Consider the following 140,665-nt stretch of genomic DNA (forward strand, 5'->3'; position numbering starts at 1 on the left):
TTGTGAACTCGTGAATATAACGCCTTCATTCTTAACACGGCTACCATAGATTACAGGATAATAATAATAATAATATCAGCCTCATGCAAAAATGCAGAAGGCATATTTAAATAATATTTTGTTCAGAGCATAGTGTGAGAGAAATCCAAGGGATATGGAGTTCCCAGAACGTTGTCCATGAAGTAGTGAGGAGGATGCATTGGATCCACCACCAGGAACTGCATGTCTTCTGAAGGCTTCCAGTGACGTTTTCTCTGGTTAATGAACCAGTTGTTTATTTGCTTCTGGTCCAGCCCTGTTGATTCTGCAAGTGCCAGCTTCTGTGATTCCTGTAAATTTATCAAATCAAATCCACATTTAATCACCATTATTAAAACTCTAACCCTCTCGTTTCAAAATAGCAATCATTATCTCTTCAACTATTGTGGGCGCCCAAATCCAAGAATCTCTTACGAAAAAGCACACGAGATGAGAGAGAATAAGATTCATTGAACCAAATTATACCTAGATGGTTCATTGGCATATTACGTACTACCCCAGTATTTATAAGACATAATTAACTAATTTAAAGTGATTAAGTAAATTAGTTAATTCAGTTATTTGTAAAAAATACGAGTTAGTTTTCCTAAAATACTTTTTCAAGTCATTCGCATTGTAATTATTTGGGAGAAATTAAGAAACAAATTAAATTAAAGTCTTATATTTAACACTAGACTTAACTCTCGATCAGCTCTTAGTACGTCTTCATGAAGGGTGAGGGCAAGATTTTTTTTCAAAGACAGGCCACTGCATCAATTCATTCTAAAGTTCTTTTCAAGATCGAAAGGTTAAATGGAATACATAATGGGGCGTCCCAAAAGATGAGATGAGAGAGAATAAGATTCATTGAACCCAGTTGGTTCGTTGGCATATATTATCTCTTTCATTGAGGGTGAGGGCAAGATTTTCAAAAGACAGGCCTAGCTGGTTGTACATATTAGGGCGTCCCAAAAATATGATCTTTTTGGAAGCAGCTTTCTTGAGCCACACTCCAAAGAAACGCTTAGCGTAGTACCAAACAAGTTCATGAAAAAGAAGGAGGTTAAGGATGCAAACATACAGAAGGGTAAGGCCATTTATAGTGTCCGTTCCACCAATCCAGTAATTGTTGCCTTGCTTCTTTAGGCAGCTTCCCTTTTTTCCTCTTCTTCATGAACTCCTGCTTCAGACTACCCAAGTATCCACTGTACTTCCTCAGAAGCTGATCCTTCAGTTCCTTATCCTCCACCTGCGGATCGATCATGCTAATTCTGCTGTTTTCAAGATCCATCTCATCTTCTGATGATTCAGTCCTTTCAGCAATCTCATTACAACCTGATAAGACCATATATATATATACCGTTGTTAGTAACATAACCAAGAATTATCATCAACATAATCACAATCCTATTGCACTTGAAGCATGTATAGGTACATCAAAAACCAGATTAGAGAAAGCACCCAATTTCAAATTAAATTAAACAGCTGATACATAGTTCATATACTGGTATAACAATAATAAAATACTCTCAAAATTCATCAAGGGTAATTCCACTTTCCAGATAACCTAAAGGTCTCAGATTCTATCATTGAGGTGATCTTGACGTTTTGGGTTTAAGTGAACTCAAAGCAAGCAAAAATATCTAAAAGACTACCAGAAAAAGTTGTACTCCTCCGGTCCTAATATATTTAGGACCAGAGGAGTACGTTATTATATGACACCCAATCATTTCCTCTTCCGTAATTATTAGGCAAATAATCGATAGACCAATAATGAATGCAGGAAAAACTCCAATTCAAAGTTTGAGTGCCTCTACTTTTTAACAATATATGTAAGTTTAAGACGTTGTATTTTTATTAGGGGCCAAATCAAAATTAGATAATGGTACGCTACAAGTACAAACTTGAATCACTAGGACGCAACTGCCTCAAACCAATGAAAGTTTGTATTTGGAATTACAGCAAATACGGTCAAGAGTCTCGTTACATCAATAGAACCTTATTCAAGAGTCTCGTTACATCGAGAGAACCTTATTTTAGAGCAAGGCTAGCAATTTTGAAAGACTTGAAACAGTAGAAACCTTGTATACGTAAGAGCCTGATAAAGTGAAGGGATGAAAAGGATAAATCTTCATTTTCATCATGTCTCCTTCCAAAATAATCTACTTTACCAAAACACACAGCCCATATTTCCAAAGCTTAATGGGAACTCCTTTCAATGAAGAAATGACAACCAACGAGGAACTTAGCTATCATAAATAATGAGAGATTGTGATTGAAAAAAGAAAGCACAAAATCAGGATCTCATGGACATTCACTTCTTTAAATAAAATGGAAGTTTTAATGTCACAATCAGCATGATAAGAGGCCGAAGAAGGACAAGGCGCTGTCATTCATCATACAAAAGTTAAGTTTGAAAAGTTATAACTCAAACCATCAAGTAATAATAGCCTTTGATCAAATAAGAAAAAAAATTTTCCGAGGGACCAAATTGAAAATTACTCCCGCAAAATAATTAAAGCCTTCAGTTTTATTTATGAAAGGACAGACTAGTAAACAAAGGCATTGTCATTTGTGAAGCAAAAGGTCTTAAAAGGTAATGATTAAAGCCTTCAAGCAATAATGGAGGTTTTATCCTCTAACCAATTTCATTGGAAAAAAACAGTGTTTGATCAAAAGAGCAAAAGAATATAAGCTAATTGACTGGAAATACACATCAAAGAAACTTTTTTGTGAGTGAAAAAACAATAACGGACAAAAGCAGCTGGTAGAACAAAGAACTTATCAGCACATGATCTATAAGTTGATCTTTCTTCTTTTACATTGAATGTGGCATGCTTTATAACATTTACAAGAACGATACTTCTTCTTTTGTACCATACATGGTTAAAAGTAATTTAAAATTGATTCACTAAAAGCTAGGTTATGTTTATATCCAAGAAAATATCAGATAAGCTTCTTAGATACCCTAAATTACGGTCAGTCACACAGCAGAAAAGCTTGACCACAAACATTGAAGGTGGCCACATTCTATTGTAGATGTCTAACAATTAACACCCACTTGGACATGTCACTGTCTGTCCAATTCTAGTTAAGGACAAGGAAACATATAAATTATTAACATTATATACCATGATATTATGGGCAAAATATGGAAAGATGCATTCCACTTGCAGATCCCAACAAATGGAAGATGATGAGCATATGACATCTAGCAACGTTCATAAAATGGGTGTGATTAAGCTTGGATTATTATCAGATAAACAAAAACCTGGATAATTATAACTAACTCCAAAAAATACTGATTAATGGGAAAGTAGCCGACAAAAACTTACATCTACCAATGAAAAATTAATATTGAGCAAAATCTAAACGGCATGTTGCAAATTCATTTTGAATATGACCTAATGCAACTATCAAATGTATTTTAGACCTTGTTTAACTATATCTAATCATCATCGATATAAATATAAACATGAAACATAAAACATATATTTAAAAAAAATGGTAGAAGGAGCTGCTTTGTTCAGTTGTCCACAAACAATAATGACTCTAGTTTCCATGCAATTTATAACCCCCCCCCCAAAATTTCCCGAATCTTAAAGAGTACATTACTCTTCACTAAGTTAGGTATATGTAACGAAATACTCAATTTAAAAAAAAGAAATTATGTCGACTGAAATAGTCATGACTAACTGTAATGATGATGTAGTTTTTTTAATTAGGTTCCTAAATTCATTCCTACAAATAGCTTTTTCTCCTACACCAACCCTTGTCTTCTACTGGTCCCAAATGTGTTCACCTCTTTGCATACAATATTGTCTGCAAGTTCACATTTCCAAGCGCACAACGAAAATTGTGTATCTGACCAACCTCACAATTGCCATTCCTGGATACGAGGTCCGAACTCTGAAGAAAACCCTAGTATACCTCAAAACCTAAATTTCTTCCTCTGCCGGTAGTAGTTTCGTTTCTTGTGGAATGTATCTTCCATTGTCTCAAGGTTCAAAACCAATTAACCTGTCCGTATCGGTAAAAATCGACTGGGGAAGTACTTAAAGAGCTCTAAACCTAATGCCCACAAACACAAACGAGAATTACGATATTGCACCCATACCGAGAAGAGAATTAAACCACACACACTATAATAATAATTGTCTTTGTGTGTAACGTCCCTCTGAGAGAAAACAGATGCCAGACCTTCCTACTCGGTTCCCCAAAAGGAAAGATCTGATTAAAGTTAAAAACAGTGATGACCTACTTCAATTTGGGATCATCTTGTTCAACTTCATGTCATTGTTTTACTGCTAAAACCTACTTCCAGCCGGAACCATGAACATTTATATATGCATGGCCAGTTAAAAAAATTGACCTGAAGTCCTGAACCCAAGCATACTGCACAACAACAACAAAAAGATAGAGTTTAAGAGATTGAGAGAGAAGTGATCACCAAAGTTGATCGGAGAATCAAGGGTGAGAGCTTTGAATTGACGTTCGATGTTCTGAAGGAAGAACATAGCTTCCTTTAAGGGTTTGGAAAGCTCCTGCTCGTACTTCGTCAACATCTCACAGTATGCCTCCATGAACTGATCCAGCGCCGGATCTTCGCCGGTGCTGCCTGACCCACCTCCGCTGCGGCCCATTGCCGCCACCGCCGCCGCATATGCTTCATCTAGCCTCGCCACCGTTTCCGGCGGTGCGCCCACCTAATAAGTGCAAACCAACATTAAGAACATTACTTTCGGAGTCAGTGATCCTTGGTATGTCTCAGGATTTAAGGATCTGCATATAAATCTCACTCAAATGAGCCCCACAGACACACGGATACTTGTATGCACAAATACATATTAATGAACAACATGAAGGAGTTGCCACGAAGAAATTGAACTGTGAAAAACTCAGGTTGCAAGGAACTGTCGTTATCAACCCAACTTTCAAAGGGTTTCGATTTTTTTTCCACTTCTTAGTTCTTTCCTCACTTCTTTTTTCTTGGGATGCAGCATATGATGATTTGTTAAAATTAAAACATTTTTAAGTATTAGACCATGATATCGCCAGAGTAAGAGATGTTAAGTTACCGAATTCTCAGATCGGAACCTGACACAGAGAGTCAGAGAGAGTATGAACAATGAAGGTATTAAATATTAAAAAAAATTAAAGCGGGAAAAAAAGGGATAAACGTCCAGTCAAAATTAAGCTTTTCTTCCTGTCTTTATATTTCTGTCATCAATATCTCACCTTTTGACAATTGACGTAAGCAGCGAGGAGGCGAGGGTAGTGAGGATGAGCCATGATCCTGGCTTTCACAGGAGAACAAGAAGAGGAACTACCATCGGTGTTGTTAATGTTGTGGTCGACGATGTCCATGAAACAACAGCCAAAGCTTAACCCGGTATTGTTGTCGCTGCTGTTGCTGTTGTTTAAGTTGTTGTTGTTGCAGAGCATAACAAAGGAGGAAGAGAAAGAGCTACTATTATTAGTGCAAGGTGTGGGGAGGAGAAGAGTATTAATAGTGTTTAAATCAGCGTGTGTATTAGGATTAGGATTTATAAATGGATGATGATGACCACTTTGATGATGATGGTGATGATGAGATGTCACTATAGGCATATTCATCACCACTTGAGGAGGACGTACTAGACCACCACTACCACGACTGTTCTCTCCCACAAAAGACATCCCCTGATAAGTCTCCTCCATTTGCTTCACCAAACACACTTTTATAATTCTCTTTCCTACCTGCTACACACACACACACACAACACAGATCCTTCTCTTGTTCGGTCTCTCTGGTCTGAGAAGTCTTTTTGCCGTGATGAATATAGGGTGTCTTCAGTCTCTCCCGGGTTTGATGCGAAAAGTTCCAGGCTTTTTACAGGAAAATCCTAAGGTTTTTCTGGCGAAGCCAGCCTGCACAGATAGTCTTTCCTTTAAAAACTAAGTGTTAATTTTTGCAGCATTAATAGCTATCTGTCACAGAACACAGCTACATTACTGTTAATACTGTAAAAATTCAGATGATTCCAATTATTTTCTGCTCCACAAGCTTGATGATGTGGGAGTGGGGGGGATTGAGAGAGAGAGAGAGAAGAAAAGAGAGGAAGGAAGGGCGGTGAATGATGGTGCAAGTGCAGAGAAAGCTTTACCTTCCCGATGAAAACTCGCTCACACTCTTTACTTGCAGTGGCAGTGATGCTCTGTCAAAACTGGCAAACAAAAGAGGGGAGAGGGAGACGATGTAATCGAGGAAAGCACCTACAAGCTGGGCTACGGAAGCTGGGCTACGGGTAAGGTGACATTGCAGAGAGAGGGATGAGGGATAGAGAGAAAGAGAAAGGGCTTATTGGGGACGGAATCAGGCCCTTTTTGAGTTAACAGCTCTCTTGTTCTGCTTTTCTGTGTTACCATTGGCGTTTTGATAGCCACCTGGACCCTCATTTAATATTCCCACCTTGCCTTGTCCCTTCCTCAAATCCTCTCGCAATCCCCATCCCATCTCCAAATCTTTATGTATTACTCCCATCGTATCATCTCCATTTCTTGACTCAGTAGTATCGGTATATTTTTAATTACCAATATTACGTTAAAATAATTTTTGTTCATTTATCATTCTCGAATATGAATATAACCTCTGTGACCTTGAGTCCGGTTGGATTAACGATTAGAAAAATAATTTATTAAAAAAATAATTTTTAAAAAAATAAAATTAGATAAAAACTAAATTGGATAAGTTACATTATGTTTGAATTAGAGTTCAAAAAAGTTAATTTATAAAAGTGATATTGGTAAAAAATTGTTTGAATTATAATTGAGTAAAAGTAAGCTTGTTTATAAAATTATCAAAATGGTTATGATTTTTAATAAATAATGAAACATTATTAAAAAAATAATTTCACCAAATTATTTATAAGCTCATGTTGATCTCATATATTTTCTTTTATTTTTTATTATTTATTATAAAGACATATTTAAAAATAAAAGTATATTTCTATGAGTATATTTAAAAACAAAAGTATATTTCTAACTTATTTATTACTTTCAACTAATTTTAGCTGATTTTTTGTTATCTACAAATTAGTTATTTGAGGCTTGTAATAAAAAGCAAATGAGGTAATAAATTTCTTAACTTTTTCTCTCTCCATGTTTCAAAAGCTATAAGTTATAAGTTGTTAATTTTAATTTATAGTTTATTGTAACTTTTTATACAAAAGTCAGGTTGCTCAATCCTCAAGTCAAATAACACAAATTCTTCAACCAGGCCTATGCTTTTAAAAAAATTACTTATTGCCCTCCAAACACTTGACCAAACAGGCTGCTTACCAATTCAGCCAATTTTCGTTGGCAGAGTAAAATTATTTTCGTTGCCTCTACTATTTTTTCTGACTGCAAATCCTACTGGACAGGTAGCAAGAACCCATATATTGTTATCCAGATGACATTTTGCTCAAATTTAATTACTGTTTCAATATTTTAATCTATGAAGCACTTCAAGTTATACGAACCTGAAATAATTTTAGTTCAAATGCTGTGATTCTCTTATTTTATAATACCTGCGCAGTGTCAAAAGGGTGGCTCAATGCATAAAGCTGCTATTACCTTCGGTCCTAATTTCTAATCATAAAATCTTATTTATAATCTATAAACAATATTTTATAATTAAAACTGAGTAGTACTGTATAAAATTTGGAAAGGGATACGCTCCCTTAGCCCTATAAGTAAAAAAACTAATTTCAAGACTTGAATTCATAACCTTTTAGTTAGATTGCACCAACCTTATCGTTATTTCGAATTTCACCCTCTACCTATGCATGCCTGAATTCCCAAAAAAAAATGTGACAAGATTCTTAAAGACCTAATACAAAAGATAAAACACGCTCCTTTACAAAAATAAGGGGGGAAATTATTTTAGAAGTACCTATACTTTTTATAAAAAAAAGTAAAATTAAATTATCTAATTAAGAGAAAAAATAAATAGGTACGAAATAAAAAATTAAAAAAAATATAATTACCCCTAATATGATTTTCTCACATCAAAGGTGCTTCCATTGATGCAAAATAAAGCTAAAAAATTCACATATCAGTGCGTGTATTAAATATAGCATCTCAAAGAGACGAGTCTGTGATCATTTCTAGAAACAACCGCTATTTTTTTTGGGACAAGCAGAAACAACCACTACTATATTGCCATTTTTTAACAGTGAGTTGAAATTTAAATCAACAAAAGTGCATGGTGATTTTCCCTAGCATTGAATCACACATAACATTGATTCAACCGATTGTGTACTGTGCATTAACTTAGTTATCAGTTTTTTAAGTCCATTCGCCGCATTGACTTAGCAGAAAGGGATAATTTTATAGTTAATTCACTCATCAATGGAGGCTTGGTGGTCCATTGATTCCACTCACTTTTCTCTCAGTGACCTGATTTTTAAAGTACTCCATTGTGCCTCCTTTATTATTTCTTCATTGTGTTTGTACAGTAAGAAATTATGCAAGTTGAATACCAGCAACATCCTTTTAAATAAGTAAATTAGATGGTTTCATCACAATCATCTATATCTAAATATGATTAATAATATGAGTTTCATAATCTCCCATTAGTTTTAATAGCTAGTAACGATTGGCTGGTACCAGCGACGGATTTTAGTAAAAACTGTACAAGCATGGTAGAAATTAAAAGCCAATACGAGATAGTCAGGTATGACAACTCAAGTGAAAGAAAATGTCCTCTGTGGATGAGATAGTCAGTTAGTACTCTTGTGTGTGGATGACAATTCTGAATTAAAAAAAAATTAATAAATAGTCTTATAATCTAATGACGAAGGATTAGTTATTAATATGAAGTCGTTTAACTGACTAATACTATAAAAATCTGGATCACTTGTATGCTTTATTTAAAGTCAGTTTATCATGTATCCTCCCCACGTGATGCCGCATCACGCCAAAAATTGGCTCTCACTTTGGACACACCGTCAAGCTGTACTGCCAAGACCGAATGGATTAATCTAGAAAAATTAATAAAATTACTAAATTACTTAATTAGTAATGGATTAAAAATATTAATTAATTTAATTTTAAAAAAAATTATCCTGATCTTTTTTCTTAATCCCCTCTCATTTTCTCCTATTTAATTATTATTGAGAGAATATCAATAAGGTTAATTTTGAAAAAAAATTGATAAACATGTTAAATATATCTTATATATATATGACCGACATTAACTCTTAAATTATATCATGTATTAAGAACCGGAAGAATATAACATATAACATCTTTAGAATGTTTATGTGGATAATTAGAGTATCTATCACATTACAAGTGAGGTAAATTAATTTTTTTAACAATATAAACAATTTATAATAATTTAATAATTTTTGAAATTTCTCTAAATTAATCAACGGACATTCTGTTAAGCACTGGAGGTCGTATTTAATTTATAGTGTCGAAAAAATGTAACATAATCCCACATTACGCTGCATCAAGCCCAGACACAGAGCATCAGTCGAACATTTTGCTATTATCAAGCGAACAAGAAATTCCCTTCACACATTAAATGAACTCCAGAATTGTATGGAGATAGATGGTGCCCATCACTCGCCACTTTATCCCATCCCAAACTTTTAATTACTTCCAAAATAAAAAAAAGGGAAGAATCCAAACTAATTATATGATGTGATCTTTCCAGTTTTCAAGTCGAGTTTTGTCGACAAATCATAGGGCCATAGCACTGTTAATGCACAACATTTGATTCCCGGGTTTGCCACGACAAGTCCAGATCAAATTAATTACACTGTCCGATTCTTAATAATACAATAATTAATGGAGTTTAAGTTTGATACCAAGTGTAAAGCCTTTTTGGGTCATGTTATGACACTGAGTATGAAGTTTTAAGCCATTTTATGTTTCATACTTATCATTTTTTGAGCTAATCTACTTTACTTATAATTTTGACAATACTCGAATGTTATATAATTATATTTTAGAAAATTTATATCAAATTTATTAAAAATAACTTATTTATTTATTTATTTTATCCAAATTAAGTAATTATTCTATTAAATAAAGGAGGAATGTTAAATGATTTGGCTTCCATGGCTGAGACACTATTATAGGGTAAAAGTATATCTAACATCATAAATTTTTTGAGAAAATTGTAAATAAAAACCTCCAAATATGTAAAATTACAATTTGGGATCCTGGATTTGGAAAATAACAGATAAGGACCAGGTTCTACTTTTGCAAATATGAAATGTGGATAAAATATCTAAAATACCCCTTAGTCAAATTGTGATTTAGTTTACTAAAATTGTCATTCGCTAAAGGAAACTTGTCATTTTTCATAGTCGACTCGTTATTTGACATACCCTCAGCCAAGTTGTGATTTGATCTATTGAAATTGTTATTCATTAAAGTGAACTTGTCATTTGACTGAGGGTCATTTCAAATATTTCACCATGATTTTATATTTGCAAAAATAGGACCGGTTCTTATTTTTTATTTTTCAAATTAAAAATCTCAAATCACAATTTTATATATTGAGGGATTTTTTTTTCAATTTTTTCTAATTTTTTAGTGGCACAATTTTATTTGAAGATGTTAAAATCTCAGGTGTAACTAAAAAATAATATTAAATTATTTGCTGCATCAAAAAAAGTAAGATCATAAATAAAATTACGTTACTAAAAAATGAGGTTGTTGGATTCACTTAAGAGATGAGATCTAGGTGTTCATTACTTTTATTTATATTTGAAAAGGAGAAAATATTTGGAATGTAGTCCTCATTGCATGATAAAAAAAGCTGTTAAAGTGAGGGGGACAGTCCGAATGTCTCTTCATCGATCTCTGCTGATCTTTTTTTAATTCCTCCAAGACATCACACTTAAACAACCCTAATGCTGTCAAATTTGCAATTACCAACCTTAAAATTTACGCAATGTTTTTGAGATAAACAAGAAACAAATAGTTTTTTCAGAAAATTGTAAAAAAAAAATTAAAAAATTAAAAAAATTATATATAAGAACCCGTTTATAAAAATTGTTATCATTTATTTATTAATTATTGTTAAAACCAATATTAATATTTTCGCCAATTAAATTAGATACTCTGATTCTCTGGAGTCTATTCCTCCGCGGTCTGCACAGGTTTATAAGGTTTTTTTTTTTTGATAACCATAATTAAGGTGAAGAGTACGTAGTCAGAATTCCCGTGAAATTATTAGTACGTTGTGCTCCCTCTGTCATCACTTCGTATCACGCTCTAATCTTCCTAAACATCCTAGGACCACTACATATGTTGTCCCTATGGTTTTTTGCCTTGAAAAAGAAACCATAAGAGTACTACGAATTTGGTTGGAAAGTGGGTTTCTTTTGTTCTAATCTCTTGCTTAATCTTCCTACGGGAATCAGAAAGCTGCCAGTGCTGGCTTCATATCTCATTTCAGAATTCCGTTGTTGATTTCTTGACTTGTAGCCTTGAATGGGTTTCCGTTTGAATTTTGGATCTGAATATTTGATCAAGAAGAAACCCACCGATGCTTTGATCATTTATAAGTTTGAAGACTAAAACTAATATTACTGCAGAGAAGGAGCCGTACGTGGTCGGAGGAAGAAGCAGATGAGAAATCGGGGGGCGAAGAGGCAACTGAAAACACAAATGAACAATTCTGGGTTTCTCCACACTCCATAGCATTATTCATTCATTTCCTGTTAAAAGATCAGCCATGTATTATCATTAAATTCTATCCAAAAAAAAATCCTAGTTTGTATTTTAACAAGTTTGTATTTTGCCAACAGGCGAAGCACACTTGGATTCAAAAGGATCAGTAACGGGCACCTAAATACTTCAATCCCTTTGATGTTGAAGAACCATCATCTACTACTTCGCTCATCCCTTCTCCTTTCTCAGCTTCTCACAAAACGACGATCTTCCCTTCTCCCTTCCCTCCGCCCTTCTCGGCGGCTTATGTTCGGGACGGCGATCTCCCCGACCTCCTCTCTTCGTGGCTTCTATTCTTCACGACCCCTAGGACCCAAAACAACTGACCCGATGAAAACTACCCGAAACCCATATATGCTTTGTTAGTTTCTACCACATTAGTGACATAGGTAATAAGAGTCGTTAAAAGCCTTTTATAGAATAATTGCCTCACATTAATTCAAACACAGGAGGTAGTTGCTTTTTGAGATGGTTTAGATAAAAACCAATTTTAAAAATAATTTTACTAAGTACAAAATAAATATATAATAAAATTTGTCTTGATTTACCTAAGAATGCTTTTAAAAAGTATTTATGGAGTGTCCAAACACCCCGCAAGTGTCATCTGTACAGAGGGTGTATTCAGATTTCAAGAGGATGAGTGATTTTGAATGGCCACTTTTTGGTTATTGTATTTTATCCTCAGGATTTTTGTAAAGTTGCTTGTCCAAGAGGAGGAGAATTTGGAATTCCAAGACCTGAAGAACTATTTGGCAGCCTACCCACGAAGTTTCGCACTCAAAAGATTTGATTTTGATGGCTTTGGTCGGATATTATCTCAGCTCCATTATGATTTTTGCCTCCTTCACTGCTCCTCCCGCATGCGCTCTATGTGAAGAAGCAATTGGACTACGAGGATGCTTTCACTTGAATCGACGCTATGAAAAAACGCAATGACCCAATCACAAGCCAGCACCACGCAGGAAAGAACAAGTGGAATCCGAATTCAACTGAACGACGATTCCTCAGCACCAAGGAATTCGACAGGCAGCAGCCTCGCAAGAATTGCACCGCAATGTAAAGTTAAAAAGAAACGAGAATGTGGTCAAGTCACTAAACGTACTACTAATTCCTGTTAGATTCTTTTTCTTTTCTCAAATACTACTGGAAACTTCATGCTAGTAAAAAAGATAAGGTGCAGACTGAATAGCAGAAAATGGCAGGAGGAGGAGACTTTTAACAGGATTCACCCCAGGGGGGGAAAACCCTAATACACCAAAGTGCAGTAGCAGAAAAAAGGGAAGAAACTGTAAGAATTATTTCTAACAAAGACGAGACGAGAGAGAGCAGAGACAACTGAGTCACAGGTTGTTTGTTTGGCACACAATTACCCTCTCCACGTTGGGTCCAATCAGTGGGTCCTAAATCTCTTCTAAGATTTTCTTCGTACCCTCCCCACCAAATGTCATTTATTAACCAAAATATCAGGTTATGAGTCGATTTTGTGAGAATTTACGACCACAACTCCAACATATTTTGCACGCCGTGGAACTAAATTAACTTTTACTTATCCCACATCAATGTTTCTCTAAGCTATCATCACTGAACTAACACCCGTTATTAATCTAGAATCAATTGCTGTGCTAATCATCAATCATTCAAATTTAACATAGATAATCGAGATTTAACATTTAATATTTTTATTTATTTTAAAAATATTTTTTAATAAATATATAATCCAAAATAAATTTAATCTTTTAATTGTAAGTTTTTTTAAAAAAATTAGTAGTTAAAAATTTTAACACTGTAGCGATGAGCACTAATTCCCGGTTAATCTCTATTCATATCCACTTTAGTGTTATAATATAGTTTAATTCTAAATTGTGACTTAGAAGCTGTGTCTTAATTTACAGAAAAAATTATTATGTAATCCCATATAAATAATTTAATAATTAGAATTTTTTTCCATTTTTTAATATGCTATGACATACTCCTCCAATCCTTAATATAAGATCTATTTAGCTAATTTGATTAGGTTAAAAAAGTCAGATAAGTTAGTTAATTATAAGAAATGTGACATGTTTTTCTTAAAATACCATAATCATCTTTCTTAATCCCCTTCTTTCTCTTCTACTTAATTATGGTTGGAGGAGTGTTTATAGGGATAATTTCGAAAAAATTGATAAATACGAAAAATAAGTGATATTTAGGATCAAAACCAACTCAACAATTGAGTCATATATTAAAGACCGGAAGAGTATTATTTCCCATTTCAACACGTAGTTTAACCTTCGGCCAAAAAAAAAAACAAATAGTTTAACAATGTAAGATAACCTATTTTTTATGCCAAGCAAAACTGCCCGGCCTTAGGGTTATGGGGGCGGAAGGGGATGATTAATTATTGTTTACTTTAGTAGCGTAAATTGGAGAGGCATCTCTGGTAGTGACAGTGGCATTAGGACTCAGGAGAGGCTAGAGAGCTAGCCTGGAAGATAAAACAATGGCGGGGTCATGTCGGTGGGACAGGGAGCCCTAAGCCCTAATCCTCTTTTTTTGTTTTTTTAATAAATATATATTTATTTAGAAGAGATCAATAAATATTTTGCACTCCCTTACTTTAACGTCACGTCTGTCCACTGCTGCACGTTGGATTATACCACTTTAGATCACTGTAAAATCTAATTAAGTCATGATTATACCCTTTTACCCTGATCATGGAGAGTTAAAAAATCAAGCTTATCCTCATTTAACCACAAAAGCAATCCTTCTTTTTCTTCCCCATCACTTGAGTTTCAAGTGTGCCTACAGTGCTAGCATGCTTCACTTTTTTCACATCAGCCAATCCAGTAAACTAAATAATGATTTAGCTGATGCACAGTATTAAAAAAATCCAGAGTATGTCCCACATATATCATTTTTACTGCTCAGTTGATAAGTTTAAAAATGCAGGAGGGAGCCGGTAAAAAATAATAATAGTGTACGAGGGAGATAAAACGTTTACAAGTTTTCCTTTTCTAAATATAATATATTAATTTATTGTGCCTGAATAATTTATTTTCTAAAATATCTATATTAATTACACATAGTAAAAAATTTTATTAATGGTGCTTATAATATACATGATTAAAAAGATTGTTCTAAAAAAACTAACACATATCTTATAAATAATTAACTTAATTAAGTTTTTTTAATATTCACTAATTATTTATTTATTTCTTATATTAAGGATTAATGTATAGAAATTTAATTTTTCATCTTACGTTTTGGAATCTCTTATGTCACTTTTATGTTTCAGGAGAAATTTCTATATATTAACTCACGTCAAAATATAAAATCTAGTTTGCAATAAGTACTATAAATTAGATTTAATATTTAACACTATGTGGTTATCAACAAATAGCTAAGATTGCTTGCCAAAACAAAAATGAGGGAAATAATCCAGATTGTCTTGTTTTATCTTCATCTTTATATTTATAACGGTTAATTTTAGCGGCCCACTGGCTTAAATGATTGGAGGCAGACATAATATTAAGGGGAAAAAACACTAAAATACTCTCAAAATTACTAAATAACAAAAGAGGGTAGGTAAATTTCAAAATCCCAATTCAGACTCCAGATACTATTTTGAAATTTTCAAATCTTGTAAAATTACACAAATGCCCTTCATTTTTTTTTACTTTTTTTTTAAATACTGTCATATCAGCAATTCCGGCCACCGGAGCTTCGACGCCGGCGACCAATCACCGAAGCTCCGGTGACCGGTTGTCGGAGTTCCGATGACGACTCTTTTTTAGCTATTGACTACATTTATTTTTAAACTTTGATGACACGTTACCGAAACTCCGGTAACTGGTCAGAGGAGCTCTAGTGACTACTATTTCTTATGTATTGACTACTCTTTTTTAGCTAGTGACTACATTTATTTTTAAATTCTGATGACTACTCTTGCTAAGCTATTGACTACTCCAGTAATGCGATTTACTACTCTTATGTAGTTAATAGCTATATAAAAATATTCATCGAAACTTTAAAAACAAAAGTTGTCAATAGTTAAAACAGAGTAGTCAATAGCTATATGAAAGTAGTCACCGACAGTAAGAACAATGTTGTCATTTTATAAGATTTGAAAATTCCAAAATAGTACCTGGGGTCTGAATTGGGATTTTAAAATTTATCTATCCTAATTTGTCATTTAGTAATTTTGAGGGTATTTTATTGTCTTTTTCCCTAATATTAATTAGATTGAAATAAATAAATTAAATATAATGGAAAGTGTATTTTATTATTAAACATTTTGATCAGAAGCGGTTCCCTCGAACGGAAGTTGCTCACTGGTCGGGCACCATGATACCAGAAGTCAACCATTGTCGATGTTGCCACAAGGAAATCACAATTATATGTATCCCTGTTAATTCGAATTTCCAGGCCTTGGAAAGCTCTTTTTAAAATTTATGTAAATTTTTTTTTATAATTATCTGTACATTACTCAGCAAAGTTAACAACGGATAATAAATCAAAATTTTCAGATGTTATTTACAAAAAAATAAAAGAAATAAAATAAAGGGACATACCATTAATAATGTCTTATCATGCGAGTAAAATAACCAATTGATCAACTATAATGTGATTGTTAAGTTCAGAAATATTGGTCTAAATTCCCCTCTAAAATTAAATAATAGTTTTAAAAGAGAAATTATAATTATTTTTAAAATTATAATACAAGAAGTGTTGATTGTATTTTGTTTTCCTTATTTGAGTGTGAATATAAGAAATTTGAAGGATATGATTAGTAGTTTTGTTTGGAAGCTGGGATCAAAAGCTTTTGCTTTTGGAAGAGAAATTATAGGGGTGTTTAGATGAAACCAAATCATGGTTTGGAAAATAGTTTCTGGAGAATAAATTTTGTGAAAACATGATTATGAGAAGTGAGACTGTTTAGATAGTTGTTATCAGAAGTGCTATTTATATATACAAATTACTAAAAAAAAGCACAAGTTAATATGATAATTATATAAAAGATAGATTTTATGATATATTTTAATTTGAAGGAATAAAATTGTTAATAATATATTTTTTACCAACATAATTAATAATACATGAGATAATGTAATTAATAAATAATTAATATATGTATATATGTTTATAAAATATAAAATTAAATATGTTTATAAAAAAAATAATTGAGGAATGTTAAAGTCATTTTATTGTTGAGATCTACTCTAACAGGCACAATCATACTCTCTAATTTGAACCAGAAACAAAATGGATTCACTTCTTCTGAAACCATGGTTTTGGCCCAAACCATGGTTTCGAATTATTTCTCCAAAATTGATACTATTTGGGTGACATTCCATCTAAACCATGGTTTTGCAACCAAAATCATGGTTTTGAGGGACACTCAAACCATGGTTTTGCCTCCCAAACTATGATTTTGAGAGACAACCAAATATGCTGGTGATTAAGGGAGTCAAATCAAATCATGAACAAACAAGTAATAGCAAAAGGAGCGAAAATGGATTACAACTAAAAGAAACGCCTCTTTGTAGCAAAAAAAAGAAAAAGAAAAAAGAAACGCCTCCTGTTATGGCACGTTGGGTTCCCATTATAATTCATAACCACTCTAGCTTTTCAGGAAAATCAACGTACCTTTCTTTTTTGTAAACATGATAATGTACTTTAATCTCCTGAAATTTCATCCACATAAACTTTTATCAGGGACACATGAAGTGTAATCATTAAGATATAATGACCTTTTATAAATAACTGGTAATAAACATGTCTACATATGAATCACGTTGTATTAATTTATGTTTATTTTTACTTTAGTTTGTAAAAGCCAGCTAAAACAAAAATTATTTTTCTAACGTTGATCAAAATAAGTAAACTATATGTTTCTTTTCAAGTAGGATATATATATTGCGTTGATTCAGCAGACTTTATTATTAAGCCAGCTTTTTTTTTTTTTAGGTTAAAAGAAAACAGCTTTATTATCTACATATTAAGTGAAAATTATTCAGTTCTTCCTGAATATGGTTAAATTTTTGAACTTTGTGGATAAAAAAATTCACCCTGAAAGAGTTACTCTTAGTTCATCTTAACACCAATTGCACCTTAGTGGCACTAGATATCATATGATTATTTGGGGGGGGGGGAGTAAATTTTATTGGAAAGAAAATCTTTTAATTGCACCTAACAAACTTATTGATGAGTGGCCGGGTCTTTTAATCCAACTAACATAAATTATCTTCTTTAAAACTCTCTCAAATATGAGGTTGTGGAATCAAACTCTTAATAGATGATACTGCCTCCTGTCCTATTTATAAGATCTCATTTGTAGACTACAAACGAGGTATCATAAATAGGAATGGATGTAGTATATAATAACTGTGTAAGTTATGATGGGAAAACTAATAATACATTCTTCATTGGTAAATACAGATTTGTCAGTATATATGAATTAAGCTCACTTATAATTAGATTAACATGATTATTCTCTACTAAGTCTGACTACAATTACCCCTCCCACACTTTTTCTGTAACTTGTGAAATGCTAATATCTGCAGTCTTACTTTAAAGAAGAGAAGAGAAATAATTAACAAAAGAACATAAATTAAGTGATCAGTAATCATTAATCTATGGTCATCTTTTTTAAACCGAACATGTTTTTTCATTGCATTAAGGGAAATGCGGGGAAAAAATAACACGACTTGTCCTAGATTTCATTATTTATATAGATGACATATTAACATATCTACTTGTTTCTTTGAAAGATTTTTATATTAAAAGTGGGCCCATCGTCATACACTACAAAACATTTAAAAAAAAATGATTGTATGAAAAGTTTGCATTTCATTATTTATAAAAAATAATTAAGTTGGTTATACTTTCTTTTCTTCTCAGGTTTATTCAAATGTAAAATATACGTCCACTAAAGGTAATCCATATTAACGATTTGCGCCTATATTGAGCGGTAGCATGATTCTTCAGGTTGATAAATTGTGATTAACATGCATATATCGATACGAAAGTTTGAATCAATGTCATGCTAATCTTTCGGAACAAGTTTCGAGTAAAGCATTTGGATTTTGGAGAACAAAAAGTGCCACCTACCCACTAGACTAAAAAAACTAGGCTCTAGATAAACACCCCCCACGATATCATCTCCTAGCACTAAGGGTACACTTGCAAGGCCTAATATCCAATATGATTAGGCTTTACTTGATTTTGACTGTGTAGATGCTATAAAATATCACTCGGAATCACATTTGCACAGTTCAGAAGAGCACTTTCTACATTTGGACAAGTGAAACAAGAGTTCAATCGAGATTATATAAAACCGCCTCTTATGCTAGCAGAAAGACAGTACATACAGTCATCAATTATCCTCACTTTGCTCCAAACACAGGCATTAGGTTCAAAGTTTCCATCCTACTGATCCTGAATCGAGAAATATACACGATAAAACTTGAATAACACCAATTAGGTCGTCCGAAGCTAAAAGCCCTCAAAGAAACTGTCACTAAACGCTGTCAAGTTTGATGAAGAGAAAACAAGTTCACTTTGTAAATACCGCGATTAAACCAGCAATGACCAGGAAGCAGCAGGTTTTGTGATGTTCATTAGAATTTCTGGATGACCACCGAATTTGCCAGTCCTTCCTGCTCTATGGTTCGAGTTTCATCAGTCAGAAGCTTTGGGGGAAACCCCATCACCTGAAGTTGGTAACTTGGCGTGCCCCCAGGCCTAGACGCATTAATAAATCCACGGATATCACTGATTGTGTGATGATAATTAAATTGAGATATCAAGCGACTCCCATCAGCTAGCCTAATCTGAATGGAGGTTGATGGCAGGGACTGATCCACAACCAGTCCCGCAGACGGGGGAGGAGCATTGGATGGAGCTGAGGCAACATTTGTCTCGGGTGCTGCTGAAGTAGAGCTGCTTCCTAGAGTTCTTCCCACTCCCTGGAACGGAACATGGCGCTTTTCAGGTTCCTGCAGATGTAACAGATTCGAATGTAATTTATTGAACGGGCCCACAGATACCAGGTCAGGATTGTTCTAGAAAAATACTGGGAATATTCAAAAGCTACAGAAAGGAACAAAGAGAAACCAACCAATTTCACGCTGGTTACAAAGAAAATTGGAGAGGGGACAAATACAACAGAGAACTCACTGGGTATTTTTCAGTCCTCCTTATGAGGTTAACATTGACTGATGACCTCCTGTCTGCAGGTTCAAGCTCTTTTGGACACTCAGACTTTTTGATACTCTGCATTGAAACATAGTAACTATAATAATTAATTAATCATTAAAAGCAAATCTATCACTGTAACCAAGAAAAAAATAGCACTCCAGATTCCAGAAAGATATTGAAATAATCATTTGACAATCTCATGGCTCATTTCAAGCGCAGCTTTCAGAGCACTCCAACCAATATGCTTTGGAAACAGTTCTCTTGTCAAGCGGTTGCGCATGTGGTTTTCAGTGAAGGGAATTCTTAGTTGAGGTTCAGTAAGTAGAGATAAAACAAAAATTCCAGACATATTTCATTATTCTGTCATTCTGTGAATAATAAATATAAAAATCGCAATCTTCTAATACTGATCAATTCTTATTTGGGTTGCATGCAGCTTCCAACATTGTAAATAAAAACAGTTTACCTCTAGGAATGAAGCATTCTCAGGATCATCCAACCTCCTCAAAGGTCCATCATTTACAGTGAAGCCATCACTCCAAAAAACAATGTTGTGAACAAAAGACTCAGGTTGTTGAGAAGTCGATTGTACAGTTTCTCCTGAGAGTAATCGTGCAGTTCCAGTAAAGCTTGTTGACCTAGGTGGATCCTGGAGTTGATCAACAGGCCTTTCTATAGCTCCCAGTTGCCTTGCTTGATTGAAAATTGCATCCACATCATTGCCCTTTGAAGGATCTTGGACAAGCATTCCACTGGAGATGTAACAGATAAATGTTAAATAACTAGTAGAAAAGTTCCGAATCATAGTATCAGCTGAAGACACAGTTTTTTTATCAATAAATAGTCTTGATGTACATCTAGTTGCATCAGGGAAAGCATATGCATATTAAATGTGCAGTTCAGAAAGCACGACTGCCAGACTCTAAGTGGGCTGAAACATATGCTATGCCAATGCAGACTACAAGAGCATAAAGGAACACTTTACTAGAGGCAAAAATTAATTGTTCAGCAGGCAGACAAGTGAACCAAAATTTTCATGTGAGAAGGGATATTAGTCATCAATGATCACATCAATTTTTTTTTTTGGGAGGTTCAAACGTTAAAATCTAATAGGAAGACAAACTAAATAATACAGGCACCTAGTAATAAGAAGATAAAGCTCACATCCCATTTATACATTTTTTCCACAACAGAATAACAATTGTATTAAGACAAGGTGGAAGAAAAAAAAGACAGAATTCGAAGATAAGAAATCATCAAAGAAAGAAAACAAGGGGAGACTGAGAACAGGGAAACCAAAGAAAAACTCCATCAGAACTAGCCACTGAATAAAATCAACCTAGTAGTTTAAGGGGTATTATATCTACATGATTTAAATCCGCTCTAATAATTGCAAGAGCAGTAATTGGTAAACTACCACCATAATATTTATGCATACCAAGATACATCAAGTACACCGAAGCTAAGAGATTCTAATTGGTAAAAAAATGGTCTACAAATTGCCGGGAGGTCAGCAACTAAGTAATCCATCTGTTTATGAGCAGATTGATATGGCATCGCCAGAAATATGTCACAGATTAAGCTTGCTTATAATTGGAGTATGCTAATATCCTGCTAATGACAATTATAACTAGTCCTAAAATAATGGCTTCTTATGCTGACTCAATATTATATTTCAATGCCCAAACACTAGCTTAACCCCTATACTCCACTGCATCAGGCTATTCAACTCATAGCTCTCTCTCTGCGGGTCTTGATTTCGCAATTAGTGCCCAGGGAACGGACACATCAGTACCGATCCAATGGAATGTAAGTCAAGAATCTAAAGCATTTGATACAAGAAACAGGTTCAATTCAGGACAAAACAATGAAATTGAACTCCTAATTCCACGCCCCCTCTTTTTATTCGAACAAACAAGTGATTAGACATTTTAAATAGGAAAAACAAGAAAGAAATGAAAGGTAAAGAGCTCGCGGGAGCTACTCGACGCGAAATCAAACACCATAAAGAATTTAAGGAAATTGAGATTTTTATGTCGAATAAACAGGAGGGGATGGAGAAAAGAAACCTCTTTTCTCCACCGGTGTAATACTCCTGCGGCCCATCAGAGTCGCTGTCGGAGTCGGCCGACGGCCTGTTCAGATCCGATAGTGTGCGGATTCTTCCTGCGCGACTGCTCGATGCCTTCGATGCTTTCCTGTCCCCCGACGCCATTGATTTTTTCTGCTTCTACCGTCGCAACCCGCGCAGAATAGAGAGACTAGAAGAGGCAGAGAGAAAAAGATTAAGAATAGAGACAATATATGCTGCCGCCCGAATCCCTTGTACATCACGCTCCGCCAAAGCGCGTAGGAGCTAAAATAGGTACATAACGCCGTCAATCGTTATCTTTGCCCGTTTTGCCATGTGTACCCTTTTTGAATTTCTTAATTTTCCGATAGAGCAGAGTCATTAGTGAAATGCGAAGGTCTTCAACCCGTGATTTAGTATAGTCATCATCATCATTAATAGAATATAGAGTTTTTAAAGTCGTAATTATAAGCTAATTTGTCTAAGATAAGCCATTAAGTAGATGTATCTTTAATTTCTTCATGTTAGATTAGATTAGGTAAACTATAATCATCATTATCGTTAATCAAATGTAAATTAGTTACCCCATGATTTTAAATAAATTTGCAAAAACAAAATACATATTAAAGATTATTTCAAGATAGTTTATAATTAAATCAGCTGTTAAAGACACTTATGAACACACATAAACCGTGACAACTCCTATCACATACTTGTATTGTATTCTGTAAATCATGATTAAAAAATTACTTATAAATCATTCTAAACAAGCCCTAAATGGTATTGATAAGATATTAAAATTCAAATATTTTTAATAAGATTTTCTTTTGCAAGCTGATATGTATTTTGTGAGATATTTGCTCAGATCTTTTTGTATTAAATTTGTCTCACTAACTTTTTTGGGCCGGTGCATCACCGCACTGACCTGTACTTGGTTCATGGGTTGGAATTGGATAAATAACAAATGGCCTTCTGGGATACTAGTTTTATGTGGATCTGGATGGCTTCTAATGAGTAAGAATATTTACGAGCCCATTTGGCTCATGAAATATTATTTTGCGGATGTCAATATGATAATTATATTTAGTACTCTTCCAGTTTTTAATATATGATCTATTTAACTATTTTGATTAAATTAAAAAATTTAGATAAGTTAGATAATAATCATAAATATGGTATATGTTTCTGAAAATACCCTCAGTTAGGAGGTTTTTTTTTTTTTGGTTACTTCAAGTCCGTTGCAGACCCACACTTCACGCGCATGCACTCACGCCAATTCTTGTGGTAGAACCCCTGACCTCTTCTTAAGAAGAAGTGTGATGTGCCGTATAATTAAGAGATTTTTTTAATCATAATTTAAATTAACCCAGACTATAAAATGTGTAAAAGCATATTATTTTAACGCTTAAAATTATATACTCATCTTAGATCTTTTTATCTCGTATTAGATTTTAATTTTATATAAAGTAGGAATCAAGACCATAAAATATTAAAATGTATACAATAAAGCATATTATTCATAATACGAACAGCTCACCTGACCCAAAAAAATATATATAGGTGTATTATTAATCAGGAATAAGTATTATTATAGTATTTAATATTTAATAGGGATAATTTAGGAAAGAATTGGTAAATATAACAAATAGGTCATATATTTAAAATCAAGATCAACCTTCTAATTAAATCCTATATTAAGGATCGAAGGAGTACATTAGAAAAGGAATACATATTTATATGATTGGATTAAAAACCCAAATATTTTTTAAAATAAAAATTTTTATTTATATATCAAATATTTGATTTAAATTTGTAAAATTATTTTATAATAATAATCATGTTTAACTAATTAAAAATGTTTCCATGTATATATTATAAACTATGAAAATATTTATTTTTAATATTCATCGTTAATGAGCAATAACTAATAATATTGCAAAGTAATTATAAGTCGGGAAAGGCAGAAGAAATGATGGAGGCAATCAACATATGCAAGTGGGAAGAGAAACAATGAATCACCAAACAATCGACAGCTCATCACTCGTTCACGTGAGAAGAGCACGTGCAGATGGGGGAGTTAAAACTTAAAAGAAGGCGCTTATGACTTGTGAGAAATGGACCTAGGAAAGGGCCCAAACATAACGGAGGCCACGATTCTCTCTTCCTCTGAAAACAATTTTGTGATTACAACCAACAGCAGTTGGTCCAAGTAGTAAGCGGTTAGGTACCGCTTAAGCGAGGTTTCGAGTTCGAGTATCAACGTATACAGAAATCCTTGTTAAAAAACTCATCCACTATAACCAAGTGCGCGATGCAGGTCGGATCCAGATATAGTTAGAGCAAAACTCCGATAAACTGAGATGGGTACCCAAAAAAAAAAATTGTGATTACAAAGCTCTCATCAATTGCTGCTTCGGAGCATGGCTCTTTCCCATTTCACTACATTAATAACTTGTCTTTGCAGTTTCCAGAACCAATAGATTCAGAGCCTGCAACACTGGCCCATGCATTTGGATGTGAGCTTCGAAGTTACAGCCCACAGCAGCTTTTTCTTGCACAAAACCTTGTGTTTACTCTTTTTTTTTTTTTTAAATAATGGTATAATATTCATTCAATTACTCGTTCTTTAGGACCAACATAACGAAATAGAATAGATAAAAGCAACTCCATACATGTTAGATAATCCCATGTTATGTCTCAAGATAAAAATTAATGATAAAAAAAATACTAGTTATTAAAAATTAATTTTAAACACATTGGGTGATAAATAATGCTTATAGGAGTATAATGCATATTTTACATCTTAATTATCTTGCCATGTCATGGAAAAATTAACTTTCGTTAGGACTCGGGTTACTGACTAGGCTGTCTTAAAGAAGGCTCGTCCTTAAAAACACCAGTGGATTCAGCTTTATCAGGAGACCCCTGCTCTATCATAAATGATATAGTACTCCCATTACTCCTATTATTATTATTATCACCATCATTATTATTACTCTGATCAATAATCGATCATTAATCGCTGGTAAAAAAAAAAACAATAATCGATCATTAATCCAATTAAACAACGCATCTCAGTTGCATATAATTTCAACTTCATTTAAAAAAAAAACCTTTTTCTTTTTTTGTCATCCTCCTACATAGCAGATTTTCATTTGACCATGGGGGAAAAAAATCACATTATTAGCAGGTAATAATTCTGCTCATCTCAATCATGTCAAATTTCACATATAAAATACTCCTCCGGTCCTTATTATAAGACTCAATTTAACTTTTTATTTGGTCCTAATTATAAGACCCAATCCATTTTCTCTCTTATATTTATGCATTTTTTTTCAAGATAATCCTTCTAATAATGATAGTTTTAGCCAATATACTTAATTAGCAAGGATATTTTAAGAATAACAACACTTATTTATTATAAATAACCAACTTAACTTACTTCCTTAATCTCCTCAAATAAGTCAATTGAGTCTTATAATTAGGACCGGAGGAGTACCAATGGTAAAAGCCACAGGCAGGATGCTGAAAGAGGCAATAGTCAGAAAGAAACTTTCAAAATAACATTTGGGGATGCTTTGAGAACACAATACACCCAAAGAGGAACCATAACATGCCCCTCTAATAGCTAGCTACCATGACCCTATCACACTCACCAATCTACCCCTTAACTTTTCATCTGTAAGTCAGAAACACAGCTTTTTCTCTTACATACAATCCAGCACACTATATACTATCCGCTTTACCACAAAGCTCTCTTTACAAAGATAATCAATAAGAGAAAGCAACAGGTTAATCTAAGGAGAAGGAAAGATTGAAAATAAAACTTCGGAGCAAATATTTATTTTACTGTATATGGTAGTTATATTAGATATTACTAGTGCGATGTTACCATGCTCTTTTTAGTGAAAAGGCTCCTCAAATTGAACAGATTCCCACCACTTCCCGCAGCGTTACCAACACCTCCGTTATCAGCGACGCTGCAGTCGGCGGCAGGACCAGCATCGGCCCCGGCGCCGGCTTTGTCGTCGCTTCTGCAACTCAAATGCTGTCTATAACCAATGCACATGGGGACGTTTAGGTTCAAAACTCTGGCCTTTGCGCTACCGCCGCCGGTGTTGGTTGTGGTGGTGCTCGTTTTACTCCGGCGATTCGCGGGGGTTTCTCTTCTTGACCCCTTGGTATTTAGAACCACAGGTTCGGAGTTCTTCGAGGTGGATCCTGTACGGCGTACCTGCCAAACGGGACTGCTCCGACCCACATGGACCCCGGCCCGACCGGGACTGCTGGGCCATTTTCGTGACTTGGACTCCCCGGCTGAATTGCTCCGAGAGCAAGGCGCGCTGTTCACCTTCCGGGTTGCGGGAGCTCCGGGAAATAATTTGGGTCGGGTGCCAGCATTTCCTGCGGACCTACTCCGCGAGAACGGCCATATGTTGATGTTCAACTCCGCGGAACTCGCACCGTTGGTGCTTTTTTTCTTCTCTTCTTCTTTTTCTTCCCTTTCTCTTCCGATGAGCTCTTGTTCTCCTCGCTCTTCTTCTCGCTCTTTTTGAAAATGTCTTTCCACCTCTTCGACGAGGAAACGACGTCGTGGCAGTCGAATCTGTTATGGCCGACGATGCCTCTGGTGGGGGCCCAGGCTCCGGATCCGGTGGCTCCGAGACGATCGTCTCGGCGTCCGGGCGCACAGTCGGGTCTGATGGGTCAGATATGTTATGGTGGAGGAGATGGAGCGGGAGGAGAACGCCATCGACAAAGAGCTCATCGGCGGAGAGGAGGTTGGGTTGAGGGAAAGACGGGTTTCGGACCATCCAGAACTCAAATTCGGGGGAATTGCAAACGCTGCTTCTTCGAATAGATGGAGAAAGAGATTGAGGTTGTGGGTTTTGTGTTTTGTTGGAATCCATGGAGATTTCAGAGAGAGATTGAAGAAGAACAAGATGGGGGTGGCTCAATGGCGTTATGAAGAAGAAGGCTGAGAGTTTCGGAAGGAGTGTGTGAGGAGAATTCACAGCTCACAACGAGCCAACCAAGCATTAAAAGGAAGCAGAGCGAAATGAAGCCATTTAAAAACTCATCCAACATAGGCCTTTTTGTTTTCGTAACTGTTTTTTTTTTTCCAATTAAAAATACAATTACCAACGCGCATCTATCAATTTCCCTATTTTGTTTATGGCCCTAGAAAATGACCGCCTGTGTTAGTAATTTTCACAAATATACTAAGTTTTTTTTTTAATTTTAAGGGACCGAAATTGATAAATAATTGCATTGAATGAAAAATAATTAGGGTAGGGGTCGGAGGTTGAGTCTATTTATGTATTGCAAGGAAGGAGCATGTGTCGCACAAAGCCAACCATTTGGCAGAATATAAATGGTGAAAATTTAAGGATGAATCAATATTTTAAAAAAAGGAAAATTTTTTAAATTCATAAGAATCTAGTACCTGTAGTATTTGTTAAAAATCTTTATTATATTTATTGTATTTTCATTATGTCTCAGTCCTTTTCTGTCAATTAATTTAAAACGAGGTTTACTTTCAAGTAGTAATTGATAATATACTAATTAAGTAATTATACACCATTTTTTGAAAAAAAAAATCATTATTACAACCAAAGAAATAGTTAATTTCCTTATAAATATGAATCATTCAAATATATAATTAAAATTTTATTTTATGGTCATGTATCATGTAAAAGTTATTGTAATATATAAAAGTGTTTACAGCGGAAAAATTATTTGCTATGGAAAAAAGGTAATTTTTTTTAAAGGAAAAAAATCTATAACTTAGGCATTGACAAAAATACGTGCATTAAATTATAGAAAGAAATTTCTATGGGGGCAGCACAATTGTCTGTTTGGGAAGAAAAAAAAAAAGGAGATATAATTGCTCATGGGGGTGGGAGGCACATGGATAGATATATAGCCATTAATTAATGCAGACTATATATATAAATATATATATAATACACACACACATTTTTAAGTACTGTACCATAAAGCAAAAAAATCTGAACTAAATCATATATAAACTACATGTGCAGCAGTGAGAGTACCAAAAAAGCTGTTATCACGAATTGGTGATCACAAATAAATAATTCCTTAATTTTTTTTGGCCTGAACATCCTAATCCCTTTGGGGACCAAAAAAAAAAAAAAGCTAGTATGCACATGCTTTCAGATATTCGATTTTTATTAAAAATAAACTTAAACATGAGATTTAATTTCTTAAATAATTATTATATTTTTTCATCTCATTTTTAAAAAATGAAATTTACTTCATCATTGATATTTTTGTCAAGTCCTTTTAATTAAGTCGCATTGCAAAGTAATTTTTAACTTTTTAACTTAAAAATACATTTCAAAATATATAACCAATAAACGAAGAATATTTATAATTTATTTGAAATCCGCTTCGTGTAAAGTTAATTTTTAAAACTCACGCGCGTGATGTGAAAAGCATATCTGACAGGATCTGTAAAACTGGTTTTTCAGCAACAATGTAATGCACTGTATTAAAAACAAGAAATATTGGATCAGTCAAAACTCAACCCAAAATTTTTTTTATTAAAAGAAGTGTGAAATTACGTAACCATTTTTTTTTATTGGGATGAAATGTAAAAAGCTTAAGACAATTAAAAAAAAAAAAGGGTTAGGAACCGACATGCTGCAGGACCAACATATGCAGGTGTTGCGTTTATATTAAAGCGTGAATTATAAGAATTAAATTAAATATTGTATATATTTATTTAAGTGAAGTCTGTGTGTTTGTGAATGTGTGCACAGATAAAGAAATGGAGTATTTTGTAAGGAAAGGAAGAAAAAAAGGGGTTTTGATTCACATCACACAACGAATTGGAATTTGGAACTCACTTTCCCTTTTTGTATTTCCTTATTTTTCTTCACAATTTCATGGGTGTTGGCATTTGCCAATACTAATAACAAGGGAGAATTGGTATAAAGTTCTTATGCTACTAATTACTAAAAAATTCTTAGTAATAATAAAGTAGTATGCTGTGATAAATTTGACAACTATTTACTCGTTTTTGGGGCGTTTTGGTAATTTTTTTAAATCTCGTGATAATTTTTCTTAATAATAATGATATTTTATGTTTATTTTAGTTTTTGCGTTTGACCTTAAAAACATCCATCGCATGCCCTCCTCAATTGCATATACTGAACATGTTCATTTGCGCTCTCAATCATACTGCCACGTGTTAATCATACGCCATGCCCGTTTTAGAAGACTGTTCGTTGAAGTTGCTCCTCGCAATTCCACAATTTTATTTTATGTGTATGTTACTACTTCCAGTCTTAATTATAAAGATTAGTTGACTAAATTAAAAAAATAAAAAATAAGTTAAAGTAGTTATTTGTAATAAATAGGTATTATCTTTCCTAAAATATTCTTACTAATCAAATGTACTAGTTAGAACTATCATTATTAGAAGGACTACCTCAGAAAAAATATACAAATATGAGAGATAAAATGGATTGGGATTTTATATTTATGATCAAAATAAAGTCTTATAGTAATATTAATGACCAGAGGTAGTATTTTTATTTTGTGTCCATATGAATTGGAAGCGCCCGGTGCTTTCTATTTCAATTCAATATAGAATTGAGATGCCAACTGAATTTAAAGAGGAAATCAAAAAGTTTTATTTATGGAGCAAATTCAATTAAGAGAATTATCATTTATCCTTCGGATTTTCTTTGATGAATTATTGTTCGGATCTTTAAAAGGATATTAGTCTTGTGGTTTTTCTTTTCTTGTCATTGATGCAGGATTTTCCGGATGTCTCACCAATAATAATTATTCTGGTGTTATTAAAAATTAAGAAAATTGAGAAAATTACCTGATGTGTGGCGGAGAATAAAATTAAAAAAATAATGGTTAGATGTGCTGAGGAGTGACGGGGGGTGTGGAGCAACGGACACGTGTCAGAGAAGGAGACCAAAGATGGGAAGGAGGAGGATGATGGAAGGCCACGATAACAAATAGGGGCCATCAGATCGGGAAGAGTTGAAAAGAAACACATCAAAATCAAACGGTTATTACCGTTGGCACGTACCGAAGAATGTAATTGTGGGCTCCAGCTCAAACCCTTCCCCGCGCCAACCTGTTGTGTAATACCGGAAAGGTGGGACCCCCCTACTACTCGACATGGTGTGTGGACCCCACGGGATGGATATGACGTGCATGTGGGTTGCATCCTAGTGTGCTGTGATGAGATTGGAGAAACTAGACACGCATTTGTTCCTGTTCTTTGGAGATATTATTATCAATAATTACTTAATTAGTGATAGAGTATTTTGTATGAATTACATAAATAATAAAAATTACTGTTTTTAGTTCTAATTATAAAACCTTATTTATACACTATAAATAAGATCTTATAATTAGAAATTATAAATAGTAAAAGGTCCAATTCTTGTTTATGGAAGATTCAAGAGACTGAACCATATTAACTCCACCATTCTTGTATCATTCCATCTATCACGTAGTCAAAACCTATAATTCTGGTGGCCAAATCCGAAACCTACAAGCAGGCTAACAAACCTTTTGAAGAGGTAAAGTAAGAAATTCATAACCATAGAGTAAATTTAAAAACATTGAGATATTGTTTTTGTTGAGAAAACTGGAAGTGTGTATCAGCTTGGTCTGAGTCATGCCAGCAGACATTATTCTTAAGAGTTATTCAGTTACCATAGGTAAATGTGAGTGCGGCACTCCCCAAGATTAAACAAACCTTCCTGCAGAAAACAGAGTGATAGAACAGTAGAAAAATAAAACCCAGCAGCACAGAAACACAGAGAGGGAAGAAGAGAAATGGCCCAATAATGTATGATACTCCCTCTGTTCTTTATTATAAGAGATGAATAACCGAATTACGTTGATAAAAAAACAGTTAAAATTAGTTAAGAACAATCAATGTGTAAAAAGTACAATTTTTTTTCCAAAAATGCCCTCATTAATAAGGAGAGAGAGTATGAGAAAGAACAATGGTAAATTATTAAAAGAAAGAGAAGTGGGAAGGAGAGAGAGTGTGAGTTGGAGATAATAAATATGGGTAAAATAGGAATCAATACAAAAAAACAGAGACAACTTTTAAGTGTCTCTTATATATAGGAACATGCTATAAGCATCAAATGTCTCTTATAATAAGGAACGGAGGGAGTAGTATTTATATACTTGAGCTCCCTCTCTCTTAGGCAATGTGAGACTTTACTTTTAACACATCCCTTTACGTACACAACAGTTTTTTCATTATTAGTTTTTTTTTTTGTGAATATCATTATTCATCCTTAATTTTGGTTTTATTCATTGTAGTTTCGAATCATAATTTTTGTCTTCATAATTTCACGAGAACTTGATCTGAATTGACATAGCAAGGTATAAGAATCAAAATCAAAACTGGTCAACAGTATAGAAGCTAAACTAAAAACTCATTTGATCCCTATACTTTCTATGAGGATGAGTTTTTGTTCTTGTTTTTATAATTTTAAAAGGGTTAAAGTGCAAATTTATTCTGCAAGTTTTTACTTATGAGTGCTGGACATCCAGAAGGTTTTTTTTTTAAATGCAAATTTGATTTGAAAGTTTAAAATTATAACAATTTTGTCTCTATCGTAAAAATGTTTATGATCAATATCATTATTCTAACAGTCAACGTTGGCTTTTTACTGTAAAAGACAAAATTACTATGACTCTAAACTATCGGGACAAATTTGTATGATAAAACTTTCAAATTCCTGGCACCTTTGATTCGAAACAAACTTGCACTTAACCCGTTCTAAAATTTGGAGAGCACAAGAGAGTCAAGGTGAAAAAGCTTTAAAGGTATAGGGTTTTAAATTCATCGTCTCCCGCAAGTAAAATGAAGTTTTATGACACTATGTCATGGGTTCATCGAGGAAGGAGAAATTTTGCTAGGTGGGAAGAACAAAATGATGAGAAAAAAGTGGGGAAGGAGGAAGGGGGTAAAAAGGTAAAAAAAAAACAAGAAAAATAAGTTAAGACTAATGAAGGAGACGGGACCCAATGGTGGGGGAGAAGATAAAAGAAGGTGATAATGAAAGCACAGAGAGGAGACGCCTTTGCGCCTTATTTCCTCTTGTCTTCCTACTGAGCCTACCCTTTCCCTCCCTACTTCTTTCCCCATATTCAACCCGCACTTATCCACACGGAAGCACAGTGTAAGGGGAAGTGAAAAACAACTCAATAATCACAAATTCATAAAAATGAAGACCAGATCTGGGGTGAAATTAATTACTATCTTTGATCCTTATTATAAGGTCTTACTTAACTAATTAAGATAAATTAAGAATATTAGTTAACTTAGTTATTTATGAAAAATATATGTTAATTGTTATAAAAACCCTCTTAAATTATTTGTATTAAAACTACCCATTAATTAATCTAAATTTTCTTAATATATGCAATTAATATGATCATAGATTCATGAGATCTTATATTAACTAATAGCCAGCTCTTATATCAGGAATCAGAGATAGTATTGATAAGGGCAAATGGATAGATATGCTTTCACATGATTATTGTTTTTAAACCAGAAGACTTAGTTGTAAAAGTTGAAAATTAATACTCCCTTTGCTCTTAAACATAGGAATTAGTTAACGATCTTATTTTGATTCTAAATGTAAGGTATTAATCCATTTTATCTCTCAACCTAATAATTTTTTTTTCAAACTATACTTATTGATTATGAAAGAGGATAATTCCAATGCAAGCAATTGAAGATGAGATGTTAATAAAATCAATACATATTTTTTACTAATTAATTTAACTAATTTTTTCGATCTCTATAAATTAGTTATATAAAGAAGAGGCGTGTGCCGTACATGAATGAAAGGAACGTAACATATTGCTGAATGAGCTGGAAAATCTAGTTTAGTGCACATCACAACAGACTTCGAGTAAAAGAGATAGAGAAGGAAGAACGAAGGAGGGAGGTTGGGGACCAAAGTGACAGTGAGAAGGCAAACATACAAAAGTTGGTGGCTGCTTAGCATCGCGTGCTTTGTCTGTTTCTCTGCAAAACCCTATAAAAATGCCTGCTATTCTGTTTATAAGTGTCTCTCGCTCACACTGAGTTGGCCATATATACATACACGCACAGACACACACACACACACACATATTATATGTGTCTCTGAATCATCACATTGATTAAACAGGTCTCTGTACGTACGTTCATGGAATTTCAAACTCTGATGGATAGTTGTGCTCTTTCATCGTTTTCTCTTCATTTTGTTCTTATCCTCTTATTTCTTTTCGAGCCGTTCGTTCATGAAGCCGCTTATCATGCATAGCTTGCTAATTAATATAAAAATAAGTTAATTTGATTTTAAATATAAGATTTTAATTCATTTTGTCTCTTATATTTATCTATTTTTTAAAGTAGTACTTATAATGGTTATACATGTTAGATGTTCTATCAAATGATAGTTTTAACTGATATATATGATTAGCGAAGGTATTTTAAGAAAGACAACACATAATTCTTACAAATAATAAATTAACTTAACAAACTTTTTAAATATATTTAAATTAGTCAACTAACTTTAAAGTTAATGTGTTTTAAAGTTTTGGCTACTTCTCAGTTGGCGTGAAAAATAACAAGTTGGGTTGAAGAAGTAGATAAGTCAGAAGAAATCTAATAAAGATTAATGACAATGAACACTTGCTCATATAAAGTGGGTGATGATTTGGAGATTTTTTTTTTCTTTTAAAGCAAACACTATCATTTTCTCAAACTCATTGAGTTGTGATGATTTTTATTATTTTTCTGGCAACTAATTGATCTCCCGTACAAGTGCATTTTCATTGGAAGAATAATTAGAGCACGATGTTAGTTTTTTTTTTCCTAAGCAAAAAAAAAAATCATAGCAGGAGGAAGCCAATGAGTGCTCAGTGAGAAGATATGTTCTAATCATTTTGAGAGATATTGGTAATGAAGATTCAAGCCAAAGCATTGAAATAATTAATTGAGATCCCTATTGACTTTTTTCTTTTGAAGATATTATAACACTTTTGGTTCGAACTAATTTTGACACCGACACTTTTAAATAGTGAGTTAGCAATTATTATTTGTCGAACTAAGTCAGCCAAATTGGAAGGAATTGGGCAGAAGGAGTTGAATATTACTATGGGAATCATGTTAGTTTTACGATTCAAAAATTAACTTTGGGAGGGAATCTTGAAACTTGTCCTCGACAAAGTTCAAGTACTGATAACATCAAAAGAGAAAGACAAACAAAAAGGTTGCTTTCTGTATTAAGACGAATAATCTAAATCTAATGTGTGATGTCCTCATCAGGTTAAATGCATTTTCACTTTTCCCTCTAGCTGATGCTTCGTGAAAAACAAACTAGATTGAAGACAACTAGAAATTGAACAGAAAGAAAAGAAAATAAAATAGAAGATCATCACACACAAAAATTCGTCAATGAAAATTAGTCTAATTAATAAAAAAATAGTTCATAACTTATAAAGTCGTAAATTCGAATCTCACTACCAACATAAGAATCTTATTACTCAATGATATATTGTCTTTATAAAAAAGTTTTTGAATATGAAAGTATGACTTGATCTTGGTAAGCTCCTGAGACCCAACTTATCTAAATTTTTTTAACCAAAAAAACATAAAAATTCCAATACATGAGACTTAAATAAGTGATTACTCTATGCTGGTTGTTTAGAAAGTAGTCTCCTTTTATCTAAAAAAATATTCTTTCTAATTCTTATTACAAGGCAATAGCTTGCAAAAGAAATAGGTGATTTTTTGTTGGGAACTAAGAAAAAGGTGATTCTTATTATAAGTTATTAATTAAGTTTTTTGAAAATATCATTAACTATGAGATAATTCAATATGAATAAAAAAAATTCTATTTAAATGTAAACAAAATCATAAATTTATTTTATTTTCGAACAATGTGGATGACTTAATAACCCTTTCCTAATTTTAGTGAGATAGACATGAGCATTTTATAAGAGGAACCAGATCAGAGGAGTGATTGTATAATAAAAACACTCATCTCATTTCATTATTTGTTTAAATAAACATTGCGAATACACCTAAGAGGCTACTTGAGACAAGAAACAAACAAACCTTGTTGGAATTTAGTTCCCAGAAGAACTTGAAAGAGGGAATTTTTTTATTGGATAATCAACATCAAATAATTGGATAAGAAAAAGATATAGAGGCACACACACGTACACAGATCATATAGAATCCACGTACAGTAAACTTGGCAGCCTGTCTCTTACCAAAAAAAAAAAAAAAACTTGGCAGCCTGTCGCCACCTAATTAACGAATATTCATGAGATACTTATTCAAACCGCATAAAAAAAAAAGGGTTTAATTTCATTTTTAATTCTTAAAATTTTTACTTCACGTGGACCAAAACAAAATCAAATTTTAGAACTTAAAACCAAAACAAGATCAAATTTTATAAATTAAAAATAATATCAACCCTAGGAATAATTTAACACATGATTATCTGTTCCCACATCAACCCTTTTTTTTAAAAAAAAAATACACACACAATCTATCAACTACTTTTCAACCAAGATACGTTACACGAATAATTAGGGACATTGATAATTAAGGTTTGTCTACAACTACAAACCAAGAGTGTGTGTGTGTATATGTTTAATCGTCTGAAAAAAGCATAGTTTCTTACTTTTTTTATAAATTAAATTACTATTATATGTTATACATAAAATATAAAATGACTTCAAGTTCCTATTACTTTCCCTCGTGTTTCCCTCCCACCCCTCAATTAGGTTCCCAATCAAAGTGATTACGAAATAATCATTTCAGCTTTTTGGTAAGCAAATCAGCCATAATCTAGACCCTAAACTTTCGGTTTTAATTAGTTCTTTGAATCTTGTTCATTATTTGATACGCATAGGAGACTGATGATTGATGAATATATAAAATACACAAAGATAACTTCATAGAAAATAGTGATAATACTTTCACACCCACACACAAAAACATTAAAATAATATGTATAATTATTTGATAAAAAATACAAGAAAATGTTTCTGATAATAATAATATTTCATTACACGGGGTGCTTCCGTGAAGTTTCAGAGGCTTTAACGCCATTTGGCTTTTTGTCCTCAGATTAGAGCTTTGTGCCATTCACCAATCAGAGCTCTTGTCGCCACATGCGTTGACAAATATATCAACTGATCAGTAAAAACTTTAATTTACTCAACTTTCACCCTCTTTATCTTTTACAAATAAAGTGATTTTGAAAGTGGGTTAGACTTGAAAAATTTAAAGATGCAAACTTTGCGAGCAAGAGAAGATATAAACTTGATAATGGGAAAAGATTAAATAAAGTTTTAGTATGCAAGTATTAAATATAAAAAATTGCATTGAGGTTTTATCCACTTGAAATACTTTGTAGTTACATTGCCATCCAAGCGAGAAATCACAAATAATCATGGGGCAAGAAAACAGGTAATAAAAGATCAGATGATTTAAAATAAATCACATGAAATGAAAACAACAACAACAACAATAATAATATGCTTTCATATCTATAAACAGCTCATGAATGACCGAGAACTAGAATGATCCATGAGGAAAATGTCAATTAAGCTTGAAAAAGTTCATAAAGACCTTAGCAAACAAGCAGAGGGATCCAAATAAAATAATTAAAAGTAAAAAAAAGGAAACCCTGTTGGTTTGGACAATAGCTCACATGTGTCAATTTAGCCACACTATTATTACGATCTTGTCCTTTGATGTTTCTTCATGCTACGATGTCACCAACAATTTGATGCTGTTTTTTTTTTTTTTTTTAAGAGAGGCAAATGACAACTAAATCTCAAAAGATTAATATAATACTTTATCTAGTGTCTAATATAAAAGTTAGTTGAGAGTTGAATTTGATTCTAATTATAAAATCTTAATCCACTTTATTTCACATGTTTATTATTTTTCCAAACTAATTTATATAAATTATAAACTCATGTATAATTTCATATTACATGAGTATTTTAGGAAGATTATGTCAAAACTTTTATAGTTAACTAATTTAATTGGCTTTTTTAATCTATTCAATTTGATTAAATAGCTTTCATACTAAGGGTAAGGAAAAAATGAGATAAAAATATCCATTCAGACAACTGTAAATACATGGACTTTGTATGCGAGTTATTGACCTACCTAACTACCTTACTTCTCAACAATTTTTTTTTGGGACTTGATTGTTATTAAATTAACTATTAGGGTTTAATTGTCATAACCCTTTTTAAAATGATTAGATATCTGGCTTTGGATCGGTACAATAATATGATTAGCTATAACATCAACAAGAAAGAGAAAATCACATGACATAAATCAAATAGACAATCTCAAAAGAAAACAAGATATATAGTGTATATAGTATCATTGATTCTTGAAAGAAATGTTGCGTAGATCATTACCAAAGAAACCCTCCAAAGAGAAGAATCATAGAGATTAAGGGCAAAAGCAAAAAGATAACATTCCCTTTTGGGATTTTACCATTTGGTGGGGAGTGAAACATATACTAAAGCCCTTTCACTTTCAGAAACTGATGCAACATTGATTTGCTACAGTCATCCACACAATCATAAGCTATAACCACTTTTGTTTTTACTCTAATGCTATGCTCTTAGCATATGATTCTATCATTTCTCTTTTTGAAGATTTTATTTTAAAAGAGCTTAATTGTAGATGTTGCTGTTAATGGTGGGAGATGTTGATGGCTTGATGCACATGCGCTGTTCCATAGCGTGGCCAGGAACAGTTGAAAAGGCAAAATGTAAGAAGTAGTTGAGATGTAATGAAGAAGGAAAGTTTTTTCCATGCAAAAAAGCATACATCCTTTTCCATAGTCTTTAGCCAAAAATGAAGGAATCCCATGTCTTTAACACTAAAGTGGATTCCCTTTTTGCTTCTAAATCAAAATCTTCATTTTGGATAATTAATATTTAAAATGATATTATCAATAACTTTATAATCTAGTAGTGTGCAAGCTTTCTTTGTAAGCGGAAGGTTAGTAATGTCAAGCTGTTTATGTTAAATTTCTCAAAAAATTTTACACCATCAGATGGACATTGACCAACCCCAAAAAACATATATATGATCATAATAATAATTGTTATCTCTTTTGGAGGGGCAATTTTCGCTTCTTCAATGATGTCACGATAGGATGATCCCCTGGAGAGTGGCTCATAAGCAAGTTGTACGCATGCGATGTTATTTCCAATGTATTATTTTTTGGCGGTATCGATTATTGAACTGATCATGACATTGATTGTCAATTTAGTATCGAAACTGTGACTCAATCATCAAACCAATGATGATTCAATATGTTTTAGCCATGCGCAGACCGTTCAAGAAACCTCCCCCAACCGTCAATATTTAAGACACGAGCCCTTCTCTGTTTCATCGACTTCGTTTGCCAAGCACTTTATTCCAGCAATGCGTTGTTTCGGAGGGGGAAAAAACGGGCGCCACATAAATGATAAAAAATGAATGCTTTCTCCCTTGATAAAATTTGTAATTAAAAAAACAAAAAAGAGCTTACCGAAGCCAAAAGTAAGCTTTCAGGCCGAAATATAGCGAATCTTTCAAAGTTCAGATCGATGCCAGAAGTACGGTAGCAGGAAGTGAATCAGAGAAAAGGCGGCCGAGAAATGCGTTCAAAAATAATTTCATGATGTACAAAATAGATATTTGAAAAAAAATTTGTCTAGACTAAAATCACTTTTTTTTCAAGTACTCCAATTCCACTTGATACTAAAACACTCCCAAATCTGAATATGAAATTGATTTTTTGTCATTGAACTTTTGATTCTAAAGAGCTCCCCTAACAAGAGTGAAATGAGTGGAATCTTCAAAATAGTTTTTTCGAAGTGATTTTATTTATTGATTTTATGATGTACAAAATAAATAAATAAGAATTTTATAAGTGCAATTTCCAAACTCACCCCAAATGTAAGTAGAGATTCAGCATTAAAAATATGTACTAAAAAAATTTAGTTTTGTAAGTCGAGATGCTTTTACAGCATCCAAATCTCGACTAATACATAAAGTTCAACGGCTCAAATCGCATTGTTCATGCACCTTCAGACAATTCCAGTATTTTCTCTCTTTTTTGAAATGAGAAGAAGGGGGGGGGGGGTTGCCAGTCTAAGTACTAGAACATGGAAGCTTCAACTTCAACTAATCCATGCTAAGATGATTAATATGGAGACAAAGCCAAAAAACCGCAGACACTAGCAGCGGGAAGAGAGTTCAGAGAAGTCTCATTCACGCTGGTGTAACACACGATTAACCAACCAGCCAATCCCTTCCATAGTTCGTAAAAAGCTAACTAACCCTCATAAGTTTTATTTGCAGCACTTGGGCATTAAATAAACTATTACCATCAAAACAAAAGCCTCATAATATATCCCTAGCATCGAGCACCAAGCTCCAAGAGCAGGGTGTGACTGGCAGCATCCGCACCTGGGCCCTGGAATTGAATAGGACCTGCAGGGAAGATCATCATAATCAATAAGCATATGGCGTCGTTCGTAGAAAGCCTTCAGTTCAAGATAAATTGACTTAAACCTAACTTATTCTTAATCCATTCCATTCGTGAATGGAATTAGATGAAGGCAGAAGAAACAGTAATAAATGAGAGAACGGTCAATATGTACCTGGACTAATGTAGCGATTACTCGAGGCCCATTCATCCCTCAAGGAAGCAAACTTTTTGAAGGGCGCCCCTGGAAAATTTTACCAGGAAATGCAGTCATTCGGTATTTTAAAATATGAGAAATCATTATAGCATCTGAAATGTAGATCCCATGTCCAAGTCGAAGTTGAAGAACAGAGACTTACAATTTGGATCCATCTATTAAGGTCTGGAAGATCACGTGTTTTTATATTTTTGGCTATTATATGGACCAATTAAGGGAAGCAAATATTATTATCTTAAATTTCATGTTTCTCCTTCCAAGCAGGTGAATAATAAAACTCACATGCTGTATTTACTCATTGTTCTATCCTCAATCATCAAGTGAAGAGTTTATTTGAACGAAATTCATATGAATGACATACCTTCTAGTTCCACCATTGCCTTCTTGATCACAGGCTTGAACTTACCTGCATAAAATCAAACATCAATAAAACGCAGAGAAAGCACTAACACATATACACCAGAGTCCAAAAAATACATAAAAGATAATAATATTACTAATTTTGAGTGCATTTTACTGTCAATTCCAAGTTGCTTCACATTTAAGCGTAACAACCGAACATGAATCTAAGTCTTCCAACAAAATGGGAACAAAAAGTTGTTTGATGCATGTTCGATCAGGGAAAAGCCATTGGAAGAAAAAAGAGAGGCTAATATGGATACTTATATATACCATGTCTCCTTTCAACGTCCATCAGTGAGGTCAATGCAGTTCCACCAACAGTCCATTCTTGTACCGGAGCGCTCAAATTCGCAACCTAATCAAATATCAGAGAAAATTTAAGGATCTAGGAGATACCAACATTACCAGAGTAATGCAATTACAAAACAACTCATCAACACCGAACCAAGATGAAATTTGGAAGTTGGTAATCAAACAAAACAAGCTAAGCGCAAAAAGATAAGCACAAACCGATGATATTAATCCAGTTTTCCCACTGTGAAGGAGAGCTCCAGCACCATAACCCAGGGCGTAGCAGTACATGGCATCAAAGTTAGTTGGCAAACCACATCTCCCTTCATAGCTGCAGATTATAATAAAGTATCAAGTAACAAACGTGTAAAAGATAATCATATGCCAAACAAATATAAGGGTAATAACAAACTTAGACTATGGAAAAGGAATTACAGAGTAAGTTTCTGGAAATTTATCTTGTATCATGGCTTTATATATCATCAAATTCAAAAGGACAATGCCCAATCACAATATCATATTAGATTAAGTACCCGAAAAAGTGTGACTGCCCTTTGAATTCACCCTTGTATGTGCCTTCTTGTTTTCTCTTCTCCAACTCTGTTTCAACCATTTGAATAAGCATTTTCTCTGTTTCTATTTTGGCAACCTATATGAGAATAAATTAGCATAAGCATCATTCTAAGTCAAACTGCATACTGGGGTTAAATAACTGCAACAAGAATAGCATAGCACCATAAAGCACCTGGACATTTCCATGGGGATCTCTTTCAAGCATCAATTGTTCTTGAATTGCTTGGGGTAAAAATTCAAAAAGCTTTAATGACTGATCAGTAAGTTTCTTCTTCCATAGTCCGCCCTCATCAACAATATCATGAGCCAAGATTTCATTTAACTCTGCGATAAGGTGCTGGACCTGCATAAGGCACAATTATATACATAAATGCTTATCAGCCAATATATACCTACACCAACTGTACAGGATCACAGATAACAAAATAAAAGGGGAATCCTATTGAACAACAACTTTATTCAAAGCGATAGATACCTCAGGAATGAAATCAATTAGGCCTTCGGGGATTAAAATGACACCATAGTTGTAATTAACTTTAGCTCGTTTACAGATAACATCTACGATGTAATCTGTAACATTTTTCAGTGTCAACTTCTTGGCAGCAACCTGCAATAAGATATTTCCAGGTCATTTAATATTAGATAGAGACATGAACGCTAAATCTTACAAGGAAAATCATAGAAGTGTGTCTTTTGCTGGAGTCACTAGTGTATGACTGTGAGAAAATGATGAGTGTTTGAAGGTGCTTGTTACTTAAGCTTTCACCAGGTATTTCCTCAGCCTTTCCGTAGTGCTATATCATTGTCCACAGATAGATGAAAATGATTATTTGCAGCCAGATGGAAGGAGATATTGCCATTATGTCTTTAGTCAATTTTGTTTCCCAGGTTAATTTAAATAGTATAGCACAAATTTGCGCTAAAAAGCTTTATAGTGAATGTAACCAAAGTGACTTGAAATTTATAACTCAGCAAAACTGCAGCACAGTGCCGGTGGGAATTTACAATCACAGGACGAAAATAGAAGCTTCTTAAATTTATTTCCTCAATCCATAGCATGTGCAAATACTACAAAAAGATTGAATTTATGACAAACCTCTTCTCCAATGATAGTAATGTTTGGATGAGTTTGCAAAGCACATTCTAGTGTAATATGTGAAGCTGCACGCCCCATGAGTCGTACAACTGCAGACAAATGTGTGCGCATGTTACTAAATGTCCAGAAACCAATCAGATGATGAACAGATAGAGAAACTAAGAACTGTAGGAAAACAAATTGAAATTAACACATAATATTCACAATACTAATCAAAAGCCTCCTTTCATTTTGAGCATGTCACGTACTATCTAGATAGTAAGCGTGAGCAGGCCCCCCATAAACTATGATCTCATCTCTGTGGATGCTTGAATAGAACTTGAATGCTAAACGTTTTAATGGGAAATGGAAAGCATGGCCAAGGCACTAAGCAGTGAAAGCTCAAGTTGATTCATTAAATATAGGTCATTGCAACTCTGTGAAGTCACCAATCTCTAATTATTTAGTTACTTGTCCGCCTGGATATACTCACAATGGTAATATTTTCCAGTCGATCTGGCATCAATCATGACATTTCCAATCATTTCAGCATATATCTGCAAAAGTTACCACTCAAATGTGAAAAAAAAAAAAAAAAAGAGTCTGGTTCTGTGCCCATGCAACATTTATCAAAGAGACTATGATCCATGAATTAACACCGATCACATGCAAGCATGGAAAATAAGCATTTCCAGGAAATAGAATATGGATAAATCACCAAAATGGGGAACAAGAATATATATATACACATCAGTATCATAGCGATGTTTCACTTTATGAATTAAAAATGGATAGCAGAGACAGAATGCATAGCTTCAATGACCTTGCAGGCAGTATCGAACCCAAAACTTGTAGGGACTTCTTTGCATTTCAAATCACCATCAATAGTTTTAGGGCATCCAATTACTCGTGTTTTCATATTTTTGCTCCTGCATCGATTCAGATTACACGACTATGAACACTAATACATTGATAAATAAATTATACTTCTCTTATACTCAAGCCAGATGATTAAAACAATACATGGACAGCCAAGAGGGCTGTGGGCTGTGGGGGTGAAACGTAAATCAAAACCTTAAGTTGCGAATATTTCCGTGTCAACAAAGTTCATAGCAAAAGATCATGGCAAAGATATAACTCTGTTACAACAAACCTGAAGTTCTCAGCAAGGAGACATGCATTTGTGTTGGAGTCATCTCCACCAATAACCACAAGCCCATCCAAGTCTAGCTTCCGAGCTGTTTCTTCAGCTTGTTTAAACTATGCATGTTGATCAAAAAACTCTTCAGACATTTTTAAAAAAAAAGTTCATGTAAAGTAACATATAGCAAACGAATGATCTCACCTGCTCTGGAGTTTCAATTTTGTCCCTTCCACTGCAAATCATGTCAAAGCCGCCCTGCCAACAAATATGATTCGGGTTAGATGTCAAACCTTATGATCATCATTCTCGCAAATAATAATAATAGTAGCACTCTAAAGATGCATAAAACTATAAACAAAATGGCTGTGAAAGGTTAACATTGAATCTGTGAAACAAAATCACCAACAAAGTATTGAAAGAAATGAAGTTGGGCTTTATCGGCAGGAGACTTCAAATGTAACGAGGAAACGTGTGAAGTTTAAAGTTTCAACTAACTAGGAACGAAACAATAAGAAAAACCACATTCAAAAGCCTTCCCTTCCCGACTAAATTACGACAAGTTTGAAGCACGCCTATGTTACAAAATCTTATAGCTGGAAAAGAATAAATGAACCTGGTTTCTGTAAGGATAAATATAATCCGAATTCAGTTCAACGTATTTGCACTTCATGATGCCAGCAGGACCTCCCCTGAAACCATATAATATGCTTCCTTTTGCGCGGTGTTGCAGGTAATCTCAAACAAAGAAGAAAAAAAATAAATAATTAGCTTGGCTACAGGCTACGTAGCACAAATATGTAGCCACTAGATACAATATATTCATTTAATCTAACTCAAAATGGTGATTACCAAAAATTCCAGAAATGACATTGTGACCTCCAGGTGCTTGGCCTCCAGACAGAACCACACCAATCTTCAGCTTCTGATCCGACGGCAGAGTCTCTGTTTCACTCGGCACCAACATTGCCGAAGGTTGCCCGAACAAGCATGGAAATAGCTTCGCGATCTCATCTACAGAAATAACAACACGTCCATCACCAGTATTAAGAAATAAACATCGACATAAAATCCAAATCTTAAGTTTCCTTTTGCAATACAAAAGTCGTCAAGGGTAAAAAAGAAGCAAACGTGATCTGCGACAAGCATTTTCAGCAAAATGGCAGTTAATCGAACAATGCATGCAGAAAAAACAGATAAACCGGAAGTGAAAATGGATCCAAACGAAGCTCGAGGAGCAGAGACTGACCAGGACTTCCAGCGGCAGAGCTCCGGGGACCATCAACAATCTTGAAAGGCCTTTTGAGAACGGAGGGAAGAGGAAGTTCGTAGTCGATGCGGCTGTTTTGGACTTCACTGTAGACGGAGGTGAGTCGGCCGGTGACAGAGGCCGGTGCAGCTTTGCCGGCGGCGAAGCCGCCGTTAGGTACGAAAGACGGTGCCATGGATAATTGGAGTGAAGAAGAGAGTGTGGGGGCGAGGGAAGCGTGGATCTCCGATTCTTGTCCAATAGCGGAGAAGGAAGGTTTCAAAAGGGTTTCAAAAGGTCAAAAATCCTTGAAACCTCGCCGATTCGGCACCGTTTAATCTGAGAGGATTACTTCGGTAAAATTGGAAGTTTGGCATAATCGTCGTCCTAATTTTTTTTTTTGAAAAAATTGGTAAAAAAATCCGTAGTTAAAAAAACTTGAATTTAAACAAGTGTAAGTATGATTAACATATCTTCCGTTGTGCATAACGATTCTTCGTACTTGCACACAACGAAAGATATAATGTATTTACTAATCATATTTGTACTTGCTTAAATTCAGGTTTTTTTAACTAATTAAATTTTTAAACAGGAATTTTTTTAACCAATTTTTTATTTTTTTATAATTTGGATTATAATAATATTTTCGGCCAATTTTATTGGAGCGCAATCTATTGAGTAGCTACTACTAGTAAATAGCTAAGAATTGTTGGCCCAAAAAAAAGAAAAGCCAAGAAAATCACAAAGCGAGTATGCGTAAAAATTCTCTGGAAAATGGCATCTGGAGGGGTAGTTGGGGGCTGAGGGCAGGATGAGAGATGAGATTCCAAGGCGGGTGAGTGTATCAGCGTCAGAGTTTGGTGACTATAAACACTCATTCAAGTGAGTGTCACCTAACTTCTGAATCATGATAGTGATTCCACTAAGTTAGCGGCTTATTAGATTTCCCCCCAAAAGGATTATTTATTATTAATAAAAATACGTTCTCGCTGACCTAACTATATTTATATATCATTTGACAACTGACTTTTTGTGCCAGGCAATTAACAATATATAATATTAAATAATTATATCAAAAAATGTGGTTTTAAATAAACCAACGCATATTTTTTTTATGAATAATTAGTTTAACAATTTTTACAAATTAATTATTTAGTTCATATATTTAAAACAAACAATCCCAAGCCGAAAGGTAATCCCCACGGTGTTCAAAGAGTCACCAGACCCCTCAACAACCCCAAGCAACGCCGAGCTCGTAATTAAAGTTGCACAACCCATTTCAAAATAAAAAAATAAAAACGGTTGCACAAGCAGAATTCAAGCATTGGCCCAATTGTCAAATCTCTAATCCAACTGACTGGGTAGGCCCAAAGAAGCCCAGATGCGTCTCCATAAACTTCATGATAACTCCCAAATATCTGCATAAAAATCACATAATAATATATACCCAACAAAAAAAGCAACTAGGGTTGCGTTTAGCAAAAAAAAGTTAGCCTCTCACTATATAGTAAACTAAGATTCGAATCCTTATTAAGAGAGTACCCACATTTAATTTCTTACAGTACCTCAAACAGAATTGCCTTCAACAAGAAAATACATGTGCCTAGCAAAAATATGTATATCCAAAAAAAAAATTGCACGATAAGTTAAAATCCCAAACGAGAGAAAGAAGCTTTGGCAAGATTAACTGCATTTTACATGAAAACTTTACACGCAACGTACTTATCACATGATTTTCTGCCAAAGAAAAAGTACCGATCATATAAGGTTCATATTATAAATTAAAACCTCTCAATCCTAACACACTCTAGATTTCAATTTCCAAAATATCTCCAAGATCCACATATAAATTCTCAAAAGGGAAAAAAAGAACTCATAATAAGACCCAAGCCAACAATACATTTTTGTTCTAAGAGGCATTTCTAAGCTGAAACCAGCTTAGATAGAAAAGATTGTTCAAACCTATCTTGATGTTTAGTAAACTTCAAAATGTAAGATTTTAGTCTTAAAAAAAAATCTAGAATGTGAAACCCTAACAGAGCCCTTGTCCCTCTTCCATTTTTTGAGTTATCTGGTCTGCTTATGATGCATCCCAGAATGTGATTTTTATTTTATCACACATTTTTTTATTTATATATTCCTCTTCTTGTCCTTCTTCAAACCCCTTCCAATCTCAATAAAATTTCCCAGCTAGTCCAAAAATAATTTCCTAACATTCAAAACAAACTTTAATTTTATGCGGCGCCACAACGTTACCAAATTTTCCGTCTTGGACCCTGCAATGGACTCTTTCCTTTATTAAGTCATGTTTTATTTTGGCATTCTATTTGTCTGGCCAACTTATCACATAGAAAGAAAAGGATCTAAAACAAACCACTAATTGAAGTTTGCATGGGAATGAATTTCGGTGTTCCTCGCAATGGTAAGTATCATAATACTTATTAAATCTCAATCATTCAAATTTAATACGGATGACAAAGATTTAATTTTTTATATCTTTATCTGTAAAAAATGTTTTCCTTTAATGTGTAAATAATTCAAGACAAATGTAATATTTTAACTGTAATTTTTTTTGTAAAAACTCATTTTTTATTTAAAAATTATTAGTTGAAAATTTTAAATTTAGACTATTAAAAACATATCTGAATTGTGTATATTTTATTGTAACAATAAGTGTCATAGTATTCATTATTAGGCATCAAAACTGGTTCTATTTGTATAGGGATTGAATTTATAATTTAGTTTGCACATATTACAGTCAAAACAGAGTAGAACTTTAAAGGTCACTTGAAGCTCATTGTAAGTTAATTAGAATGCACACTTAGAATTAGTCAATATATGCTTATAAATGGTTTCAAAAACACTTGTAAAGACACCAGAGAGTTCCAGGCTAACTATAAAGAGTTTTGGGAGCCAATCATCTAATCGTAGGAGCAGATTTCACTGAAGCAAATAGGAGAGATGAATAAATCTAAGCTTTTCCTTTATTGTTTAGGGCCTGTTTCCTATATGTTCCATTTAATTGATTTAATGATTCATTTTATTTATGCAATTACTTGTTTGTTTAGCTTGAATTAAGTGATGAATGAATGATGCTGATGCTTAATTGATTCCTGGTATCAAATTGTTATGGGATGATCTATATCACTGCTTTACTATTACTCCACCCATATACTTGCAGTGTTGGAGGCAGTATGGAAAAAGTGTGAAGAAATTTGTAAGATTCTTAAAAGAATGAATTATTAATTAAGCAAAGAACTTATAATAATTTTTGAAAAAAAAAAAGAACATCACTAAGCAAAGAAAAAATTAAAAAAAAGAAGAAGAGGAAATTTAAGCTTCAAATGATCCTGGAATGAATGGACCACCCAGATATTATTGTTGTGTCTATTCATACATTGCTTGTGGCTACTTCAGTATTTTCTTTTGCATTTTCCTTTTACTTTATGTTTTGTAAGCAAAGAATATGCATTTAGGTGTGCATGCTTTTAGAATACTAGAGTTAGGGGAAAAAGGAACGATAGAGGACAATACACTACTTTCTGTAAGATTGTTCAATTCCAAAAGAACCTGTCAAAGGCTTTAGGAACTCACGAAACCTTTTCTTCTCGTTCAAGTTCTCTAATATAGTGCGTATGATCTCCCAAGTAATAATAACATTATTAGAACTTTCAAATTAGGTTTGTTCGGAGCATTATATTCTTCGTGAAGAAGGTTTTTCGAAATATAGGAGACGGCCATAGATTTGAGAGTATTGTGATCTGAACCTAGTTGTCTTGATCATCCCTAAGAGACAAGATATGGTTCGCTTCTCGTTCTAACAGTCTTAGAAGCATGGAAGAATCAAGTGATATGTTAAATTAATTGACTTGACACGTAGTTACTCTAATAAATATACACACAAGTGATTAGCAAGCTGTTGGTTGAGATAGTTAGCGGTTTTATTCTCATAAAAAAAAAATTGAATTTCGGAAAGCACACCTGTAGGAAGGGTTTTAATTTTGATGCTTGTAGTCCGACTTTACAGTGGCTTGAAGATACTTTACCCAAAAAATAAAGATATACACACACATGTTAAGGTTAAGATTCTTCTTTTCATTCTTTTTTTTATTGTAACCATGTTTACTTTTTAGTTCAAAAGTTAATTAACTTTCGGCATACTAAGGATGGGCTAATTTTGAAATCGGATCGCACACTTCATTAAATCTGAAAAAAAGGAATTCGACGCATACAAGGTGATGATGACTAGAAGTCTAGGACATGCATGGGGGAATGATATTTAATGATAAAAAAATTTGGAAAGTAGAAGAAAGAAGGACTGAAGGATAGAAGGTACTTTAGTGATTTGGCCAAAATATGGTGTTGAAAAATGTTCCTCTTTCTCCATAAATAAACAGACGTGTAATTAGTAGTCGCAAAGTGACAAAGTCACAAAAATAAGGATGTGAGTAAGTCATGTTATATTTGACAAGTTAAAATTTAAATTTCCCCCCCATAAATAGAAAAATATCGCTCATTAATTTCCGTAGTTACGAAGTTGCGAATTAATTAAGAGTACCAAATCATGGAAAAAGCTTTTAATAGATTGGACACCCCCCCAACCTTTGCCGGCAGCCGACACACATAGGTAAATTGAAAAAGAGAAGGTATCTTATTTTTTTACTTATCGTTTTTGCAAGCAAAGAATAGTACTGTTACTTTGATCTCCTGCGGAAACAAAAAGAATGATGAGTAAAGCACTTATGGCTGGAGGTCATTTTCAATAATTATACATATATATATATCACTAAAGATAAGAAATTAATTTCTGAAGCTCAAAAATATATATGTACCTGTTTGGCAGGGCGTTTGTGGAGCTTAAAAGGAGCTTATTGGTGTCATAAGCTCGATCTGTAATTTGTCCCTGTTTGGATAAGCTTTTAGTTTATTTAGCTTATAAGTCAAAAGCCGGTGAAAAGCATAAGCTGGGAAGAGAAGCTTATAACTTATGGAATCATGCGTTTGCTTTAGTAAAAGGTCCTGGAAACATTTATTGCAAATTTAATGCCAAATCTGCCTTCTGGTTCTTCTCCCTCATACGTTGATTTTGTGCATTTTCAAATTTTTTTAATATAACACAATTTTCTACAAAGTTATCATATGATAAATAACTTTTTTTATTAACGGTTTTTTTAATATTTTACCATATGTAAATGTAATATACACACACATATGTGAACATATGTATTACTCCCTCCTAGTCATATTATAAATTAATTTAAATTTATTGCATTATGTAAAATTATTTTTTTAATCATGTTTTATTATTTATTAAAACTCATACCCATTTTGGTCATCTTACAACTAAACTTACTTTTACCTAACCATAATCCAAACAACCTTTTGTCAATCTCACTTTTGCAAACTAACTTTTCTAAACTCTAATACAAACACAATTCAGCTTATCCAATTCAACTTTTACCCAACTTCACTTTTCCATAAGTCAAACTCACAATAAGCTGCTTTTCTGATCGCTATTCCAAACAGACCCATAAAAGATCGTCAGCGTTACTGTTATTTATATATTAACACATATAATTATCATATAAAATTTAAAATCGAAACAAACTAAACTTAAAAGTTAGATATTATTGCTGAGCTATGATTAATATAACAAAAATTAAGTTACACGATACTATGAATAACAGTTATTGTTATAAATTGCAGGAATAGTGAAAATGATATAACCCAATTTTAAATATATAATGTTGGGTCTAACTTATTGAAAATTATAACTGCACAATACACAAATAACACTATAATAATCTTCAATTTCATCTGAAAAAAATATGCTACAAAGGTATCGCCTAATAAGAAAACTTTGTGAGATTCCCTCACACATTGCGTATATAAATACTATAAATAGATCAACACGTTGATCACAAGTGTATGCAGCAGGACGAGAGGAAAAATGGGAAAAAAGAATAGCGAGATTATGATAGAGGGAGATATGTTCAGCGAAACAATGAAAGAAGCTCAAAGAGCTTATAATTCCACAGAATGGGAAAAGTTCAAGAAAATCTTCGCTGACAGTAATAAGAGGTATTTGCTTCAGGATTTTGACTTGTGGGGAAACACTGCCTTTACCAAGGCAGTTCGCTCTGATGATCCAAAAATCTTGAAGGAGTTGCTGGGAAAGCTATCTGAAGAAGAAAGGTGGTGTGTCATCAGGAAGAAGAACCGTGCAGGCAACACGCTTCTTCATGAAATCGCAGAGGCTTGCAATGTGGCTGAGATGGCGGACATCGTACTCGACTTCGAGAAGACCATTCCTTTGCCGCCGGAGCTGGCAGAGAAGGAGAAGGCGGAGATGGCAGAGCTATCATCAGAGGAGAAGAAGGAGCAAGAGGAGGAGAAGAGAAGGCCATTGTTGGAGTGGAAAAACTTAAAAGGTGAAACGCCGGTGTTCAAGGCTGCTAAGTTCGGTAACCTCAAGATGCTGACCCATTTGGTCAAGCGTGCAGAAAATCTGCCTCAGGCTAACATGAAAATCCATCAAGAAAGCGCTACAGAGACCATTCTTCATGCTAGTGTGAACGGGCAATACTTTGGTAAGTATAGAAAATAGAAACCAGTTTTTAGAGGCAAATTGCAAGAAATAAAACCAGGTAGCTAAGTAGAAGACACTTTTCTGAAACATGCTTGCCCTAATTCGGAGAAGAAGGATGTTTAATTAATTATATTCAATATGTGTGTGCAGATGTAGCTCTTTGGATAATCATGAACATGGATAAGAGTAGTCTGGCTGTGAAGAAGAATAAAAATGGTCTGACAAGTCTTCAGCTTCTGGCCAGAATGCCTAGTGTTTTTTATAGTCATTATGAGCCCCAACTATTCATGACCAAAATCGTCTATAAATGTACATACTCTTTATATTTAGTTCCTTTTTAATTTACTACATAACTGCATAGATCAGTTCTCACATTTACAACACTCTTTGACAATGCAACTAACTTGTCATTTGGACGATAGTGCTTCCTGATGAAGGATACGACATCGAAGGGTGTAACAGCTTTGATCGGTTGCTTAGGACTCCGGCCAGAGATTTGGAAACCGGCGAACATCAAGATGATCCCAGGCCACCAACCACTCCAGGTACTTGTTGTTGAGAAAACAAAAACATTAGAAAAACTGTTGTGAAAAAAAAAAGACCTAGTTATCACTAATTAAAAACTGTTGCTATGGAAGTTTCATATAGGTAACACCGTAACAGTTAAAACTGTTGGCATAACTTGACGATAGTAATTAAGAAAACTGTTGACAAATTAGACTCTCTATCATCTGACTATAGGCCAGCCATGGTTTTATCATCCATGACCTTATGGTCTGAAAACATAACAGTTAGGTATACAGGTAATAATATTTTATCCTATAGCAATGATTTTTGCCTACTGCTATAAGCTAAAATTAATGTTTTAGTGTGTAGTAATTCTTTTTAATCATCAATCATATCATTGTCCGAGAATTATAATAATATTTAACTGATGATAACTTGCAGGTCGTCTTTCAAAGATCAATCGCGCTTTTTGGAAATCTCTACCTGAAGGTGACATCATTGAATATATATGTGTGTGTGTGTATATATGCACATATGTATAATCAAACACTCAATACTTTTTTTTTTTAGCAGCTGAAATCAAACACTCAATACTGAATCAATCAAATTAGTAGTAGTTTGAATATTCGGATATATACTAACATGCATGAATTATTAATTATGCATGCTTGACGATGAGCAAGCAGTATTCAAGCGGATTATTGAGCCGATCCGGGAAGAAAAGAAGAAACATCGGTTAGCAGAGAGGCTGGCCAAGTTTCTTGTGAAATGCGACTACTCGTGGCAGTACTACCGCTATGAGGAACGCAACGATAGCGCATCAAAAAAACTTCCCCCAGTTCTTCACAATGTGGCGAAAAGGAAACAAGAACTGGACTGGAAGCGTAAGCAAAAAGTACTGAGGGGAAAAAATGAAGAAGATGAGCAGGAAACAGCGGAACGTCATGGAAAAGAGCCACCATTGCGTGTGGCAGCCACCAATGGGATTACAGAAATCATTAACTTCTACTTTGAAGAGCATCCAGAGTCTATAAATCACGTCGGTGAAGATGGCCAAAACATACTGCATGTAGCCGTGATGCACCGTCAAGAGAAAATCTTGGACTTGCTAGAGGATCATCAAGTACTGCCTTTCTTGGCTCCTCGAGTTAATGGAGAGAGTCGCACAGCATTACACCAGGTTGCGAGGATGGATTATTACAGAGCACCAGCCAGAGCTGGTGCAGCATTCCAACTTCAAGAAGAGTTGAAATGGTATAAAGTAAGTATATATATAGGTCATTATTGAGCCCAGCTTGGGAAATATGTATATGAAAATATTCAATAGTATTATTAGAACTGTCAGACGAAATCATATTCGTTTTTGTGTGTTACGTGCAGCGAGTGGAAGAAATTGTTCCATCTCACCTTCACTTGCATTGTGACAAAGATCTACTAACAGCAGGAGACCTTCTGGACATAGAGCACGATCAGATGCTCGCAGACGCCCAACGATGGATAAAGGAAACCGCCCAGTCTTGCTCCACGGTGGCAGTCCTTGTGGCCACGGTGGTCTTCGCGGCGGCCTACACCATACCGGGCGGGAACGAGACCGAGCGTGGCCACGCGCTGCTGTTCAGATCTCCGGTGTTCATATTCTTCACCATCATGGACATCGTGGCGCTTGCCTTCTCCTTGGCTTCGGTGGTGATGTTTCTTTCCATCCTCAACGCGCCATTTGAGCTGTGGGATTTCCACAGGTCCCTGCCGCGGAAACTGACCACAGGATTTGCTTTTCTGTTCCTGTCGTTGACCTGCACGATGCTTGCTTTTAGTGCTACCATTTTGATCACAATAAGGTTGCCATGGAAGCAATGGACTTCGACTCTGGTGTACAGTGCTGCGCTCTTTCCTATCACCATATTTGCCTTGATTGAGTTCCCACTTTACAAGAATATTTGGAGCATGTTGTCCAAGATGTTCCCCAAGCGATGGAAGAAGATGATTCCAATTGGTCGATCAAGCAGAAGGGTTTAAGACAGCGTAGTATCAATGATTGAAGAACAGTACTTAATGCAAACTTTTAATCTGTTAATTTGTGGTTTTCTGCTAAATAAAGGAGTTTGTAGTGTGGAAGCCTTGTGGTGTGTTATATTTCTCTGAGATATATGCGACTTTTGAATAGCTTTTGTCGAATGGTTGTTTGTTTGTTGCCATGACTGTCGAATATTTGTTTAAACTAATGAATAAGACAAAATTTCTTGTGATTGTTTCATTCTCCTGCTTCTCTGGTATGTTATTTCTCTATTCATGGCCGATAATAGTAATTTTAATATCTATAACCATCTATGGTTGGTTAGATCAATGTTGAGATTTACGTTAATTAAGATATGTACAGATTTATTTACTTAATCTTTAGAGCCAGTTATCCACTCTGTTGAGATGTAGCATGATTAAAATATTTATAAATTACTTACACGATTTAGTTTTTCTAAAATTCAATACTCCTATAAAAAATTATTGCCTCTTAGCCATTTAATAAAATCAAAGGTGAAGATTTGGATATATTAATTAGTTAATTAATTGATGGATTTTTTTACGTGATGGACTTTATTTGCGGCATATATTACACTGTGAACTTGGGTTTGGGCTAGGCCGTCAACATTCAGGTGTCGATGAACGTTCAGGTTGTGTTTTTTTTTTTGGAGGGGGGGGAGAACATTTGTCACTAATTCTTTGTTGGTCTCTCTCCTAAATGAAAAAAATACAAGACATTTTCTATCGAATATTTTCTCATTTACTTCCGTTTTCTATGCATGATAATTGCATATTTTATAATTAAATAGGTGCTAATTTTTGTACATATTGAGTTAAATTTATAAATATATAGTACCTATCTCATTGATCTTATATACGTTTTCTCCAAAATTAAATTATCAGGGCAAAAAGTGATTTTTTTTAAATATAAAACCTGCTCATATCCTTTTTTATTTTGCAAGAAATGTGAAATAGAAAAGGGGGCGTGGAAAAAGAAGACATGGATTACACGTGAGATACGGGGCAGAGTAGTGACTGGGTAATTAATCACAACTTGCTCCAAAATCCCGGATCCAAACAAAGTGAAAGACGTGATGGAGAAGCTGATGGAATGGGGCCACATTGTAATTTGCGCCGAAGTCCAAAAAAAAGAAAGGATGTCTTTTTACCATGCCAAAAAGAAAGCGTTAACGAAAAATTACAATCAAATTTTTTTAAAAGAAAATAATTACTATAAGGTTTCAATAACAACCTAAATAGTTTGTAAGCAAGTTTTAGAGTAAAGAATGGCAACTTTTGAAACTTATTCTGTAATTTTTTTCCTTTCTTAGAACCTTATTTACTTGTCTCAAGGATTAACACCATGTAGTAGGATGAATTTATTATATATGTATTAAAAGTCCCACCTCGAGAAGGAAAAAGGCATTTAATCACTACTTTATTTAGATAATTTTTTGGAGTATTGATACAAAATCAATTTTTCATCAATATTTATAAGCTCAAGGTTCATTTACATGTATCTGCTTTATTTAGAAAAAAATTAATACTCTTAGAATAATAGTATTATACTACAAAATGTTTTAGAGTACTGAATACACTTAAAAAAATATACCGGGATACTGAATGCATTTTTACCCATATGGCATATTTATAATTTTGTATGGTTTTTTATTATGTTTGCGGATTATAATGCATTTTAACCCATATGGCATATTTATAATTTTGTATGGTTTTTTTTATTATGTTTGCGGATTATAAAACATTGTTATTTATGATTTTTTTTATTATGAATTTCTAAATTCTCAAATTAGGGGTAGGGATGTGGTTCAATAGAGAAGCTAGTTTTTACTATTTTGTTTTAACTTTTTTTATGGATTATTTTTATTTATGAATATATTTTGATTTTTTCCCCATCATATCTTTTTTTTCCCCCCTCTTCACAGGTTGATTTTATGATTGGCCACCCTTCAACCAATTCTATGATTAGTCTGGGGATAGTTTTAAATATTTGTAGTAACTTAAGACTATATTTTATAGATCAGCCAGAAAGAAAAAAATATATATGCCGCGGCACATGATTGTAGAATATTACAGCAGTCGTTAAAATGGGGTCAAAAAAGAACATTAAAGGACGGACCCAAAGCCTTTATTTGTGGTTGTGGCATTTTTTTACGTCTTTATTACCAGCATCACTGACCATTGGCGTCGGCAAAAACGGAAAAAAAAAAAAGAGGACTGACCAATTGCAAGATGGCTGTTACTTTAAAAGAAATTTCAGGTAACCAGGCTAGTAACCAAGCTGATGGTAAGCAGTCTTATCCAATCAAAAGAATAACGCAAGTTTAAATTTTGAGAGTGTACTTAATGGAAGAATCTTAATATTAACACTCCTGACTTAATGGGACAAATTCAAAGTGATTTGAGTTATATATAAAAAAAAATTTTAAGTAGACTACCACATTATGATATTTAAAATAAAAATTAAATTGCACGACAATATGGTTGGTTATATCAAATGTTGAGATGCACGTAATTAAGATATGTACAGATTTATTTACGTAATCTTTAGAGCCAGTTATCCACTCCGTTGAGATGTAACATGATTAAAATATTTATAATTATCTACATGATTTGGTTTTCTAAAATTATATTCAATACTCATATAAAAAAATTATTACCTGTTTGCCATTTAATAAAATCAAAGGTGAAAGGTGAAGATTTAGATGTATTAATTAATTAATTGATTTCTTATGTAATAGACTTAATTTGAGGCATATATTACACTATGAACTTGCGTCTAGGCCAGCCCATCAGCATTCAGGTGTCGATGATCCTTCAGGTTCCGTTGGGAAAACAACAAAAAAATCAAGAACATTTGTCAGTAATTCTTTGTTGGTCTCTCTTCAAAATTAAAAAACACAAGGCTTTTTCTATCCAATATTTTCTTATTTATTTCCGTTTTCTATACATGATAAGTACATATTTCCTAATTAATTGGGTGCTAATTTTGTATATATTGAGTTGAATTTATAAATATTTAGTGCTTATTTCATTGATCTTATATACGTTTTCTCCAAAATTAAATTATCAGGACAAAAAATGATTTTTTTTTTTAATGTAAAACCTGCTTATATCCTTTTTTATTTTGCAAGAAATATAACATAGAACAGAAAAAACGGAAGAAGACGCGGATTACACGTGGGATACGGGGCAGAGTAGTGATTGGGTAATTATAACTCGCTCCGAAATCCCGGATCGAAACAAAGTGAAAGACGTGATGGAGAAATTTGCGCCGAAGTCCAAAAAAGAAGAAGAAAGGATTAACACTATGCAGGGGGACGAATTGTGTGTGGGTATTAATCACTGCTGGTCAAAAAAACAAAAAGGCGTTTAATCACTACTTTATTTAGATAAGAAGGTTTTGGAGCGTTGATGCAAAATCAATTTGTTTATTAATATTTATTTACATATATCTAACATCCTAAAATATTTTGTAATACATCTAGTATTTTGAAGTTTTTTTAAGTACATTTAGCATAAAAATAATAATAAAATATCTTAGAGTGCTAGTTACGTATTCATTTAACAAATTTTTTGAAGAGTTAATGGCAGATGAAGTTAAAATTGATCCTTAAAAAACACAATTACACCTGAAAAAAATTAATACTCTTAGAACAATATTATACTATAAAATATTTTAGAGTACTTAACACATTTAAAAAGTACACCGGGATATTGAATGTATTTTAACCCATATGCCATATTTATAATTTTGTATGGTTTTTTATTATGTTTGCGGATTATAAAACATTGTTATTTATGATTTTTTCCTTCTGAATTTCTAAATTCTCAAATTAGGGGTAGGGTTATGGTTCCAATAGAGAAGCTAGTTTTTACTATTTTGTTTTAACTTTTTTTATGTATTATTTTATTTATGAATATATTTTGAGTTTTTTTCTCATCATATCTATTTTTTTCTGCTTCACAGGTTGATTTTATGATTGACCACCGTTCAACCAATTCTATGATTAATCATGACGTACAAGGAGGTGAAAAGAGAGTCTGAATATCGAGAGATACGCACGAATATTTAGTCTAGGGATAGTTTTAAATATTTGTAGTAACTTAAGACTATATTTTTAAGGTTTATGGATCAGCCAGAAACAAAAAAATATATGTCGCAGCGCATGATTTTAGAATATTACAGCAGTCGTTAAAATGGGGTCAAAAAGAACATTAAAGGACGGACCCATAAATATTCCATGCCCCACAAATACATGGAATTAAAGTCCCAACAAATAATAATAAGCAAAGCCTTCATTTGTGTTTGTGGGGCTTCTTCTTCTTTTTTTTTACTACTTTAAGTCTTTATTACCAGTATCACTGACCATTGGCATCGGCAAAAAAAAAAAGAAGGAAAAACATTGACCATTGGAAAGAAAACTGTTACTCTAAAAGAAAATTTCAAGTAGACTACCACATTATGATGGCGGGTTCATGTCATCTCATAAAAAGAATAACACAAGTTTAATTTTGGGAGTATATTTATTGGGAGAACTTTAATCTTAATGCTCCCATCTCAATGAAGATTAGTCTCAAGTTCAAAGTGATTTGAATTATGAAAAAAAAAAAAAGAAGAAAATTTTAAGTAGACTACCACATTATGATATTTAAAATAAAAATTAAATTGCACAACGATATGTAAAAAGAATACCATAGTTATTTTATTCTGCTGGGGAATCGTGAAATTGAAACTGATCCTCGTGCTAGATTTTGTTGTTATTTATATTTTACTGAGTAGCTCAGTTTAAAATTGTTGGTTCTAAATTTTATAAAGCTATTATTATTATTCATCACTTTGTAATTCGATTTTCATTTTTATTACACAAAATTACATATAGGCATTACCGTCGATTCTTAATATATATAAGACCTAGTCTTATATTATACTAAGGACCCAGTAAAAAAGCTTGTTAGTCACTACTGCGAGTGAGCGTATATATAAAGAAGTTCATACAGACATTGAGCACAAGCAGGAGTGTGCTCGTGAGAGGAAAATGGGAAAGAAGAATAGTGAGATTATGATAGGGGGAGATATGTTCAGCGAAACAATGAGAGAAGCTCAAAGAGCTTACAGGTCCAAAGAATGGGACAAGTTCAAGGAAATCTTTGCTGATAATAAGACAGAGTTGCTAGAGAATCTTGACTTGTTGGGGAACACCGCCATTAACATGGCAGCTCGCTCTGATAATCCAGAACTGTTGAAGGGGTTGCTGGGAAAGCTATCTGAAGAAGAAAGGTGGCGCGCCGTGAGAAAGAAGAACCGTCAAGGCAACACCCTTCTCCATATAATCGCCGAGGCTTGCAAGATGGTGGAGATGGCCGACATCGTACTTGATTTCGAAAAGACCACTCCTTTGCCGCCGGAGCTGGTAGTGGAGGAGAAGGCGGAGATGGCAGAGCTATCATCAAGGGAGAAGAAGGAGCAAGAGGAGGAGAAGAGAAGGCCATTGTTGGAGTGGAAAAACTTAAAAGGTGAAACGCCAGTGTTCAAAGCTGCTAAGTTCGGTAACCTCAAGATGCTAACCCATTTGGTCAAGCGTGCAGAAGATCAGCCTCAGACTAACCTGGAAATTCATCAAGAAAGCCCTAAAGAGACCATTCTACATGCTAGTTTGAACGCGCAATCCTTTGGTAAGTCTCTCAGGATCGAGATTTGATTGGAAACCATTTTTTATTATTTTATTTTTCGTATAGTGGAATATGGATTGTTATGTACTATTAGTACTATTTATATTGAGTTTTTATCTTTTTAAGTAGAATTTATATTGTTTATCTCATGTATTTGTTATATTTTTCGTCAAATAATCCATTTTCTTTTCTTTTTTTTGCCTTATGCACTCAATATTCAAGTCAATCCCCTTAAAAAAGTTACAAACCAGACAAATTCGAATTAGGCCATGATAGGACCCATATGGGCAACAATCCCAAATGATTGAAACCATGACCTTTGGTTAAGTTAAAATAACTCCTACTAATTGATCCAAGTGCTCGGTGGTCATAAAATTGTCCTTTAGTAATTCTTATGCTTAAGTCAAATTATTTATTTTCATACGCATTTATATAATTATGATTTAAGAAAAGAAAATTGAAATTTTTCTAGACTTGATTTTGGAATTTTAAGTGTTCTGTTTGCTGTAGAAGAGCTTTATGTCGCAAAGTATAGAAGAACTTCTTTTTTTTTAAAAAAAAAAAATGATCATAGGTTTACCAAACAAACGTTAATGTTTGATTATGTTGAATATGTTTGTGCAGATGTAGCTCTCTGGATAATCATGAAAATGGACAAGAATAATGATCTAGCTGGGAAGCAGAATAAAAATGATCTGACTTGCCTTCAGCTTCTTGCCAGAATGCCTGGTTCTTTTCAGAGTCGTTATGATCCCCAGGAATTCACCACCAAACTCGTCTATAGATGTACATTCTCTCTTTACATCTAGCTAGTGCTTTTGTTTTTTAGTTGTCACATAACTGCATTAGTTCTCACACCCAACTCTCTTTGCTTCTCCGTATATAAAACTTGTAATTTGGACCATTTAGTGCTTCCCGATGAAGGATACGACATTGAAGGTTGCAACAGCTTTGATCAGTTGCTTAGGGGAGACTTAGAAACTGGCGGACAGCATGATGCCAGGCCACCACCTCCAGGTACTTTCTGTTTGAAAAATATCAAACACTTCGTATGCATTGTCTGAGAAATTAATACTTAACTGATGATGACTTGCAGGTCATCTTTCAAGGGCCAATTACGCAGTTTGGAAATATCTAGCTGAAGGTGCCACCATCATTGAACATATAATCCCCACACAAATATATACTGAGTCAATTAAATTATTAATAGTTTGAATATTCGAATATATACTAATATGGATCATTAATTATATGCATGCTTGACCAAAATGAGCGAGCAGTATTCGAGTGGATTGAGTCGATCTGGGAAATAAAGAAGAAACATCAATTAGCAGAACGTGTGGCCCAGGTTCTTGTGAGGCGCGACTACTCGTGGCAGAGTTCTTATTATAACCAACCTCACGATAGGACAGTGGTCAAGCTTCCCCCAGTTCTACACAATGTCGCGAAAAGGAAACAGCAATTGAAATGGAAGGAAAAGAAAGAAGTTATGGAAGAAAGAGAAGAAGAGGAGAAGGACAAACTGGAACACTATAAAGATCACTCGCCATTGCTGATAGCAGCTAGCAATGGGATTATAGAAATCATACACTTGTACCTTAAAGAACATCCGGAGTCTATAAATCACTTCAGTGAAAGTGGCCAAAACATACTGCACATAGCGGTCAAGCACCGTCAAAGAGAAATCTTCAAATGGCTACAGGATCAACCAGAGCTTCCCTCACTGGCTTCTCGAGTTACTCAAAGTAATCGTACGGCATTGCACCAAGTTGCGAGGATGGATTATTACAGGGGATCACCCCTACCTGGCGCAGCATTCCAACTCCAAGAAGAGCTGGATTGGTATAAAGTAAGTATAGGCCATTAAGCTCATGAAATATGATTAATATTAGAGCTATGTTAAACGATACCAATATTCGATCTTGTGTCTGATGTGCAGCGAGTGGAAAAGATTGTTCCATCCCACCTTCACATGCATTGTGACAGACATCTACTAACAGCAGGAGATCTTCTGGACATAGAGCACGATCAGATGCTTGCAGACGCCCAACAATGGATAAAAGATACCTCTCAGTCTTGCTCCACGGTGGCAGTCCTTGTGGCCACGGTGGTCTTCGCGGCGGCCTACACCATACCGGGCGGGACCGAGGGTGGCTCCGCGCTGCTCTCCAGAGCTCCGGTGTTCATATTCTTCACCATCATGGACATCGTGGCCCTTGCCTTCTCCTTGGCTTCGGTGGTGATGTTTCTTTCCATCCTCAATGCGCCGTTTGAGCTGTGGGATTTCCACAGGTCCCTGCCACGGAAACTGAGCATAGGGTTTGCTTTTCTGTTCGTGTCGCTGACCACCACGATGCTTGCTTTTAGTGCGACCATTTTGATCACAATCAGGTTGCAATGGAAGAACTGGACTTCGACCTTGGTGTACAGTGCTGCGCTCTTTCCTGTCACCGTATTTGCCTTGATTGAATTCCCACTTTACAAGAAGATTCCGATTATGTTCTCCAAGCTGTTCCCCAACTTATGTAAGAAGAAGATTTCAATTGGTCGATCAAGCAGAAGGGCTTAAGATAGCGTAGTACCAATGAGCGAAGAACAGAAATTAGTTCGAATTTTTAATTGATCTGCTAATTTGTCGTTTTCTGCTAAATAAAGGAGTTTGTAGTAGGTAGTGTTTGTACGTGGAAGCCCATGATTTGGTTGGTGTGGTGTGTTATATTTCTCTAGCATTTGCGACTTTTGAAAAGTTCTTGTTGTAGTGTTTCTTTTTAAACTAAGGATGAATAAGATACGATTTCTTGTGATTGTCTCATTCTCCTGTGTCTGGTCTTGTGCGTGTTTAATTTTTCTCAATTCATAAATAATAGTAATTTTAATATCTACAGGCATGTCTACTTCCAAATTTCTACATATGGTTGGTGATATCAAATGTTGAGATGTACGTTATTAAGATAAGTACAGATTTATTGACCTAATTTAGTTTCATAAATCCTGGGAGCATACCTGCATGATTCGGTTTTCTAAAGTTCAGTGCTCATCTAAAAAATCACACTTGAAATTTTCGATGCATAATTAATTGATTTCTTATTTTTGATTCCTTAAGCTTACTCTCATTTTAATTTTGGTCTTTCAAATTTCAAACTATAAGTTTTGCTCCCTCAAGTCTCTATAATTCAATAAAAACTTGGACCATCTGAAGGACCAAAATCTATGGTTGGAAATTTATGAACCAAAAATTATATTAAGCCTTTCATAAACTTATTTTGTGATTTGGGGGCAACTGAACAGTCAGCTTGGGTCTCGGCTGGCCCAGGGAAAAAAACCCTTTATCATGATCTCTTGTAAGTCTTTTATAAGATAATTAATGATAGTTTTTCACTTTTACCTCTCATTATAAGGAGGAGAGAGGGTATTTAATTAAATGCAGGAGAGATGAGAGAATTTTCGTATCATATTCTTTCATAAGAACAAAATAGGTCATTTTTATCAATTTAAAACACATTTAATAACTTAACTAACATCTTTTGATTTGTGAGAAAACTTAAGTGTTATCAAATGTTAAAGTGTCAAATATAAACAGAATTATTGGGGATTAAAGTATAGATTCCCTAGTGCACTACTTACATGGGAGAGCCTTATTGCTTGTCCTGCAGTAAGATCCTTTTAATATCCTAATTCCTACGCAAAAGAATGGCTCGGATACGTTGATGTGTGTGTGGGTGCATACGTGATAAATGTGTATGTATAAGGCTAAAGTAGCTACGCCTAGTCTTTCTCTTTGTTTTATTTATAGTTAAAAAGATAAGTAAAGATGACATAAGATTATAAACGGGATTGAACATGTCACCTCTCAGTCTCAATGAAAAAGTTTCATGCCACTGAACTAGTCTTTCCAAAATATATGTGATGACGGCTATATATATATGTTGATATATATGTGTGGGTGCAGATGTAACTCTTTGGATAATCATGAGAACGGATGTGAGCAGTCTGCTGCTGGCGAGGAATAAAAGTGGGCTGACTTGTCTTCAGCTTCTCGCCAGAATGCCCACTATAGCGCTTCCGAATGAAAGGTACGAGATGGAAGGTTACGATGGCTTCGAGTTGCTTAGGCCTTCCTCAGAATTGGAAACTGAACAACAAAATGATGCCAAGCCACCAGCTTTATACCGTAGCTTGTTACAGCAACGTTAATTACCACGTCCAAGGGCTCTCATAATATTTAGCTGACATTCAGGTCTTCCAAGGATCAACTATGCAGTTTGGAATCATCTAGCTAAAGGTAATAAGAATATTGTTTACGAGTCAAAACACCCACACCAAGATCACAACACTGAAATATAATGAAATAATATAACAAACAGTGTTCGTGGGGATTGATTCCCCCTGGAAAAGAAAGAAGCATCATCAGTTAGCAGAGCGTCTGGCCAAGTTTCTGGTTAAGCATGATTACTTGTGGCAGATCTCTTACAATCATATTAAGAAAACACTGGTCATTTTTTCAAAATCTATGGTTTGAAATTCATGGGGCAAAAATTTTATTAAGCCTTTCATAGACTTAATTTGTGATTGGGGGACAACTGAACAATCAGCTCGGGTCTCGGCTAGCCCGGGGAAAAAAACCTTTGTCATGATCTCTTGGAAGTCCTTTGCAACATAATTAATGATAGTTTTCACTTTTACCTCTTTTTATAAGGAGGAGAGAGGGTATTTATTAAATGCAGGAGAGATGAGAGAATTTTCGTATCATGTTTTTTAATAAGGGCAAAATAGGTATTTTCTATCAATTTAAAACACATTTAATAACTTAAGTAACATCTCTTGATTTGTGAGAAAACTTAAGTAACGTCTCTTGATTTATTATTTTTCATCTCACTCCTCTCTCTCTCTTATACTTTATAAGGCACTTCCAATATGTTTCATACAGACTAAAAAAAACTTTAAATTTTATTAACTCTCATTTAAAATTTAATAAATTTCTAACTTTATCCCTATTTAATATACATTATACCTCATATAAACAAAGTCAACATAATAATAAATGAGAGGTAAAATTATACATTCATATAAAAAATTTCTATTAGTGCCCTATAAATAGGACTAAAAAATAGCTTCTCTCTCTGTCCTATAAATAGGACCAGTGGAGTATTTAATAGTGGTGAAAGTGAAAAATCATATTAATTATTCCAACAACATTTTATATTTTAAATCATAATTTTCTTCTAGCTAACGTCTTATACAATACTAATACCGATTCTAACATTCATTTTTGTTCACACTTGGATTCTAACAGCCACTGATGCACGTGTATTACGTGGTACCAAAGTAAAATATATATATATATATATATATATAAAAGGCATTTTCTTTTCAATTTTTCACCTTTCTTTTGATTTTCTGCAAGCAACAAAGAATATATATCGCAGCACATATGCTTTTAGAATATTACAGCCCGTTAAAAAGAAAAGAAAAAATAAAAAGAACAATGGACGCCGGACACACTTCTATATGAGACTGACTATTCCATAAATCTCAAAATATATCGAACATTAAAGTCCCAACAAATAGTGATTATTAGCAAAGTCTTTATTTGTGTGTCCGGGGGTCATTTTTGACTTCAAGTCTTTACCATGCAATCTATATTTCTGACCATAGGCACCGTTAATTTATTTATATTTTTAACACGCACAAGTAATTTCATACAGATTTAAATTTGAACTGCACCATAGTTAAAAGTGCGATTATACATTTTTTTCAAAAGAAAATTTTAATTAGACCAAGACATCCTGATGTTTAAAATAAAAGTTAAATTACACGACAATATATAAAAATTAATACAATAATAATTTTATGCTGGTGGAATCCCGATGCTGATCGTGTGGTAGATTGTACTGTTATATATATACATACATACATATATATTAATTATGACGTAGCTCAATTTCGAATAGTGCTAGGTTCTAATTCTAAAAAGCTATTATTATGCATCACTATTAAAAAGCTATTATCATTCATCACCATATATATCACACTAATATTCGATTTTCACTTCTTTTTTTTTTTGACATAAAAAATACTTGTATACTGCCTAATGATTAGAAAGCTTCCCGCCAACTGTGTGTGTGTCTATATGTAGAAAGAAGTTCAGACAGACATTGAGCACAAACAGGAGTGCGTTCGTGAGAGGAAAATGGGAGAGACGAGTGGTGAAATTAAGATAGAGGGAGAGGCTTCTCTGTTCAGCGAGAGAATAAAAAGAGCTCAGAGAGCTTCTAGGTCTGAAGATTGGAGAGCCTTCAAGGAAATCTTTGAAGAAGATAAGAAAGATTTGCTTGAGGATTTCGACTTGTTCAAGAACACCGCCATTAATGTTGCAACTCGCTCTGATAGCCCCAAACTCCTTCAGGATTTGCTGGAGATGCTTTCAGCACAAGAACGCTGGCATGCTTTCACGAGGAAGACCTGTGAAGGCAACACTCTCCTTCACGAAATCGCTTTGGTTTGCAGGGTGGCGGAGATGGCTGATGTCGTACTCTGTATATCTTGATTTGTTTGTTGTGTTGGTTGAATCATTTTAATTTGAATCATCTGCCATACATCGCTCTATCTCCCATTTTTCCACAGACGAAGCCAAAAAAAAAAAAGTTAATTTTTTTTGGGTTGTAGGTCAGATTTGTTTTATTTACAGTTTCATTGTTTTACTACATATCACCTCCAGTCTTAAATATAAAATCTACCAGTAAATTATACTATACAAAATAGATCTTATGTCAAGAAGGTAGTATGTTTTTAACTTGTGTAATTTTATAATTTTATTTTCATGATTAAAGTAAAAGCATTGTGCCTCTAGGATAAAGGATCAGAGTGTCGAGACTTTTTTCCGTTTTGCATGATCATAAGGTTATCATGAGCGTTTTTCCCGCCAAAAGAATGTCGACTCTCTTGGTTATTGCAAACGGGAATGAACCTATCACCTCTCTCGGTCTCAGTCAATGAAAAAGTTTCACGCCCCTAAACTAGTCTTTGCAAAATATATGTGATGACGGCTGTGTGTGTGTGGGTGTGTGTGTGTGTTGATATATACGTGTGGGTGCAGATTTAACTCTTTGGATAATAATGACAATGGATGTGAGCAGTCTGCTGCTGGAGAGGAATCAAAGTGGGCTGACTTGTCTTCAGCTTCTCGCCAGAATGCCCACTGCTTTTCGGAGCCACTACCCTCTGGGATCCCTTGCCAATCTCATCTATAACTGTACTTTCTCTCTCCCTACCTCTCTCTCTCTCTTCTCTGTGTGAATGCAAATGAATGTAAACTCGTAATTTGGATGATATATAATATATATATATATAGCGCTTCCGGATGAAATATACGAGATTGAAGTTTACGATAGCTTCGAGTTGCTTAGGCCTTCCTCAGACTTAGAAACTGGACAACAAAATGATGCCAAGCCACCAGCTTCAGGTACCTTAGCCTGTTGTTACAAAAACGTTAATTATCACGTCCAAGGGCTCTCATAATATTTAGCTGATATTCAGGTCTTTCGAGGATCAACTATGCAGTTTGGAAACATCTAGCTAAAGGTAATAAGAACATTGTTTACGAATCAAAACACCCCCACCTTGATCACAACACTGAAATTTAATGAAATAATATAACAAACAGTGTTCGTGGGGATTGATTTCCTCTGGAGAAGAAAGAAGCATCATCAGTTAGCAGAGCGTCTGGCCAAGTTTCTGGTTAAGCATGATTACTCGTGGCAGATCTCTTACAATCATATTAAGAAAACACTGGTCGTTTTGCTATCTGTTGTTTACAACGTCGCAAAAAGGAAGAAACAAGTGGAACGCAAGGAAGAGAAGAGGCAAGACAAACAGGATCTTGATGACGACGACGACGACCAAGATCCAAACAAACAAGCAGAAAAGAAACACCATTATGGTAATCACACTCCATTGCTGGTTGCTGCGAGCAATGGGATTATAGAAATCGTTCAACTGTTCCTTGAAGAGCATCCAGAGTCTGTAAATCATGTAAGTGAAGATGAACAAAACATACTCCACATGGCCGTCAAGCATCGTCAGCTAGAAATCTTCAAACTTCTCAAGAAAAATCCATCTTTTGGCACATTGGTCAATCGAATATCTAGGGAGAATCATACAGTTTTGCATCAAGTTGCTAGAATGGATTATTACAGAGTAGCTAGCCTTGCTGGTGCAGCTTTCCAACTTCAGGCAGAGCTAAAATGGTACAAAGTAAGCAAACAAATTAAACTATATAACTAGCTCTTCTTCATGTTATCTTCACTGATATATATTAATGGTATTCATATTTAAGAAGGCCAATATTTTGTTGGCTTCCGCAGAGAGTGGAAGAAGTTGTTCCCAGTTATCTGCACTTGCATTGTGACTATAGGAGGCTTACAGCGGGGGATGTTCTGGACACAGAGCACGATAATATGCTTGCAGACGCACAAGCATGGATCAAGCAAAATGCCGAGTCCTGCTCCACCTGTCGGTGCTCGTGGCCACGGTTGTTTTGCGGCGGCCTACACCATCCCGGGAGGGAGTGAGGGCGGCACTCCGGTGTACCTCAGATCGTCGGTGTTCATTTTCTTCACCGTCATGGACATCGTGGCACTTGCCTTCTCCTTGGCTTCCGTGGTGATGTCTCTTTCCATCCTCACGTCGCCGTTTGAGCTCTGGGATTTTAAGAGGTATCTGCCACATAAACTAAATATAGGGTTCGCTTTTCTGTTTTGCTCGCTCACCACCACAATGCTTGCTTTTAGTGCAACCATTTTGCTGACTATTAGGTTGCAATGGAAGCAATGGACTTCGACTTTGGTTTATAGTGCTGCGTTCTTTCCTGTGACCATATTTGGATTGATCGAATTCCCACTTTATATGATGCCTCCAAGCCTCATCTGCAAGGTACACAAGAAGATCATGAAGGTGATTCCAATTAATAGAGCCGTCAAACATTGTTGCTGCAGAAGGAATCAAAGAGCAAAGTATCCGTAAGCGATGAATAAAGTAATTGGTGAAAATTTCAAATCAAAGGTTTGTTAATTATTAAGTTTTTCTGCAAGATAAATGGAATTGTGGGTGTTTGATGAATGTGTGTGTGTGTGTGTGTGAGAGAGAGAGAGAGAGAGAGAGGGAGAGAGGGAGAGGAGCTGGTTTGTTGTTGAGTTGTGTTGTTCTTATATAGGAAGCCATGTTGGTGTGGTCTGTTCCGTTATTCTTATATAATGTGAGCGAATTTGAATTTAAGTATATTGTCCAGAACACAAGAAAATTATAACCGACAATATAAGATTCCTTTTGATCATTACATTCTCCTAACATGCTTATAATTTATAGCCAATTCTAAATTCAAATAAAGGAAGAGGGTTGTGTTGGTCGACGAAGAATTTTATCCAACCTCTTTTATAACATAATTCTCCTAATCCCCTTATATGCTATCTCTATTCATCTCAAATATTAACAGCATTACTCATTTTGAATTCCCTTCGCTTCAAAATATGATTCCCTTTGAAACAACATTTTTACTTTTACATGTCTCTTTAAGAACTCAATATAACATTTTCACGTTTTTGTTATTATATCTTTAATTATTTATAATACACATCGCATCAGTATGTACGAAAGATTAAAGGTAAATTTGGAATTGTCAAAAAAATTTCATATTATGCTCTTAACTTCATTAGAAAAAGGCTAAGAGACAGAGAGTATTAGATTTTTTAGGACTTCCTAACTTCAACTGAAATATAGTAAGAGACAACGAGATAAAGAAGAAGGAAGAAGTTTCTAAAAATCAAAATAAAAGGCTTCAATATATGTTTCTGTAGTATTTTCGATCCCAAACCCTATAAATTTAATACGAGGAGCAGTAATATTTTCTGTGGAACTAGAATAGGCCCTCAGATACCAGTGGCGATAAACCATGTGGGCCACTTAAAGCCCAACATCTAGTTCCTGCGCCTCCGGTTAACAAGAATTTGACTCAAGCTTAATTAATTAATTTGAATTGAATTAGTTAATATGATATATATATTTTTTTATAAAATATTCTAGGCATATTTTTAATTTCTTTTCTTCCTCTTCTACTTAATTATTGTCGAGGGAAGATCAAGAAGGTTAATCTAAAAAAGGTTAATACTTATATGAAATACTTCTTACAGTTAAGATTAATATCAACTCTTTAATTAGGTCTTATATTAAACATGAAAAAAATATTTCTTTGAAGTAACGCCTTTGAAAGGTCAGTAAATAAATTAAATATTTGGTAACTAAGTTTCATTTGATTAGGTTAATTTGGGGCACGTGTTGGACTCATTAACGAACTTGGGTCTTGGCAAGCCTATCAACATGCATCTGTGAATGAACCCTCGTTTCCTTGTTGGTCCCTTTTAATGCTGATTATATAATAAAACATTCATTAATTATACTCACACTGGAATCCTAATAACCCTCGATACATCTGAATAATGTGGTGCTAAAGTAAACAACAGAAGGCATTTTCTTTTCAATTTCTTCCTTTTTAACCTTTTTATTTTTGTAAGCTAAGAATAAATATGTTAATGCAGCATTCTTTCACAATACTGTTACTTTCTTTAATCCCAAACAGGAACCATTAAGAAAAAAGCCACCCTTGTGTCCGTAGTTTATTTGCAATGCTTTACAAATATCAATCGGTGTCCAGTAATATGAAAATATTTTCCTTGGTTTTATCACTCAAACCGCTATATAGCAAGACTACAGGAATTAAGTAATAAACCTCTATTTCCTTGATCGATCTCTTTTAAGTTCTAATGGAAAATTATTGTTGTTGTTGTTATTGCTGCTGCTGCTGCTGCTGCTACGCAAATGCTCGATATATTGTTCCTTTCATAGTACATCTCTTAAGAGTTGTCCAATGAGATGTTATCTGAGACAGTATGATTTTCTTTACAGTTTTTACCTTCTTTCTTTCTTTCTTTGCTTTTTATTTTTTTTGGGCCAACGACAGTTTTTGCTTTCTATTTTTGTGAGCAAAGAATAATATGCTTTCCATTACGACATTAAAACGCAGGCAAAAAAATAAAAATAAAAAGAACATTAGAGGACAAAGTATAGTATTTTCACAAAACTCAACATAAATCACTTAGATCAGATGCAGAGGTCATTTTCAGTATTTTACTAATATTAATAGCCAACATTTTGGTCTGTTCTTCAATTTAGAGATCACATTGCTTATTACACTATATTTATATATAGATATAAATATTATGTTCAGCTTGATGTCCTTCAGGTCTAAGACATGTTTGATTATATTGATGACATGTGAATGCAGATGTAGCTCTTTGGATAATTAGCAAAATGAACGGCAGAAGCCTGGTTATGGAGCTTAATGAAAGGAAATTCACTTGTCTCGAGCTTCTTGCTAGCTTGCCCCAAGCTTTTCGGAGCAACTACCCTATGGAATCATCCCTCACCAGACTCATTAGCCATTGTACCCTCTCTTATTAATAATTACTAAAAGTCTTAATGTTAGAAATAATATATTAGCTGTCATACTTGAATCAAGTTGTTTCAGTTGTAACCGTTAGATTACTTACCATAGTAACACATGTACAAGCCTGATGGCTATATAAAGCTGTAATTTACACATTAATAATATATCACATTCAGATTCTTTATATGGTATGCAAAGCCATAGAACGATCCATGGCTTCCTCGTCTTCGCTTCCAATCATTTCTTCCTCTGATTCAGTCGTTGCCTTCTCTCATTCCATTTTTGTCAAGCTTGATGATTCCAACTTCCTCATCTGGCGGCAACAAGTTCTTAGTGCGGTGAAAGGATATGCTCTTGAATTATTTCTTGATTCATCAATTGCTCCGCCTGAGCAATTTGAACTTCATGATGATTAGCGTGTTGCATTTACCTCTGAATATACAAGGTCGATGCATCGGGATCAACTTCTCATGTCCTGGCTACTTTCTTCCATGTCCGATTCGGTCCTTACTCATACTATTGGATGTGAGACTACTACTCAGATTTGGGACAAAATCAGCGTCTTCTTTGCTTCACAAACCAAAGCTAAAGTGAAGCAGCTCAAAATGACCCTGAAGAACATGAAGAAAGAGAATTCGTCTATGAATGAATATCTCTTAAAGGTTAAGGCCAGCGTTGATGCTCTAGCTGCAATCGACTCGCCGGTGTCTCTTTCTGATCAATTGGAGTTCATCTTTGATGGTCTCTTTGAGGATTATGATCCTTTCATAATTTCAATCTCCACCAGGCTTAAGCCCTACATTGTAGCTGAAATCAAAGCGCTACTCATGGCACAAGAGGCTCGTATTGAAAAGAATTGCCGATCTGTACTGGCGGTCTCCCCTATTATGGTAAATATTGCTCAAAACCATGCTCCTTAACAAAGTTGTGGCAATCGTAATCATGGCTAAGGAGGAGGAAGGCATGGTAGTTGTGGTAATAACAACAACTCTACTAAGTCAAAGGTGATATGTCAGCTTTGTAGCAAGACAGGGCACATTGTTTCTTCGTGCTGGTACATGTTTGATGAATCTTTCCAAGGTCTTTCTATTTCTGATTCCTATTCTTCCGCGGTACCCGCTAATTAGTCTGCACTCATTGCTACTTCTGACATTGTTGCTGATCCGTCTTGGTATTTTGACTCTAGAGCAACGAGTCATCTTACTCATGATCCGACTTCTCTAGCTGAATCTTCAAAGCATAATAGAGCGGAGCAAGTCCATGTTGGTGATGGTGCAGGTTTGGCTATCAAATCTGTTGGCACCTCTGTTATTTCCAATACTTCTCCTTCTCTTAAACTGAATAACATTCTTCATCTGCCACGAATCAGTAAGAATTTAATTTCTGTCTATAAGTTTTGTTATGATAACAAAGACTCAGTTGAATTTGATGAACGACAGTGCCGCGTCAAGGGATCCCAAAGCTAAGCGAATTCTCTACCAGTGCTATGTCAGAAATGGGATGTACCCTGCGTTGGACCTTAAGTTCAAGCCTCATTCTGAAGCTTGTTTCTTTGTTGTAGTTTCAAATACAAGCTGTTCTATAGACACTTCTTGTAATTCCTTTCTGTTTTGGCACAATAGACTTGGACATCCGTCCTCCTTTGTTGTTTCCTCTGTTATGAAGAACTGTAAAGTGCCTCTCAATAAAACTGCTACTTTTGATTTCTGTAAAGCTTGTATACTTGGGAAATCATATAAGCAACCCTTTCTTTATTCTGATACTGTGTATGCTGCACCTTTTGATATGATATATTTTGATATTTGGGGACCTTCCCCTGTTAAAACTCGTGATGGTTATCTCTACGAATATTTTTACTAATGCTCGAACTAGATATACATGGATCTATCCTCTGAAACTTGAATCAGATGCTTTTGTTGTGTTTCAGCAATTTGTTGCCTTTGTTTCAACTTAGTTTAATACTACCTCTGTTATTTCCAATACTTCTCCTTCTCTTAAACTAAATAACATTCTTCATCTGCCACGAATCATTAAGAATTTAATTTCTGTCTGCAAGTTTTGTTATGATAACAAAGTCTCAGTTGAATTTGATGAACGATAGTGCCGCGTCAGGGATCCCAAAACTAAGCCAATTCTCTATCAGTGCGATGTTAGAAATGGGATGTACCCTGTGTTGGACCTCAAGTTCAAGCCCCATTCTGAAGCTTGTTTCTCTGTTGTAGTTTCAAATACAAGATGTTCTATAGACACTTCTTGTAATTCCTTTCTGCTTTGGCACAGTAGACTTGGACATCCGTCCTCCTTTGTTGTTTCCTCTGTTATGAAGAACTGTAAAGTGCCTCTCAATAAGACTGCTACTTCTGATTCCTGTAAAGCTTACATACTTGGGAAATCACATAAGCAACCCTTTCTCTATTCCGATACTGTGTATGCTGCACCTTTTCATATGATATATTATAATATTTGGGGACCTTCCCCTGTTAAAACTTATGATGGTTATCTCTACGATATTCATTTTACTGATGCTCAAACCAGATATATATGGATCTATCCTCTGAAACTTAAATCAAATGCTTTTGTTGTGTTTCAGCAATTTGTTGCCTTTGTTTCAACTCAATTTAATACTACCATTAAGATTTTTCAATTAGATGGTGGTGGTGAATATCGTCGGTTCACCAAATTTCTTGCTCATCGTGGCACAATCCATACAAAGCTATCCTCATGTTTATGAGCAAAATGGTGTCGCTAACCGCAAACACCGACATATTACTGAAGTTGGTCTTACACTACTGGCTCAAGCTTCTCTGCCTCTCTCTTACTAGTATGATGCTTTTGGAATGACAGTATCTCTTATCAACATTCTTCCCTCTTCGGTTCTTCAAGGGAAAACGTCCCATGAAACTTTATATTCCAGGGCACCTAATTATAGTAGACTTAGAGCCTTTGGTTGCTCTTGTTTTCTATTAACCCAACCATATAATCTTCACAAGTTTGACTATAAGTCTTTTGAATGTGTTTACCTTGGACCTAGTTCTACACATAAAGACTACAAGTGCCTATCATCTTCTAGCAGAATTTATATTGCTTGGGATGTTGTTTTTAATGAAACCTCCTTTCCCTACCCTAGTCTTTTTCTCACCAATACCAAATCTATTGTTACTTCACCTACTACCTTTACTTCAGTTGCACCATGCACTATTCCTATATACTTACCTACCTCTCCACCCTTAACTTCACGTCATACTCTTTCACAACAGTCTTCACCTCAACCTCAACCTTCACCAACCTTTACTACACCTCAATCTTCAGCCTCCACATTACCTCCACCTTTTCCTGGTCCTAGTCCTTCCCAACCTCTATCTCATTCTCCCTCCTCACCATCTTCTTCTTCCCAGTCTTCTCCTTCTCCACCTCATAAATCTTCTTATCCCATGATTACGCGATCAAAAACTAGAAACTTAAAACCCAGAGTTTTTGTTGCTACTGTTACTTCTAAACCAGATTCTATTTCTACTGCCCGTCAATCATCCCATTGGCGAATAGCAATGGAAGAAGAGTCTACTGCTCTACAAAGAAATAAGACTTGGTCACTTGTACCTTTAGCTGCTGGGCGACAAGCTATAGGACGTAAATAGGTCTTTAGAACCAAATTCAATCCTGTCAATTCTTCTCCCAGGTATAAAGCACGTCTGGTTCCTAAAGGATTTCATTAGCAAGAAGGGTATGACTTTCATGAAAACCTTAGTCTAGTTATTTGGCTTGTCACTATTTGTATAGTGTTAAGCATTGCATTGTCTCAAAATTGGCGTATTTATCAAATTGATGCGAATAATGCATTCTTAAATGGCTATCTGAAGGAGGAAGCATATATGGTTCAGCCTCTAGGCTTTGAAAGCAGAGATAAAACTTTGGTTTGCAAGTTAGATAAGGCTCTTTATGGTCTTAAACAAGCTCTAAGGGCTTGGTTTGAAAGGCTTGGTAGTGCTCTTATGAAATATGGTTTTGAAGCTAGTAGATGTGATCCGTCGCTTTTCATTCGCTCTACTTCCAGTGAATTACTATTTGTTCTGGCCTATGTTGATAACATTATTATCACTAGTTATTCTCAGACCAATATTATGACTCTTATTGCTAATTTGGATCGTGAGTTCTCACTGAAGGATCTTGGCCCGTTGAGTTATTTTTTGAGTATAGAAGTTAAGAGGTACAAAGATGGCTCTCTTCACTCAGTTCAGACCAAGTACTTTAAAGATATTCTGTCTCGAGCTAGTATGGTCAATGCCAAAGGAGTAGTTACTCCTATGACAGTGGGTCTCAAGCTTTTCAAACATGGATCGGATGTTATGATTAAGCCATAGCTCTATCAATCTATTGTAGGAGCTCTTTAGTATGCAACGATCACTAGACCATAAGTAAGTTTTGCAGTCAACAAGGTGTGCCAGTTTATGCAGAATCCACTCATCAGCCATTGGAAAGCAGTGAAACGTATCCTACGGTATCTAGCAGGAACATTAACTCATGGCATAGTTCTTCGACCTTGCACCAGTCGAGCGATTACAGCATATTATGATGCTGACTGGGCCTCTGATTGTAATGATAGACGCAGTACTATAGGGTTTTGTATCTATTTTGGTACTAATCTAGTTGCCTGGTCATCTAAGAAGCAGGCTACCGTGGCACGATCAAGTACAGAGGCCGAATATAGAAGTATGGCCTCCACTGTTACTGAAGTATTATGGATAAAGTCTCTACTTCAAGAGTTACATGTTGTACTTTCTAGACTTGCGCAAGTGTTGTGTGATAATCTCAGTACTGTAATGATAACAACAAATCCAATCATGCACGCCCGGACAAAACACATTGAGTTGGATCTTCATTTTCTAAGGGAGAAAGCAATAAAGTGAGAATTTCTTGTGCAGCATATTCCTAGTCAAGATCAAGTTGCAGACGAGATGACGAAGGCTCTATCTCAAAGCACATTCCTAGATTTTAAAAGATATCTATGTATATGACATAATTCAAATGATATATCAAGTAGCTTAAAGGGGTAGTTCAAATTGAGGGAAGATCTTAGAAATAATATATTAGCTGTCATACTTGAATCAAGTTGTTTCAGTTGTAACCGTCAGATTACTTAGTGTCGTAACACGTGTACAAGCCTGATGGCTATATAAAGCTATAATTTACAAAACAGCTTACAATGACAAGTTGTAAGGTAGTAAGTAATAATTGCTTAATTGTTATTAGGACTTGTTAGTATTTTTTTTTTTAAGACCTCATTGTAATTATCTCTTAATAATTTACTTATTTTACTTTCATAATTCCATTATTTCATTATTGCTTCTCACAACTCTAGAAATGGGATCATGTATGCGTGTGTATATAATTTGGGTGGATAGTGCTTCCCGTTGATGAAGGCTATTGATGCAACTTGTCGAGTGCTCAGAAGGTTCAAGAAGCCAAAAAGCCAATAATCGAACAGTACCTAGAGCAAATTTTAAATAGAAGAGTGTGTTAATTTGTGCTCTTCTGCTCAATAAAGAAGTTTGTGTGCGTGTGTGAGGAAGCCTAACTAGTTGGTCTATTCTATTTTAATTTTTAATTTTTATTTTCATCAAGTAACATTTTTCTTTTTGTAGGTATAATTATTTTGGTATATCTATCAAGTACCTTCTATTCAAGATAATATCGAGTACTAAATACAGATATTTTTCCCAATGGAGATTTAAACATTAGTTTACATGTTGTGGAGAACTGCTAGACCTAATCCTTGTTAGTTTTAGGTAACACCTTTTAGATAACTGATAAATGAGTAATTTCGTTTTATGAACTTAATTTGGGTTACATATGGGACTCATTCTTCTTCTTGTTTTTTTTGCCAACATGTATTGGACTCATTCATGAACTTGCGTCTAGACAGGCCCATCAAAACGCACATGTGAATGACGCCGTTTCTTGTTTGGTTTCTGGACTTGACTTCATTTTCTTGTTGGGCCTTCTAATGGAAAATTTTTTATGAGGCTAGTACTGGTTATATGGTAGTAAATCCATCATATTCACACTTGAATCCTAACAACCACGGTTACTTCCGTATCACGTGGTAATAAAGCAAAGAACAGGAGGCTTTCCCTAGGCGTTTCCTTTTTATTTTCTTCCTTTTTCCTGTATTTCTTGATGGCTCTCCTCTAACCCAAGATTATATTGTTCTTTTCTTAGTTCATCTCTTAAAGTTGGCCAACGAGTTGTTATTAATTAGAGAGGGTATAATTTTCTTTTCCATTTTTCCTTTCTGTTTTTGCAAGCAAAGAATATGCATGCTTAAATTATGATATCTGGATGCTTTCAATTATGATATTGAAGCACAGGCCAAAAAAAATAAAAGAACATTAGAGGATAAAGTACACTATTATATGCCCCGTAACTTTATTTTACATATATCACTTTGCCACGAGAAATTAGCTTCTGTAGTTTCAGGTGCGCGTTTATATTTTTAACACAAATAACTGTCATATAAAATCTGAAATTGAATTCAACTATACAAGCTCCAAAGTTAGATTATTACGAAGCTATGATTCCAATCTTGGTCCACAATGTATGTAAGAAGACGATGAAGGCGATTGGTGCAACTGGTCGAGTGCTCAGAAAGCTCAAGAAACCAAAAAATCAATAATCCACAGCAAATTTTAAATCGAAGAGTGTGCTACTTAATTTGTGCCTTTTCTGCAAAATGAAGAGTTTGCGTGTGTGAGTGTGAGAGAGGAAGCCTTGCTAGTTGGTGTATTCTACTATATCTCCTGGTCCTAAATATAACCTAAATGTAATATTCATTTTATAGTATAAATTCAGTCTTATTATAAAGTGAGTATTATATTTAGGATTGGAGGACTATTATTTTTATAAGAGTATATGCGAGTTTGGTGTACCTTTTTTAAAATCTTTTATTTTGTTAGGCATAACACCTTTCGAACAATTGATGATTGAGTTTCATTTTATGAACTTAATTTGGGGCACGTATTGATGGGCGTGCATCTGTGAATGACTTCATTTCTTAATTCTTTCTTTGTTTTCTCTTTTTCCCCCTTGTTGGTCTCTTAGCTTCTAATGGAAAAATTCTTGAGTCTAATACTAATATATATAATAATATGCATTATATTCACACTTGAATCCTAACAACCATTGTTACACATGTATCATGTGGCGCTAAAGTAAAAAACATATAAGGCTTTTCCTAGGAATTTTTTCTTCCAGTTTCTTCCTTTTTCCTTTTTTTTAATTTAATAAAGCAACGTATGTGAGTGTGTTTGTGTGAATGCAGCATTCTTTTAGAACATTAGAGTACATATGTATTCATCTGTCAATTTAATAAACTTGAATTTCTTGATCGGTCCCTCTAAGTTGGAACTGAAAATTATTACTATGACGTAAATTCCCAATATTATATTGTTCTTTACGTAGTACCTCTCTTAAAGTTGGCCAATGAGTTATTATATTGGAGAGGTTCCTTTACATTTTTGCAAGCAAAGAATATGCAGGCATTAAATTATGATATTTGGGTGCTTTAAATTATGAAAATTAAAAAGAACATTAGAGGATAAAGTTAAGAAAGAAGCCCAATTAAATCCAACTAAAATCAAAATTCAAATTCAAACCTACACTCTTAACAAATGCCTAATCTGATTAGGGAATTGTGAATATTGTTAAAAGACAAGGACGTCCCATATAGTCAAAAAGGAAAATTGAAGATATACAGATGTAGACCAAACTTCAATTTTAATTATTTCAATTAGGTTTAATTGGAATTTAATTACAAATTCCCACAGGCTTGGGTAGTCCCTCAATTGTTTTTCAGCAAACTATGAAAATAAAATTATGAGATACCAAGTTTTCTATTTTTCTAGTAGTATTTTATATTGATTGATTCAGAAAATAAACTAATAACAAGGTGGATGATCACGGAAGATGCACATTCCTGGACATATTTTGCTTCAGCCATCATTAAGAAAAAGACTGGAACTTAAACACGAAGGGTTAATTAACAACCTAATGAAAATGTGAACATTACAATATCCAGAAAGGAGTATATAAGATAATCAACTTGCTTCTGACATTACCATCCTGATTTAAGATGAAATAAACAGTAGCTTACAAACCTAAAACAATATTAGGAACAGATTTTCTGTGACAGCAAGACCAATGAACCTGTTCTAAAATTACCTAAACTAATCGTCATAAAATTGTAGGATATGAAGTAGTCACAGTCAAATTGTTTGGAGTAATTACCAATTCGCTGGAAAAAGAGAGGGCTTTATTTAAGACTCTGGGAATTCGCAAGGTAGTGTTTCTCTTGCTCCATAAATAACTAGACTTGTAATTAGTAGTCACAAGGTGACAAAAATAAGGATGTGAGCAAGTCATGGTATATCTGACAAGCTAAAGTTTAACTTTTTTCCCCAATAAATCGACAAATATCACGCACTAATTTCAGTAGTTACGCAGCAGCAAATTAATTAACGAATAGAGATTCCTAGTCTGATAGAGTCTATTGCGGGCCTGAGAGCTTTCTAGGCTTAGCGCTAGGAGTTTGACTTTCCTTTCCTTTGCAGTAGAGTCTTGAACTGACAAATCAGAAAAATTGGATGCTATCACAGTTTTGTAAGTTTACACGGTGAAGATAAGCGGACTCGAACCGCTGACGTCCCTCACAGGATAAACGGGGCAAACCTCTGAACTCGACTTTCACCCTGACTTGAGTAGATGGGAAGAATAGAGATATTCCCCCCTCCTTTGTTTGTTCATGTCTTGGATGTCAAAGCAAAAGAAGCAATCGGAAAAAAAAAAATCAATATAAGATCACTGAGAAGCCGTCCTGATGAAATAGAAAGCCCTAGCTATGAGTTACTCCAAATCTAGCCAAATCATGGGAAAAGTTTTGGGAAAATTCTAAAAAGGTCTTTGGAATATAAAAAATTTCAGATTGAGTCCTGAAATTTCGAAAATGATAGAAAAGATCAGTGACCTAATCTGTCATTTGTGAAATTAAGATAAATTGACAATTTTTCCCCTGACCAGGCAAAAGTGAGTAGTTATTCTCTAAACAAATTTAAGTAACGCTTACACACTGTTCTAGTGATTATAAGATTAGTTATAATTATAATAAGGTACCTAACTATGAAAAAATGAGTAGTTTATTCTCTACACGAATCTAAGTAATGCTTACATTATTTTAGTGATTACACAATTAGTTGTAGTTAATAACAAGACACCTGACCATGAAAAAGTGAGTAGTTATTCCCTACACGAATCTATGTAACGCTTAAACTTTTATAATGATTCTTTAAATCATTATAATGAATGAATACAAATGAGGGGCAAGGTTATCAATTCTTCTTAATTTTACAAATAACAAATTGGGTCACTGACCCTTTCTGTCATTTTCAAAATTTCAGGACCCAATCTGAAATTTCTTATATTTCAAGGATTTTTTTGAAGTTTTTCCAAAAGTTTTCTATAGATCCCCCCAAAAAAAAATCCTCTTCCGATGGGGCGACACACATAGGTAAATTGAAAAAGAGGAGGCATCTTTTTTTACTTTATCGTTTTTGCAAGCAAAGAATAGTCATGTTACTTTGATCTCGTACGGAAACAAAAAGAATGATGAGTAAAGCACTTATGGCTGGAGGTCATTTTCAATAATTATACACATATATATCACTAAAGATAAGAAATTAATTTCTGAAGTTCGAAAATATATATATATAAGATCGTCAGCGTTACTGTTATTTATATTTTAACATATATAATTATCATATAAAATTTAAAATCAGAACAAACTAAACTTAAAAGTTAGATATTACTGCTGAGCTATGATTAAAATAACAAAATTAAATTACACGATACTATGAATAACAGTTATTGTTATACATTGCAGGAATAGTTGAAATGATCTAATAATGTTGGGTCTAACTTATTGAAAATTATAAATGCACAATACACAAATAACACTATAATAATCTTCAATTTCATCTGAAAAAAATATACTACAAAGGTATCGCCTAATAAGAAAACTTGTGAGATTCCCTCACACATTGCGTATATAAATACTATAAATAGATCGACAAGTTGATCACAAGTGTGTGCAGCAGGACGAGAGGAAAAATGGGAAAGAAGAATAGTGAGGTTATGATAGAGGGAGATATGTTCAGCGAAACAATGAGAGAAGCTCAAAGAGCTTATAACTCCAAAGAATGGGAAAAGTTCAAGAAAATCTTCGCTGATAATGATAAGATGTATTTGCTTCAGGATTTTGACTTGTGTGGTAACACTGCCATTACCAAGGCAGTTGACTCTAATGATCCAGAAATCTTGAAGGAGTTGCTGGGAAAGCTATCTGAAGAAGAAAGGTGGCGTGTCATCAGGAAGAAGAACCATGCAGGCAACACGCTTCTTCATGAAATCGCAGAGGCTTGCAATGTGGCTGAGATGGCGGACATCGTACTCGACTTCGAGAAGACCATTCCTTTGCCGCCGGAGCTGGCAGAGAAGGAGAAGGCGGAGATGGCAGAGCTATCATCAGAGGAGAAGAAGGAGCAAGAGGAGGAGAAGAGAAGGCCATTGTTGGAGTGGAAAAACTTAAAAGGTGAAACGCCGGTGTTCAAGGCTGCTAAGTTCGGTAACCTCAAGATGCTAACCAATTTTGTCAAGCATGCGGAAAATCTGCCTCAGGCTAACATGAAAATCCATCAAGAAAGCGCTACAGAGACCATTCTTCATGCTAGTGTGAACGGGCAATACTTTGGTAAGTATAGAAAATAGAAACCAGTTTTTAGCGGCAAATTGCAAGAAATAAAACCAGGTAGCTAGGTAGAAGACACTTTTCTGAAACATGCTTGCCCTAATTCGGAGAAGAAGGATGTTTATATATTCAACATGTGTGTGCAGATGTAGCTCTTTGGATAATCATGAACATGGATAAGAGTAGTCTGGCTGTGAAGAAGAATAAAAATGGTCTGACAAGTCTTCAGCTTCTGGCCAGAATGCCTACTGTTTTTTATAGTCATTATGAACCCCAGCGATTCATGACCAAAATCGTCTATAAATGTACATCCTCTTTATATTTAGTTCCTTTTTAGTTGACTACATAACTGCATAGATCAGTTCTCACATTAACAACTCTCTTTGAAAATGCAAATAACTTGTCATTTGGACGATAGTGCTTCCTGATGAAGGATACGACATCGAAGGGTGTAACAGCTTTGATCGGCTGCTTAGGACTCCGGCGAGAGATTTGGAAACCGGCGAACATCAAGATGATCCCAGGCCACCAACCACTCCAGGTACTTGTTGTTTGAGAAAATGAAAACATTAGAAAAACTGTTGTAAAAAAAGACCTAGTTATCACTAATTAAAAACTGTTGCTATTGAAGTTATATATAGGTAACAGTTAAACTGTCGGCATAACTTGACAATAGTAATTAAGAAAACCGTTGACAATTAGACTGTCTATCATCTGACTATAGGCCAGCCATGGTTTTATCATCCATGAACTTGTGGTCTGAAACAATAACAGTCAGGTGTAGGTAATAATTTTATCCTATAGCAACGATTTTTGCCTACTGCTGTGAGCTAAAATTAATGTTTTAGTGTGTAGTAATTCTTTTTAACTTGCAGGTTGTCTTTCAAAGATCAATTACGCTTTTTGGAATTCTCTACCTGGAGGTGACATCATTGAACACACACACACACACAATCAACACTCAATACTGAATCAATCAAATTATTAGTAGTTTGGATATTCGGATATATACTAACATGCATGAATTATTAATTATGCATGCTTGATGATGAGCAAGCAGTATTTCAGTGGATTATTGAGCCGATCCGGAAGGAAAAGAAGAAACATCAGTTAGCAGAGAGGTTGGTCAAGTTTCTTGTGAAATGCGACTACTCGTGGCAGTACTCTTATGACGAAAGCAACGATAAACCACCAACCAAACTTCCCCCAGTTCTTTACAATGTGGCGAAAAGGAGACAAGAACTGAAATGGAAGCGTAAGCAAAAAGTACTGAGGGAAGGAAATGAAGAAGATGAGCAGGAAACAGCGGAACGTCAACAACACCCACCATTGCGTGTAGCAGCCGCCAATGGGATTACAGAAATCATTAAATTCTACTTTGAAGAGCATCCAAAGTCTATAAATCACGTCAGTGAAGATGGCCAAAACATACTGCATGTAGTCGTGACGCACCGTCAAGAGAAAATCTTGGACTTGCTAGAGGATGAACAAGTAGTTCCTTTCCTGGCTTCTCGAGTTAATGGAGAGAATCGCACAGCATTACACCAGGTTGCGGGGATGGATTATTATAGAGCACCAGCCCTACCTGGTGCAGCGTTGCAACTTCAAGAAGAGTTGAACTGGCATAAAGTAAGTATATTTATAGGTCATTATTAAGCCCAGCCAGGGAAATATGTATATGAAAATATTCAATCATATTATTAGAACTGTTAGACGAAATCAATATTCGTTTTTGTGTGTTGCGTGCAGCGAGTAGAAGAAATTGTTCCATCTCACCTTCACTTCCATTGTGACAAAGATCTACTAACAGCAGGAGACCTTCTGGACATAGAGCACGATCAGATGCTCGCAGACGCCCAACGATGGATAAAGGAAACCGCCCAGTCTTGCTCCACGGTGGCAGTCCTTGTGGCCACGGTGGTCTTCGCGGCAGCCTATGCCATACCGGGCGGGACCGAGGGTGGCTCCGCGCTGCTCTCCAGGGCTCCGGTGTTCATATTCTTCACCGTCATGGACATCGTGGCGGTTGCCTTCTCCTTGGCTTCGGTGGTCACGTTTCTTTCCATCCTCAACGCGCCATTTGAGCTGTGGGATTTCCACAAGTCCCTGCCAAAGAGACTGAGAAGAGGATTTGCTTTTCTGTTCTTGGCGTTGAGCTGCACGATGCTTGCTTTTAGTGCTACCATTTTGATCACAATCAGGTTGCCTCCAAAGCAATGGACTTCCACTCTGGTGTACAGTGCTGCGCTCTTTCCTGTCACCATATTTGCCTTGTTTGAGTTCCCACTTTACGAGCAGATTTGGAGCACGTTGTCCAAGGGATGGAAGAGGATGATTCCAATTGGTCGATCAAGCAGAAGGGTTTTGTAATAGCCCTTAAAAAAAAAGTGATCAATATTAAAAGTAATAATAATAATGAAATAAGCATAGTAATGCAGTGGGATGTTGTCGATCGTGCGAACTCTCCTTCTTCCCCGGTGTTTCCTCCTCTGGTTCTTCTGGTTTTCTTTTCCCTTTGGTTGCTGATGCTGTTGTGCTTGATTGAGGGAGTCTTCTGCTCCATATGCTTGAGAGAACACTACTCTTCCGGTAAGTTGGATACTCTTCCGTCTCCCCAGAATTTGTAACTGACATGATGGGTCCGGGGATATGTCGAGCTTTAATAATTAATGGAAGATTTCACTCGTTATTTATTTTTCTTTAATTGTTTCTTTTGAGATGTCTTTTGTAAACTTTCATGCGTAGATGTTGTATACACACACACATATTGAAATGTCCCTATGTGAGCTCAAGCTATTTAGAAAGAATTTTTTTTTTTGGGTGTTAACTAATGACATTTGAAAAGAAAGTTTTGGAACTGTTATTTTAAAATCTTCATGCTGGGTCTTCTTCGTGAAATATACCCTACAGGCTTTTATCATCAAAAGAAGATCTTTCAGTTACTATAAATTTTGACCCCATGCATGCTTGTGAATGTTCTTTTTGAAGACTGAACACAGAACGCGACTGAACACAGAACGCTAGTTGCTGACAAAAGCGCCGTTAGCCTGTGGTGCGCCATGATTAATATCAAGCTTGATCGTTTCGTGGTTTCAGCTATGCTTGATATTCGTGGCTTCGACTGTGCTTGTTTCTTGGCTTCAGATGCACTTGATATTCATGGCTTCGATTGTGCTTGTATTGGTGCATCATGGTTAACATCGAGCTCATTTGATATTTGTGGGTATCATTCCTGCGCTTGTCTTTGTGGGTTCAACCACACTTGCTGGTTACTTACTCTTATAGACTGTGTGTCCATACTTATTATTTGTTCTGTTAAAGTCCTTAATCAAAAAAGGTTTTTCATACTGTTTCGTGATTGGATTTTATAAATAAGTCGTTTTAATGTTTAGTTAATTTTATCTATTAAAATTCATTTATATATTCTCTTTTATATTTTACTTAGCCATTATGCCTTATGGAATTGTAAACTGTTCAGACCAAATTTTAAAGACAGGAGGTAGTATCTCTTAGCCATTTAATAAAATCAAAGATGAAGATTTGGATATATTAATTAATTGATTGATTGATTGATTTCTTCTGTGATAGACTTAATTTGAGGCATATATTACACCATGAACTTGGGTATAGGCTAGCCCATCAACATTCAAGTGTCGATCATATCCTTTTTCATTTTGCAAGAAATATAAAATAGAAAGGGAAAAAAAGGAAGAAGACATGGATTACACGTGAGATATGGGGTAGAGCAGCGATTGGGTAGTTAATCACAACTTGCTCCGAAACCCCGGATCCAAAAAAAAGTGAAAGAGGTGATGGGGAAGCACCGGTTCAACATGGTAATTTGCGCCGAAGTCCAAAAAAGACAGGGTTAACGCTATGCAATATGACGAATTTATTATATGTGTGTGGGCATTAAAAGTCCCCCCGAAAAGGCGTTTAATCACTACTTTATTTAGATAAAAAGTTTTTGGAGTATTGATACAAAATCAATTTGTTTATCAATATTTATAGGCTTAAGGTTCATTTACATATATCTAACATCTTAAAATATTTTGTAACACATCTAGTATTTTAAAGTTTTTTTTAAATACATTTAGCATAAAAATAATAATAAAATATTTTAAAATGCTAGATACATATTCATTTAACAAATTTTTTGAGGAGTTCATGGCGGATGAGGTTAAAATTGCTCCTTAAAAAACACAATCACACCTGGAAAAATTAATACTCTTTGAACAATATTATACTACAAAATATTTTAGAGCAGAACACACCTAAAAAAATACACCGGGATATTGAATGTATTTTAACCCATATGGCACATTTATAATTTTGTATGGTTTTTTTATTATGTTTGCGGATTATAAAACATCCTTATTTATGATTTTTTTTTTATTATGGGGTAGGGATATGGTTCAATAGAGAGAAGCTAGTTTTTACTATTTTGTCTTAACTCTTTTTATGGATTATTTTTATTATGACTATATTTTGAGTTTTTTCTCATCATACAGGGAGGTGATTGGCCACCCTTCAACCAATTCTATGATTAATCTGGGGATAGTTTTAAATATTTGTAGTAACTTAAGAATATATTTTTAAGGTTTATAGATCAGCCAGAAACAAAAAAATATATGTCGCACCGCATGATTTTAGAATAGAGAGAATTACAATGAGGTCTCAAACAAAAAAAAATTAAAAAACAAGTCCCAAAAGATATCATTCTCACTATAAAACTTGTTATTATAGACTGTTAAAATTATTATTAGAACTTTTCGGTAATTATTTTTTTTATATTGGACTTGGTTGTAATTCTCTTCTGAGAATATCACAGCACTCGTTAAAATGGGGTCAAAAAGAACATTAAAGGACGGACCCATTGACCAAAGAAAAAAAAGGACGGACCCATGAATATTCCACGACCCACAAATACATCGAATTAAAGTCCCAACAAATAATGATGAGCAAGGCCTTTCTTTGTGGTTGTGGGGCCTCTCTCCCTCTCTCTATTTTTTTTATTTTTAAAAACTACTTCACGTCTTTATTACCAGCATGACTGACCACTGGCGTCGGCAAAAAAATAAAAAAAACACTGACTGTTACTTGAAAAGAAAATTTCAAGTAACCAAGCCAACGGTCAGTAGTTTCATCTCATAAAAAGAATAATACAAGTTTAAATTTTAATCTTAACACTTTCGACTTAATAGAGATAGTTTCAAGTTCAAAATGATTTGAGTTATGCAAAACAAAAAAAACAAAAGAACATTTTAAGTAGACTATGGTATTTAAAATAAAAATTAAATTGCCCGACGATATGTAAAAAGAATACCATGGTTTTTTTTTTTGGGTACAAAAATACCATGGTTATTTTATTCTGCCGGGGAATCGTGAAATTGAAACTGATCCTTGCCCTAGATTTTGTTGTTATTTATATTTTACTGAGTAGCTCAGTTAAAATCGTTGGTTCTAAATTTTATAAAGCTATTATTATTATTCATCATTTTGTAATTCGATTTTCATTTTTATTACACAAAAATACATATAGGTATTACCTTCTATTCTTAATATATATAAAAAACACCTAGTCTTATATTATAGTCCTCTTGTCCTTAATATAAGACTTATTTAACTAATTTGATTATATTAAGGTCTATTTAACTAATTTGATTCTATTAAAAAATTTAGATAAATTAGTTAATTATAAGAAATATGACAAGTTTTTTTTAAAACACCATAATCATTTTTCTCAATATCCTTCATCCTTCACTTACTTGACTATGGTTGGAGAGTATCTATAGGGGTAATTTAGAAAAAATTAATAAATATGAGAAATAAGTTTTGATCAAAATTAACTTGACAATTGGGCCCTATATTGAGAACCGGAGGAGTACTAAGGACCCTAGTGAAAAAGCTTATTAGTCACTAATCTTGTGAGTGAGAGTATATATAAAGCAGTTCATACAGACATTGAGCACAAGCAGGAGTGTCTTTGACAAACTCAATTATTTTTATATATTTTGATATCTTTTATATGGGTTTTGTCAACTTAATTAGTCCCTTTTGACCTTAATTGATTGATTAATTGATTTAATATGTGCTATTTTGAATTATTATTTTATAGGGGCAAAATTGTCATATTTTGGTTTAATTGTGACTAATTGATTTTTGAGGACAATTAATACTACCTTATCTTTGAATTTTTGCTTGCAGGTTTTTAGAAGATTTTGAAAATAAATAAAACTAAAAAAAAAAATAAAAAAAAAGGGAAAGCAATAAAATAATAAAAGGGGGAGCAAAACGCTGCGTTTTGCTCCACCCCTAATATATATTATTATCATCTTCAACTAAAGCGGGGGAGACGCAAGCGAACTGGAGGCGGCGAAGCTGACCAGCGGAAAAAACAGAAGACGCCGAACGGAAATAAGAACACACACACGAGCTGAGCGACGGACCTGGAAAAGAACAGAGGAGACACACACGAGCACGCCGAACGGAGCTGAATACACGGACGCTGAAGGCGAGCTGGGCGCGGCTGGAGAAAGGACCAGAGAACACGCAGACGCAGACCAGCGAAACAGAGACGTGAACCATTCAGCGTGAACAGTGTTCTTCCATGGGATCCTGTAGCAAAATACTGATTGCAGCGAATTTGATGGCAAACCATGGCTAATTCCTAATTCTCTAATTCAACAATAATGGCAGGAGCTTGGATCATCAAAGGGGAGTTTTAGTTGCTTTAATTTCCTACTCAATAATTGTTTAACAATTCCTAGGTCTTAGAATAGTTTTTCTAATTGTTGGGATAATTGTATTGCTTAATCTGATTATATTTGGGGATTATTGTGACTGGATTATTGCTTAGTATTTGACATTGGGCTGTTTATAGTTTTGATCTCAATTATAATGTTGTGGTTATGACATTTGTATTGATTTTGAAATTAATATATTGTGATTTTCTAAGGTGGCTTAGAATTTTGGATCATATAGTCTCTTGCTAGCTTTAATTCTGTTATTTTGGATTTAAGAGTTCTAATTAAGCATTGGTTTTAGCATCCTTAATCCCATTTTACTATTCTGGTTGCAGTTAGTAAGTTGGGATTTTAGGAAAATATTTTGTGACAACTCGAGGTGGCTCGGTTGTTGGATCAAAAGCTTAATTATAATTCTTAATTCATTGTTTTTAACTCCCACATCTTTTAGAGTGATGATTGCCTGCGTTGTTGAATTGGAGGATTGATTTTTATCAGTATTATCTGTGTCTCTCATTTTCATTTCTTTAATTTCCATTCATTTTAATCACTTTTATATAAAAACAAAAAAAAAAAGTATTTTAATTTCAATTTGATTCGTAGTATTTAATTAACAGCTTTTCAAAATCAAAAATCTCTTTTTATAGTTTAGGTTACTTGCATTTATTTACTAGGGTTTAATTTCGTTTTCGGCTCCTCAAAGTGAAACGACCCGAGTTTTGCACTATATTGCATTAATTCGGTTAATTTTTGGAGTAACCCCAAAGCGACAATTAAGGGAAGTTTAACTTCAGTCTTCGTGAGAGGAAAATGGGAGAGAAGAGTATTGAGATCAAGCTAGAGGCAGATTTGTTCAGTTACGCAAGTAAACAAGCTCAAAGAGCTTATAGGTCCCAAAAATGGGACAAGTTCAAGAAAATCTTTGCTGATAATAAGACAGAGTTGCTAAAGAATTTTGGCTTGTTGGGGAACACCGCCATTAACATGGCAGCTCGCTCTGATGATCCAAAACTGTTGAAGGAGTTGCTGGGAAAGCTATCTGAAGAAGAAAGGTGGCACGCCGTGAGGAAGAAGAACCGTCAAGGCAACACCCTTCTCCATATAATTGCCGAGGCTTGCAAGATGTTGGAGATGGCGGACATCGTACTTGATTTCGAAAAGACCGCTCCTTTGCCGCCGGAGCTGGTAGCGGAGGAGAAGGCGGAGATGGCAGAGCTATCATCAAAGGAGAAGGAGGAGCAAGAGGAGGAGAAGAGGAGGCCATTGTTGGAGTGGAAAAACTTAAATGGTGAAAAGCCGGTGTTCAAGGCTGCTAAGTTCGGTAACCTCAAGATGCTGACCCATTTGGTCAAGCGTGCAGAAGATCAGCCTCAGGCTAAGCTGGAAATTCATCAAGAAAGCCCCAGAGAGACCATTTTGCATGTTAGTTTGAACGCACAATCCTTTGGTAAGTCTCTCAGGATTGAGATTTGATTGGAAACAATTTTTTATTATTTTAGTTTTTTAGTATAGTGGAATATGGATTATTACATATTATCAGTAATATTTATATTGAGTTTTTATCTTTTTAAGTAGAATTTTTATTGTTTGTATTATGCATCTGCTATATTTTTTGTCAAATAATCCACAATATTGTCTTTTTTTTCTCCATATGCATCTAATATTCGAGTTAATCCCTCAAAAAATTATAAGCCAGACAAATTCAGATCGGGTTATACTATAACCTATATGGGCAGCAACCCCATATGATGGAACCCTTGACCTTTGGTTAAGTTGAAACAACTCCTACCAATTAATCCAAGTGCTCGGTAGTCATATAACCATCCTTCAGTAGTTCTTATGCTTAAGTCAAATTATTTATTTTCATACGCATTTATATAATTATGATTTAAGAAAAGAAAATTGAAATTTTTCTGAACTTTGTTTTGGAATTTTAAGTGTTCTTTTTGCTGTGAAGAGTTTTATGTCGCAAAGTATAGAAGAAATTCTTTTTTCAAAAAAATGATCATTAGGTTTACCAAAAAAAGGCTAATGTTTGATTATATTGAATATGTTTGTGCAGATGTAGCTCTCAGGATAATCATGAAAATGGATAAGAATAATGATCTACCTGGGAAGCAGAATAAAAATGATCTGACTTGCCTTCAGCTTCTTGCCAGAATGCTAGTTCTTTTCACAGTCATTATGATCCCCCGGAATTCTTCGCCAAACTCGTCTATAGATGTATATTCTCTCTTTACATCTAGCTAACACTTTTTTTAATTAACACATAACCGCATCAGTTCTCACACCCAACTTTCTTTGCTTCTCCGTATATAAAACTTGTAATTTGGACGATTTAGTGCTTCCCGATGAAGGATACGACATTGAAGGTTGCAACAGCTTTGATCAGTTGCTGTGGCGAGACTTAGAAACTGGCGAACAACATGATGCCAGGCAACCAACCCCAGGTACTTCTGTTTGAAAAATATCAAACACTTCGTATGCATTGTCTGAGAAATTAATATTTAACAGATGATGACTTGCAGGTCATCTTTCAAGGGCCAATTACGCAGTTTGGCAATATCTAGCCAAAGGTGCCACCATCATTGAACTAAAATCCCCACACAAATATATACTGAGTCAATTAAATTATTAATGGATTGAATATTCGAATATACATGCTAATATGGATCATTAATTATATGCATGCTTGACCAAAATGAGCGAGCAGTATTCGAGTGGATGGAGTCGATCTGGGAAATAAAGAAGAAACATCAATTAGTAGAACGTGTGGCCGAGGTTCTTTTGAGGCGCGACTACTCGTGGCAGAATTCTTACTATAACGAACCTCACGATAAAACAGTGGTCAAGCTTCCCCCAGTTCTACACAATGTCGCGAAAAGGAAACAAGAATTGAAATGGAAGGAAAAGAAGAAGTTATGGAAGAAAGAGAAGGAGAGGAGAAGGACAAACTGGAACACTATAAACTATAAAGATCACTCGCCATTGCTTATAGCAGCTAGCAACGGATTATAGAAATCATACGCTTGTACCTTAAAGAGCATCCGGAGTCTATAAATCATTTCGGTGAAGGTGGCCAAAACATGCTGCACATAGCTGTCAAGCACCGTCAAAGAGAAATCTTCAAGTGGCTACAGGATCAACCAGAGCTTCCCTCACTGGCTTCTCGAGTTACTCAAAGTAATCGCACGGAATTACACCAAGTTGCGAGGATGGATTATTACAGAGGATCACCCATACCTGGCTCAGCATCCCAACTTCAAGAAGAGCTGGATTGGTATAAAGTAAGTACAGGCCATTAAGCTCATGAAATATGATTAATATATTAGAGCTATGTTCAACGATACCAATATGCAATCTTGTGTCTGATGTGCAGCGAGTGGAGAAGATTGTTCCATCTCACCTTCACTTGCATTGTGACAAAGATCTACTAACAGCAGGAGATCTTCTGGACATAGAGCACGATCAGATGCTTGCAGACGCCCAACAATGGATAAAAGATACCTCTCAGTCTTGCTCCACGGTCGCAGTCCTCGTGGCGACGGTGGTATTCGCGGCGGCCTACATCGTACCGGGCGGGACCGAGGGTGGCTCCGCGCTGCTCTCCAGGGCTCCGGTGTTCATATTCTTCACCGTCATGGACATCGTGGCGCTTGCCTTCTCCTTGGCTTCGGTGGTGATGTTTCTTTCCATCCTCAACGCGCCATTTGAGCTGTGGGATTTCCACAGGTCCCTGCCACCGAAACTGACCACAGGATTTGCTTTTCTGTTCTTGTCGTTGACCTGCACGATGCTTGCTTTTAGTGCTACCATTTTGATCACAATAAGGTTGCCATGGAAGCAATGGACTTCGACTCTGGTGTACAGTGCTGCGCTCTTTCCTATCACCGTATTTACCTTGATTGAGTTCCCACTTTACAAGAATATTTGGAGCATGTTGTCCAAGATGTTCCCCAAGCGATGGAAGAAGATGATTCCAATTGGTCGATTAAGCAGAGGGGTTTGAGATAGTATAGGACCAATGAGCGAAGAACAGAAATCAGTTCGAATTTTCAATTGATCTGTTCATTTGTCGTTTTCCGCTAAATAAAGGAGTTTGTAGTAGTGTTTGTACGGGGAAGCCCTTGATGTGGTTGGTGTGGTGTGTTATATTTCTCTAACATTTGCGACTTTTGAAAAGTTCTTGTTGTAGTGTTTCTTTTTAAACTGTGGATGAATAAGATACGATTTCTTGTGATTGTCTCATTCTCCTGTTTCTGATCTTGTGTGTGTTTAGTTCTTCTCAATTCATAAATAATAGTAATTTTAATATCTACAGCCATCTCTACTTCCAAATTTATATGGTTGGTGATATCAAATGTTGAGATGCACGTTATTAAGATAAGTACAGATTTATTGACTTAATTTAGTTTCATAAATCCTTGGAGCCAGTACTCCGCTCTCTTAACATATAACATAATTAAGATATATTCATAAATTTACCTGCATGATTCGGTTTTCTAAGATTCATTACTCATCTAAAAAATCACAGCTGAAAAATTTTTATGTATAAATTAATTGATTTCTTATTTTATAAAAGGCTAATATAATCTTTGATCCCTCAAATTTACTCTCATTTTGGTTTTGATCTTTTAAATTTCAAACCATAAGTTTTGGTTTTTCAAGTTCCCTTTCATTTAAAATATTCATCCTTATAATTCAATAAAAACTCGAACCATCTTACTTCTGAAGGACCAAAATCTATGGTTTGAGATTCATGAACCAAAATTTATATTAAGCCTTTCATAAACTTAATTTGTGATTTGGGGGACTAAAAAGAAAAATTTGTGATTTGGGGGCAAATGAACAACAGCTTGGGTCTCGGCTAGCCAAGAAGAAAAACCTTTATCATGATCTCTTGGAAGTCTTTTATGAGATAATTAATCATAGCTTTTCACTTTTACCTCTTATTATAAGGAGGAGGGAGGGTATTTATTAAATGCAGGAGAGATGAGAAAATTTTCGTATCATATTCTTTAACGAGGGCAAGATAGGTAATTTTTATTAATTTAAAATACATTTAATAACTTAACTAATGTTTCTTGATTTTTGAGAAAACTTAGGCAACATCTTATACTCGCTCCAGTCCATAATATAAAAAATTAGTTAACTTTTCTCACATATTAAAAAATAAAAGTTTAGTCATTAAACATGTTTTAAAATAATAACGTTTTTCTATTTTAGTTCTAAAAATAATAAAGTTGCCTTTAACATTACACTTTTATTAATTTTTATGTCACTCCTGTCTCTGTTATATTTAATAGTGGTGAAAGTAAAAAATGACATTAATTATTCTAACAACATCTTATATTTTAGATTATAATTTTCTTCTCGCTAATGTCTTATAGTACGTAACGGACGAGGTACATTGTTGGCCTCTCTTCAAGTGGAATGCTTTTATTACTACGAGGCTAATACCGATAATTCTAACATTCATTATTGTTCACGCTTGGATTCTAACAATCACTGGTACATATGTATTACGTGGTACTAAAGTGAAAAAACATAAGGCATTTTCTTTTCACCTTTTTCCCTTTTACTTTTGATTTTCTGCAAGCAACAAAGAATACATATCGCGGCACATATGCTCTTAGAAAATTACAGCTCGTTAAAAAGAAAAAAAAATAAAAAGAACCATAGAAGACGGCCACACTTCTATAAGACTAATTATTCATTTTTGACTTCAAGTCTTTATACCATGCAATATATTGCTGACCATAGGCACTGTTAGTTTATTTATATTTTTTAATACAGCAGTAATTATCATATGAATTTAAATTTGAAGTGCACCATAGTTAAAAGTTCGATTATACATTTTTTTCAAAACAAAATTTTAATTAGACTAAGACATCCTGATATTTAACGTAAAAGTTAAATTACACGACAATATATAAAAAATAATACAATAATTATTTTATGCTACTGGCATCCTTATACTGATCGTATGGTAGATTCTACTGTGTCATACACACACACACACTAATTATGACGTAGCTCACTTTTGAATAGTGCTAGGTTCTAATTCTAAAAAGCTATTATTATGCATCACACTAACAGTCGATTTTCACTTCTTCTTCTTTTTTTTTTTCCTTTTTTTTTTACATAAAAAATACTTAGATATTGCCTAGCGATTGGAAAGCTTCCCTCAGACTGTGTGTGCGTGTCTATGTATATAAAGAAATTCATACAGACACCGGGCACAAGTGGTGTGCTCGTGAGAGGAAAATGGGAGAGACGAGTGGTGAAATTAAGATAGAGGGAGAGGCTTCTCTGTTCAGCGAGAGAATAAAAAGAGCTCAGAGAGCTTCTAGGTCTGAAGATTGGAGAGCCTTCAAGGAAATCTTTGAAGAAGATAAGAAAGATCTGCTTGAGGATTTCGACTTGTTCAAGAACACCGCCATTAATGTTGCAGCTCGCTCTGATAGCCCCAAACTCCTTCAGGATTTGCTGGAGATGCTTTCAGAAAAAGAACGCTGGCTTGCTTTCACGAGGAAGACCTGTGAAGATAACACTCTCCTTCACGAAATCGCTTTGCTTAGCAGGGTGGTGGAGATGGCTGATGTCGTACTCGACTTCGAAAAGAAGATGGGGCCGCCGCCGGCGGAGGAGGAGGAGGAGGAGGAGGAAAGGGGAAGGCCATTGATGGAGAGGAAAAATGCAAAAGGTGAAACCCCACTGTTTAGGGCAGCTAAGTTCGGCAACTTGAAGATGGTAATCCATATGGCCAAACGCGCGGCAGCTCAGCCTCAGAGTGATGTGAAAATTCATCTTCGCAGTGATAATTGGACCATTCTTCATGCTAGTATGAATGGCCAATCTTTTGGTAACTATATATCTCCTTTCTTGCACTTGTTTTAATTATGGTTTCTACTAGGTACTCTGTATATCTTGACTTGTTGGGTTGGTTGAATCATTTTAATTTGAATCATCTGCCATACATCGCTCTATCTCCCATTTTTCTACAGACGAAGCTAAAAAAAAGGTTTTTTTTTTTCTTTTGTCGTAGATCAGATTTGTTTTATTTACAGTTTCATTATTTTACTATATATCACCTCCAGTCTTAAATATAAGATCTACCAGTAAATTGCACTATACAAAATGTATCTCATGTCAAGGAGGTAGTATGTTTTTCACTTGTGTAATTTTATAATTTTATTTTTATGATTAAAGTAAAAGTATTGTGCTTCAGGATAAAGTATCAGAGTGTCGAGACTTTTATTCCGTTTTGCATAATCATAATGTTATCATAAGAGTTTTTTTCCGCCAAAAGAATGTCGACTCTCTTGGTTATTGCAAACGGGATTGAACCTATCACCTCTCTCGGTCTCACTCAATGAAAAAGTTTCATGCCCCTAAACTAGTCTTTGCAAAATATATGTGATGACGGCTGTGTGTGTGTGTGTGTGTTGATATATATGTGTGGGTGCAGATGTAACTCTTTGGATAATAATGACAACGGATGTGAGCAGTCTGCTGCTGGAGAGGAATAAAAGTGGGCTGACTTGTCTTCAGCTTCTCGCCAGAATGCCCACTGCTTTTCGGAGCCACTACCCTCTGGGATCCCTTGCCAATCTCATCTATAACTGTACTTTCTCTCTCCCTCCCTCTCTCTCTCTCTTCTCTGTGTGAATGCAAATGAATGTAACTCGTAATTTGGATGATATATATATATATATATATATATATATAGTGCTTCCGGATGAAAGATATGAGATGGATGGTTACGATAGCTTCGAGTTGCTTAGGCCGTCATCAGACTTAGAAACTGGACAACAAAATGATGCCAAGCCACCAGCTTCAGGTACCTTAGCCTGTTGTTACAAAAACGTTAATTATCACGTCCAAGGGCTCTCATAATATTTAGCTGATATTCAGGTCTTTCGAGGATCAACTATGCGGTTTGGAAACATCTAGCTAAAGGTAATAAGAATATTGTTTACGAATCAAAACACCCACACCTTGATCACAACACTGAAATTTAATGAAATAGTATGACAAACAGTGTTCGTGGGGATTGATTCCCTCTGGAAAAGAAAGAAGCATCATCAGTTAGCAGAGCGTCTGGCCAAGTTTCTGGTTAAGCATGATTACTCGTGGCAGATCTCTTACAATCATATTAAGAAAACACTGGTTGTTTTGCCATCTGTTGTTTACAACGTCGCAAAAAGGAAGAAACAAGTGGAACGCAAGGAAAAGAAGAGGCAAGAAAAACAGGATCTTCTTGACGACGACCACGACCAAGATCCAAACAAGCAAGCAGGAGAGAAACACCCTTATGATAATCACACTCCATTGCTGGTTGCTGCGAGCAATGGGATTATAGAAATCGTTCAACTGTTCCTTGAAGAGCATCCAGAGTCTGTAAATCACGTAAGTGAAGATGAACAAAACCTACTCCACATGGCCGTCAAGCATCGTCAGCTAGAAATCTTCAAACTTCTCAAGAAAAATCCATCTTTTGGCACATTGGTCACTCGAATATCTAGGGAGAAGCGTACAGCTTTGCATCAAGTTGCTAGAATGGATTATTACAGGGCATCTCACCATGCTGGCGCAGCTTTCCAACTTCAAGCAGAGTTAAAATGGTACAAAGTAAGCATACAGATTAAACTATATAACTAGCTCTTATTCATCTTATCTTCACTGGTATATATTAATGGTATTCATATTTAAGAAGGCCAATATTTGTTGGTTTGTGCAGAGAGTGGCAGAAGTTGTTCCCAATCACCTGCACTTGCATTGTGACTATTTAAGGCTTACAGCAGGAGATGTTCTGGACATAGAGCACGATAACATGCTTGCAGACGCACAATCATGGATCAAGCAAACCGCCGAGTCTTGCTCCACCGTATCGGTGCTCGTGGCCACGGTTGTTTTTGCGGCGGCCTACACCATCCCGGGAGGGAGTGAGGGCGGCACGCCGGTGTACCTCAGATCGCCGGTGTTCATTTTCTTCACCGTCATGGACATCGTGGCACTCGCCTTCTCCTTGGCTTCCGTGGTGATGTTTCTTTCTATCCTCACGTCACCATTTGAGCTCTGGGATTTCCACAGGTCTCTACCACGTAAATTGAATATAGGGTTCGCTTTTCTGTTTTGCTCGCTCACCACCACAATGCTTGCTTTTAGTGCAACCATTTTGCTGACTATTAGGTTGCAATGGAAGCAATGGACTTCGACTTTGGTTTATAGTGCTGCGTTCTTTCCTGTGACCATATTTGGATTGATCGAATTCCCACTTTATATGATGCTTCCAAGCCTCATCTGCAAGGTATACAAGAAGATCATGAAGGTGATTCCAATTAATAGAGCCGGCAAACATTGTTGCTGCAGAGGGAATCAAAGAGCAAAGTATCCGTAAGCGATGAATAAAGTAATTGGTGAAAATTTCAAATCAAAGGTTTGTTAATTATTAAGTTTTTCTGCAAGATAAATTGTGGTTGTTTGATGAATATGTGTGTGTGAGAGAGAGAGGAGCTGGTTTGTTGTTGAGTTGTGTTGTTCCTATATAGGAAGCCATGTTGGTTTGGTGTTTTGCGTTATTCTTATATAATACGAGCGAATTTGAATTTGAGTATATTGTCCAGAACACAAGAAAATTATAACCGACAATATAAGATTTCTTTTGATAATTGCATTCTCCTAACATGCTTATAATTTATAGCCAATTCTAAATTCAAATAAAGGAAGAGGGTTGTGTTGGTCAACGAAGAATTTTATCCAACCTCTTTTATAACATAATTCTCCTAATCCCCTTATATGCTATCTCTATTCATCTCAAATACTAACAATATTACTCATTTTGAATTCCCTACGCTTCAAAATATGATTCCTTTTGAAACAACATTTTTGCTTTTAGATGTCTCTTTAAAAACTCAATATAACATTTTCACGTTTTAGTTATTATATCTTTAATTATTTATAACCGCGCATCAGTATATACGAAACATTAAAGGTAAATTTGGAATTGTCAAAAAAAATTCCATGTTATGCTTTTGACTTCATTAGGAAAAGGCTAAGAGACGAAGAGAGTATTGGATTCTTTAGGACTTCCTAACTTCAACTGAAATATAGTAAAAGACAACTAGATAAAGAAGGGGGAAGAGGTTTTTAAAAATCAAAATAAAAAGACTGGGGAGCCATTAAGTTCAAATATATGTTTATATAGTATTTTCGATCCTTTACCCTATAAATTAAATCTTGTATTTAATACGAGGAGTAGTAATATTTTCTATGGAACTAGAATAGGCCCTCAGATACCAGCGGCGCTTAACCATGTGGGCCACTTAAAGCCCAATATCTAGCTCCTCCGCCTCCGGTTAACAAGCCCACTTGCAGCTTTAGCTACAGAGTCTTAGTTTCTGAATATTACCACCACACAATACCCCCATCCAAAGAATTTGACTCCAGTCTTAATATAATGCTCGATTAATTAATTTGAGTTGAATTAGTTAATATGATATATATATATTTAAAATATTCTAAACATTTTTTTAATTTCTTTCATTTCTCTTCTACTTAATTATTGTTGAGGGAAAATCAAGAGGGTTAATATGAAAAAAGTTAATAATTATATGAAATATGTCTTACATTTGAGATTAATAATAACTCTTCAATTAGGTCTTATATTAATGACTAAAGAAATATTTCTTTTAGGTAACACCTTTGAAAGGTCAATAAATTAATTAAATAATTGGTAATTGAGTTTCATTTGATTAGGTTAATTTGGGGCACGCGTTGGACTCATTAACAAACTTGAGTCTTGGCAAGCCCATCAACATGCATCTATGAATTAATGTTTTAAAAACCATAACAGATATTAAACCGAAAAAGATAATGGGTCACGGTTTAACCGGTCGAACCGGTTGAACTGACAACCGGGCCGGTAATATAATAATTAAATAAAAATTAATATTATATACTTATATAATAATATATGTATAAAATAAAATATTAAGTTATGAAATAATTTAAAAATAAACAAAAATATTTTAATTTCCAATAAATTAACGAACTTATATCACAATAATGTATCTAATAATTCACAAAACGAAAATATGAAAAATAGAAATGCATAAATAAGAGTTGCTTAACTTGTGAAAAAACGGGATAGGAAGTTTTTACTACCTCGGTGACTCTGTGTGGAGTGACAGGTGAGAAATTAAATTTATTAACATCGAAGAAAGAGAAAGGAAGTGCCAGTAAAGCATTTTGTTCTCCTATCCTCCGGTCTTTTCATGGTTTCATTTTCATGTCTTCACTCTTCACCTTTCTTCTTCAAGTCCAGTCGTCCCAACTCCAGCACAGTTGAGTTTCATGGATAGCAAGTGATCTGGGTTTTAAGTGTGAATGAACCCTCATTTCCTTGTTTGTCTCTTTTAATGCTGATTATATGATAAAACATTCATTAATTATACTCACACTGGAATCCTAAGAACCCTTGATACATATGAATAATGTGGTGCTAAAGTAAACAACAGAAGGCATTTTCTTTTCAGTTTCTTCCTTCTTTCTCCTTTTGATTTTTGTAAGCAAAGAATAAATATATTAACGCATCATTCTTTTACAGTATTATTACTTTCTTTAATCCCAAAAAAGGAACTATTAAGGGCGAAAAACCCTTGTGTCCGCAGTTTATTTCCAGTGTTTTACATATATCAATCAGTGTTCAGTAATATGAAAATATTTTCCTTCGTTTTATCACTCAAACCACTATATAGAAAAACTACAGGAAATAAGTAATAAACCTCTATTTCCTTAGTCGATCTCTTTTAAGTTCTAATGGAAAATTATTACTATTATTATTACTATGATTATTATTATTATTATTAACGTAAATGCCCGATATATTGTTCCGTTCATGGTACATCTCTTAAAAGTTGTCCAATGAGATGTTATCAGAGAAGGTAAGATTTTCTTTACCAGTTTTACCTTCTTTCTTTCTTTCTTTATCTGCTTTTTTTGTTTGGCAAACTACAGTTTTTGCTTTCTATTTTTGTAAGCAAAGAATAATATGCTTTCAATTAGGACATTAAAAGGCTGGCAAAAAAATAAAAAGAACATTAGAGGACAGAGTACACTACTATCACAAAACTCAACATAAATCGCTTAGATCAGATGCGAAGGTCATTTTCAGTTTTTCAGTATTTTACACTATTTTACACTGTGTGTACGTTTGTACACACACACATATATAGACACATGGGCATGAGAGCTAGCGGATAGTGTGGGCAAGTGAATTGAGGAAAATGGGAGAGAAGAGTGGTGAGATTGAGATAGAGGGAGGGAGTATGTTCAGCGAGGCAATGAGAGGAGCTCAAAATGCTTACTGGGCCCAAGATTGGAAAGCCTTCAGGCAAATCTTTGAGAAAAACAAGAAAGAACTGCTCAATAATTTCGACTTGTTTGAGGACTCCGCCCTCACCATCGCAACTCGCAGCGATGATCCTAAGCTCTTGCAGGATTTGCTGGAGATGCTATCTGAACAAGACAGGTGGCTCGCCTTGACCAAGCCTAACTGTCGAGGCAACACTATTCTTCACAACATCGCCTTACGGAAGAGACTGTCCGTACGGATGGTAGAGCTTATATTCAAGTATGAAAACCAGGCGGCGGCGACACTGCCGGAGGAGGAGAAGAAAAAGAGGGGGCCGAGATTACTGGAGAGGAAAAACGAAAGAGGTGAAACGCCACTGTTCAGGGCTGCTGCGTTCGGCAACCTCAAGATGCTTCAGCATGTGTTCGCCAGCCATTTTGTAGAAGCAGCTCAGTCTGAGGTTGACGCTCTCAAAATTCATCAATACAGCAAAACCGAGACCATTCTTCTGCTAGTATTAATAGCCAACATTTTGGTCTGTACTTCAATTCAGAGATCACATTGCTTATTACACTGTATATATTTAGATATAGATATTATGTTCTCCTTGTTGATATCCTTCAGGTCTGAGACATGTTTGATTATATTGATGACATGTGAGTGCAGATGTAGCTCTTTGGATAATTAGCAAAATGAACGGGAGAAGCCTAGTTATGGAGCTTAATGAAAGGAAGTTCACTTGTCTTGAGCTTCTTGCTAGCTTGCCCCAAGCTTTTCGGAGCAACTACCCTATGGAATCGTCCCTCACCAAACTCGTCTACCATTGTACTCTCTCTCTCTCTCTCTCTCTCTCTCTCTCTCTCTATAGATCGTTAATAATTGGGAGAGTTGTCATGAAATTTCAAGTAAGGAATACAATTACTAAAAATCCAGATAACAATAAAGCAGCTTACAATAGCAGGTTGTAGGGTAGCAAATGGTAATTACTCACTTGTTATAAGACCTGTTGGTAATTATTTTCCTTTCTTGACACCTCATTGTAATTCTCCCTTAATAACTTACTTGTTTTACTTTCATAACTCCATTATTTCATGATTATTTCTTACAACTCTGGAAATGGGATCATGTATATGTGTATAATTTGGATGGATAGTGCTTCCCGATGAAAGATACCAATTAATTGAAGCTACCAATAGCTCCGAGTCATGTGGGCATCACACAGACATAGAAACTGGCCCACATGAGAGTGCCAAGCCGCCAATTTCAGGTACTTGATCTTCGTTTCAAAAATATGTGATCGGAATATATACTCCTATAATGTAAATACATTACAAAATAAGTCTTACATGTAAAACTGAAAGAATAGTATATATAACTAACATTAATTAATATATATAACTGAATTGCAGCAAGATATCTTTCAAGAATCAACTACGCCGTTTGGAGTAATCTAGCTGAAGGTGCCAACATATTGTTTTTTAAAAATCCACATACATATTTGGATTAAACTAACATGAGGAATTACTGAATTAGCAGTATTCACGGGGATTGAATCTCTCTGGAATGATAAGAGGAATCATCAGCTAGCAAAACGTGTGGCGGAGTTGCTGGTGAAGCACGACTTCTCGTGGCAGATCTCGTATAGTAATCGCACAATTCAAGATTCACAGGTCCAACTGCCACCTGTTCTTTACAACGTCGAAAAGAGGAAACAACAATTGGAACAGAAGGAAGAGAAAGAAGATGATCAGACCAAGCTACAACATTACAGCACACCATTGTTCATAGCAGCTAGCACTGGGATTGAAGAGATCGTAGACTTGTTCCTTAAAGAGCATCCAGTGTCTATAAATTACATGGGTAAAGAAGGCCAGAATATACTACACATAGCCGTTAGGCACCGTCAATTGAAAATCTTCAAACTGCTCAAGAAAAATTATTTATTTTCTTCCCTTGGTTATCGAACTTCTGCTGCAAATCGCACCGCGTTGCACGAAGTTGCTGGCATCGAATATTACAGAGGATCATCCCAACCTGGTGCAGCATTCAAACTACAAGATGAGCTCAAGTGGTACAAAGTATGTATCCTAAGTTTTTAATGTTTTTGTCTCTTTTTTGTCACAACCAATGATTTTGTTGTTGTTGTTTGTGAGCGTGGATGTGTAGCGAGTGGAAAAAGTTGTTCCTAGTCACTTACACTTGCACTGTGACAATCGGTCACTAACAGCGAAAGATGTTCTGGACATGGAGCACCATGACATGCTCGAAAAGGCCCGGGAATGGATAAAGCAAACCGCCGAGTCTTGCTCCACCGTGGCCGTTCTTGTAGCCACGGTGGTCTTCGCGGCGGCCTACACCATCCCGGGAGGGAGCGAGGGCGGCACACCTGTATTCCTCAGTTCACCCATTTTCATCTTCTTTACCGTCATGGACATTGTGGCACTTGCCTTCTCCTTGGCTTCCGTGGTCATGTTTCTTTCAATCCTCACGTCACCATTTGAGCTCTGGGATTTCCACAAGTCTCTCCCTCAGAAACTGAATCTGGGGTTTGCTTTTCTGTTCTTGGCATTGACGACCACGATCCTTGCTTTTTGTGCGACGATTTTGCTCACAATAAGGCTGCCGTGGAAGAAATGGACTTCGACGTTGGTGTATAGTGCTTCGTTCTTTCCTGTCGCCATATTTGGCTTCATTGAATTCCCACTTTATAAGAAGATTCCAAGCTTGGTCCACAAGGTATATAAGAAGACGATGAAGGCGATTGATGCAACTTGTCGAGTGCTCAGAAAGTTCAAGAAGCCAAAAAATCAATAATCGAAAAGTACTCACAGCAAATTTTAAATCGAAGAGTGTCGTAATTAATTTGTGCCTTTTCTACAAAATAAAGAGTTTGTGTGTGGGAGTGTGGGAGAGGAAGCCTCGCTAGTTGGTGTATTCTACTATCATCTCCGGATTCCAAATATAAGATCTATTTATTCGGAGAAGTATTACTCTTATATGGATATATGCGAGTTTGGCGTACTTTTTGTTAGGCATAACACCTTTCCAATAATTGATAATTGAGTTTCAGTTTATGAATTTAATTTGGGGCACGTATTGGTGGGCGTGCATCTGTGAATGACTTCATTTCTTTCTTTCTTTGTTTTTTTATCCACGTTGGTCTTAGCTTCTAATGGAAAATTTTTTGAGTCTAACACTAATTACATATATAATAACAACCATTATGTTCACACTTGAATCCTAACAACCATTGTTACATGTGTATCCTGTGGCGCTAAAGTAAACAACAGAAGGCTTTTCCTTGGAATTTTTCTTCCAGTTTCTTCCTTTTTCCTTTTTAAAGTAACAAAGCAATCCAATTAAGAAAGAAATCCAATTAAATCCAACTAAACTCAAAATTCAAATTCAAACCTACACTTTTAACAAATGCCTAATCTGATTAGGGAAGGGAATTGTGAATATTGTTAAAAGACAAGGATGTCCCATATAGTTAAAAAAGAAAATTGAAGATATATAGATGTAGACTAAACTTCAATTTTAATTCTTTCAATTAGGTTTAATTGGAATTTAATTACAAATTCCCACAGGCTTAGGTGGTCCCTCTATCTTTTTTCAGCAAACTATGAAAATAAAATTATGACATACCAAGAAATTAGCTTCCGTAGTTTCAAGTGCGGAGGCCATTTATAAGTCCATTTGGACTAGCTTACAAATAACTTTTTAATCATAATTTACAGAATACAAGTTAAATATATGAGAGGAATCTTATCTCGGTTTACATAAAACGTGTTTATAAGTGATTTTAATTGTGATGGCAAACAGGGCCATAGGCTCAAAATCTAGACTATTACAAAGATAAAGTTTAAATAAAAAAAGTAATTTATAATCCACTATAAGTGCCAGCTATTATTTTTTTTATCTAAGGAATTATAAGCATGAAATTCCCAGTTTTTAATTATGCTGATTCTAAATTTTAGAAAATTGTTGCTATTTATTTATCGCATACAGAAATAAACACACAAAAATTATTGACTAATAATAAAACTTAGGTTGGTTCTGATGCAAGGGACCATGAGAATAAGAGAATTTAAAGGCCACATATTCCAGTCCGTGCAAATACTAAAATATAACGACTTTAAGAAAGTTCGATTAGATCGACATTGCTTAAATCGTACTCGACAGTAAACAATGAGTGGTTTTATACTTAGTATTGGTGAGTCTGAGAGAGGAAGCCTTGCTACTACTTGGTGTACCCTACTATTTCCGGATTTTAAATATAAGACTCATTTTATAGTATAAATTTTATACTATAAAATAAATTTTATATTTAAAATTGGAGAAATAGTACTCTTTTACAATATATGCGAGATTAATTTGGTGTACTTTTCTTTTAAATCTCTTATTTTGTTGATAATTGATAATTGAGTTTCATTTTATGAGCTTAATTTGGGGTACGTATTGGTGGGCGTGCATACGTGAATGAATTCATTTCTTTCTTTCTGTCTTTTTCCCCTGTTGGTCTCTTAGCTTCTAATGAAATTTTTTTGAGTCTAATACTAATTATATATATAATAACATCCATTATATTCACACTTGAATCCTAACAACCATTGTTACATATATAGTGGCGCTAAAGTAAACAAAAGAAGGCCTTTCCTAGGAATTTTTATTCCAGATTCTTCCTTTTTCCTCTTTTTTTTTCATGTAATAAAGTAATGTGTGTGTTTGTGTGAATGCAGCATTCTTTTAGAATATTAGAGTACATATATGCATTCATCCGTCAATTAATAAACTTCCATTTCTTGATGGTTCCCTTGAAGTTGGAATTGAAAATTATTATTATGACGTAAATTCCCAATATTATACTGTTCTTTACCTAGCTAGTGCATCTCTTAAAGTTGGCCAACGAGTTGTTATATTAGAGAGGGTATAATTTTCTTTTCTAATTTTCCTTTATGTTTTTGCAAGCAAAGAATATGCACGCATTAAATTATGATACCTGGGTGCTTTAAAATTTAAATTATGAAAATTAAAAAGAACATTAGAGGATAAAGTTACAATCCGTTTGGTATGAAAGATTTGGAGGGAAAAAGAGGGAGAAGAAAGGATTTTAATCATTTTTCTTTGTTTGGCAAGATAAAAATTTGAGGGGGGGGAATTTTTTAACATTTCCCCCTCATAAGCCTCCCCTCCAAAATTGGGAGAATTTAGAGAGAAAGAGTAATATTTTGGCCTGTGTTGACTAATATGCTCATATTATTTTCTAATAATCACATGTTACCCTTCACTACTAAATTGTATGTGATTTGGTATATTTATGGATTCAATCATGCGTCTCTTTCCTCATATATTTAATATTATCTATAATTATATTCTATTAATTACTCTATAAAGTTTGTAAAAATTAGCTTAAATAATATAAGGGCAAAGTTGTGCAAACAAAAATATTTTACCTCCCCTCCTTTCATAGACCAAACAAAGTAACATTAAAATTTCTCTCCTCCCCTCCCCTTATATTAATCCAAATAAGATAATATTAAAATCACTTCCCTTCTTTTCATCTTCTTTCTCTCCATTAAAGTCCCTCCGCTTCCATATGCTCTATTGAGCCAAACACACCCTTAAAATCAAAATTCAAATTCAAACCTACACTTTTAAAAAATGCCTAATTTGATATGGTAATTGTGAATATTGTTAAAAGGTAAGGATGCCATATAGAGTTAAAAAGGAAAATTGAAGATAGATGTAGACCTGACTTCAATTTTAATTATTTAAATTAGGTTTAATTAGAATTTAATTACAAAATTCCCACAGGCTTAATTATGTAGTCCCTTAATCGTTTTTCAGCAGACTGTGAAAATAGAATTATGACATACCAAGTTTCCTATTTTCTAGTAGTATCTTATATTGATTGATTCGGAAAACAAACTATAATAACAAGGTGGACGATCACGGAAGATGCACATTCCTGCACATATTTTGCTTCAGCCATCATTTAAAAAAAAAAAAAAAAGACTAGAACTTGAACACGAATTGGTAATTAACAACCTAATGAAAATATGATCATTACGATACGCTCAAATGAGTATATATATATAAGATAATCAACTTGCTTCTAACATAACCATCCTGATTTAAGATGAAATAAGCAGTAGCTTACAAACCTAAAATAACATTCGGAACAGATTTTCTGTGACAGCAAGACCAATGAACGTGACCTAATTACCTAAATTAATCGTCTTAAAATTGCGGGATATGAAGTAATCACAATCAAATTGTTCGGAGTAATTATCAATTTGCTGGAAAACGAGAGAGGGCTTTATTTTTATTTTTATTTTTTACCAGAAGAGAGAGCTTTATTTAAGACTCTAGGAACTTGCAATTAAATTTTAATTAAATCTAACTGAAATAACCAAAAATAAAATCAGGTCTAAAATTATCTTCAATTTTCCTTTGTAATTACAGAAGTGCATTATGGTCTTCTAACAACAATACAACATTCATAATTTCCTAATTAGACCTCTTATCATGATTAGGAAATCATTAAACGTATAAGCTTAAATTTAGATTTTGGCATCTCATATCTCAGCTGGATTTAATTTGGATTAGCTAAATTTAAAGTATAATACTATCACAAAACTTTATAAATCACTCACGTTAGGGGCGGGTGCCATTTTTAGTATTTTACTTAAATCTCTGTGCCCCAAGAAATTAGCTTCGGTAGTTTCAGGTGCGGGGGCACTTGTATTTTAACACAAATAGTGCTCCTCCTATCCTAAATATAAGACTCATTTTGTAGTGTAAATTACACTACAAAATGAGTCTTATATTTAGGACATGAGGAGTATAATATAAAATCCAAAATTGAATTGAACTATATATAAGCTCAAAAGTTAGACTATTACGAAGATATAGTTAAAATAGAAAAAGTAATTTATAATCCACTATAAATGGCAGCTATTATTTTTTCCATCAAAGGAATTATAAGCATGAAACACCCAGTTTTTCATTATGCTGATTCTAAATTTTAGAAAATTGTTGCTATTTATTTATCGCATACAGAAATAAACACAAAAATTATTGATTAATAATAAAACTTAGATATGCAAGGGGTCATGAGAATAAGAGAATTTAAAGGCCACATATTCCAGTCCGTGTAAATACTAAAATATAACGACTTTAAGAAAGTTCAATTAGATCGACGTTGCTTATATCGTACTCAACAGTAAACAATGAGTAGTTTTATACTTAGGAAAATACACAAAGGAAAAAGAAAAAGAAGAAAGGAAGCCGCTACTCATTAGCTAGTATTGGATAGTCATATATTTTTCTCTTTTAAAAAAATACATTAGTGGAGGAAGGAGAAGAAATAAGGCTGCAAGAAACCCGTCGCACAGTGTGTATATATAGACCCATGGGGATAAGCGCTAGCAGGGGCCGTGAGCAAAAGAGAGATCCAGGAAAATGGGACAGAGGAGGAGTAATGAAATTGAGATAGAGGGAGGGAGTATGTTCAGCGAGAAAATGAGAAGAGCTCAAAAAGCTTACTGCGTTAGAGATTGGAAAGCCTTCAAGCAAATCTTTGAGGGAGACAAGAAAGAACTGCTCAACAATTTTGACTTGGTTGGGAACCACGCTCTCAGCATCGCAATTCGCAGCCGTGATCGTAATCTCTTTAAGGATTTGCTGGAGATGCTATCCGAAGAAGAAAGGTGGCTCGCATTGACCAAGCCCAGTCGTGGAGGCAACACTATTCTTCACAGTATCGCCGCACGAAGAAGAGTGTACATGGAGATAATAGATTTTATACTCGACTACGAAAAGGAGGCGGCGGCGGCACTGCCGGAGGAGGAAAACAAAAGGAGAGGGCCGAAATTACTGGAGAGGAAAAACAGAAGAGGTGAAACGCCACTGTTCAGGGCTGCTGCGTTCGGCAACCTCAAGATGCTCCACCATGTGTTCCATAAGGAGCATTTTGCAGAAGCAGCTCAGTCCGAGGGTGACGCTTTGAAAATTCACCAATACAGCAATACTGAGACCATTCTGCATGCTAGCATTAATGCCCAACATTTTGGTTTGTAATTCAATTCATAGATCGCTTACTACACTATATATATACTATATATATATATATATATATATATTTTTCTTGTCCTGCAACTCTGAGACAAGTTTGATTATATTCTTGATGATATGATGAGTGCAGATGCAGCTCTTTGGATAATAAGTAAAATGAATGGGACAAAGCTAGCGCTGGCACGGAATGACGCGAACCTTACTAGTCTTCAGCTACTTGCTCTCCTGCCCGAGGCTTTCCGGAGCAACTACCATATGGGATTCTTCATTAACCTCATCTATAATTGTACGTACTCTCTCTCTCTCTCTCTCTCTCTCTACACGCAGCATAAATAATTTTCTTTTTTAACTGCATAACTCCATCAACTCTCACAACTCTTGAAATGGGGTGTACATACATACATATATAAAAATGTATATAACTTGTACGTGGATATATAGTGCTTCCCGATGAAAGATACCAATTAATCGAAGGTCCCGATAGCTCTGAGTGGACTGGGCATCGCACAGACATAGAAACTGGTCCACGTGAGAGTTCCAAGCCGCCAACTTTTGGTAATCTGATCTCTGTTTCAAAAATATTTGCTCAAATTTTATAATATGTCTTGATCTATCGTTGTCGTCTAAGCAGATATATATATATCTCTTACTTGCAGCAAGTTATCTTTCAAGAATCAACTTTGCTGTCTGAAGTAGTCTAGCTGAAGGTGCCATCATGATGTTTTTCTGAAAATCAAAACGCGCACGCGCACGCACTTGTTTTGAGTATATATACTAACACGAATAATTAGCAGTATTCAGGAGGATTGAATCTCTCTGGAAAGATAAGAGGAAGCATCAGTTAGCGAAGAGTTTGGCGGAGTTTCTGGTGAAGCATGACTTCTCGTGGCAGATCTCGTCTAGTAGTCGTCCAACTGATGATTTACAGGTCCAACTGCCACCTGTTCTTTACAACGTCGAAAAAAGGAAACAACAACTGGAAAGGAAGGAACAGAAAGAAGATGATCAGAGCAAACCTCAACATTATAGAACACCATTGTTCGTAGCAGCCAGCACTGGGATTGAAGAGATCGTGGAGTTGTTCCTTAAAGAGCATCCAATGTCTATAAATTACATGGGTAAAGAAGGCCATAATATACTACAAATAGCCGTTAGGCACCGTCAATTGAAAATCTTCAAACTGCTCAGGAAAAATCCATTATTTTCTTCCCTTGGCTATCGAATATCTGTTGCAAATTGCACCGCGTTGCACGAAGTTGCCCGAATGAACTATTACAGAGGATCATCCCAACCTGGTGCAGCATTCAAACTACAAGATGAACTCAAGTGGTACAGAGTATGTATCTTAAGGTTTCAATAATTCTATTTAGTAGTATTCAAGGCAACCAAGATTCCCCCCCGGGCTTGATGGCAACCAAGATTTTGTTTTGTGTTTCTGTGGATGTGCAGCGAGTGGAAAAGGTTGTTCCCAGTCATCTACATTTGCATTCTGACAATCAGTTACTAACAGCGAAAGATGTTCTGGAGATGGAGCACCATGACATGCTTGAACAAGCCCGACAATGGATAAAGCAAACAGCCGAGTCTTGCTCCACCGTGGCCGTTCTTGTGGCGACGGTGGTCTTTGCGGCGGCCTACACGATTCCGGGAGGGAGTGAGGCTGGCACGCCGGTGCTTCTCAGTTCACCGATTTTCATCTTCTTCACTGTCATGGACGTTGTGGCACTTGCCTTCTCTTTGGCTTCTGTGGTCATGTTTCTTTCCATCATCACATCACCATTTGAGCTCTGGAATTTCCACAAGTCTCTCCCCCGTAAACTGAATACAGGGTTTACTTTCCTGTTCTTGGCTTTGACCTCCACCATGCTTGCGTTTTCTGCAACTATTTTGCTCACAATTAAGTTGCTGTGGAAGAAATGGACTTCGACTTTGGTGTACAGTGCCGCGTTCTTTCCTGTCACCATATTTGGATTGATTGAGTTCCCACTTTATAGCAAGATTCCAATCTTGATCCATAAGGTATGTAAGAAGGCGATGAAGGCGATTAATGCGACTGGTCGAGTCGTCAAAAGATTTAAGCGGCCAAAAAATCAACAATCGAGCAGCATTTAGTGCAAATTTTAAATAGAAGAGTGTGTTAATTTGTGCTTTTTTGCTCAGTATGAAGAGGTTTGTTTGTGTGTGAGGAAGCCTTTTTTGGTATGTTAAACCACGTATTCTTATTGTTGGATGCCTCTCGAAAATTCTGACAAATGAAAAAGATTTTTTTTTGTTATTATTTGACGCTTGACATAATTGAATTCTAAAATCCATTAAAAAGGAGACATGCACTCAATAAAAGTTAAAAAGGAAACAATATTTGTAGATTCCAATTATACAATCAGTTTTGTTTTTATTAGATATTTAGAACATATTGGGTCCCAATTTAGTGGGGCGTATTCCTGACGCGATAATTATCATCTTCATAGCAGTAGCCAGACCGCGAGGGGCCGAAAAACACCCCCAAGAAATCAAGTGCTTGTTTGTTTGTTTTGTTTTGAAAACAATTTTTTGTTTTTAAAAACAAGAAAACAAAAAAACTTGTTTGGTGATTTGTTTTTATTTAATTTTTTAAAAAAAACAAAAAACAGTAATATGTTTTTAAAAACCAGAAAACCAAAACAACTTTTACATGTTTTCTTGTCTTTGTTTTTGTATTTTTTATTTTTTGTTTTGAAAAATTTTAAGAATTCTTCTTCTCTTCTCACCTACTATCCACTACTTATCATTATCAGGGACAACTATCACCTATCAAGTATAATTTTCTATGATTTTTTTTCAAGCATGATTTTTTAAAATTATTATCCAAACAAATTCTTTTGTTTTTTGTTTTCAAAACTTGTTCTAAGAAACAATTTTATAAAATTGTTTTGAGAATAAGAAAACAAAGAACAAAAACAAACAGGTCCTAATTGATCTATTAATAAGTTTTGTTTTCCAAAAAAGGTAACCCAATAAGTTAGCCGAGCATTTATGAACCCATTGGTCTTGGGCTTGGCTGGCCCATCAAGGGCTGACTCAATATTAAAGTCCAACATAGAAATTGAAGCTTCTCTTTTCTTACCAACAAAACTCAAGCAGATTCTATATATACTAATCCAAACACACGGACAAGACCATAAAATAATATCCTGATGAGGTTGAGCATTGGAGGAACAATAACATGAATTGCACGATTATTTAGAATCAATCTCTAAAAAGTCGGTCTAAGAATTAAAAAAAAAAAAATCCGCATGGTTCTTAAATTTTGGAATTTATTTGTTTTAGGTATTACGTGGATAAGGTTGGATCCAGTATAATACTCAAATTGACCAGCGTTTCTATTTCCATTATTATATCAATTTAACGCAATTTAATTAGCTGAGAAAACATGGAGGCAGCCATTTTTTCACGCATATGCAGCTGATCAGTGATGGCTTTTATGTGTAATGCTGTTACGAATCACATATTGGGAAGTCTTATAAGTATTATGGATTTTATATGTTAAGAAGCTCTCCTTCTTAACAGGTTAGTCTTTTAAAATCAAACTCTTCTTTTAAACTCTTGCTTATCATATTGGTGTTTTCATTAAAAGCTTGATATTCACGAAAAGGGCCTCACAAAAGGTTCCCCAATGTAAGACTCATGACATATGCGTATTATATAGGCAAATGAATTATTGAAGCTTCATGATTGTGTTATCTGGATTTTTTTTTTCATGCCATTAATTATATTTTTTTTACTAGAGAAATGTGCAATAATTGCCTGATTATAAGTGAAACCAAACTTATATTTAAAAAAAAAAAGCCAATTATGCTATTAAGTCACAGGTCATTGGCTGTCATTAATTCTCAGCGTTGCCATAAGTGAAATCTTGCATAAGCCACGTAAAATATATGCCATGCCTTCATCCTATGATTGGCTTTCAGAATCCACGGAGATATAACTTTACTTACAGATAGTGTTCTTTTTTTTTTTAATCATAACTCGTATATATACACCTATTAGAAAATTTAAATTATTCACAATTTCACGTTTAAAAAAATTTAAGAAAAGTAGTTTTTGTCGTTGGGCTATAAGTTCCTGCCAACTGCAAATACAGCTGCCTTCTGAATTGCTGAATGTTAAGGTGAAAAAACACTTGTAAGTTAAAAGAAAACCAGTTTATGAGCAAATTCTCTTATTTTCAACTTTCCAATTGCGGCTTTTGTGAGAAGTCTGCATTTCTGTCTTTTGAAATGAAGTCCTTTGAAATCAAGTTTGCCATCACTTTTCTCTTTTAAAAATGAATAATTTACGGAATTCTTTCAAATAATAAAATATTAAAATAAAATTGAAAAACAAATGAGGTAAAATCTAAATCATTACACAATCAAATTCTGCTCCACACAGCATCTTAAAAAAGCAGCTTTGTTGGCTCACAACCTCGTAACTTAATAAGCAGCATCGTCTCTCACGTAGTATAATATATATAAATAAATATATACCATAACAAGTTTTTTTTATTTTATATTTAGAGGATTTGATTTCACGGAAGATCCTTTAAAAAATTACTGTTGAATTTTAAAGTAACAAATCAGGAATTACTCCAAAAATTTGTTGTTATTTGTTTTTTAAGTGTAATAATTTTCTTTACAAGTGTAGTAACCAATACTGATTTGAAATTTTAAAATTTAACAATTATTTTTTTGAGATTTTTCCTTGATTTTAAAGGGGACCACACAACTACGCAGGAGACTAGACTAAGTAGCAAGATTAGAGTTCAAAAAGGAATAAAATAAAATAAGAGGAGGCACGTTATGGATGGGCTGGATCCCATTGACCAACTAATTCTAATGATTGATCCAAAAAGCCTGCACTGCTCATGAAATAATAATTCACCATCATGCTCCTCCAATTACCAATCGACAAATTCAAAATTTTAATTATTCAATTAATTATTTCAATCCCTATAAAAACACAAAATTTCTTAAATAAAAGAAGACCCAAAATCATCAATTATAGCTTTAATCACGGTAGGATGATTTTGATCATCATGACCCTAACATGGCTGCCTTCGCTTCGATTTAGGTCGGAACTCAGCAAGGACAGGAAAAAGAATGGTGTGCACTGTATAGGGTGTGCCCCATCTCACCAAATTACAGTCTCCTTCTGCCTTTTGTTTCGTCCTATATTTCTTGCCTATTATTCCTCAATTTATTTTCTTACTGCAAATTGTAATAGCAACGGATTGTCCTATTGTATTCACTTATTTGGTCTAATAAAGGATGTTTTCTATCTTCGATACATCTCACAGGAATTTTGTTAATAAGAATGTTTCTCTATGAAAAGAAAAGGAGTTTTTCTTTTTGAAAGAAAGTGATGATCATGATTTATTAAGGCTTTTTTTGATATGGAGTAAAAATAAACCGGCTAATGAAATTAAACTATATGAAATACTCTCTCTAGTTTTTTAAAATAAGAGTTAGCTAGAAGTTGAATTTAATTTTGTATTCAAGATCTCAGTCATTTTATAAACTGATGTGTAATATAATATTATGATAAGCATTTAAAAAAAATTATGTAATGAATTAATTTATTCGACTTTCTTAATTTACTTAAATTAGTTAATAAGTAATTATTATATTAAGAAATGGAGGGAGTATATTTGATTTTTTTTTTGTTAAATAAAACTAAATAGTGGCATGCACCCAAATAATAATTATGTTTTTTCTATTAACATTATGTATGCTAATGGTTAGAGATCAGATTGAACGAACCACTAGAATCTTGTCTTTTTTTTCCAAACCAAAACAATGAGTCGACCCGAATTAATTCAACAAAATCAAGTCATCGACGCCAAGTTTTCTCCCCAGAATACAACTAATCAAGGAAGATTATTACGCATGATGCTCATTAAAGAAAGATAACGATACTAGTTATTAATTCTAGGCTCTAGCTGAAGGAAAGTCTAAGACATATAAAAATTGAGAAGGAAGATGTGATCAGGTGGGTCTCTAGGCAATACATACATATATATATATATTTATATATTATGTGTGGGGGATAGGGTTATATATATGTAGGTACAACTAATTAGAAGTATGCGTGGGAGGCTAGCTAGCATTTTCATACCTGATCTAGGTTGATTAGGTTAATTAGGTGCATTTTTATTCCTAACTATATATAATTGGGCGATAACCCTTGGTTTTTTTAAAAAAAATATAATAATGCTTCCCTTCTGGACTTCGCATGTGATACTTATTTGAAGAACAAATTAGCTTTGGATTTTACAATACACGCATTATTTAACCCATTATCTCTCCAATACTTTTCGACTTTATAAAAACGATAACCTAAATAGATTTACTAGTTACTACTGTTTTTTTTTGGGTGAAAGAGTACCTACTGCTTTTGTCTGTTTGACAAAATAAACTTATCAAGTACTGCTGAATTAATGTATTAATAATAATAATTGAATCAGTTTGCTAATTAAAAAAATGACACACGCTAATTAATGATTGGGTCTTTCGACCAAAAAATAAATGATGGGGTCACCAGAGAATAAATTTAATGAGCTTGGAGGCTTGGGGCAATGTCTCAAATTTATGTCGAACCTTTAAAATAGAGAAAATTAAGTGGAAGATTTCCTTGCCTTCCGATCCATAATAGAAGGCCTTAGTCAACAATTAATATCTATTTTTATTATCCATGCATGAAACTGATCTGTATCCCCAAAAAAATGCATGAAAGTGATATGAATCATTGAATATGTGTGTGTGTGTGGAATTGACACAATAACAGGAAAACTAAATTTTATATTGAAGTCTTGATTGTGTTGTAGGAGCAGGAAAGAGACACTACAAATGGGGTGAATAATTTAATTTGGTGAGATATATAATTACAAATAGACAGAATTGACAAATATAAATATAGTAATTTATCCTATATGTTATTAATTGAGAGATATTGAAGATTGGGAGAGCATGGTATGTATGTGGCATTAAAAGAAAAAATAAATATGGGAAGACAAACATGAGATGTGACATAAAGGGTTATTATTTTTTTTCCTGTAATTTAAAGGATTATTAAGGGGACAAATAGATTATGCAGTGCATGAAGAAGAGGAGCAAATTAATTGATTTTAAGTGAAAGGGATTTATGTATTATAATGTGGATTAGGATGCAAATAAAGGAGGGAGAAGCGTGCGGAGAAGAAGCAATTTGTAGAAGGGATAGCGCCACGTGGCCTGAACAACTCGGTCCCCATGCCGGCTCCAGCGGCTTTTTGACTTTCCCTCCCTCAGACCGGCCCCCATTCGCCGTATGAGCTAGCCTGCAACCACGCCTGACGCTTGAGGAAAAATGATACAAATATGACACTTAAATTTAAAAATGTTAAAATAGTTACTTGAATTTGTAAAATCTTAATTTAGTTATAAGTGACCAATTTGATATTTGTAAATTTATTGAAATGATCATATTACTTTTTATTTTATTTATTATATTTTAAAAAAGGAAATACTTCCACTGGCTGATCAGTCGTCAAAGCTCCGGTGCCCGCAGTGGCCGCAGGAGCTGAAGTGGCTGGCAATAAATTTTTTAAATCTTTTTACAATTTCAGTAAAACAGTTAACAAGCTTTATAACGCTATCAACAAGTTTAGTATAACAGTTGACAACAAATTTTTAAAAAAATCCAAAAAACAGCATTTTTACAACTTCAGTAATCTTGTTAACAAGTTTCATAACTCTATTAATAAATTTGGTATAGCATTTAACAACAAATTTTTTGAAAAAATAAAAAAAGGTATTTCTACAACTTTAGTAACTACTTTTTTTAAGAAATTTTACAATTTTAATAAAAGGTTAATAAGTTTTGTAATACTATTAATAAGTTCAGTATAACATTTAACAACATGTTTTTTAGAAAATTCAAAAAAAAGGTATTTTTATAACTTTAGTAATTACTTTTTTTTTTGAAAATTTTTACAATTTCAGTAAAACGGTTAACAAGTTTTGTAACACTATTAACAAGTTCAGTATAACAGTTAACAACAAGTTTTTCAGGAAATTTAAAAAGTAGCATTTTTAGAACTTCAGTAATATCTTTAACAAGTTTTGTAACTCTATTAACACGTTCTGTATAGCATTTAACAACAGGTTTTCTGAAAAATTCAAAAAGTGACATTTTTACAACTTCGGTAACACGATTAATAAGTCATGTAATGATATTAACAGCTCTTATAAAGATTGATGTTTTTTATATTAGCTCCCTATGAAAGTTGTACAACAAAATTTTTTCACTTATTAGGCAGCCATTATGGTAATAAGAATTGTTAATGTCGTTACATGACTTGTTAACCGTATTACTAAAGTTGTAAAAAGCCACTTTTTGAATTTTTTAAAAAAATTTGTTATTAAATGCTATACCAAATTTGTTAATGGCATTACTGAAATTGTAAAAATACTACTTTTTGAATTTTTTGAAAAACCTATTGTTAACTGCTATACTGAACTTGTTAATAACATTACAAAACTTGTTAACTGTTTTACTGAAATGATAAAAATTTTCCAAAAAAAGTAGTTACTAAAGTTGTAAAAATGCTTTTTTTTAATTTTTTAAAAAACCTGTTGTTAAATATTATATCGCAGTTGTTAATAGAGTTATGGAACTTGTTAATGGCGTTAATGAAGTTGTAAAAATGCTACTTTTTGAATTTTCTAAAAAACCTGTTATTAACTGCTATACTAAATTTGTTAATAGCATTACAAAACTTGCTAACCGTTTTACTAAAATTGTAAAAAATTTCAAAAAAATTGTTGCTAGCCGCCGAAGCTCAGGCGACCGATTGGCATCAGCTACCGGAGCTCCGGTGACAGCAGCCACCTGAGCTCCGGCGACTGGCAAGTCAATAGGGCATTTGGTTTTTTTAAAAAACAATAAATAAAATAAAAGGTAATGTAGTCATTTCAATAAATTTACAAATGTCAAATTGGTCACTTATGAATAAATTAGGATTTTGCAAATTGAAGTGACCATTTTGGTATTTCCAAATTCAAGTGTCATTTTTGTGTCGTTTTCTCGACGCTTTATTCCAAATAAATCAGAATAACAATCATATTTTCTATTTTATCTTTGAATACTATTTTCATTCCGTTTCACTCTCTCTGTTGAAATATTTTAAATTGTATTCAATTTATTTTTATTCACACTGGAAATACTGATATTATATTTATAATACAAAAAATAGGATTAGATTGCACAAAATTCCCCTGCAATTCATGTTATTTGTAAATAATTTGTCCTAAATTTTGTAAACCTCCATAGTTTTCCACGTTTACGCGGACAACAGAACTATTTAATTTTTCTGATTGTTTATTAGCAAATAAAAAAATTAATAAGTTATATGTATATGAAAATCAAGTTTAAGATGGTATAAGTTTAATAGTTCAGGGTTATCTATACAAATGTAAAAGTTTACATGTTCATTGTAAAATTTTAAAAGTTAGAGAGAATAATTATATAAGAAATAAAGCTTATAAAAATAGCAAATTTGCAATATATTTATAACCAGAATTCTAAAATTCAAATAGAGTAGTAAAAACAAATTCCTTAACTAATATTTTTTCTCTGCGCCAATTTAATTACATTTGGACTAATGACCCTTCACCACTATAACTGATTCAAGGATCCGGTTTTAACTACCTTTTTATAATTACTCTTTAACTTACACGGGTTTGTATTATTTTTCTTGTGACTTTGCCCTCAGACTTGTTATGTTGCGGTGCATTTGCATGCAAATTTGATTACGTTTATTTATTTTAAAACAATATGCGTAGTCCTCAAAGTCAATTAAAGACAGTAATAAATATGGGCGCCGCGTCGAAGGACAAGAGATTCAAGAAGCTCGTGCTGGCGTTACTCTTTCCCTGCAAAGTGCAAAAATAAAAGAAAAGAAAATCGAGTTTTTGTGACTCAAAAGTCGAGAGAGTATATAAAGAAGGATATTACTCTGTGAAGGAAGTAAGAAACCCCGTTTCCTTCCTCCTCCTGTGCTCATTCCGTCCCCTCGCCCTTCTATTTTGTCCTTTCTTCCACTTTTCCCTAATTTTCTTGCTTCCAATTTCGATATCGACGGAGGTTCATTTCTTGTGCCCCCCTCCAGCCCCAGGAGCATTAATTAAACCCCCAACCTCTCTGATGCGGCTTTCTTCTTTGGCCCCATCTTCTTCTCGGTTCGTTTCTGTCATTTTCCCCACCTCCTCCTGAAGTGACGTTGCGTTTTAAATGTTCTTCACAATCCTCACGGCTTCTTCTCTCTACTCTTAAATTGCCTCATTCTTTTATCTCATCTTCTTCCATGTCCCCCTCAATCTATCGCTCATACTTGTTATTCTTGCTGTAATTGTTCCTGCTTCTGCGTCTTTTAGCTCCTCTAAGCAGGCGCCGCGATGAGTCAACTTGGGCTAATGTTGCGGGAATCGCTTCAGAGAGACCGAGAGGAAAGAACGATTCTGGGTTTGTTAACGGAGCAGATGGAATCTGCGAACGGGGATGATCATAGTGATAGAGAGCCTCGAAGGAGACGGAGTTTAAAAGAACGGCTAAGATTCACCGGTATGGGGTGTTGTGGGGCCACCTGGGGTTTTCGTCCGGCCTCCGTTAGGCGCGAAGGAGAGGAGGAGGAGGAAGAAGAAGACGACGACGAACGGCGGCAGCAGCGGCAAAGGCTTCAAGAACCGAATCCTGGTCAAGGATCGAGCTCATCAGACCCGGATTGTTTGAGCCCCAACCCAGCGGGTTCGGGCATGAATCTTGCGGCGGCATTGGCGGCGGAGCGTCAATTTCGGGGGACGCAAGAACCAGAAACTGGGAGGCAAGGAACCACCGGAGACAATTTCCGGCGGGAAGGAGTGGGTGCGGCGCCGGGGACGCCGTGGAGGGTGTCGCTGATGAGGCTGCTAGAGGAGGGTGAGGGAGGCGACGTGGACATGACGGTGACGGTGACGGAGAACGGAGGAGCGGGGAATGATACGGTGTGCTGCGTGTGCATGGGAAGGAAGAAAGGAGCGGCATTTATCCCATGTGGGCATACTTTTTGCAGAGTGTGCTCCAGAGAGCTGTGGCTCAACCGAGGGACCTGTCCCCTCTGTAACCGTTCGATCCTCGAGATTCTCGACATCTTCTGAAATTCCTCACCATCTATTTTCCTTTCTTTTCCGTTTGGGATTCCGTGAGGACACCATTTTCCATCGCCTGATGGGAAGTTTGTTCTTCTTGTTTTTCCGCCACCAACTCGATACCTCACACTGTAATACGACCACATAGTATGAATTTTGTTGTGACGATTTTTACATATATATTCTAATTTTGTTTTCCCCGATGGCGAAAAAAGAAAATTCAATTTATGAGTCTCATCATCTGAAAATGTATCGTCTCCTTTTGATTTCTGACGTGTTAGCTGGGGGCAATTCCACGATAAAAGACAAACTTATTTACGCGGTAATTTGAAAAAAAATTGAAGGGTTTTAGAGAATTATAAACACGATATTACACATAGGGACAATTGATGATTATCTTTATTTTAGGCATCAGACAAGGAGGCAGACATTTTGACTTAAAATATTTTGTAAATGATTATTGAATCATAGGTGTGACAAAATTAAAATCTCGTGAATTAAATTTAGCTAAAGGGTTAAAGATGAGAATTCAAAAAAGTAACAGTGAGATGTCGGAAAGAGTCAAAAACTGGGGCGAGTTTTGGTGAAGAAGGGCAGATGGTTTTGAAGGGAATATTGGGTTAGAAAATATGCTACAAACTCTCCCTCGCAGATTTAGGTCAACCAAACTTAATAAGAAGAGTCCAATTAAAAAGATATTTGGATAGAAACAAAATCATAAGACCCAGTTGACTAATTTGAAGAAATTAAGGAAGTAAGTTGAGTTAGTTATTTGTTCTAAATAGGTGTTGTCTTTCCTAAAATATCCTTACTAATCAAGTGTATTGATTAGAATTCTTATTATTAGAAGGGTTACCTTGAAAAAAAATGTATAAATATGAGATACAAAGTGGATTGGGGTCTTATATTTAGGATCAAAATAAAAGTCAAACAGGGTCTTATATTAAAAATCGGAAATAGTATTTTAAAAGTGTTTTTACAATATACGAAATAAATATATAGAGAAATTTGTCTTGATTTAAGAAAAAATTCTTTTTGAGAGGGATTATTAAGCCATCCAAACACCCTAAGAAGGACGTGAATAATGAACTCATACCGCAACATGCGTTTTTTATATACTCGATTGATATTCAATTAAATTTACATAATTTTAATTGGTTTGGACCAACAATGCAGCGGTGCATGTTTAATTCGAAGTTTGCCGCCCCAACAGAAGTATTGAATGTTCTCTCTCTAGGCCACCATATCTACTTTGATAGTTAGGATTAGGATTGGTTTAGGACCAGGCTCCAACCAATGACTTAGCACGAGGTTGGGTTTGATTGGTTTCTTAGTACACTGCCTTTCCTTAATTCATGAATCATCATATCCTTTCCTTAATTCCATGCACCACTCATGTGATGCAATTAATAATACTAAAAAGTCATCCGCATCCCCAAAAAAATTACAGCAAAGTAAAGATGAGTCTGATGTTAAATTGATTACTACGGTACGATCAAATTATCCTTTTTTTTTTCCAAAATATATATCAACTAATATTTAAAGTCCGTTTGGTCCGAAATATTAAAAATGAGAGATATAAACTAGGATTACAATTTTAAAAAAATTATTAAAATTTTTTTTAGCATGAGTAATTACTTGTTATATGATATTAGACAAATTTATGGAAACAGGATTGGGGAATACCTCTTTTTTCCATAGTATTTCCTAATCCCACATATATAGGTTTATCTAATCCTATATAATAAGTAATTTTTCATGTTAAATATTATTTTTTAATCTCAATTCTAATCCATATCTTTTATTTCAATGTTTCGTTCCAAACAGTGCCTAAAGATTCTGTTGGGCTCCATCAATTCAGTTCAGATCCGGACACCCTTAGCTACTACTCTGCTAAATTTAGTGGATCGTTGTACTTACCCTCCTCTTGGGTTCAGGCCCACTAGAATTCTGGGCCAAACAGCTGGTTAATAAAAAAGGAAAGGGCTGCTTAATTATTTTTAGACATGCTATAAGACAATAAGGAGTCAGCTGGTTAAAAAAGGGAAAAGGGCTGCTTAATTAATTTCTGGGTAAAGAGCCGAAGTTTGGAGTAAAGACCGCAGCCACCATGTGAACAATATCAAGTTCTAAGTCAAATCGCTAAGATGACTACTGATGATATTTAGCAAATTAAGTTATGTTTAATTATTGATCAAGAAGTCTCTCTAATGCAAAATACACACGCATTTAACTACATGATTTCCCATATGTTACTTGACAAATCAAAGGGGTAATAAATTTAATATATTTTCTCTTCCTTTTAAAACGTAACTGACGTCGTAATAGACATTATGACGTTACAATATATAATTTTTTCCCAAGTAATTCTTACAATGATTATTCTTTTGAACTGATTTTTTTTTTTTCAGAGTGCAGGTATTCTGTATTCATTAATTAATCCTCTTAAGCGCGCTGCCTCCATTCATTTTCAAGCTGCAGAGAGAGGGAAGGAGAGAGAAGGTGATTGAACAGGAAGGATATCTAGACCATGATAAGGGTTCTAAACCTTGTCCAATCATTACTTCCTCCAAATAGATGCTTGTGTGTTCTGCGAGTGGAGATGAAGAGTAGAAATCTGGCTTCTAGAGAGAGAGAATGAATGAACGGTAGATATGCATGAACTTTATCATCGAGGACAAAAATAATGATATAATGAACAATGATATTTATATATTGATGTGGCTTTTGTTTCTTTTTTTCCTTTTAAAATTAAATGAAAGGCATTTTAGTCCACAAACCACAAAATTTAATTTCAAATAAATGATCAAGGCTCTAGGATTTATAGTGATGTTTCAAAAATTGTACGGGCCTTAAATGACATTTTCTTGCTTTAAGAGCCCTTGTGATGACAACTTCCCTGTTTTGGGTTCCAATTTCAACAAATCATAATTCGGATTTTGACAAATTGGTTTTGGAATATTGATGATAAGTTGATATGTGAGAAGGTTCCAAAGTTTACCTGGGATATTTGTTCTCTACTGCTGGGAATATATATCTCCGAACCACGTTTGGATAAAATTCAATTGATATTCACTTTCTTTTTTTTTTTAGCAATGCCTTTAATATGATTACTTCCAATCCGAAAATATTTATACGTGGCAAAAAAAAAAAAAGACCTGGTATAATGTATAAGCAATTGCTTGTGCATTTTGTATCAATTCTTCTGATTTTTAAAAATAAGAGTTACTAAACTAATTTCAGGCCAAAGAACCAAGGCTTGAAGCCATGAAGACCGTAACCACTATGTGAATCATATCAAGTTCCAAGGTAGTTGTCAAGATGACTACAGATGATACTTAGAAAATTGATTAAATGATATATTAATTACTGTGATCTTTATCTTCAAGGACAAGAATAATGATATATACTGAACAATGATATTTATGTATTGATGTGGTTTTTGTTTTTGTCTTTTAAAATTAAATGAAAGGGCTTATAAAAAAAATTAAATGAAAGGCATTTTATTACTTAAACCGCACCATTTAATTTCAAATAAATGTTTCAAAAAATTTTGGGCCTTATATGACATCCTCCCCACTTTAGGGTTCCAACTTTAACAAATCATGTTCAGATTTTGATAAGTTGCTTTTGAAATATTGATAAGTTGATGTGTGACTAGGTTCCAAAGTTTGCTAGGGATATTCTTTAGTGCTGGGAATATGCATCGCTGAAGCACATTTGGATAAAATCCAATTGAGATTCACTTATACCTTTCAAGGTAGAAAGAAAGAAGCTAACACGTAAAAGTTGCCCCAGAGATGCCATGCAATTAAACAAAAATTAAAGCTCCATTGATGCACTAAAAATATTACCCTCAACTTTATTCTCAGGAATAAGGAATAATGGCCGATGATAGATCACAGGATTTGGGATTTCTAGACTTAACCATTTCATTGGAAGGGATTAGGGTTTCAAATTGGTGAAGAAAAAAAAACACAAGAAAGTAAAACGATGGCCAGTGGAGTATTATTATAATAAGAAGACAACCAAGATTCTTGCTTTCATTTCTGATGAGGACGAAAACATTACTCCTCTAGAGACGTGTTGCTGGTAGCCACATTTTCTTTTTTCTGACGTACTACAATTCTCGATCTCAGTCCCACAGATGCACCATATTCGTTTCTAGTATTCTCTCTCACTAATCGCATCCTTCTCCTTGTGAGAGAGCTAAAAAAATGCCAACTTAAATTGAAAAAGGAAATATCACAGTCTCGCTGGAAACTTGCATCTTGACCAATTTTATGACGATCATAAGAAATTGTCCTCATTTTAAACTCACTTGTAAATGTTTGAGAAGCTAAAATATTTCCCATCAGTGCCCAAATACCTAATTTTCTTATTCTTGGATCATTTGTATGGAAGATCTTTGAAACATCTGGAGGATGCTTGATATAAGAATCAAAGCTGTTACCAAATATGATAATATTGCTTAATAGCTCCGGTTTCCAATTTTCTTCCAGAAGGTTGTTGTATAGCCTTATATCACAATGTGGCATGAAGAACATTGTTGGTTTTAGGACTTTCCTCCTTCCATATTCGTTGAGATATGAGACAGAACAACCAAGAGATTCCAAAACTTGGATTTCAGTTTTTGAAAGGATAGGATCAAATAATTCTATCCCCTCAATCCAACCAAAATCTTTTTTCATTAATAATGCAAGACCAAGTTGTAATGTAGGTGAGTGTTTCTCATCTGATTCAATGCTACCTATACCATAAATTACTATTCGCATCTTTGACTCTGACACCAAAAACCAGCGAATGTGTTCAGAAATATGAGAACCTTGTACCTCGTCTCGAAAATCATGATAAAATTGAGAGCTTTCAAGTTCATTTATGAATTTGTCCATTTTCTGCTTCAGTGCTTCTTTTCTATCATGATCATCTCGTAGATCTGTGGGAGTCCATTGTTCTCCTTTTTCATTGAAAAGAGCTCGAAAAAATTCATCAAAGGTGACCTTTCTAGTTGATGTTGCCATTTATCCTTAATTTAATTTGTTTGAGTTGTTTATTGCCGGCTACAAGAACAAAGTGCAAGTGCTGAAACAATCATAAACAACAAGAAATTGCATTTTACTAGTATTTATCTAAATATTCATTAAGATCTCATTTCAGAACGTGAACTGAAATATCAAAAGATGTTATTAAAATTTGTTATAATACCAACATTCACAATTACGAGGTAATTAAATTACTGGAACCTTGATAGCTAAAATAGTAAACATTCAGCTGATGCTCATTATAATACAAAGATATGAATAATCACTTTAATTTTATATAAATGGAAGTAGAATAAAAGTAAGACATGTAGATAGATGTATGAAGAGGTTAATAAATTAGCTTGACATAAAGAGCGAGGGAGAATAACTTACCGTGTTTGGAAGAGAAAAGAGAGAGCGAGGAGAGATGAGCTAACAGTTATGGAATGAGTTGCACAATGAATGGGGGGAGCCTATATGCATATGTGGATGGATATCTTGGAAATACAAAATATTTATATCCTATCCGTTTAAGATATATTAATTTATCATAATCTCTCCACTATCTCAATCAATGAGATACTCCATCTCATATGATAAGATCCCAAATACGTTTAAATCTTATCAAATATTTACAATATCTTTTTTCCCAACATATATTTACGATACTGAATAATAGATTAAATTCTAATTTAATTCATAAATATGATTTAAATTTAAAGATATTAAATTAAATCATATAACTGAAGATTATTTGGATAATATAGATTAAATCTTTATTTAACTAATATTACACTTAATTAAGTAAATAACCTTATTACTGTGACCGGCAATCAATTAAATTTAATTGAAACTGGCGTCACAATTTACAAAATTGGATTATGTATATACTGCTTTTTCACCGGTCAGACTTTGGGATGTTTGGTACATCTCAAAAGCACTTATCAGAAGTACTTTTTCAAAAATCGAGACAAACTCTTCCATATATTTACTTCGTATACAGTAAAGATACTTTTAAAACTATGATTTTGTTTCTACCCAAATACCCCTTTTATATGGCATCTTGAGGTTGAAAAAAAAGAAAGAAGACATCTTGAGAATTATGTTAAATATGCATGCTAAAGGTTAAATATTTTGTAGTAGTGAGTGTTAAATAGATTTTCAATAGATGTTAAGATGTCAAATGGTATGTGGATCAATAAAACAACAGGAATCAAACTTAAAATTGATTATCACATAAAAAAACAAAATAATGTCAAAAATGTATGCTAAAGGTATAAGATAAAATATGGTTTAAATATAGGAGAGAGTCCTTTTTCCCAATAGATACAAAAGCAAACATGCATATGAAGATATTTTCATATAAGGTGTAAAATAATAAACACGTAAATCAAATTAAAAATTGATTGTTAATTAAAATGAATTTATCATTATAATATCATGCAAATAATTAATGTAAGGAACATATCAGGAAAAAATGATTAAGATACGGGGAAACTCAGTTTTTGATCCCCTAGTTTAGGTAAAAGCGAAGTCGGTCAAAATCGCTGAGGTTTGTTTTGTAAGGAATTCATCCCTCAAGTTTAAAATGGTGAAATTATTATTCCTTTTATTCTATCTATGAGTCACTTTTAACATGCTTTATTTTAAATCTTATTAATTTTGACTTAAAGATTTAATAATTTTCTAATAATACATCACTCTGGTTTTTATTATAAGTTACTTGCAATTTATTTTCACACACTAAGAAATACAATTAAGTTGATAAAATTATCCAAAATTATATTTATGAAAGTTTTTTCTTTCTCTGCGCTTACAAATCATCCCCTTCCCCTCCTTCTCTCTTTGCAATGAGGATTAAATAAGGTTAAAATTAAAAAATGATCATTACATACTTTACAAGTTACTTATATCTAGAATAAAAAAATTTCCTACAAGTAACTTATAATAAAACTAAGGTGGTGTTCATGTTAAAAAATTTAATGATATGAATTGCAAATAATTAAAAAAAAACCTCTCTTTATCTTATAAACAAGACCAAAATAATGCGTTCATATAAAGCTATTTAAACACCTTCTCTCTTTTTTCCCCGTTTCATTTGCATGGCTCAAACAACCTAGCATTGAATTTATGGGGCACTTAATTGTCATTTTGTTCTAAAAGAAAAAAGTGTACTTGAGGGATCCAACGTCCAAGGTCGCCCACGAAAAGCAACGTAAAATGACCAACGCCTCCAGAGTCCAGAGCCAGGTATTCAGAATTGGGCCCCATGGATCGGCCCAAACAATGACCCACTAACCACATAATATATATGCAACCCACATAAATGATATGCCCAAATCCAAACAACAAAACGATGAACTTTACAAGAAAGATCCTGACCAAATCTAGACATTCAACTGCTTTGGTCGTTTTTATAATATCCTGCTTAGGATTTTTTTTTTGCCGGAATATCCTACCTAGGATTGTCTAAACATTAGGCTCATTTTTATCAATTTTGTCCTTAATTGATTTTCTATTCTCTCTTATTATCTTTTTCTCATACTACTCTTCTTTTGTTTCTTTATCTTATTATTAGTATTTCTCTCTCTTATTTGCTCTGTTATTAGATATGGATACACTTGAAAAATGGTTCAATTTTTTTATATTTATTATTTTTAACTAATTTTAATTTTTTTAAACCACATTATTTAGTTAAAAAGATCTTATAAAAAGAATCGGAAGAAGTATATTTTCCAATAATATAACAATACACGCAAGAAAAATAAAAAGTAAAATATTATATTCAGATTAAAAGTTTAATAATATGACTTATAAATATTTTTTCCGGTCGGGGAAAATATTGGTGACCAAGCATACGATTCCCACTGTTGAGTTTGAACTCTGAAGCATATTTTTTTCCCCTCATCATTTCGTGCAAGCAATGCAGGTTAACTTTGACAAATTTAAATAAATCAATGAGTCTCAGATACAATCAATTTTGGAATATATATATATATATATCTTTTACTTATAGGTAAATATATAACTAACTAATTTCTAATGCATATATATATATCCATGATTAATTCGATGTAATTTTTCAAGATATATTTCACACAATTTTCGTTATAGAATTTTGAGTTATATGCATATAATTAACTCTCTTGTAGGGTTAGTTAGTTTGTTATTTTGCCAACAAAAGATGGTTAAGTGAGCAAGATTATCCACATATGATATACTATCTCCGGTCCATAATATAAGACATTGTTTGACTTTTATTTTAGTTCTAAATATAAGACCCTCAATCTACTTTGTCTCTCATATTTATGTATTTTTTTTCCAACGTAATCCTTCTAACAATGGTAGTTCTAGCCAATACACTTAATTGGCAAGGATATTTTAGAAAGGACAACACTTATTTATTACAAATAACTAATTTAACTTATTTTTAATCTCCTCAAATTAGTCAACTAGCTTTTATAATTAGGACCGGAGGTAGTAAGCTATAATTAAGGTTTGAGAGAATTATTTATACGTAATAAAAAAATGGGAGAATTTGTGAAGTTCATTGTCACTCATTTATCACGTAATTCTGCTGATAAAATGATGTGCTAGCTAGCTAATGATAATTATCTACACAAATTTAAAATTTTAAGTGTCATGACCCACAATTACTTAAGAGTCATTTTCTCTCTCTCTTTTTGATGTGTTGATATATGATCGATCCACTTGTTTGGAGAGAAAAATATATATTAGAAAAACTAAATCAAGAATTGGTATAACTAACATATGCATGCATCTTTCCAAAGTTAGATGGGTCGATCTCGCAAGTGTAAATAAATAAATATAATATAATAAATCTCATAATTATCACAAAAGTAGTGAGTGGTGCACAGAGGATTTGGTTCTTTCAATATCCCACAATGAGAAGCTCACTATTCACAGTGACTCACACAGTCACGTCCCTTTCCTTGAGTTTTGAACGTACAAGGCAGATCAACTGAATTGCTTCTGCTAAATGTAAACAGAATAATAATTTGTCGGTAGAAATTTAAATTTACCACTAGATTAGACGGTGGTGATGATGATGAGTCTGCAAAATCAACGATCAAGGTTGGTTCATAGTCTTCGATTTCACGTGTTATACTGAAACTGTACACGTGCTTGCATGGACTAATTCAAGTTCATTCATATATATGATAAATTTGTGGACTTGGTGCAAAGGAGGGAGCTTTCTTTCTGCATAAGCAATAGAAAAGTAACGTAAGTGCTCTAACATGGACTACTGCTAGCTGTTTCAACATTCATACCAACCCACGTTCTCTGATCTGTAGGCATAGCATTTTTTTTTTGTATGACTATTTAATTAACATATAATATCCAAATATTTAGTTTGTTGATAGAATTTGATGATGCTGTGTGATTCATATATCTGATTGTATTTTATGAGATGAGACTTATTATTATTGTGGTATTTGACTTCGAGAGTGTTTGGGTAAAAAAAAAACTATAATTTTAAAAATATTTTTATAGTATACGAAATAAATATATAAAGAAGTTTGTCTTGATTCATAAAAAAATGCTTTTTAAAAGCACTTTAAGGGTTAGGCAAACACCTCCTTCGAATATTATATTGGGTTGAACATTATCGAGTTTGAACGGATAGTTCTTATAAGCTATGGCGACTTTTTTATGCTTACTATAAATTTCTCTAAGAAAAACAGTTCTATATCTGATATTATATAATAATAGGGATGAAGGAAATTTCTTCCATGTTTTCAGATCCTAAAGTATTCACTACTTGCAAATCGAGGGTATATATGGAGATAGATATTTCGTTTCTTTTTTTTTTTTCCTTCAAATTCTCCAAAGACTTTAGCGTTGAAATTGACTTACTTATTTTATTAGAAGAATTTATAAGCTTTGTTATCTTTTTTTAATAAAAAGCATATAAATCAATTTCTTTTACAACACAAAACCATATGCGATTAAGCTTCTTTAATTTTATTAACGTGCTTTTTTAACTGAAATTTGAAATTCGTTTATTGAAAGCAAGCGGCCGAATGAATCAGAACTTGTGTTGGGCGGAGAGGGGGTGTTTAGAACATTATCTAAATTTAATATATTTTTAGATGAAAAAAAAGTATATTTGTCAACAAAAAAGTGAAATATTATTAAATATATATACTAATCAATGAATGTAGATGAAAAATATAGTTATGATTGTCAAATTTTAACTCATTTATCTATATATATATCTAATCTGGCCCAAAAATAAAACTATAATCCTTGCAGAACAGTGACTAGGAGATAATACTTGTGTCAGCAGCATTAATCTTAATTTGATTAGTTTTTCCACGATTTTTTTTCTGCAATGCATTATCTGATGTAATAATAACATTATCTATCTCGTCGTAATAAAAAAGTTACAGCGATAAAAATGAAAAATAAACGCGTGAGTAGAAACACTTGTTAATTGTGGTATTCTTCATGTATCACCATCGTTAATATCAAGATTTTGTAATGATATATTTTTTTCTATTTGTTTAAGCATGACATTGTAAGTTTAAAGTAGTAACTCCGGTATTAAATATAAGAGTTAGTTGAGTAATTTAAGGAGATTAAAAAAAAGAGTTAAGTTAGTTATTTGTAATAAATAGGTGTTGTCTTTCTTAAAATATCCTTACTAATAAAGTGTATTGGTTGTAACTATTGCTATTAGAAGAACTACCTTGAAAAATAAATAAATATGAGAGATAAAATGGATTAGGGTCTTATATTTATGACTAAAATAAAAATCAAATGAAATCTTATATTAAATAGTATTTATTAAAAAAATATAATAAATACATAAATTATGAAAAATAAAATATCATTGCCGCCCGTCCTATCATTAAATTATCTAAATAAAAATATTATGGTTATGAGAAGTTTATATATACTCTCTCTCCCTTCTTATAAGCAACAACTATCATCCCCCTTTTATCCCCAAATATAAGTAACATTTGCAAGTTACCTTAAATTTTTTAGCAAATTTCCTATTTTGTCCCTATTAATTACTTATTTTAATATTCAATATATTTATTGTTTTATTTTCCAAACCATCATCTCTCACTATCACATATTCTTTCTTTTTCACAATTCTCTTATTTTTTTCCCTTATACTCTCTTCCCCATAAATAAAGGTATTTTAGGGAAAAAAACTTTTAATTTTCATCTAACTAATTTTTTGATCTACTTAATAAAATCCTATATTACTTATAATAAGAGACGGATGGAATATGTGTGTGTGTGTGATATGTTATAATTGTCATAGGAATTAGAAAAGGAATCTCGGATAGATTTGGTGGGAACGAGTTAGATTTTGTCTATTGTCATAGAAATAAGCAAAAGCGTGGTTTCTGGCTTTCTGCACAATTTGATTGCATTAAAAAAAAAAAAAAACTATTCAGCGTGCGATAACGTATCCATTGGTGGCCAAACTTTAGGCCTATCAAAACTTGCACTCTTTTTCTTTATAAAGTTTTATGGTCTTACATGAAAAATCCATATAAAAGAAGAATATTTATGTTACTTTTGGAAAAAATAATTACAAATGTGTTATATTTGTCCTAAATTAATGTTAATGTTATGTTAGCGCCGACAGAACTTATTCGTAGACGTAGCATTACATGTGATCAGCAAATGAGTAAGATCTTCTACTCTTGCAAAATAACAGTACAAGACTGTATTATCATCTCTTTTTTTTTTCTGATTGATATTATCATTTATATTTGATCAGGATATTAAATTAAATTTTTAAAATTTAATATATACTTTATTTTGAAGCAAACAGAATGCAAAATAAAAATAACACAAATAGAAACAATCTTTTAATTTTACTTTAAAATATGATTGGAGATCAAAAAATAAAAAGAAAAAATATAAGTTATCTAAATTATCAAATATAATTAAATTAAATATGTGAAAATTCAAACAACGTTACATATGCTGCTATTATCGACTAAAAAGGAAGATTATCTACCGTAAGCAAGCGGATGCTATTATTGAAGCAAATAATAAATTACGCACCTTCATATGCTGATGAATCAATGCAAAGAAAGTCATAAATAATAAAGAATTTAAGGTTTTCCTCATGCATGAATCCTAATTTTTTAGAGCATTTGGATGGTGTGAGTGTTTATGATAAAATTTAAAATTTACTGAGGATGATTGGATTGAGTTAAAGAGGCTTGATTCACTTTAAATAGTAAAGAATCCAAACCTTACCAAAATAGTAAAGGAAAAATTTTAAAAATCTTCTTGTAAAATTTTATTAGTCAAAAAGACCATGATAATTTTTTTTTAATACAGAACACAATTTGGAAATTTATTTTGTAGATAAAAAATCACGTGAGTGGATTTATCTCTGATTAAATTCAATAATATTAAAATCTGATTTGGTTTTACTGGATAGCATACAGTTTTTTTTAAGAAAATAATAAATTTATGAGAAATTGACACAAAATAAATATCTAAAAACAAAATTAATAGCTCGCCACCTTAAATTCTTGGAATGAAAACACACGTTTTCCCTAAAATTAGGTAAAATAGATTCCCTATATTGTGGATATATATGTACGGTACATTTCTTTAGTCTTTTCCTTCCGTTCAATTCATTTGGTTCCAATCCAAACCAATAATTCGAAGGCGATAGGTGTTTAAAGCCACAGAATTTCTACTTTCCAACGAAAATAATCTTTACCTAATTTTGCAGTCGATTATATTCCTTTTGATGGTGGAAAATGATATCTCATTCTTCTGTTATATCGATGTCTAAAAGAATGACTGATTACTAAAAATACTATTCGATTGTGTCAAAATAAAACAATTAATATAATTTTCATAGTTTTTTTTAAGACTAAGTCAGCCTTGATATTTCATAATCCATCAGGCTGGCTAGCTTCATTATCAATCACCCCTTTGAAAATGAGAATATATTCGATCCTTTGAAATAATGTTGGAAACCAGACTTTTGTACTTAAACACTAACGTTAGATTCCAAAAGAGAAGAAGATTACTAAAAGACAAATGTATAGCTGGATATGACTTCCAGCCAAACCCCGCTCAGATTCTTTAAATGAATATATAAAGTATGTCGAATTTTGATCAGCATATTTTAAAAAAATTAAAAAAGTTTATATGCAATATATTTAATTTGTGTGATATTTTTTTATGCTACTGAAGTTAAATTTTTCCCACGCTGTTCAAAACTCAGTGGAATCCAAGAGGAACTTAAAAAACAACACTTCAATGTAATATATATGCACATTTGTATATTGGGGGGTATTTAAATTTTTAATTTTTAATGGCTCAACTTACTTGATGCGGGAGAGTCTTGTCATTTTTTCTGAAATGTTTAATTTATATTCATATTACAGTATATATATTCGGGAAATTATTTGATGGACAAGTTATGTTTGTGCAATATTGCACATATACACCCATACTATCATAGGTTCAATGGTCGAAGGGTTGGACATTCTCATAAAAAAAAGATGGTTCGACTCCTGAGAACAGCTGCGGTGCCTGGAGAGGCATATTCAAAACCAAGGTTTCAGCTTGTAACATGCGGTAATCTCTCAAGTGGAGCTCTTTCATCCTAGTTTAAGCTACGGTACCAGATAGGGCTAAGGTTAAAGGGTAATTTCCCTGCTCTTGGATCATGGGATGAGCTCAACCCCCTTCCTAAAATTTGTTTCACAAAAAAAAAAGCATATATATCATCCAATACTAGTAGTGGTTGAAGATTATTTGTGATTCAATATATATGTAATTTGAAATTCTATGACAAAATGAAGAAAATAAAAGGAGGTAGATACATGCACGGATGCTTAAAAAAACCTATGGTTAATAGAGTTATATCATAGTGGCATAAATGCTCCTATAAAAGGTTGAGATGGTCAATAAACTTATAGCTTAGCAACACAAACCTAATTTCACTATTCATCACATCACATTAATGAGCATCATACTATTTATCGTTGTGGTGAATCTGCATCATCTGTATACGGTTTTAATAGTTCTAATTTAAAATTTTCAACTGATATTTTTAAATAATAAAATTATTTTCTTGAAAAACTTTCAGTTGAAAAATTATTTTTATTTTAGGCTCTGTACTCATTAAACTAACTATTTTTAAAAAATAAAAATAAATCAGGGCCGTCTTGATAAACATAATGCTTCAATAGGCAGCAGATTGGATTTTATTTCGCCTATATCTCTCTAATTTAAAAAATAAAAATAAAAAAGGCTGAGGTGGAATGGTCTCAATATTATATTGTCAGCTTGAAAAATCATGGATGACGAGCACTTTGACGAAATTTGTGGGCGCAAGTGGCGCAAGTGTTGTATCCACCACACATTTTCTTTAATTTGGATGACTAGGTGTGGGGTGGCACAATGGTATTTTGATTTGAGTTGTAAAGGATTCTAACCAATTTAAGCATTATAAATAAATTAATTGATTAATCGTATTAGAAAAGCTTGTCTCACATTGAATATGAGTAAAAACTTTTAAGGCCTTTGAAAGTGAGAAAGCATCATATGAAAATTGTTTTTGGAGTGAGATTACACTAAGAGAGCTTATTTTATGTTAATTAATTATATATATAGTAAGGTCATTGATATGAAAAGAAATTATGAAAAATGAAATATAATGTCCGCCTCATTAATACGATATATAATCAAGATATGAGACTTTGACACATATTCTTCATTTAGGTTCTGACTATATTAGAGGTAGCTAGGATTTTGATATATTATCTAATATATTCTTCTTATTATTTTCTTCTTTTTCTTCTTTCTTTATTGAGTGGGATTTAATAAAGTCACTTAATCTTTAACAACTTCCTCTCCCTCCCCCTACACACACACACTTCGAGCAGTGATGGATACAGATTGGTTTATAAATTTAGTTCATTTTTACTTGGAAAAAAAAATGATACAACTAAAACTAATTCCCCTTACTTCATGATTTTTTTCATTTTGGCCCTGCATGAGCTATCCTCTGCATCCATCACTCGCCTCGAGTTACCGAATCTTCATCTTCCCATTTCCTTTGCTTTCTCTTTTTTTTTTTTTAATTTTTTTATATTTTATCTTCTATATTCTTCATCTGTTGGCTCTAATATCATGTTAAAATTTTCATATGGTGAACTAAATCTTCTAAAGTGATGGACATGATAATACTTTTGAGAATCATACATCACAAAAGTTATGGTGATTTTTGCTTTGGAAATATTCGCAAAGGAGTCGTTGGTGATATATATATGATGAAATTTTTTTACTCAATGTCGCCTCGAAAATAACTTAATCCTATATAATATCCCCACCCCATTAATTAGTGTAATAATCAAGAAAACAACAATAAGTTATGTGAAACTCATAAAAGAAAGCTAATTATATATATAGTTGCACTTACATGGTATGTTTGTATTTTGTAAGTATGTGTATCCTTGCATATGTTGTGTTGCTTTGTAAGAATAATGAAGTGGACACGACACGAATCTAGGACCTCATCATACGAATTTGTAACAAATTAATTATATATAATCAAATATGTACTCAGGAAAAGTGTGGAAATTAAGTTCAATACAAAGTCTGAAAGATATGTACTATTGGGGGCCTCACCATCACGTTACGTTCCCTGACGATTCATGAACACAACACAATTCCTTTATGAATGGTTGAAGGGCCACCAACTGGCAAAGCATAAATAATAATAATAATAATAATGAAGCAAAAAGAACAATTCATAGAACTGAGAACAAGATCCAGATTAATTCCATAAATAATAATTAATTTACAACTATATATATAAATGGCCATGCACTATCTCTTCTACATTCTGCTCCCACATGTGCTGTGTGCTCTCTTCTGCAGCACAATCATACAACATCAAACTATTTAAAGGCCTTACACCCATATTCTGAATCTATGATTGGTCACATACATGTATATAAATATTATTTGTCATAAATCTCATCGGAATTAATTTTGACTGGATGAACTCCTATATCATATAATATCATAATTCATATGAATTATTGATAGCAGAACTATAAGCAAAAAATAATTGAGCCTCGGAACGCTCATAGGTACTGTGTGTGACATTAAAAATATGATCTTTTGCTGTCTGTTACTGAATATATATTTACTATACATTTAAAGCACTAAACATTGAACGTAAAACTTTCCATAACTAAATAAACTAGATCCTCAAGTTTCTATATATATACATACACATAGACACATACACAGACACACACAAGAGTTCAAAACTGTGAAAGTGGCCCATGATGTCTTTTTGTAATATAATTGAGTTGAGTTATAAATAACCGCCCACCGTTTAGAGAAATTGCCCACTGATTAGTAGTAACATGCATAAAGAAGCATTTGTTTTATCTATATGGTATAGCATCTAAACCCTAGAATCCTTGTGTACGTGTTTCTCTATAATATTATATATATATATATATATATATAGTTAATACACAGCCACACTCTCTCTCTCTCTAGGAAGGATGGAAGAAGCATAAAGAACTGTCCACTAGATCTAGGAACGCATAAAACTTGCATTAAGGAAAGAGGAATAAGAAAAACAAAAAAGATGAGTCCCACTGGTCTGTCTTGTTATTTCATAATATTTTTAATCAATTTAATTTCTCCATCTATATATTAAGATGATGTGAAGTCAATTGTTAACCTAGCTAGCTAGGTGGGTCGTCATTTACGCATTGCATAGAGAATAAGAGAATTGTACTGTTTTGTTTTATGATTTGTGAATAATACGACTTTTATACACACGTCCACATATTAAATATTTTATTTGAATATTTATTATTCACCTCACTGGATGGAATTCTTAATTATACCGCGTCATATGATCAAGTGTTCTTATTTAGCGTCTAAAAATTAAAGATACCAAACATTGATATGCGTGTGTTTTAATTTTATATATTTTTTCTAAATATTGAGCACAAAATAATTTCAGTCAATTATGTTAGGTTAGTTCACTCAATTATTAAACCTACGTCAGCTCAACAAACAGACAAGTTAAAAAAAAAAGCTACATTTTTGGAAAAATAAATGTATTCTTGTGATGTTTTAATTTTTTTTGGGGCCAAATTTGGAATGTTTTAATGACAAAGCTTACGATTTACTTAATTGAAAATTAATGAAATTCCAAGCCAGCTCACCCTCAGCACATGATCACTCTATATACAGAGAATGTATAGTCGAGAAGGTCTTCGAAGGTATAACCTCACCTTCTTCGAGCAACTCTTCACTTAACGTAAACAATTATCTTAGCAAATAAATTACGTACTTGGGATAATTTAGCACATGAAAGCCAAAACTTTTATCTTGAATATACTTAATTTCTTATATCATTAATTCGATATATCTTAAGGAACCATAAAGTGTATTTCTAACTGCAGTTATTTTACCTCTTAACATGTTAAACTCCCCATTACATTACTCGATGATATTATATACATTGCCATTACTAAATATTTTTTTCTTCTAATAGATATCTACATTCATTAAGTGAATTAATATAAGAAGCTTATACAGCAACAATAACAATATGCCTCATCCTATTAAATGAGGTTAGCTGCATAAATTGTACGATATCATTATGTTCTATCAGTAACTAGATCTTTAATTTGGATCAATTGTCAATCAAAAAGTTTTACTCAATAACTTTACTGAGTGGCTTTTTTCGATCTTCTTCCTCAAGCCCTTTTTCATTAAGTGGCATTAATATAAGAAGCTAAAGAATACATGGAATTACATGTGCGTTGGTATAGATCCCTTATCTTAAATTATCCATTTTGAGGAAGTTTTAATAACTCCCCTCATAAACTCATTACACACGTACGCACAATTAATTATCATTCTTAAAATGAGTGGGCATAAAGTTTTTCCTTGGAGGGGTAAAATGGGAGAAAGCAAATGGGGAAAACTGGTGGGTCATGGTGGTCCAAAGCTTTGAGGGTTATGATCATTTATATTTGTGGAAAACATTCTCCGAAATATCCGAATGTGTGTCTTCAACTTGGTGAGCTCAGTGAAAGCACCATCGATTCCTTCACTTAGTGCCCTTGGCGGTGATTAAAAGAGATATGTTATTTTTCTTACTTCGTAAACATAAAAGTGAACGAACTTGATACTCGATTCCCTTTAAATAACATAAGGAATTTGAACTTTATGAATGGAAAAAAGTCACATTTAAAAAGTTATATCCAATAATTAAGTCTAACAATAATTAAATTTAATTTTATAATATTGAATATTAGACAGTCATATCATAAAATTAAGTTTATATAACATGCTTAAAACTTAATAATACATGTAAAAAAACAAATACAAATTACTACCTCCCTTTGTAAATATAAGATTTAATTTATAGTTCAAATTGAACTTCTAACTAGATATTATATATTAAGGACCAAGGTAGTATATTATTTTAATTTGTTCAATTCATATCCTCTGTAACCATATAATTTGTAAGGAGATAAACATGAGGTTGAGTTCTACTTAATTTAGGTTATCAATATAATCTGCCATTGTGTCTCTCTTTAATTGTAATGGCGGCAGGTTTGGAGAAAACCCTTTTATATATTGTCACTCTTTCTAACTCAATAATTAGATAGGCTTGGTTTGCTTTTATTACCACACGTTTGATCACTCCCCTTTAATGGCATGCTTTGGTTTCTTTTTCCTCCCCCGAGAACGATAATGGCGTTGCCTTTAATTTGTCATTATTGAAAATAAAGCAAATAGCAAACAGGAATTGCGACAAGAAATGAAGAAATAGAGAGAGAGAGAGAGAGAGAGAGAGAGCGTGTGTGTGTGTGTGTGTGTGTGTGTGTGTTATTCCTTCAAATTCACTTGCCTTTTCCATTATAGTTCCTTAAATCTTTAGGGTGCATGGGAGACTGAGGCTATTGTCTTCAAGGAACTGTTTTTACTTTATATTTTGCAATCCAAAATTCCCACGTCTCTCGTTTATTCTCGTCTTAAAGTTATCCGAACGAGACGTGTGTGTGTGTGAGAAAACTTGGATCTAAAGTATTTATTCCTTTCGATCTACTTATTATAAGGTAAAGAGATTTTTATTTTTTATCTTATTCAAAAGTCATATCATTAAATTTTTTATTTAATTGTGTAATTGCATCCTTCATTTAGATTGTTATTCATGAGAACTAGCCATCAAAGTACAAACTATATATATGAGTATAAAGTTAAAAAATTATTAAATTTTAAGACAAAGTTAATAAGTTTTGTGGTTTTTCTTAATTCTCATTAAATGTGTTAAAAATGTTTTATAAATAGAATCAGGCAATACGTATATTCGTTACAACTGATTCTGCAATGAAATTCTAATACTTGGATTTTTCTTACACTTTATTATTTAAATGTAATTGGTTATAATTATAACTATAATAAAATCTAAATGTTAAGATTTGATTGAAAAATTGGTTGTAACTTGTAATGGACATAAACAAATGCACCTTAATTAACAACACTAAAAAAATCATAAATGATGACATAATTCAGGCGCGCGCTCGCGCACACACATACATATATATAGAAATAAAATTTATTAAGAAGAATGTATGTGATATGATTATTTTTAACTTGTACTGCTATATTATATAAGAAAACATGCTAACATACAGCTCATATGATCAGAGAGATTATTCTTTAGATAAACCGAAATTTTTATCTTTTCTGTAACAGGCATATAATTATGATGTCTCGGAAATCTTTAAGGCATCTTACAACTTGATGCATATGATGACAAATCGATTAACTTATAATTCATATTTATATGTTTGAAGTGTATGGGTGATTGCGTGTGTATTTATGTTTTATCACTAGCTAGTTGCATTAAAATGCCAGCGCAATACTTTGTGTTAAATAATGAATTTCGTTATTTTTGAACAAAACCATATATGAGTATACATTGTTAGATGACAGTGTCGTTGATTAACCTCAGAAGTATTTGTGTGCGTGTGTACCAAATATAAATGAACTAAAGAAATTAATTATGAACTAAAGAAAAAGTGTGACTAAGAATGACTTGAATGCTATCACTAATTATATTTCTTGTCAATGCACATTTTAAAAGTGTGACTAAGTAACCTTCATATCAATAGAATTTACATAATGAGCCAACAATATTAATAGAGAACCTTGGTTGTATATATGCTTGTATTCATTGTGAAGAAGAATAGAGAAAAAAAATGAAAGTATGTTTAATTATCTAAATTTAAATCAAAGAACTACTCCTTCATTTCATTATTTGATTCAATCCAAATATTCTGTTCGTAGTGCTATACTAGCTTAGATATGTTCTTTTTATATTTCATGCATGAATACATAGATACAATGTATTCTTTTCGGATCTGAAGGTGTGTATATATATAGTGCACATGTTTATTTTTGGAAGAAGAAGGACATTAAATGCCATAAATAACTTGATATGAAAATCTCCCGTGGATTAGATATCATTAATCTGTTAACAACTAGGATTAATCTATTGCAAGTGACAATATTTTGAAGTAGCTGGCTAAAAGATTGATGCTAAAGCAATGATATATATAATTGATTAGAGGTTACAGAAATATATAACTGTAGATGCTATTTTCCACTCATATGGGATATATGTTGATTAATTATTTAATTTTATTAAT

The 140,665-nt window shown here is 34.0% G+C and overlaps 14 protein-coding genes and 1 pseudogene across 15 annotated transcripts in view; 10 read left to right on the top strand and 5 right to left on the bottom strand.

Moving 5' to 3' along the window:
• Positions 1–6,260, bottom strand: part of LOC114714643 (homeobox protein SBH1-like) — a 6,388-nt gene extending 128 nt beyond the window's left edge. Inside the window, exons 1-5 of one of the 2 annotated variants that reach the window (XM_028899403.1) lie at positions 6,165–6,260; positions 5,257–5,431; positions 4,469–4,724; positions 1,100–1,353; positions 1–329 (exon numbers count right to left, since the gene is read on the bottom strand). The exon at positions 1–329 is cut by the window's left edge and continues 128 nt beyond it. In XM_028899403.1, coding sequence (XP_028755236.1) covers positions 123–329; positions 1,100–1,353; positions 4,469–4,724; positions 5,257–5,385 — 846 coding nt within the window. In that variant the 5' untranslated portion in view covers positions 5,386–5,431; positions 6,165–6,260 and the 3' untranslated portion in view covers positions 1–122. Of the gene's footprint in view, positions 330–1,099; positions 1,354–4,468; positions 4,725–5,256; positions 5,755–6,164 lie in introns of those variants that run through there. The other variant, XM_028899402.1, reaches the window with a different exon arrangement.
• A 12,692-nt stretch (positions 6,261–18,952) lies between these two features.
• On the bottom strand, positions 18,953–22,196 carry LOC114714689 (plant UBX domain-containing protein 4). The gene is made up of 4 exons (XM_028899447.1): positions 21,981–22,196; positions 20,378–20,663; positions 19,891–19,986; positions 18,953–19,709 (listed from the first exon to the last, which is right to left on the bottom strand). Exons 1-4 carry the CDS (start codon positions 22,124–22,126, stop codon positions 19,332–19,334), a joined length of 906 nt encoding a protein of 301 aa, XP_028755280.1. The 5' UTR covers positions 22,127–22,196; the 3' UTR covers positions 18,953–19,331.
• A 3,368-nt stretch (positions 22,197–25,564) lies between these two features.
• On the bottom strand, positions 25,565–26,988 carry LOC114714688 (uncharacterized; annotated as a pseudogene).
• A 12,355-nt stretch (positions 26,989–39,343) lies between these two features.
• Positions 39,344–44,765, bottom strand: LOC114714696 (pyrophosphate--fructose 6-phosphate 1-phosphotransferase subunit beta). The gene is made up of 16 exons (XM_028899454.1): positions 44,468–44,765; positions 44,071–44,232; positions 43,835–43,956; positions 43,423–43,476; positions 43,231–43,337; positions 42,901–43,006; positions 42,571–42,634; positions 42,099–42,187; positions 41,478–41,609; positions 41,175–41,345; positions 40,963–41,078; positions 40,649–40,760; positions 40,409–40,493; positions 40,098–40,142; positions 39,695–39,763; positions 39,344–39,524 (listed from the first exon to the last, which is right to left on the bottom strand). The coding sequence occupies exons 1-16, from the start codon at positions 44,661–44,663 to the stop codon at positions 39,448–39,450; spliced, it is 1,707 nt and encodes a 568-aa protein (XP_028755287.1). The 5' UTR covers positions 44,664–44,765; the 3' UTR covers positions 39,344–39,447.
• Positions 44,766–50,417: 5,652 nt separating this feature from the next.
• On the top strand, positions 50,418–52,715 carry LOC114714658 (uncharacterized). Its single transcript, XM_028899418.1, has 5 exons — positions 50,418–51,057; positions 51,207–51,365; positions 51,479–51,601; positions 52,250–52,589; positions 52,676–52,715. Exons 1-5 carry the CDS (start codon positions 50,418–50,420, stop codon positions 52,713–52,715), a joined length of 1,302 nt encoding a protein of 433 aa, XP_028755251.1.
• Positions 52,716–58,636: 5,921 nt separating this feature from the next.
• LOC114714659 (uncharacterized) lies at positions 58,637–61,839 on the top strand. The gene is made up of 6 exons (XM_028899419.1): positions 58,637–59,273; positions 59,895–60,056; positions 60,180–60,287; positions 60,367–60,414; positions 60,551–61,119; positions 61,210–61,839. Exons 1-6 carry the CDS (start codon positions 58,637–58,639, stop codon positions 61,837–61,839), a joined length of 2,154 nt encoding a protein of 717 aa, XP_028755252.1.
• Positions 61,840–66,392: 4,553 nt separating this feature from the next.
• Positions 66,393–71,183, top strand: LOC114714660 (uncharacterized). Its single transcript, XM_028899421.1, has 6 exons — positions 66,393–66,522; positions 66,622–66,732; positions 66,934–67,523; positions 67,737–67,984; positions 68,084–68,222; positions 70,944–71,183. The coding sequence occupies exons 1-6, from the start codon at positions 66,393–66,395 to the stop codon at positions 71,181–71,183; spliced, it is 1,458 nt and encodes a 485-aa protein (XP_028755254.1).
• A 9,739-nt stretch (positions 71,184–80,922) lies between these two features.
• LOC114714661 (uncharacterized) lies at positions 80,923–83,929 on the top strand. Its single transcript, XM_028899422.1, has 6 exons — positions 80,923–81,562; positions 81,706–81,864; positions 81,978–82,100; positions 82,435–82,482; positions 82,620–83,188; positions 83,309–83,929. The coding sequence occupies exons 1-6, from the start codon at positions 80,923–80,925 to the stop codon at positions 83,927–83,929; spliced, it is 2,160 nt and encodes a 719-aa protein (XP_028755255.1).
• A 7,462-nt stretch (positions 83,930–91,391) lies between these two features.
• On the top strand, positions 91,392–92,314 carry LOC114714662 (ankyrin repeat-containing protein ITN1-like). Its single transcript, XM_028899423.1, has 2 exons — positions 91,392–91,592; positions 91,685–92,314. Exons 1-2 carry the CDS (start codon positions 91,392–91,394, stop codon positions 92,312–92,314), a joined length of 831 nt encoding a protein of 276 aa, XP_028755256.1.
• A 3,746-nt stretch (positions 92,315–96,060) lies between these two features.
• Positions 96,061–97,708, top strand: LOC114714663 (ankyrin repeat-containing protein ITN1-like). The gene is made up of 3 exons (XM_028899424.1): positions 96,061–96,148; positions 96,350–96,939; positions 97,049–97,708. Exons 1-3 carry the CDS (start codon positions 96,061–96,063, stop codon positions 97,706–97,708), a joined length of 1,338 nt encoding a protein of 445 aa, XP_028755257.1.
• Positions 97,709–100,595: 2,887 nt separating this feature from the next.
• On the top strand, positions 100,596–102,574 carry LOC114714664 (uncharacterized). Its single transcript, XM_028899425.1, has 5 exons — positions 100,596–101,238; positions 101,330–101,488; positions 101,817–101,930; positions 102,200–102,477; positions 102,554–102,574. Exons 1-5 carry the CDS (start codon positions 100,596–100,598, stop codon positions 102,572–102,574), a joined length of 1,215 nt encoding a protein of 404 aa, XP_028755258.1.
• Positions 102,575–108,127: 5,553 nt separating this feature from the next.
• On the top strand, positions 108,128–108,745 carry LOC114714665 (uncharacterized). Its single transcript, XM_028899426.1, has one exon. It carries the CDS (start codon positions 108,128–108,130, stop codon positions 108,743–108,745), a length of 618 nt encoding a protein of 205 aa, XP_028755259.1.
• Positions 108,746–109,454: 709 nt separating this feature from the next.
• LOC114714666 (ankyrin repeat-containing protein ITN1-like) lies at positions 109,455–116,066 on the top strand. Its single transcript, XM_028899427.1, has 5 exons — positions 109,455–109,459; positions 109,541–110,075; positions 110,189–110,758; positions 115,581–115,624; positions 115,919–116,066. The coding sequence occupies exons 1-5, from the start codon at positions 109,455–109,457 to the stop codon at positions 116,064–116,066; spliced, it is 1,302 nt and encodes a 433-aa protein (XP_028755260.1).
• A 3,124-nt stretch (positions 116,067–119,190) lies between these two features.
• Positions 119,191–119,928, top strand: LOC114714668 (uncharacterized). The gene has a single exon (XM_028899428.1). It carries the CDS (start codon positions 119,191–119,193, stop codon positions 119,926–119,928), a length of 738 nt encoding a protein of 245 aa, XP_028755261.1.
• Positions 119,929–123,986: 4,058 nt separating this feature from the next.
• LOC114714669 (protein SENSITIVITY TO RED LIGHT REDUCED 1-like) lies at positions 123,987–124,940 on the bottom strand. Its single transcript, XM_028899429.1, has one exon. It carries the CDS (start codon positions 124,938–124,940, stop codon positions 123,987–123,989), a length of 954 nt encoding a protein of 317 aa, XP_028755262.1.
• Between the last annotated feature and the right edge of the window lie 15,725 nt (positions 124,941–140,665).

The sequence above is a fragment of the Neltuma alba genome, unplaced genomic scaffold (genome assembly GCF_004799145.2).
Source record: "Neltuma alba isolate B1F8T4 unplaced genomic scaffold, ASM479914v2 tig00011524_pilon, whole genome shotgun sequence".
NCBI classification, from domain to species: domain Eukaryota; kingdom Viridiplantae; phylum Streptophyta; class Magnoliopsida; order Fabales; family Fabaceae; genus Neltuma; species Neltuma alba.

What these genes read in the sequence shown, in the direction of transcription:
- LOC114714669 (XM_028899429.1), bottom strand. Translation starts at nt 124,940, where the DNA reads ATGGCAACATCAACTAGAAAGGTCACCTTTGATGAATTTTTTCGAGCT.
- LOC114714659 (XM_028899419.1), top strand. Translation starts at nt 58,637, where the DNA reads ATGGGAAAGAAGAATAGTGAGATTATGATAGGGGGAGATATGTTCAGC. An exon ending in CACCAAACTCGTCTATAGAT is followed by an intron (nt 60,057 to 60,179) that starts GTACATTCTCTC and finishes TGGACCATTTAG; the next exon opens with TGCTTCCCGATGAAGGATAC. An exon ending in TTGGAAATATCTAGCTGAAG is followed by an intron (nt 60,415 to 60,550) that starts GTGCCACCATCA and finishes ATGAGCGAGCAG; the next exon opens with TATTCGAGTGGATTGAGTCG.
- LOC114714696 (XM_028899454.1), bottom strand. Translation starts at nt 44,663, where the DNA reads ATGGCACCGTCTTTCGTACCTAACGGCGGCTTCGCCGCCGGCAAAGCT. An exon ending in CTCCTTGCTGAGAACTTCAG is followed by an intron (nt 43,007 to 43,230) that starts GTTTGTTGTAAC and finishes GAATCGATGCAG; the next exon opens with GAGCAAAAATATGAAAACAC. An exon ending in GGACGTTGAAAGGAGACATG is followed by an intron (nt 40,143 to 40,408) that starts GTATATATAAGT and finishes GATTTTATGCAG; the next exon opens with GTAAGTTCAAGCCTGTGATC.
- LOC114714668 (XM_028899428.1), top strand. Translation starts at nt 119,191, where the DNA reads ATGAGTCAACTTGGGCTAATGTTGCGGGAATCGCTTCAGAGAGACCGA.
- LOC114714658 (XM_028899418.1), top strand. Translation starts at nt 50,418, where the DNA reads ATGGGAAAAAAGAATAGCGAGATTATGATAGAGGGAGATATGTTCAGC. An exon ending in CAGGCCACCAACCACTCCAG is followed by an intron (nt 51,602 to 52,249) that starts GTACTTGTTGTT and finishes ATGAGCAAGCAG; the next exon opens with TATTCAAGCGGATTATTGAG. An exon ending in TACTTTGAAGAGCATCCAGA is followed by an intron (nt 52,590 to 52,675) that starts GTCTATAAATCA and finishes TGGACTTGCTAG; the next exon opens with AGGATCATCAAGTACTGCCT.
- LOC114714660 (XM_028899421.1), top strand. Translation starts at nt 66,393, where the DNA reads ATGGATGTGAGCAGTCTGCTGCTGGAGAGGAATCAAAGTGGGCTGACT. An exon ending in TGCCAAGCCACCAGCTTCAG is followed by an intron (nt 66,733 to 66,933) that starts GTACCTTAGCCT and finishes TATAACAAACAG; the next exon opens with TGTTCGTGGGGATTGATTTC. An exon ending in TACACAAGAAGATCATGAAG is followed by an intron (nt 68,223 to 70,943) that starts GTGATTCCAATT and finishes TATCACATTCAG; the next exon opens with ATTCTTTATATGGTATGCAA.
- LOC114714665 (XM_028899426.1), top strand. Translation starts at nt 108,128, where the DNA reads ATGGGACAGAGGAGGAGTAATGAAATTGAGATAGAGGGAGGGAGTATG.
- LOC114714666 (XM_028899427.1), top strand. An exon ending in ATGAACTCAAGTGGTACAGA is followed by an intron (nt 110,076 to 110,188) that starts GTATGTATCTTA and finishes GTGGATGTGCAG; the next exon opens with CGAGTGGAAAAGGTTGTTCC. An exon ending in TTCCAATCTTGATCCATAAG is followed by an intron (nt 110,759 to 115,580) that starts GTATGTAAGAAG and finishes ATTGTGTTGTAG; the next exon opens with GAGCAGGAAAGAGACACTAC.
- LOC114714689 (XM_028899447.1), bottom strand. Translation starts at nt 22,126, where the DNA reads ATGGCGTCGGGGGACAGGAAAGCATCGAAGGCATCGAGCAGTCGCGCA. An exon ending in TACACCGGTGGAGAAAAGAG is followed by an intron (nt 20,664 to 21,980) that starts GTTTCTTTTCTC and finishes TTACATCTCCAG; the next exon opens with TGGAATGCTTGTCCAAGATC. An exon ending in AGAATGCTTCATTCCTAGAG is followed by an intron (nt 19,987 to 20,377) that starts GTAAACTGTTTT and finishes GTTTCAATGCAG; the next exon opens with AGTATCAAAAAGTCTGAGTG.
- LOC114714663 (XM_028899424.1), top strand. Translation starts at nt 96,061, where the DNA reads ATGGATGGTTACGATAGCTTCGAGTTGCTTAGGCCGTCATCAGACTTA. An exon ending in TGCCAAGCCACCAGCTTCAG is followed by an intron (nt 96,149 to 96,349) that starts GTACCTTAGCCT and finishes TATGACAAACAG; the next exon opens with TGTTCGTGGGGATTGATTCC. An exon ending in CAGAGTTAAAATGGTACAAA is followed by an intron (nt 96,940 to 97,048) that starts GTAAGCATACAG and finishes TGGTTTGTGCAG; the next exon opens with AGAGTGGCAGAAGTTGTTCC.
- LOC114714661 (XM_028899422.1), top strand. Translation starts at nt 80,923, where the DNA reads ATGGGAAAGAAGAATAGTGAGGTTATGATAGAGGGAGATATGTTCAGC. An exon ending in TGTGAACGGGCAATACTTTG is followed by an intron (nt 81,563 to 81,705) that starts GTAAGTATAGAA and finishes ATGTGTGTGCAG; the next exon opens with ATGTAGCTCTTTGGATAATC. An exon ending in CAGGCCACCAACCACTCCAG is followed by an intron (nt 82,101 to 82,434) that starts GTACTTGTTGTT and finishes TTTAACTTGCAG; the next exon opens with GTTGTCTTTCAAAGATCAAT.
- LOC114714664 (XM_028899425.1), top strand. Translation starts at nt 100,596, where the DNA reads ATGGGAGAGAAGAGTGGTGAGATTGAGATAGAGGGAGGGAGTATGTTC. An exon ending in TGCCAAGCCGCCAATTTCAG is followed by an intron (nt 101,931 to 102,199) that starts GTACTTGATCTT and finishes CTGAATTAGCAG; the next exon opens with TATTCACGGGGATTGAATCT. An exon ending in GCACTGGGATTGAAGAGATC is followed by an intron (nt 102,478 to 102,553) that starts GTAGACTTGTTC and finishes TACTACACATAG; the next exon opens with CCGTTAGGCACCGTCAATTG.
- LOC114714662 (XM_028899423.1), top strand. Translation starts at nt 91,392, where the DNA reads ATGCTGCACATAGCTGTCAAGCACCGTCAAAGAGAAATCTTCAAGTGG. An exon ending in AAGAGCTGGATTGGTATAAA is followed by an intron (nt 91,593 to 91,684) that starts GTAAGTACAGGC and finishes TCTGATGTGCAG; the next exon opens with CGAGTGGAGAAGATTGTTCC.